Source organism: Trematomus bernacchii, unplaced genomic scaffold, assembly GCF_902827165.1.
Source record: "Trematomus bernacchii unplaced genomic scaffold, fTreBer1.1, whole genome shotgun sequence".
Classification (NCBI taxonomy): Eukaryota; Metazoa; Chordata; class Actinopteri; order Perciformes; family Nototheniidae; genus Trematomus; species Trematomus bernacchii.
In genome coordinates, this window is record NW_022987569.1 from 589,585 (window position 1) to 706,487 (window position 116,903).

The window sequence follows — 116,903 nt, forward strand, 5'->3', positions numbered from 1 at the left end:
TGCTGACTGAAGATCAGTTTCTGTGCTCCATCTGTCTGGATGTGTTCACTGATCCAGTCACCATACCATGTGGACACAACTTCTGTAAAGCCTGCATCTCTGAACACTGGGATAGAAATGTCCCGTGTAACTGTCCCAACTGTAAAAAGCTCTTCTTCCCAAGACCTGAGCTGCTGGTCAATACTTTCATCTCTGAGATGGCTGCTCAGTTCAGACAGTCAGCTCAACAGAAAGCCAGCAGCAGCAGCTCAGAGCAACAAGTTGTCAAACCAGGAGAAGTTCCCTGTGACGCCTGCACTGGAACCAGACTGAAGGCCCTGAAGTCCTGCCTGGTGTGTCTGGAGTCCTACTGTGAGACTCACCTGGAGCCTCATCTGACAAGAGCAGGTCTGAAGAAACATCAGCTGATCGACCCTGAGGAGAACCTGGAAGGCAGGATGTGTGTGAAGCACGATAAACTGCTGGAGCTGTTCTGTAAGACCGACCAGGTGTGTGTCTGCATGCTCTGCACTGTTTTAGACCACAAGACACATGATGTTGTTCCTCTGAAAGAAGAATATGAAGGAAAGAAGGCTGAGCTGGGGAAGACAGAGGCTGAAATTCAGCAGATGATCCAGAAGAGACGACTGAAGATCCAGGAGATGAATCGCTCAGTGGAGCTCAGTAAGGAAGGAGCAGACAGAGAGATAGCAGATGGTGTTCAGGTCTTCACCGCTCTGAAGGAGTCTGTTGAGAGAAGCCAGGCCGAGCTCATCGACACGATCAAAGAGAAGCAGAGAGAGACAGAGGAACAGGCTGAAGGCTTCATCAAAGAGCTGGAACAGGAAATCTCTGAGCTGAAGAAGAGAAGCTCTGAGGTGGAGCAGCTGTCACGCTCTGAAGACCAGCTCCACCTCCTCCAAAGCTTCACGTCCCTGAACGCTGCTCCACCCACCAAGAACTGGACAGAAGTCAGGGTCCGTCCACCTTCATATGAGGGGACTGTGAGGAGAGCTGTGACTCAGCTGGAGGAGACGCTCAGTAAACAGATGAAGAAGCTGCTCGAGCTGAAGAGGGTCCAGCAGTATGAGGTGGAGGTGACTCTTGATCCTGATACAGCACATCCCAGACTCATCCTGTCTGATGATGGAAAACAAGTGAAACATGTTGATGTGAAGAAGAATCTCCCAGACAATCCAGAGAGATTTGATTATTGTGACTGTGTCTTAGCAAAGCAGAGTTTCTCTTCAGGAAGATTTTATTACGAGGTTCAGGTTAAAGGGAAGACTTATTGGACTCTAGGAGTGGTCAGAGAGTCGATCAACAGGAAGGGACAGATCTCAGTGTCTCCTCAGAATGGTTACTGGACGATATGGGTGAGGAATGAAAATGAGTACCAAGCTTGTGCTGGTCCTTCAGTCCGTCTCTCTCTGAAGTCTCAGCCTGGGAAGGTGGGGGTGTTTGTGGATTATGAGGAGGGTCTGGTCTCCTTTTATGATGTTGATGCTGCAGCTCTGATCTACTCCTTCACTGGCTGCTGCTTCAAAGAGAAACTCTACCCATACTTTGGTCCCCATCTTAATTATGATGGTAAAAACTCTGCCCCTCTGATCATCTCTCCTGTCAATCACACTGAGTAGAACAACCATTTGATTTTCTACAGAAAGATTCACTCTCACTAAATGTAATAAATGTATTCAACTGGGGAAGTACATTGTACATATTGTTAATTTTTCAGAATCTGATCACATATGGTTCACCTTGATGAGACGCATAAAAACACATAAAATACTGATGAGTATGTTCTAATGTACTCTAGTTTATTCTACGGATTGCACTACCTGCCGTCATGACTTGAAGTGATCAGAAAACTATACTCAGAAATAAACTTTTACCACTTCTTTATATGTCAGGGGGACAAGAAAAGTATTTATTGTCTCAGAATTGTGTGTTCAAAAAGTGTTTCATACTTGCACACATTACTAGTGGAAGTAATGCACTCCTTTTTCATTAGTAAAATACTGTATATATATATTTTTTATAATTTTCAATTGAGGGGAAAATGATGGGTCTCTGGTGTGTTTTAAAGGGGAAGTTCAGGATTGATTATTGAATTATAGTATATTGGTACAAAATGTATTGACAGTTACTTGGAGAATCAACAATATCTGATCATTAAACATTAGGCTGCAGTGGTTTAACAAACGAGGGAAATTAAAATGTTACATCTCAGCTGTCTGTTGTGTTATGTTAATTGTATTAATATCGTCTAGTTCTCAACTTAGGGAAAGTATCTTAAACATTTTTTACTTAACTATTTTCATTTCTACTTAACTACATTTGTCTGATAGATTTGGTTCTTCTGAAGCTTTATAAACTATTTAAAACCCTCTTGGATCAGCTGATCATAGATATTAAGATTGCTGTATATGTTTGTTAGAAATATGGCCATCAACTGGTTAGCTTAGCTTAGCATAAAGACTGGAAACAGGGGAAGACAAAGCCAGCCTGTCCAAAGGTAACAAAATCCACCTATCAGCAGCTCTGAATCCAGTTTGTTTAATCCATACCAAATCAGAGGAGTAAAAACATCAATAAGACGTTTAACAGGGGATTATGGGTCGGGCTATTTCTTGGCTGGGACCTAAACAAGTTTCCAAATTGTTTTTATATTTCAGTTTTTGTACAGAGATATATTAAGTACACTTAAATGTGTATTTTGTCACTAACTATTTCCCCCCTTTTCCTAGTATATATGCTAAACTAAGCTAATGTAAGTGTCTGATGGATGCAGCCTGTGTCAGTGAGAGCGGTCTGACTGGTTGGACTGCTTCTAATGATTATGATCTCATTCTTCACCTTGAACACACTCCAGCACTGCCTGTACAGGTGAGACTAACTCACTGCAAACGTCCCGTCTGACTGGGAGATAAATAAAGGGTTTTTTAAATATCAAAATTGCATGAAATATGCTTGTAAAGTCTATTTAATTAATGCCCTGTTTATAAAATAGAGCTTATCATTTGAAATGTCATTATTTTTAAAGAGGTGGATGGTGAATAATATTACAATTAAAAACGTTTCACTTTGTTTTTTATTACAGTACACGTTTTCTGAAATGTTATCTTTAAGTAAAGACCCATTTCGAAACAGCCTGTTCAGGGAGGAGGAAATGTTTCACCAGCTGCTCTTAAACAGGGACCATAACACAGCGTTGTGAAATATAGCTATACATCTCCAGATGTGTAAAGAGATGTCCTTTATGTATTGAGAACATATTCCTGCTTATGCTCAATACACTATTTGAAATAGTGATGGGAATTCCGGCTCTTCTTGGTGAGCCGGATCATTTGGCTCGGCTCATGAAGAAGAGCCGGCTCTTTCGGCTCCCAAACAGCTCTTCAGTTTACCACATATTATACCTTTTATAATTCAATCAAATGTAGCCCTGTTTTGTCTAATGATTTATATGTGTACACATATCACTTAAATTATTCAATACATCCTTTGTACTGAATTATTCAAAAGTAAAAATGACATGTTTAATATCAATTATTTGCTGTGGCCAATTGTTTTCATTGCATTTACAGACCCTTGTATCTCTCTGATACCACCCAATGAATGCACAGACTTGCTTGTAGAACCACGCTACACAAAGCAGATAGCAACACCTATAAAAACGTATGCATAGACATTTAAAAAAAGGGGCTACTGTATCGACATTTTAAAATTATATTTAAAGAAAAGGCCCTGGCAAAACAGCAGGGCTCTATTTCAGTATTAACTATAGAAAAAAAGACAGCAACAGCTGACATCAAATCTTTGCTGAGCCCAAGGATAATCATATATAAATAACATAGTGAAAATCAATATATTGCAATGCTCAGTACAGCAGCATCCAACCGTCTCTAATCCTTGGATATTACATGTCACTGCATGCATGCACGGAGCAGCTGTAGCGCGGAGATCATCATATCATTCTGTCTTGTATTACTTATGAAAAAATAACAAAAACAAAAAAACGGCTTGTTCGCGGGCGCGAGCCGGCTCCCGTCGTTCACTTAAAAGAGTGAACGACGGGCACATCACTAATTTGAAAGCCTCTTGGATCAGCTGTAAAATGCATCGTCACAAAGTTAAATAACAATCCTCAATAGTTCTTCCTCCACTTCCTCTTTGCAAACTGCCACTGAGAGGTGGGACCACACTGTAAGAGAAGAGTTTACATTTCCCAGAAATGAAAGCTGAAGTTTGTCTGAGCGACAGCAGAGCAGCAGCCGAGACAAGTCTCTGTTTCTCTGAAGAAACACTCAACTGAATCCAGCAGCTTTTTCTCAACAACACAGCAGGACTCTGCAAACACTGGTGAGTACACTACAGACACATCACTTACTAAATATTTAGTCAAAGTTGGATTAAAATCAGAATCTGACTGTATTACATCAGTTTACCATATAAAGAATATTATATAAATGTGTCAGTTAAGATATAAACCTCAACATTTACATTAGCAACAGCCAACAATACAACTACAATGTAAACTCTGGTTAAATTAGGTTAGAGAGCATACAGTCAAAGCTAGCATTAGCTTATGCTAATTTTCATATTTCCTGTATTTTAAAACATCTTTATAATTGACTCTATTAAACAAAGTAGAATCTAAATAGTAGATTTGTTCTGGACTGTCCAAAGCAGGGGATCTGGTGTTATGTTACACGTGTTGCTTATAAAAAGGCATGACAATTACATATTTCATCTTATATAATTTGTACACACTGTGGTAAGTAGCCTTGAGCTTTGAACCTGTTTCTGTAGTAACTGCTGTCTGCCTTTTGAAGCTGATAACGTTTACTGTTTTTTAGATTAGATTAGATCAGATTACTTTATTGTCATTACAAAATGCAAGCACAGTGTAACGAAATTAAGGAGGGTCTAACCAGAGTGCAAAACAGTCAGTTATATACACAATTATCAGAAGTATGTACAAAATAAATGATACAAAAATAAAGGTAAATAGATGGGAAATGTATAAATAAGAATAAATACACAGATAATAATAAATACAGTGAATACAGTACTGTATATAAAACAGTAATGTACAAGGATGATTGCGCTTCAGCACAGCACACGACAACAACAACTAGTATTAACTTCAGTGATGCTCAGCAGGAGGTTTCACTCCTCTGTTCAACAACGGCAAAATCCCCCAACAGCATTAGAGCTTACACATTGTGTTTCTTAGAGTTTAAACTGAATGCTGCTATGATTTTCCAGATTTCATTTATAATATTAACAAACAGAGATATTTTTTTAACATTTAACAATAACAGTGAATTGCAAATTTGAGCAATCTTTCACCCTCCGCATAATCATGATACATCAGCAGAGTTCAGTATCACCATCTATTTGACTTATAGCAAACGGATACAAGAGATTAAATCATATACATTACAGTTTTTGTTTTTTTCAAACGTTTTGTCCCTAGAGAGACATGTCTGCTGCCAGCTGTCTGCTGACTGAAGATCAGTTTCTGTGCTCCATCTGTCTGGATGTGTTCACTGATCCAGTCAGCACACCATGTGGACACAACTTCTGTAAAGCCTGCATCTCTGAACACTGGGATACTAAAGTCCCCTATCAGTGTCCCAACTGTAAAAAGTTATTCCACACAAGGCCTGAGCTGCTGGTCAACACTTTCATCTCTGAGATGGCTGCTCAGTTCAGACAGTCAGCTCAACAGAAAGCCAGCAGCAGCAGCTCAGAGCAACAAGTTGTCAAACCAGGAGAAGTTCCCTGTGACGCCTGCACTGGAACCAGACTGAAGGCCCTGAAGTCCTGCCTGGTGTGTCTGGCCTCCTACTGTGAGACTCACCTGGAGCCTCATCTGACAAGAGCAGGTCTGAAGAAACATCAGCTGATCGACCCTGTGGAGAACCTGGAAAGCAGGATGTGTGTGAAGCACGATAAACTGCTGGAGCTGTTCTGTAAGACCGACCAGGTGTGTGTCTGCATGCTCTGCACTCTTTTAGACCACAAGACACATGATGTTGTTCCTCTGAAAGAAGAATATGAAGGAAAGAAGGCTGAGCTGGGGAAGACAGAGGCTGAAATTCAGCAGATGATCCAGAAGAGACGACTGAAGATTCAGGAGATGAGTCGCTCAGTGGAGCTCAGTAAGGAAGGAGCAGACAGAGAGATAGCAGATGGTGTTCAGGTCTTCACCGCTCTGAAGGAGTCTGTTGAGAGAAGCCAGGCCGAGCTCATCGACACCATCAAAGAGAAGCAGAGAGAGACAGAGGAACAGGCTGAAGGCTTCATCAAAGAGCTGGAACAGGAAATCTCTGAGCTGAAGAAGAGAAGCTCTGAGGTGGAGCAGCTCTCACGCTCTGAAGACCAGCTCCACCTCCTCCAAAGCTTCATGTCCCTGAACGCTGCTCCACCCACCAAGAACTGGACAGAAGTCAGGGTCCGTCCACCTTCATATGAGGGGACTGTGAGGAGAGCTGTGGCTCAGCTGGAGGAGACGCTCAGTAAACAGATGAAGAAGCTGCTCCCTGAGGTGGAGCTGAAGAGGGTCCAGCAGTATGAGGTGGAGGTGACTCTTGATCCTGATACAGCACATCTCAAACTCATCCTGTCTGATGATGGAAAACAAGTTAAACATGGTGATGTGAGGAAGAATCTCCCAAACAATCCAGAGAGATTTGATTATTGTCCTAATGTTTTAGCAAAGCAGAGTTTCTCTTCAGGAAGATTTTATTACGAGGTTCAGGTTAAAGGGAAGACTTATTGGACTCTAGGAGTGGTCAGAGAGTCGATCAACAGGAAGGGACAGATCTCAGTGTCTCCTCAGAATGGTTACTGGACGATATGGGTGAGGAATGAAAATGAGTACCAAGCTTGTGCTGGTCCTTCAGTCCGTCTCTCTCTGAAGTCTCAGCCTGGGAAGGTGGGGGTGTTTGTGGATTATGAGGAGGGTCTGGTCTCCTTTTATGATGTTGATGCTGCAGCTCTGATCTACTCCTTCACTGGCTGCTGCTTCAAAGAGAAACTCTACCCATACTTTGGTCCCCATCTTAATTATGATGGTAAAAACTCTGCCCCTCTGATCATCTCTCCTGTCAATCACACTGAGTAGAACAACCATTTGATTTTCTACAGAAAGATTCACTCTCACTAAATGTAATAAATGTATTCAACTGGGGAAGTACATTGTACATATTGTTAATTTTTCAGAATCTGATCACATATGGTTCACCTTGATGAGACGCATAAAAACACATAAAATACTGATGAGTATGTTCTAATGTACTCTAGTTTATTCTACGGATTGCACTACCTGCCGTCATGACTTGAAGTGATCAGAAAACTATACTCAGAAATAAACTTTTACCACTTCTTTATATGTCAGGGGGACAAGAAAAGTATTTATTGTCTCAGAATTGTGTGTTCAAAAAGTGTTTCATACTTGCAGACATTACTAGTGGAAGTAATGCACTCCTTTTTCATTAGTAAAATACTGTATATATATATTTTTTATAATTTTCAATTGAGGGGAAAATGATGGGTCTCTGGTGTGTTTTAAAGGGGAAGTTCAGGATTGATTATTGAATTACAGTATATTGGTACAAAATGTATTGACAGTTACTTGGAGAATCAACAATATCTGATCATTAAACATTAGGCTGCAGTGGTTTAACAAACGAGGGAAATTAAAATGTTACATCTCAGCTGTCTGTTGTGTTATGTTAATTGTATTAATATCGTCTAGTTCTCAACTTAGGGAAAGTATCTTAAACATTTTTTACTTAACTATTTTCATTTCTACTTAACTACATTTGTCTGATAGATTTGGTTCTTCTGAAGCTTTATAAACTATTTAAAACCCTCTTGGATCAGCTGATCATAGATATTAAGATTGCTGTATATGTTTGTTAGAAATATGGCCATCAACTGGTTAGCTTAGCTTAGCATAAAGACTGGAAACAGGGGAAGACAAAGCCAGCCTGTCCAAAGGTAACAAAATCCACCTATCAGCAGCTCTGAATCCAGTTTGTTTAATCCATACCAAATCAGAGGAGTAAAAACATCAATAAGACGTTTAACAGGGGATTATGGGTCGGGCTATTTCTTGGCTGGGACCTAAACAAGTTTCCAAATTGTTTTTATATTTCAGTTTTTGTACAGAGATATATTAAGTACACTTAAATGTGTATTTTGTCACTAACTATTTCCCCCCTTTTCCTAGTATATATGCTAAACTAAGCTAATGTAAGTGTCTGATGGATGCAGCCTGTGTCAGTGAGAGCGGTCTGACTGGTTGGACTGCTTCTAATGATTATGATCTCATTCTTCACCTTGAACACACTCCAGCACTGCCTGTACAGGTGAGACTAACTCACTGCAAACGTCCCGTCTGACTGGGAGATAAATAAAGGGTTTTTTAAATATCAAAATTGCATGAAATATGCTTGTAAAGTCTATTTAATTAATGCCCTGTTTATAAAATAGAGCTTATCATTTGAAATGTCATTATTTTTAAAGAGGTGGATGGTGAATAATATTACAATTAAAAACGTTTCACTTTGTTTTTTATTACAGTACACGTTTTCTGAAATGTTATCTTTAAGTAAAGACCCATTTCGAAACAGCCTGTTCAGGGAGGAGGAAATGTTTCACCAGCTGCTCTTAAACAGGGACCATAACACAGCGTTGTGAAATATAGCTATACATCTCCAGATGTGTAAAGAGATGTCCTTTATGTATTGAGAACATATTCCTGCTTATGCTCAATACACTATTTGAAATAGTGATGGGAATTCCGGCTCTTCTTGGTGAGCCGGATCATTTGGCTCGGCTCACGAAGAAGAGCCGGCTCTTTCGGCTCCCAAACAGCTCTTCAGTTTACCACATATTATACCTTTTATAATTCAATCAAATGTAGCCCTGTTTTGTCTAATGATTTATATGTGTACACATATCACTTAAATTATTCAATACATCCTTTGTACTGAATTATTCAAAAGTAAAAATGACATGTTTAATATCAATTATTTGCTGTGGCCAATTGTTTTCATTGCATTTACAGACCCTTGTATCTCTCTGATACCACCCAATGAATGCACAGACTTGCTTGTAGAACCACGCTACACAAAGCAGATAGCAACACCTATAAAAACGTATGCATAGACATTTAAAAAAAGGGGCTACTGTATCGACATTTTAAAATTATATTTAAAGAAAAGGCCCTGGCAAAACAGCAGGGCTCTATTTCAGTATTAACTATAGAAAAAAAGACAGCAACAGCTGACATCAAATCTTTGCTGAGCCCAAGGATAATCATATATAAATAACATAGTGAAAATCAATATATTGCAATGCTCAGTACAGCAGCATCCAACCGTCTCTAATCCTTGGATATTACATGTCACTGCATGCATGCACGGAGCAGCTGTAGCGCGGAGATCATCATATCATTCTGTCTTGTATTACTTATGAAAAAATAACAAAAACAAAAAAACGGCTTGTTCGCGGGCGCGAGCCGGCTCCCGTCGTTCACTTAAAAGAGTGAACGACGGGCACATCACTAATTTGAAAGCCTCTTGGATCAGCTGTAAAATGCATCGTCACAAAGTTAAATAACAATCCTCAATAGTTCTTCCTCCACTTCCTCTTTGCAAACTGCCACTGAGAGGTGGGACCACACTGTAAGAGAAGAGTTTACATTTCCCAGAAATGAAAGCTGAAGTTTGTCTGAGCGACAGCAGAGCAGCAGCCGAGACAAGTCTCTGTTTCTCTGAAGAAACACTCAACTGAATCCAGCAGCTTTTTCTCAACAACACAGCAGGACTCTGCAAACACTGGTGAGTACACTACAGACACATCACTTACTAAATATTTAGTCAAAGTTGGATTAAAATCAGAATCTGACTGTATTACATCAGTTTACCATATAAAGAATATTATATAAATGTGTCAGTTAAGATATAAACCTCAACATTTACATTAGCAACAGCCAACAATACAACTACAATGTAAACTCTGGTTAAATTAGGTTAGAGAGCATACAGTCAAAGCTAGCATTAGCTTATGCTAATTTTCATATTTCCTGTATTTTAAAACATCTTTATAATTGACTCTATTAAACAAAGTAGAATCTAAATAGTAGATTTGTTCTGGACTGTCCAAAGCAGGGGATCTGGTGTTATGTTACACGTGTTGCTTATAAAAAGGCATGACAATTACATATTTCATCTTATATAATTTGTACACACTGTGGTAAGTAGCCTTGAGCTTTGAACCTGTTTCTGTAGTAACTGCTGTCTGCCTTTTGAAGCTGATAACGTTTACTGTTTTTTAGATTAGATTAGATCAGATTACTTTATTGTCATTACAAAATGCAAGCACAGTGTAACGAAATTAAGGAGGGTCTAACCAGAGTGCAAAACAGTCAGTTATATACACAATTATCAGAAGTATGTACAAAATAAATGATACAAAAATAAAGGTAAATAGATGGGAAATGTATAAATAAGAATAAATACACAGATAATAATAAATACAGTGAATACAGTACTGTATATAAAACAGTAATGTACAAGGATGATTGCGCTTCAGCATAGCACACGACAACAACAACTAGTATTAACTTCAGTGATTGGGATTTAGGAGTGGCCAGAGAGTCGATCAACAGGAAGGGACAGATCTCAGTGTCTCCTCAGGATGGTTACTGGACGATAGTGTTGAGGAATGAAAATGAGTACAAAGCTTGTGCTGGTCCTCGAGTCCGTCTCTCTCTGAAGTCTCAGCCTGAGAAGGTGGGGGTGTTTGTGGATTATGAGGAGGGTCTGGTCTCCTTTTATGATGTTGATGCTGCAGCTCTGATCTACTCCTTCACTGGCTGCTGCTTCAAAGAGAAACTCTACCCATACTTTGGTCCTTGTGTTAATGATGGTGGTAAAAACTCTGCCCCTCTGATCATCTCTCCTGTCAATCACACTGAGTAGAACAACCATTTGAACCATTAATGTACTCTAGTTTATTCTACGGATTGCACTCCCTGCCGTCATGACTTGAAGTGATCAGAAAACTATTTACTCAGAAATAAACTTTGACCACTTCTTTATATGTCAGGGGGACAAGAAAAGTATTTATTGTCTCAGAATTGTGTGTTCAAAAAGTGTTTCATACTTGCACACATTACTAGTGGAAGTAATGCTCTCCTTTTTCATTAGTAAAATACTGTATATATATTTCTTTTTTTTATAATTTTCAATAGAGGGGAAAATGATGGTTCTCTGGTGTGTTTTAAAGGGGAAGTTCAGGATTGATTATTGAATTATAGTATATTGGAACAAAATTTATTTACAGTTACTTGGAAATTCAACAATACCTGATCATTAAACATTAGGCTGCAGTGGTTTAACAAACCAGGGAAATTAAAATGTTACATCTCAACTGTCTGTTGTGTTATGTTAATTGTATTTCGTCCACCTCTCTGCACACTGCTTGTAAAGTTTGAACAAAGCCTCAATGGATTAATAAAAAAAGGAACAAAGAATGTGATTTTTTGTGTTTTTTAAATGTACTTACTGAAGTACAGTTTTCACTAGTTCTCAACTTCGGGAAAGTATCTTAAAAAAATGTACTTAACTATTTCCATTTCTACTGAACTACATTTGTCTGATAGATTTGGTTCTTCTGAAGCTTTATAAACTATTTAAAACCCTCTTGGATCAGCTGATCATAGATATTAAGATTGCTGTATATGTTTGTTAGAAATAAGGCCATCAACTGGTTAGCTTAGCTTAGCATAAAGACTGGAAACAGAGGAAGACAAAGCCAGCCTGTCCAAAGGTAACAAAATCCACCTATCAGCAGCTCTGAATCCAGTTTGTTTAATCCATACCAAATCAGAGGAGTAAAAACATCAATAAGACGTTTAACAGGGGATTATGGGTCGGGCTATTTCTTGGCTGGGACCAAAACAAGTTGCCAAATTGTTTTTACATTTCAGTTTTCTTACAGAGATATATTAAGTTCACTTAAATGTGTATTTTGTCACTCACTATTTCCCCCTTTTCCTAGTATATATGCTAAACTAAGCTAATCTAAGTGTCTGATGGCTGCAGCCTGTGTCAGTGAGAGCGGTCTGACTGGTTGGACTGCTTCTAATGATTATGATCTCATTCTTCACCTTGAACACACTCCAGCACTGCCTGTACAGGTGAGACTAACTCACTGCAAACGTCCCGTCTGACTGGGAGATAAATAAAGGGTTTTGTAAATATCTAAATTGCATGAAATATGCTTGTAAAGTCTATTTTATTAATGCCCTGTTTATAAGATGGAGCTTATCATTTGAAATGTCATTCTTTTTAAAGAGGTGGATGGTGAATAATATTACAATTAAAAATGTTTCACTCACATCATGACTTTGTTTTTTATTACAGTACACGTTTTCTGAAATGTTATCTTTAAATATACTAACGCATACAGAAACAGCACAGAAATGTGTACACTGGTTAAAACCAGGATCACATTCTTTTATTGTCGACTTATTAGAGTCAAAGGTTTTTACAGAGGGGAGTTTTGATATGGGTTTGTACCACTACATAAATCCAGAAAAACTGTCAGCAGCCTTTGAGAAAAATCTATTCTCCACATGTTTTTTAGGGAAACAGATGTTATAATCCTTAACGCAATCATCAATAATCAGTCTATAAATCTGGCTATTGATGATATATGAACAAACCACTCAGAGTACAGATGGGAGTGAAACTCATTTTGATAAAAAAATAAAAAAGGCCTTGTATTGTGAATTTACATTTTGCAGTACACAGGTAATTAAGTTAAAAAAATAGTAACTAATTCATATGACCACTTTTTGTATTAGATTCTAATTTAATCTGGCATTATTTAATGATAACATAGTAAGGAATCAAAATAGCCCAACCTTTCAAAACTGTCAACCAATGGTGACATACCTTCACCTGTTAGCGACACAATGCTTGAATAGCACGTTCTCTAACAGGGAGTTGGCTCAAGGAATAAGAGGTTAAAATAAGGGCAGTGTCTGCAAGATTCAATACAACCTGTCTGCACTGAGTAAACTAAAATATGCTATGAGACAGTGAACAAATGTGCAATCTCATAGTACGTCCCAACACACACAATATGTCTATGAATACTTCAGTTGCACTGTGTGAATGAGGTCAAAGGTTATATTTCAATGTGTGTTCATTGAATTATACTGGAAGTAGTGTATCAGGTTGTTTCTGCTGCACTTTTTTGTAAAGCACTTTGAATTGCCTTGTGTTGAAAGATGCTATATAAATAAACTTGCCTTGCCTCATTATGTCTCTACAAATAATTATAGTCATTATTTATGTTCTTTCTCAGGGTGACTGTAATATGTGTCCAGGGTTTTTGGCACATTTAGAAATGTCTATTAATGTTCACTCTACCTCTGAATATATAAATACATAAATGTGCATGTTGACTCACCCACATCCTTGTTGGCCCTCCACAGGAGCTCGGAGACAGACGGCTCCTGAGAGAAAACCTGCTCATGAGTAAAGTGTAGTAAATACAAAGTAAAATATATACGTAATATATATATATATGAAACAATGATTCCCACGGGAACTCGACCTTTCTCAAAGAATATGTACACTAACACTTGAACCTGAACTTACACATGCATGTGTGCAATATGTGGTGTAATGTGTTTTGGGGCCATAACATTAAATTACAACAGGAGTGTACGGTTATGAATGCATAATAAGTTAGTTATGATGTAGTTAAAACAATATCGGATGATAGTCATTTTTTGTGTGTGTTTTGGACTGAGATAAATCATGGGTCAAAACTGACCCGCGAACACCATGAACGGTAACAGCTTTCGAACACAACACAAGGGTTAAAATATAAATAAATAATACCTTGTTTCTTTTGTTTGTGCTTTAGTTGTGTTTATTTACACTGCATAACAATCTTTAAAGAAGGATCACTGTGTAGATGACACTGAGGATGATTGTGCAAGCTGTGTTTTAAATAGTATGTATTCTTATTTATACATTTTACATCTATTTTCCTTTATTTGTATCATTTATTTTGTACAGACTGCTGGTAGATGTGTATATAACTGACTGTCTGCACTCTGGTTAGACCCTCCTCATTTCGTTACACTCTGCTTGCATTATGTAATGACAATAAAGTAATCTAATCTAATGTGACTCCTTATTGGCATTTCTGGATTCAGGCGTACATTTGAAACTTCTCATTAAAGTAAATGCTGATTTTCCATTTACATTCTGAGGGAAAACAATTGTTTTTCTTTTAGTGGCGATGCTTAAATACCTGTGTCATTAAAGCAGCTCTGTAAAGGTGTGTCACTACCAGGTGTTTCCATGTGAACTGTGAGGAAGTGTCGCCCCCTAGTGGACAAACATCTTTACTGAAGTTAAATTCTGAGGTACTTTAATTGACATGACATTACATGTTACTTGTTAGACGCTTTTATCCAAAGCGACTTACATACTCAATACTGTGGACAATCCCCACAGGAGCAATTTGGGGTGAAGTGTCTCAGGGACACAACGACATGCTGACTGCAGCGGGGTTTGAACCTGTTGACCCCCTGATCCGAGCATTAGTCCACTGCGCCACACGCCTCATTTACTTATCTTGAATATGTTTTTATGTATTAATTTGTCTTTCAAATAAAGTACACTGTGTTATTACCCCTGACTTTCATTCTCTACTATCAGAGTCCTTTCTGTACGAAGCCATCGTTGTTCATTCATTACAAGCAGAGGGTCTTTAAGCAACGACCTGCAGAGTGAACGCTTCATCTCAAAGCAGTTTATCAAGATCAACATTTAACATTCAAACACTGTGTTCGTTTCTTTGGATTATGCAGCTTCATATCCACTAACAGTGTCAGCGAGAAAGATGTGGAAAATCATCTTCACATTATTGAGGTTTTAAGAAAATACCTTTTATTTCCTCGATTAGAGTTAATGTCCTCCTTGAGCTCCAGAGACAAGACTAAGAGATAAATGAAATGATGCTGAAGCCACAAACACTCAGTATGAAGTCAGACGAGGTGTGTGTGTGTGTGTGTGTGTGTGCGTGTGTGTGTGTGCGTGTGTGTGTGTGTGTGTGCGTGTGTGTGGTGTGTGTGTGTGTGTGTGTGTGTGTTGTGTGTGTGTGTGTGCGTGTGTGTGTGTGTGTGTGTGTGTGTGTGTGTGTGTGCAGCTGTGAGTGGAGCGTGCCACAGGGGGAAATATACTCTTTTATAAATTCATTGAGTTTATATTAAACAATATTTCTTAGCAAAGGAACTGTTAGCAAAGTGGAATATAAATGATATATTTTCCAATACAGATGTTCTGTGATATTGTTCTGTGTTCTTGCAACTCAGTGTTTCTATAGTTTAGTCATGATACTTTTACTTACATCAAATATATTTTGTAAGTGGAAAAAGAGCAATCGGATCCCATTGAGTTCGTGTTTGTAAAAGTCAGAATCTCATAGCTAGAGAATTTAAAATTTGATGCAAATGTTACTTCTACTTTACGGAGGAAGATCAGGGCCACATGTGAAATACTTGTTGAGATCTGAACAGAAGTGATAACATTTAGAATTCTGGAAAAAAAGTCTGAATTCTGTGTTTACTTCCTGTCTAAAGAAGTAAAGTAAATAAGTAAGTAAAACTTTATTTATATAGCACCCTTCTCAACACGAATGCACAAAGTGCTTTACAGTATACAGTACTCAATTCAAAGTACAACTATAACATGTAGAATAAAAGTCATAAAACACAGCAGGTAAAACATAGGATAAACTCCAATGAGAAACAGCTACTAACTCACCTCCTCTGACGCCCCAAAGGCCTGTCGGAAAGGTGAGTCTTTAGCTGCCCCTTAAAAATCTCTACTGAGGCAGAGGCTCTCAGTTTCTGAGGGAGGTCATTCCAAAGTCTTGGGGCCACCGCCTCAAAGGCACGGTCCCCCTTAGTCTTTAGCGTGGTTCGGGGCACCCTTAGGAGGCCTTGCTCAGAGGACCTCAGGGCCTGGGTTGTGCTGTGAGGGTGGATAAGGTCGTTAACGTAGGCTGGGGCTTGGCCATGGACAGCTCTATATGTGAAGACCAATACCTTGAATTGGGTTCTGAGATGGACAGGGAGCCAGTGCAGGGCAGAGAGGATCGGAGTGATGTGGCATGTTTTTTTGGACCGAGTGAGTAATCTGGCTGCAGCATTTTGGACCTGTTGTAACCGGTTCATTGATGTTTTGTTCAGGCAGGAAAAAAGAGCATTGCAGTAATCAAGCCGGGATGAGATAAAGGCATGGATAGCCATCTCCATTTCTGCATTGGATAGAACCCCCCTGAGAAGAAATGTCACTTATCGTCAGATCTCACAAACTATTTTACATGTGGCCCCTAATCATGTGTCTCTAATCCTCTTTTAGCACTAATCCTCTAGATCTGTAGATTAGGGCCACATGTTTAAAAAAAAAAAGAAATTGAGATTTGACCAAAAGTGTATTTCTTAAAAGTCAGAATTCTAACTAACAAAAAAATAAATAACTTTTGGTCAGATCTCACTTTTTCTTTTCAGTTGTGGCACTAATCATCTTCTGTACAACTCCAAATATTATATATACTTTTGACTCGAAAACGATTATTTTGGCAGCTTCAGTTACTTAAAAAAATACTTAAATACAAGATCAACAAATGATTGATGATGCTTTTCCGATTACATAATATATACCTTCATGCACCATTTTGTGCTTTTGGTAAGTTACGTTTGTTTTGATGCTGACATTTGAAACAGACACTAAAAGTAATACGAGTTTGAGTTTATACATAAGAGATTCTGCCGCTTTTACACATCTTTCACCTCTTCTTCACACCTTTCTTCCAACTTAGGTAGAAGAATAAAAAAATCAGGGACATTTTCTGAAGTACAAAAGTGTTTACAAGTGCACAAACTACAAACTACACTTCATCGAACATGTTTGAAGATTCATTATCAACACACTTTCTCAGACTGTGCTATAAAGAGCAGGTTTGATGTGTAAATTGGCCCCATGTCCTCAGGGTTTCTTCACCACCTGTTGGAACAGAAGAAACACGTTAAAGGCGACAAACACACTTTCCTTTGCCCTGAAAACAGATGAATGAAGGGAACCCAGCGTGTGTTTTCTTACCTTTCAACATTTGTACAGCGTGTTCAGTCTGCTGATGTCGTTCCTGCTCATCTGATTGGCCGTGCCGAACTCTACGTTGGCGTTGGGGATCGGCACCATGGTGGGCATATTGTTCCCGCTGAAGGCATACCTGGAAACATTAATGCCCCGGCTCCACGGGAACCCATACGGCAAAACGCATCGGAGTAATGCAAACGCAACCGCAAAAAACCTTCCGCCCACACGCAATATACACCGGATTGTGTCAAGCTCCACGAGACGGCTCCGTTTACATCCAACCGCTGGAAAAGCTGCAGTAGATATGCCGAACCTGTACGTGGCGCTGTAACTTCCTCCACAAAAAGCAGCAACTTCCTCCACAAAAGCAGCGAAGAAGAATGGTTGTCATGGCTGCACTTCTGTTTATTCTCCGCGGTGGGGGCCGAGGGAACCGCGCAGAGTTTTTCGCCGGTCAATGTGTGTTAAAGTTTAAATCTTCATGCTTCCTCATGCAGCAGCTGATCCAGTAAGTAAACCCGACAGTAAAAATAAACATATTTATAACTAGTTTAGGTAGTTTGAGAGGTAATTAAAATAGCTAAGGGTGGTGATCTGACTTGAAGTGTGTGTTTTGCTCCCGCTGCATCACAGCCGGAGGACCTGCGTGTCTCCGTCCTGTCAGATTAGACTTCACTCGCGTTTATGTCCATATCGAGATAAAGATAAATAATCTGAATTCAGTGTGCAGTGTACTTTTGCGGGGGTGAGCAGCAGAGGTGGGGAGAGGCGGGGCTATTGAGTCGTCATTATCACAACCCACAATAATGGTGCAACCCTGCGATCCGCCATTGTTGTTGTTAACGAAACACATCAGCAATGATGTGGGGTACGCGGAGAGGTGGGAAGAGGTGGGGAGAGGCGGGGAGAGGCGGGGCTATGAAACGGATGACCGTATAGGCGACTCCACGGCCCCGTTGGACCCCCCAGAGCGCTCCGTTCCCAGATCTATCCACCTTTGGACCCGTTGTCGTTTGCGGGGTCTGTTTCTATGTTTCCGTTACGGCGTCGTCGAGCTTAAAGGGCTATACGCATGAGAAATATGCGGATTCAACCCGTTTTCGTCCCTGTGGAGCCTAGGCCTTAAAGGGCTATACGCATGAGAAATATGCGGATTCAACCCGTTTTCGTCCCCGTGGAGCCTAGGCCTAAGAGCACATTCTCAGAATTCAAACTTTTTTCTCAGAATTCAAACTTTTTCTCATAATTAGACTTTTGTTCAGGATTAGTTTATTTTTTCATTTTTTTTTTTTCAAGCTTTGTATTTCTTTCTCAAAATTCGAACTTACCCAAAAATATATAAATTGTTAATGTTACTCACCTGTCCAGTCTACCTGTATATATATGATATGTTTTATAATTATTGATCATTAAAGTGTTCTCAAAGCTGGTAAAGGTGCAGCTAGTTTGAATGACTTTGTATACTGCAGGGTAGCTTGTGAATTTACTCCAGGTGGAACTAATGTCTGAGTTAACACTTGATTATATTTCACATCATTAATCTACATATGTGAAGTAACTAAAGGTATTAATTAATTGTAGTGGAGCAAAAATATTCACTTAAGTACAGACTTTTAAAGGTGATTTAAACCTGAGAGCAGGATTAGCTGAAAGAGAGATCGGGGAGGAGAGGACGGGACTTCTTCTTCGCTGCAGCCTCACGAGAGACAACACCGGCTTTGTCTTTTTTTCCCTTACCCTCTGCTTGTTGTATCATCGTGCCATTTAATTAAACTCAACCAATTTGAACCTTTTCGGAGACTCCATTAGTCTCTTCATTCTAAGCTCCTCTCCTGGGCGCGAGAACATCTAATACTTCCAAAAGTTGGCAACCACGCGCAGGACCTCGTCGACCCGGGAGAACTAACCAAGCCAGCTGTTCAACGGATACGCGGCCCTCCGTCAGACAACAAGAGCTCACACACAGTGGTAAGAAGAACCGGTTAAATCAAATCTTCACTAGCTTATGCAGGAAACTTTAGGTTTGTGTGTTTGATGGCGGCCAGCGGATCCGGAGAATAACTGTGCATTTAATGTTAAACAAGCTAAATTAAGAAGCATAGACAACACGTGGCGCTATTTTAGGGCAAGCAGGGGTGAGTCTATTTTTCTTTTCTTTGTTCACTAACACTGCATGCTTCTAACAAAAATTTAAAAATGCTACGGGTGTTAAAATTGCTTAAAGGGCAATAAAGTCATTTCGGACGGCAGTGATTATACTATTGTGTGTTTTTACCAGACATTGCGGGTGGATTACGAAGGGAAGTGCGGCATTCGTGCGTTGGATATTCTAATAGTGTTTGGATAGCGTCCCATTTTGTCCCATTATATTGCGTGTTTAAACAGCAACAGATAATCACCAGACTATAAAGTCAAATATTACGTCATTGGCCGATGATGTAAGGGCCCCTCATGTTAAAATAGGATATCTCTAGGATAAAGCCCATATTCATAGTAAACTTGATAGAAATGTTATTTCGTATATAAAGTGTAGTTTTGTGTTGTATTTTTAAACTTTGCTCTACCACACCAGTGTTTCCATTCTGTCCATTTAAAGATCACCCGCCATTATTTAATCTCATCAGTGAGAACAACATGGTGTACTACTTTCAACATCTCTTTGTTCTGGGGGTCAGAGTTTGAAATAATCAGTAGCCATCTTGTTTTGACCTCATTTCAAACAAAACACAGGGCAGTTGCCATTTCGTGAAATGCAAATTCAAAGGACTCCTTTGTTCTTTTTAATCCATGTGGTTTCACTCCCATGAGGCCAAGTCCTTTATCTGACCTCCATCTTGTGAAGAACAAACCATTCTTCTTGTCTCAGTTGGATTTAGTCTTTTGCTAAATCAGGTTATCTATACATATTGTTGTTGGATTTTGGTGGTTGTAAACAAAGATTATTGTATTTTCTCAGATTGGATTTAAAGCCTTCCTATCTGATTTTTTTTTTTAAATATTTGTGTTTGCAAACGTGTTTTGGCTTGTTTATGTTTTACTGTTTAAATCATATTGTGTTTTTCCTTCCCATTTGATTTTTGAAATATTTGTGCTTGCATATTGTTTCTCCTTCCCATTTCAAAGGTATTTTTTAGAAAAATAACCTTCTTCTTGTTACATAGAAGTCAGTTTTAAAACAGCGCACTCTGCTGGTTGTACAGCATTGTTGCAGAATTACAATTATATGCTGAAGTTTATTTCTCACGGGTTATAGATAAACACATACTTCATCACACACAGATAGAATTACAGGTGGTTCCTGATTTTAAGATAAGAAACCTTACATAATAGTCTTTCAACCTAGACTGCCATATTTTATTTTTTACATTTTATAACATTTGCATAATCTCATGCCACACATTTTAATTTTTTACATTTTATAACATTTGCATAATCTCATGCTACACATTTTTATTTTTTACATTTTATAACATTTGCATAATCTCATGCCACACATTTTTATTTTTTACATTTTATAACATTTGCATAATCTCATGCACACACATTTTTATTTTTTACATTTTATAACATTTGCATAATCTCATGCACATACATTTTTTATTTTTTACATTTTATAATTTTAATTATTAATTTACTTTATTAATTAAAAAAAAGAAAAAAAGATTTAAGGTTAAGTACTGTTAACTACTGAAGACATAGGATACTTTTATAAAGGAATACAAAGGTACTATTCCGAGGATTAGTAATACATCTTTGATAATTTAGTCATTTCATCCTAGTATTTGAGAAACATGTCACCAAAAGACACTAAGTTAAGAGCATTCGCAGTGCCAGGCTCAACTGCAGATATCAAGGAAAGGGTAAACATCAGATCAGATGCTACAACATATCCAAATGATAGACAGAAGACATGGAACCAAATAGAGAAACTGTTTAACCTGTTACGCACCTTCCGCCCGGTACCGGGCGGATAAACGCGTCATTTGCAGGAAACAACGTCTAAGGAATCTTAATATTGAATAAAACTATGAATGTGTTATATCCATGTAACGGGAAGAAACTCAGCTAACTGATCTTTTTAATTTTTTTTTCAAAAAAAACCCACAATGCTAGCACTCAGCCTCTGAATTAGCCACGAGCTAAAACATGGAACGTAAAGCGGCACTTAAACTCACTCAGAACTCCCTTATTACTTATCCTAGATGCACAACCAACCACTCTCTTTTGGTCTCCTGGAGACACTGAATCTAACGGTGCCCTCCTCAACACTCAGTGATAAACATTCGTGACGCTATATCATAACATGTGGAGCTAAGTAGCTAAAAACGCTAACATGGCTTACCTTGGTCAAAACTGGTCTTCAATGGCATTAAAACGATAAAAAAACGATGCTGCAGTTAATCCATAGGTTCATCCTATGTGTCTGTGCCTTCTTTGAAATTATTTCTGATAATCCATAAGCATAAGCATACAACTGCTTTTTAGTTTATAAATTCCAGAAGGAGACATTAATCCAATATGCTTTCGATTTCTACACGCGAAGCCCCCACCTTTTCTCTTTACAACGTGTGTGTGTGTGGGCCTCCCCCTTCGATTCTATTGGCTCTAATGGTCAGAAGGGTGTGTCAACCATCCAAATCGAGCAAGGGAAGCCAGAGATATGGAAACAAAAACATTTTCACCCAAATCACCTCAGAGGTGGGGTGGTTTTGGCTAAACCTCTCTAAAAAGGTCAAATGTCACTTGTTTTGCATCAATCTTGATACAGGGTACTTATTATATGTTGTACTTTGGATTCCTAAAGCTTTTAGTCTACTAACCAATCATCCAAGGGTAGTTTTCACTATCTGTAAAAAATAATTTGTGGACGGACACTATAATTTACAGTTTTTTACTATGTAAAATCTGAATTTTCTTTAAAATAAAAAACATTTATATTGATTCTGACACTTTTACATCCAACTCACAGGTTTATCATTACTTTGAGAACAAAGATTATTAATTTAACCCTTTTAGAAGGGAAGATATGGTCATTTGTTCTGGGAATGTCATTTTCGAGCCTGAGACCTGAAAAACAGGCTCAGAGTGGAACAGGTTAAACAGTGGCAAACAAGAGGATTGATTCCAGCAGATGACCAACCTGGACCAACAAAAGCCCATAGAAGAGCAGTACTCGACTATGAATATGAACAATGCCTAAAACAGCTAAATGTATGGAGGGAAGCTGAACAAAGGTTTATAAGAGTTACAAGTCTGATACTCCATCTGGAATATGTCAGCCTATTGACAGACAGCATAAATGTGGTCCGAATAGCAGACCTGCCAGTGAGAGTAGAATTCGCAGAAGAAAGACGACGAGAAAGAGAAACACAAAAGACAGAGCGGGAAGCGCTACAACTAAGACTTTTGAAGATACAGGTAGCGGAGAAAGACACAGAGGCTTGTAGGAACAAGACAAGGAGAAGGGAGGATAAGCTTTCAGAGATAGCCATAGAACCAGGCAGGCCAGACACCTCCAACAGTTCAAACTCAGGTAGTGCCTGAGATTCAGGTGCAGAATCAACAAAGAGGTGGAAGACGTTTCCGGTTTGAGGGATGTTACTGTTGCAGCCAAATGGGCCATTGGTCCAGAGATTGTCCGCAACACAAGATGCTACAAGTACTAGAACATTGCACCACACAGCAACAAGCCCCAAACAACGGCCCTCCACACAGTTACCCCAGGGGAGGTTTCCATGACTACAACAGAGGCAGGGGGTCTCAGGGATGTCAAAGAGGAACAGGATGTCCAAATATGAAGAAGGACATTTTGAAATCCAGCCACATAGAGCCATATCTGTCACCACAGGGAGGAGAGGTGGAATGTTATTAAAGAAAATCATGACTAGCATATTGCATTTCAATATAAAACATCCACAGATTAGTAGAAGAACATTAAAACATAGTAGAACATTTAGCAGACTATTTTTGTAATTATGAGAAGGAAAGACATTACGAGGGATGTTGTTCCCCCACACAGAAAACTATTGTGTCCACACAGCTAGTGAGGTCAAGACGATGGGTTTTGCACCCAAAACATGAAGAGGAAAAACCTAGCACTCGCCCAAGAGGGAGGGTCTTTACCAAGTCCTCCTGTTTACACCGACTGCAGTTCAAGGGGCGAAGATACACCTGATGTGGAGCTGTTGAGACCTGAAAACAGAAACCCAATTCTGCTGTGGTGAAGTCTGGCTACAAAGGGAGGTGTTTCGATAGGAACCACTTGTCTCAAACCAGTGAAGAAGTCAACAAGAACCCAGCAGAACTAGAGTGACTGTTGGCTGGAGAACAGTGACAGGGCGACAGAAACTGGCACAACATAGATAGACCCCGTCAGAAGACCGGGGCTGTGTTTAAAGGGGAACTTCATTCATTGTTAGTTGAAGTATAGTTTTTTTTTTTTTTTTTTTTTTTTAGTCAAACAATTATGTGATATATGGAGTAAGATTACATTTTCTGATAAACACATTTCTATAATCGGTCTGAAGTGTCTGTTTTAAGGCGAGACACCCCAGGTGAATAGGGTAATTTTTTTAACTTAAAGATATCAGCTAGAAATTTCTCCAGTTAATTACTTACAATAAGGCAATTGTTTTTTGTATTACAAGTTTTCTGAAATAGCATGTTTAAATATGCAAATGATCCATTATCTCATGAAATATGCGCATATTTTAACACATTTCAGGAACCGAAATCTGAACTTTGGATAAAGCCAGGATCAAAATTATTGTTTCATTTTGTAGTCATATTAGTATCTAAGGCTTTTACAGAAGGGATTTTGGATATCTCTTTGTATCACTCCATAAATCAGAAAATACTGTCAACAGCCCTAAAATATCAATTTTCACCATGTTTTTAGGTATAAAATGTTATATAATTCAGGCTATGAATTATATATGACCAAACCGTTCTGTAAAAGCCTTCATAATATTGATAGGAATATAACTGGAAGGTTTGGTGTATGTAACTGCTACTGAAGTGGAAATGTCGAACTCAGAGTAGGAGAAAAAACTCATTTTGAGAAAACGACCTTTAAAGATTTCAGTGTGACGCTAGCTAAACCCTCCTGTTATCTGGATGATAGCTTGCGCATCGACGCACTCCGTGAAGGTATTTCATGTTCGGGGTCATTTGTTTTTTGTATAACCTTGCTTTGTGCAAGTGACAATTGTTGTCGTCTTCTCTGTGAACGTTTTTTTCACCGTTATTTTGCCATTTTCAGATTTAAATTTCTAGCGGAAAGCTAACCAGGAAGTGCTTTAGCACACCACGTGACGCATCTGAACGAATCACGTTGTCAGAAATTGACACCAGCCAATGAGATTTCGTTTCTTGGTTTAAGACCCCTTTGCACTTTCACGATTGGTTGCTGATACAAAGGAAATGACCATATTTGGATCCGATGAGATTGTGCAGGAGAGACGGAGCTTTCAAACGATACCTCTGATGACATGGTGCAAACAGCGGTCGCGGTACTTTATGTTACGTTAGAATGCTAACTTTTGGTGAATGTAAGAGAAATCTACAGACGCAAATAGACAAACTATAGTAAAATAAACACTTAAATGTGTATTTTGTACGTTTTCCTTCCAAAAGCCTGAAAGAAAACATGTTATGGAATCAAAATAGCACAAAATCTCAAAATTGACCAGTGCAGGAAAAACGATGTTTTTGCCTGCCGTGTCTCGCCTTAAGGCATGAGATGCAAACTAAATAACATAACACTGAGCTTGGATGAAGAAGTTGTAGGGTTTTTACAACAGTTTCAAGAATCAGTCTTTATTTATTAAGTGAATTTGCTGATTTATAAAGTAGTGCATAAGGCAATATCTCATTTTCAGTGAGGGGCACCAGCCCTTCATGTTCTTCTGCGTGTAACCCTCTGTGAGAATAGTTGGTACTTTCCCTCTAGTTTAAAGAAATATTATTTTGTCATGATATCTTTGTTCAGCAGTGTCAGCCAAGCCTCTAATCCTAGAGCTATTGAGACGCATTAGCAAAACCAAGGGTGTTGTTTTTTTCCGCAGCAACAATGATACAGAATACCATGACAAAAGCCATTATAGAACTAACAACAAGTAAACTATTTTTGTGCTAATGGCAGATTGTTAGTGAATATGCATTTATAACATAGGAAGACGATACATCACACAACATCTTTGTACGCCTTGTGGGGCACACGGAGAATTTATATTTATTTACTACAACGTTATGGGTTTTCCATGTCCTATTCATAATAGAGTAATCATTGCAATATTAATTGAGCATTTTATGCTCAAAGGAGGGAGCGTCATGATTATACAGATATATTGATTTCGGTGACGTTGTAGTTAATAAATAACATGTTGTCAACAATGGGTCTCATAACAACAAAAGGTATACCAAAGCTTGGGCCTCCTCCAAGGAGGGAGTGGTCCAGTTTTGGATATTAGACAAATAGAAGTGGATGAATATGTCAGAGCTCTGAGTAATATTTTCCAAGTTTTGTCTACACAGGCTAGGAAAAACTGCACAGATACCAGACGAGACACCAGAAGAAACTCCTGTTCGGCCAGGTGATTGGGTGAGGGTGAAAGTTCACAAAACACAGTGGGCTGATCCCCGGTGGTCGGAACCGTGACAAGTTGTAAAGAACTTCCCACGCGCTCCGGTTTAAAGGTAAAGAAAAAGGAGCAAATTGACACCACCTCACACATTGTCACCCTTCACTGGCAACTTCCAGAAACATTATTGGAAGCTAGGACTGATTTGGCAGAGCTTGAACAAAACAATAAATAGAAATACGATTAAGATAGCAACAGCTCAAAAGACGAATTGTCTTTAGATTTTTATAGATTGTACACTAAAGTGAAAACCTATTTTGTTTTTTCACCTGAAAAAGAGTCCAATGTTTTGTTTCTATTTTCGTATACGTTATTTTTGTACTCATTTACATTTTATAACTGACACAACCATGGATAAAATGTCAAGAACAAAGCCAAAGCAATTATGGGGTCCCCTAGGGATAAGAGTTAGAATAGCATTGTTGATTGTGCTATTTACACTTGGCACCTTTCTGGTTGGATGGGGAGTACAATATCATGAAAGACATGGATCCATTAGTTCACTCGTAGAAAATGCCCACATCACTAACAAAACACCAGCCGTGTTTCAGAGACTTTCACTTATCCCCAGAGCCAAAAGATCAGTTGAGCAACAAGAGGAGGAGTTAGAAATACTCGTTCCCAAAGAAGAGGAGGTTACAATCAAGATGATTCACCCCCCCTATATGCAGTTCTTGTATCAAATGATGAGATGGGTTTAAGTGATCGAGATATGTAAGTGATGGGGTTTTACAAATTAGGGGAATCTCCAAATACACTGGATCCATGTTTTAGTCTGTACCAGAAACACCCCCCGTTAAGACTATGGACAACTGACTGGTGACCTGAGCACAATTATTGAAAAGTTATTACAGTAGAAACAGGGTACTAACCCACGAGGACAACTGTATGTACAAACTCTATGAACAAAATTCCCCAACAGATTGTGGCGACAGTGCACAGATGTATCCAGTCACAAAAGTTACTATTGCTCTAAGTAATAGTGAGATTTAAAATATTCGAGAATATATGGGGACGTCCTTTTATAGTGTGTGAAACATGTGGTGCTTGAAACATGTAAGTATTTCAATTTATAGAATAAAATGGTTTCCTGAAAGAGTTATTTGGAGTAGATGTGTTACAGTGGCTGAAAGCAATGTTTAGGGATATAGTAAAAATTATTAGTAGACATTAATTGTGTTTAGATGGCATTTAACAACTAAAACAGATATTATGATTAGAAAATAGAGTGGAGAAGGTTGGATTTACTTTACCTCAGTGTGTTAGAATTTCTATAGGTAATGCGTCCCGAGACCTGGACTCTCTCTCTCTGCCTGTCAGACTGCTACGACCCCTATCAGACAAAAGACCTCACTACAGGAGACTCGTCCTCCTTCTCCATCGAACAGACAGAACCAGAGCTGAACCAACAACGACAAGACTGCATCCAGAACCAGAACAGCATGCTGACATAAAGAGGCATACTCTCATCAGGACATGAAGTTCCAAGCTGAGCCACGAGATATGGCACAAGAGCAGAGTGTGGGACATGAAAGCAGAATACGCCCTCCATACAACAGCGAAGAGACTGTAAAGAAGGAGATGAAATGCAAAGCAGTTGGGCCACTGAAAAGAGTACGAGCGGAAGGATTCAAGAGCTGATGGACTGAGGAGAAGACAGAACCAGAGGAGTTGGCATGGTCTAACAGAATGTGAGGGGGTCGTGGCTTGAGACAACATGAGGAGGAGAAAAAGGAAAACGGGAATTAGTGAGTTTATACATAAACACACTTATTCACAAACAAACTTGAATTGACTTGATAAATACGTAAAGACAAAAAGATTTATTAGCCATGAATTAATAAATTGGTAAATTAAAATAGCAATAAAGAGGAAATAATCCTAAAACACACTGAGGGTACTATGAGAAAAAGGGGCAGACATGATGGAAATATTCACTACACTTTAAGCAGTGAGTGTTTTGGGACTTAGGAGTACAGAGTAGAACATATTCTTCAATCTTTTCATCATGTAAACGAATTATTCCCTAAGAGATTCTTATTCATGGGTGAATTTGGTAGAGATCTAATGTGTTACAATATTGATCTCCAGTTAAAGGGATAGTTTTAGTGACCACTCTATAAGAACAGACAAATCTGTGTTTGTTGGAAAATGTTAAAGGGGACTTAGTACCAAGCCAAATATAGTATCCCAATCTAAAGTATTGTTTTCGCCATTGTAGCATAGTTATTACCATAGGAGAACTGTTTGTCTCCAAGATGGAGAGTTGGAAAAGACACTGGGCAAAGAGCGATTGAAAATTTAATTTTGGAAAAAGCAATATCATTGAGAGTAATACATGCGGGACCTTGGATCACTCATTGCAATAGTGCATATTATTGACAACCCATATCGTTTAGGGAGAAGGGGTCACTCAACCCACCCAGCAGTTGTTTTAAATCTTACTTGCAGCTTCTCAGGGAGCGCACGGCACCAAATTATGAGTTTAAAAGACAAGCGTCACCACCTCCTAATGGTCATCCATTTAATCAGGGATGACCTGAAATTTAGAGATGTTATTTAATGTAGAAACATATCCGCCATAATTGAAAATTCCTAAATTGAACTACAAACCATTGATGAAATAACTTCTGTTTTTAAAATCCTTGATAAAGGAGGGAGTAACGGGCCGTCTCCACAGCAGCGTTAAAAAATCTTGAAACGCTTCTGCCCATTCACTTTGAATGGGGTGACGTCACTTTCCCTCACTTTTCGCCGGAATGCATTGTGGGCAGGCGAGCGGAGATTCTCAGGATTTTCAAGATTCAAAGTTGAACAATGTTCAACTTTTGAAGCTGAGGTGGAAGCGGCAGCCAATCAAATCCCGTGTACGCAAATCTGGCAGTTCAAGCTCTAGCCAATCAAACGGCGTGTATGCTGGGAGAGACATACCGCAGATCATTTCCTCATATTCCAAAAAATGGAGGAGAAATTAGCGGTAGCGAATCAATCACCCGGTGCTTTATGACCAGACCTACCGGGATATAAACCGGAGGAGCCAGGCATGGAGGGAGGTGGCAGAGACAGTGGTAGGTTTTCGCCTGTTTTGGGGAGTTTATATCCAGTTTACTTCAGGATTTTTTGCTTCGTATGTCCCGGGCGGGAGATTCATGTGATTGGTTGCTCGCAAAAAATCCTCAAGCTTCAGATACGCCCACCTCCAAGATTTTTTTAACGCTGCTGTGGAGACGGCCCGTAACTGTTACATGCTCGGACACCCAAGGTTCCACACACTGTTAAAGGGGTTAGCATAGTTCTTTAAGTAGACTAGAATTGAAGATAAATTAGTATGAGTTATTGATATTCCACCAGTTTTCACACCATTTGAGGAACTTTATCACTGCATTAGAACAGACCACCCAAAGGTACTGAAGTAGGAACTTTTAAGTGATAAAATTCTCCAACTGTTGTAACTGACCAAAATCTTCTCCCAGAAATGACTGTCTGAAATGCCGTATCCCAGAGTAGATGTTTGATGGTATCATGGAACTAAAACCTTGTACGCAGTCTTGCCACAGGATTGGACAGGGACCTGTGCACTTGTACAGCCAGTGATGTTTTATATGCAGTACCAATGACAGTGGGGCAGTTAATCAACATGGCGAAACACCCCAAAACCAGTAGGGCTAGGAGACCAGTCAAAGGAGGGAGTTTAGGCTCCACAGTGTACAAGGATAGCATAGGGGTGCCCAGGGGAGTGCTAGATGTTGTAGTTGCATTCCATGTACCCGCACCCTAACTTACCGATTGATCACCACGGCCTTCACTAGAGAACATATTACTTTCATACTTTAAAAAGTATGAAAGGGGGGAGGGTACATTTCTCATAAGGGAACAGTTTCAATTGCTAGCAGAACAAGAAGACCCAACCCATATACAGATATTGATGAAAATGATAACAGTGTGTAAATGATGTTAAATGATATGGATGATAAATGATGAGATTGTTCAAAGAATGTCCAAATGATGTGATACTTCAAATGATGAAATAATTTGAAGGAAGAACCAGCTACAATGCTAATATGAAGGGAATCAATGCAATTTACTATACTATTCTAAGATGGTGTATTCTTTATTACTTTATACTATTCCAAGATGGTGTATTTTTTATTTACATTGTACTATTCTCAAAAAGTTTGTTTCTTTTATACTTTGTAAAAACAAGTGCCTTAACACTGAATGTAGTATGAGAAGGATTTCTGTGAAAGGAGGGAGTAAGAAATGTTCTGATACCAAGCTAATTGCTGCTATTTGTGATATTGAATGTTAACACTAGAAGTTATGCACAAAGAAAACTTTTATGTTTAAAGACCAGCCAAAGTATTTTTTTGTATTTGTTGTATTTTTTGTATTTTTAATGACGGTTATTTAAACCATTCCATTCTGATTGTATGTTTTTGATATGAGTTATGTACTATGCAAAGTTCAGATGAAGAACTCATTAACTTCAGTATTGTGTTCACACCTTAAAAGGTGTGAAAGGAGGGATTGTTAGAAATTAAAATCAATGTTTAATAGCATAATTAGTCTAAAATATATCGTCAGTTTAAAGGCTATTTTATTGTGAAAAAACCCGGAAGTTCTCATAAAATGTCAATGCCAAGCTTTTATTCTGAAAATCCTTCATATCCGGTCAGTATGTAGCATGTCGCTAACAATGTTTTAAACTATTACAGCTGTTTATAAGGTATTAAATAGAAAGTCATGACAGAGATAAGGAGGAGAAAAGGCTTAAGGAAGTAGGCAGGGAATACAGAATGTTGAAGTCCTCTGTTTTACGCGATGTCGAACATCGAAGACCGAGGAGGGCGTACCCCCTATCTGCACAGCGGGAGGGAACGAGAAGAGGATAAAGGAGATCGGGGAGGAGAGGACGGGACTTCTTCTTCGCTGCAACCTCACGAGAGACATGACCGGCTTTGTCTTTTTTCCCTTACCCTCTGCTTGTTGTATCATCGTGCCATTTAATTAAACTCAACCAATTTGAACCTTTTCGGAGACTCCATTAGTCTCTTCATTCTAAGCTCCTCTCCTGGGCGCGAGAACATCGAATACTTCCAAAACTACTTATGCTCAATACACTATTTGAAAAGCCTCTTGGATCAGCTGTAAAATGCATCGTTACAAAGTTAAATAACAAGCCTCAACAGTTCTTCCTCCACTCCCTCTTGGCAAACTGCCACTGAGAAGTGGGACAACATTGTAAGAGAAGGGTTTCAATTTCCCGGAAATGAAAGCTGAAGTTTGTCTGAGCGACAGCAGAGCAGCAGCAAAGACAAGTCTCTGTTTCTCTGAAGAAACACTCAACTGAATCCAGAAGCTTCTTCTCAGGACTCTGCAAACACTGGTGAGTACACTACAGACACATCACTAACTAAATATTTAGTCAAAGTTGGATTAAAATCCGAATCTGACTGTATTACATCAGTTTACCATATAAAGAATATTATACAATATAAATGTGTCAGTTAAGATAAAAACCTCAACTTTTACATTAGCAACAGCCAAAAATATAACTGCAATGTAAACTCTGGTTAAGTTAGGTTAGAGAGCATACAGTCAAAGCTAGCATTAGTTTATACATATTTTCATATTTCCTGTATTTGAAAACATTTTTATAATTGACTCTAATAAACAAAGTAGAATCTAAATATTAGATTTGTTCTGGACTGTCCAAAGCAAGGGATCTGGTGTTGTGTTATAAGATTTGCTTATAAAAAGGCATGACAATTACATATTTAATCTCATATAATGTGTACACACTGTGGTAAGTAGCCTTGAGCTTTGAACTTGTTTCTATGGTAACTGCTGTCTGCCTTTTGAAGCTGATAACGTTTACTGTTTTTTAGATTAGATTAGATTAGATTACTTTATTGTCATTACAAAATGCAAGCACAGTGTAACAAAATTAAGGAGGGTATAACCAGAGTGCAAAACAGTCAGTTATATACACAATTATCAGAAGTATGTACAAAATAAATGATACAAAAATAAAGGTAAATAGATGGGAAATGTATAAATAAGAATAAATACACAGATAATAATAAATACAGTGAATACAGTACTGTATATAAAACAGTAATGTACAAGGATGATTGCGCTTCAGCACAGCACACGACAACAACAACTAGTATTAACTTCAGTGATGCTCAGCAGGAGGTTTCACTCCTCTGTTCAACAACGGCAAAATCCCCCAACAGTATTAGAGCTTACACATGGTGTTTCTTAGAGTTTAACACTAGAACCGCCAACGGGGTCAATTTGACCCCGAGCTGTTTTATATTTGATGTAACTTTTTTTCAATAAAATATTAAAGTCTCCCAGTCCGTGACTTTTCCTGAAAGTGTGTTATGTACCACCCTCTGTTGTTAAAAATTGTCAATATGAAGTCAGATTGAAGAAATCACCCAAAAAATTGCCATTTATACCTATTTCCGCCAAGCGGGTCATTATTGACCCCACCCCTTTTCATATAAACATGACGTGTTGCTATAGCAACGCCATTTGTCTACTGCGGTTCCTCCTTATAGATTGAGAGAGAGAGAGAGAGAGAGAGAGAGAGAGAGAGAGAGAGAGAGAGAGAGAGAGAGAGACAGAGAGACAGAGAGACAGAGAGACAGACAGACAGACAGAAGACAGAGACTCTGTAGTGAAGGAGTGTGCTCCCGCTCACGGGAGACTGCTCGCACTGCGCTCCGCAGCAAACAGCTGTGGGGCGAGTTGAAAGTACGTTATGCTGGCCGCGGTGTCTAATGGCGCAGTTCCACTGCAGCGCGGAGCTCGCTTTAAGTGTGCCGTGTCGTGCCGTCCCCTTTTTTGGTTGTGCTTCCACTAGGCCTAGTTACGGCGCGGCACGGCGCGGGGCCACTTTTTCACCTCTTTTCTGGCCCTAGAAAATTGTGGTTCTATCGGGGCCAACAAACAGGGCTGAGTCGGGCTGAGTATGCTAAACTAGAGAGAGGAGCGCTGGCAAGAGGGCTAGAACTACAACAAGATGGACATATTTGACCGTGATTTAATTGTAATACACGTTTCAAAATGATGCCGAAGTAACAACATACTGATACCGGTTAGTAAAAACCATGAATTAATGCTTTGTCAAGTCTGCAGACAGACGGCAGGCGAAAAACCTTTTAAAATGCGTGTTTTTCTAGATGGAGATTGGCTAAGCTAACGCAGTATATGCTCTGACCGTCCACACTCACAACAACGGCCTATACAGACATAAATAAAGCAGCGACTGTATTCACCATGACACAGGCAGTCTGTGGTGTGTACTTGTTTAACTTTTGTCGAGTTTCTGAACATATATAAGGAGCTGTGAGCTCTGAGTGCTAACAGCTAACGGCTGTGTTGTGTTTCTGGAGTTCTCATTGAAGATGACGTCACGGCTCCGCCTACACTGCGTTACTATAGTAACTACCCCAGTTCCTAAACTGTAATGGAAGCGCAGCATGAAGTGAGTCGGCCCTGTTAAGGCCCAACGCGGCCAAGCCGTACCGAGCCGTACCGAGTGTGGCCGAGGCCGACCGTGTAGTGGAAATGCGCCATTAATAATGCTTCCGGCCCAGCGGGCCATTTATAATGTTGAGCCCTGAGAGTCCACAGATTATATTGGTATACGTTTCATCCCTGTGCGATCAAAACTCTCTGTTCAATAAAAGAACATTTTACCTTGAAAATCAATGCATTCTAATAGCGGGTCAATTTGACCCAGGTGGCGGTTTTAGGTATAAAAAATCTCTGGCGGTTCTAGTGTTAAACTGAATGCTGCTATGATTTTCCAGATTTAATTTATAATATTAACAAACAGAGATATTTTTTTAACATTTAACAATAACAGTGTACTGCAAATTTGAGTAATCTTTCACCCTCCGCATAATCATGGTACATCAGCAGAGTTCAGTATCACCATCTATTTGATTTATAGCAAACAGATACAAGAGATTAAATCATATATACATTACAGTTTTTGTTTTTTTCACACGTTTTGTCCTCAGAGAGACATGTCTGCTGCCAGCTGTCTGCTGACTGAAGATCAGTTTCTGTGCTCCATCTGTCTGGATGTGTTCACTGATCCAGTCACCATACCATGTGGACACAACTTCTGTAAAGCCTGCATCTCTGAACACTGGGATAGAAATGTCCCGAGTCAGTGTCCCAACTGCAAAGAGGTTTTCAACATAAAGCCTGAGCTGCGGGTCAACACTTTCATCTCTGAGATGGCTGCTCAGTTCAGACAGTCAGCTCAACAGAAAGCCAGCAGCAGCAGCTCAGAGCAACAAGTTGTCAAACCAGGAGAAGTTCCCTGTGACGTCTGCACTGGAACCAGACTGAAGGCCCTGAAGTCCTGCCTGGTGTGTCTGGCCTCCTACTGCGAGACTCACCTGGAGCCTCACCTGACAGCTTCACGTCTGAAGAAACATCAGCTGATCGACCCTGAGGAGAACCTGGAAAGCAGGATGTGTGTGAAGCACGATAAACTGTTGGAGCTGTTCTGTCAGACCGACCAGGTGTGTGTCTGCATGCTCTGCACTGTTTTAGACCACAAGACACATGATGTTGTTCCTCTGAAAGAAGAATATGAAGGAAAGAAGGCTGAGCTGGGGAAGACAGAGGCTGAAATTCAGAAGATGATCCAGAAGAGAAGACTGAAGATTCAGGAGATGAATCGCTCAGTGGAGCTCAGTAAGGAAGGAGCAGACAGAGAGATAGCAGATGGTGTTCAGGTCTTCACCGCTCTGAAGGAGTCTGTTGAGAGAAGCCAGGCCGAGCTCATCGACACCATCAAAGAGAAGCAGAGAGAGACAGAGGAACAGGCTGAAGGCTTCATCAACGAGCTGGAACAGGAAATCTCTGAGCTGAAGAAGAGAAGCTCTGAGGTGGAGCAGCTGTCACGCTCTGAAGACCAGCTCCACCTCCTCCAAAGCTTCACGTCCCTGAACGCTGCTCCACCCACCAAGAACTGGACAGAAGTCAGAGTCCGTCCTTCATATGAGGGGACTGTGAGGAGAGCTGTGACTCAGCTGGAGGAGACGCTCAGTAAACAGATGAAGAAGCTGCTCGAGCTGAAGAGGGTCCAGCAGTATGAGGTGGAGGTGACTCTTGATCCTGATACAGCACCTCCCCAACTCATCCTGTCTGATGATGGAAAACAAGTTAAACATGGTGATGTGAAGAAGAATCTCCCAAACAATCCAGAGAGATTTGATTCTTGTGCTTGTGTCTTAGCAAAACAGAGTTTCTCTTCAGGAAGATTTTATTACGAGGTTCAGGTTAAAGGGAAGACTGAGTGGGATTTAGGAGTGGCCAGAGAGTCGATCAACAGGAAGGGACTCATCACAGCGTCTCCTCAGAATGGTAACTGGATGATATGGTTGAGGAATGAAAATGAGTACAAAGCTTGTGCTGACCCTCGAGTCCGTCTCTCTCTGAAGTCTCAGCCTGAGAAGGTGGGGGTGTTTGTGGATTATGAGGAGGGTCTGGTCTCCTTTTATGATGTTGATACTGCAGCTCTGATCTACTCCTTCACTGGCTGCTGCTTCAAAGAGAAACTCTACCCATTCTTTAGTCCCAGTCTTAATCATGGTGGTAAAAACTCTGCCTCTCTGATCATCTCTCCTGTCAATCACACTGAGTAGAACAACCATTTGATTTTCTACAGAAAGATTCACTCTCACTAAATGATGTACTTGTACACAATTTGTACATTTTTCAGAATCTGATCACATATGGTTCACCTTGACGAGACGCATAAAAACACACAAAATACTTATGAGTATGTTCTAATGTACTCTAGTTTATTCTACGGATGGCACTACCTGCCGTCATGACTTGAAGTGATCAGAAAACTATTTACTAAGAAATAAACTTTTACCACTTCTTTATATGTCAGGGGGACAAGAAAAGTATTTATTGTCTCAGAATTGTGTGTTCAAAAAGTGTTTCATACTTGCAGACATTACTAGTGGAAGTAATGCACTCCTTTTTCATTAGTAAAATACTGTATATATATTTTTATCATTTTCAATTGAGGGGAAAATGATGGGTCTCTGGTGTGTTTTAAAGGGGAAGTTCAGGATTGATTATTGAATTATAGTATATTGGTACAAAATGTATTTACAGTTACTTGGAAATTCAACAATATCTGATCATTAAACATTAGGCTGCAGTTGTTTAACAAACGAGGGAAATTAAAATGTTACATCTCAGCTGTCTGTTGTGTTATGTTAATTGTATTTCGTCCACCTCTCTGCACACTGCTTGTAAAGTTTGAACAAAGCCTCAATAGATTAAAAAAAAAAAGGAACAAAGAATGTTATTTTTTGTGTTTTTTCAAATGTATTTACTGAAGTACAGTTTTCACTAGTTCTCAACTTAGGGAAAGTATCTTAAAAACATCTACTTAACTACATTTGTCTGATAGCTTTGGTTCTTCTGAAGCTTTATGAACTATTTAAAACCCTCTTGGATCAGCTGATCATAGATATTAAGATTGCTGTATATGTTTGTTAGAAATAAGGCCATCAACTGGTTAGCTTAGCTTAGCATAAAGACTGGAAACAGGGGAAGACAAAGCCAGCCTGTCCAAAGGTAACAAAATCCACCTATCAGCAGCTCTGAATCCAGTTTGTTTAATCCATACCAAATCAGAGGAGTAAAAACATCAATAAGACATTTAACAGGGTATTATGGGTCGGACTATTTCTTGACTGGGACCTAAACAAGTTGCCAAATTGTTTTTACATTTCAGTTTTCGTACAGAGATATATTAAGTACACTTAAATGTGTATTTTGTCACTCACTATTTCCCCCCTTTTCCTAGTATATATGCTAAACTAAGCTAATCTAAGTGTCTGATGGCTGCAGCCTGTGTCAGTGAGAGCGGTCTGACTGGTTGGACTGCTTCTAATGATTATGATCTCATTCTTCACCTTGAACACACTCCAGCACTGCCTGTACAGGTGAGACTAACTCACTGCAAACGTCCCGTCTGACTGGGAGATAAATAAAGGGTTTTTTAAATATCAAATTTGCATGAAATATGCTTGTAAAGTCTATTTTATTAATGCCCTGTTTATAAATTGGAGCTTATCATTTGAAATGTCATTATTTTTAAAGAGGTGGATGGTGAATAATATTACAATTAAAAATGTTTCACTTACATCATGACTTTGTTTTTTATTACAGTCCACGTTTTCTGAAATGTTATCTTTAAATATACTAACGCATACAGAAACAGCATAGAAATGTGTACACTGGTTAAAACCAGGATCACATTCTTGTTTTATTGTCGACTTATTAGAGTCAAAGGTTTTCACAGAGGGGAGTTTTGATATGGGTTTGTACCACGACATAAATCCAGAAAAACTGTCAGCAGCCTTTAAGAAAAATCTATTCTCCACATGTTTTTTAGGGAAACAGATGTTATAATCCTTAATGCAATCATCAATAATCAGTCTATACATCTGGATATTAATGATATATGAACAAACCACTCAGAGTACAGATGGGAGTGAAACTCATTTGGAGAAAATGATCAAAAAAGGCCTTGTATTGTGAATTTACATTTTGCAGTACACAGGTAATTAAGTTTAAAAAAATAGTAACTAATTCATATGACCACTTTTTGTATTAGATTCTAATTTAATCTGGCATTATTTAATGATAACATAGTAAGGAATCAAAATAGCCCAACCTTTCAAAACTGTCAACCAATGGTGACATACCTTCACCTGTTAGCGACACAATGCTTGAATAGCACGTTCTCTAATAGGGAGTTGGCTCAAGGAATAAGAGGTTAAAATAAGGGCAGTGTCTGCAAGATTCAATACAACCTGTCTGCACTGAGTAAACTAAAATATGCTATGAGACAGTGAACAAATGTGCAATCTCATAGTACGTCCCAACACACACAATATCTAAGAATACTTCAGTTGTACTGTGTGAATGAGGTCAAAGGTTATATTTCAATGTGTGTTCATTGAATTATACTGGAAGTAGTGTATCAGGTTGTTTCTGCTGCACTTTTTCTTAATGTCTTTCATTTTTGTAAAGCACTTTGAATTGCCTTGTGTTGAAAGGTGCTATATAAATAAACTTGCCTTACCTCTTCTTAAATTCGGGATCATGTTCTGAAGTACAAAAGTGATAACAATTGCTCAAACTACAAACTACACTTCATCGAACATGTTTGAAGATTCATTATCAACACACTTTCTCAGACTGTGCTATAAAGAGCTGGTTTGATGTGTAAAATGGCCCCATGTCCTCAGGGTTTCTTCACCACCTGTTGGAACAGAAGAAACACGTTAAAGGCGACAAACACACTTTCCTTTGCCCTGAAAACAGATGAATGAAGGGAACCCAGCGTGTGCTTTCTTACCTTTCAACATGTGTACAGCGTGTTCAGTCTGCTGATGTCGTTCCTGCTCATCTGATTGGCCGTGCCGAACTCTCCGTTGGCGTTGGGGATCGGCGCCATGGTGGGCATATTGTTCCCGCTGAAGGCATACCTGGAAACATTAAGAGCACAGAGGCTTCATTATTATTAGCTTGTATATATATTAAACATTTAGAAACCATTAGTCGCTTTCACACCAAATACTTTGCCGTACTTAGTTCCTAGAACTCTTTAGTCCCGGAACTGTCCTAGTAAATTGCGTTCACACCTTTATATATACAGTCTATGGTTCACACCGGAATAAGTCCTTGAGGGAGGATTACGCAAATGAAGCCGCTGACGTCACTTCTTCTTCTTCTGCTTTGGGTTTACTGGCAGGCCGCAAACAACTTCACGGCGTATACTGCCACCCGAAGTCCCGGGTAAATCGCCAGAAGCGCCGACACCTCCTCATCACTCCACCGCTCCCATGTTTTATTTTGTGTTGCCATAAGTTAGTCTCTCTCCGTTGGTGCGCTGGGCTAATGCTAATGCTAATAATAGGAAACATCGTGGAAGGAAGTCAGGCCGCGCTCGATGATGGAGCGCTCACGAGAAGCTGAGGAGAAAGAAACAAAGCAGCTGTGGTTCAATGGAGGTCAAGGGTCACATTCAGGTTCTTAGACTTTTCCTCAGAGGTGGGAGAAGTACTCAGATCTGTACTTGAGTAAAAGTAGAAGTACCAGAGTGTAGGAATACTCAATAAAGGTCCTGCGTTCAAAATGTGACTCAAGTAAAAGTAGAAAAGTATTATCATCAAAATATAGTTAAAGTAGCGACAGTAAAAGTAGTCATTGTGCAGATTGGTCCATTTCAGAATAATATATATGATATGTTTTAGAATGATTGATCATTAAAAGTGTTCTCAAAGCTGGTAAATGTGCAGCTAATGTAGTTTGAATGACTTTGTGTACTGCAGGGTAGCTTGTGAATTTACTCCAGGTGGAACTAAAGTCTGATTTAAGACTTGATTATATTTCACATCATTCATCCAGATCTGTAAAGTAACTAAAGGTATTAATCAATTGTAGTGGAGTAAAAGTACAAAGTAGCAAAAAAATTGCACTTAAGTACAGACTGTTACAGGTGATTTAAACAGCAGGATTAGCTGAAAAGAGTCCAAGGAAGCTTATGTAAAAGTTAACAGCATTTAATTAAACAAATTATACGGTGATACAAATGGAATGTGTAAGAGTGGTGCGGCTCTCCCGATCGCGTGGGGTCCCGCTGCCTCCTCCCAGCTGTTGTTATCGCGTGGCCGGGGTAGAGAGAGAGCGTTTTTTCCTGTCCATCATATGTTATAGTCTATAGTCCTCTCCTATTGGCCGGTCTCGACGGAGGGCGGGTCTTCCTCCCGGGTTCGTTCCTCTGTGATTAATATCGCATCTAATAAGAGGATTTAGACGTTGTGTGTTTATTGTATAACTCCACAAGCCTTTACTCCTCATATTTCTTACAAGACCCATTTTCAAACAGTCAGTTCAGGGAGGAGGAAGTGTTTCACCAGCTGCTCTTAAACAGGGACCATAACACAGCGTTGTGAAATATAGCTATAAATCTCCAGATGTGTAAAGAGCTGTCCTTTATGTGTTGAGAAAATATTCCTACTTGTGCTCAATACACTATTTGAAAATCCTCTTGGATCAGCTGTAAAATGCATCGTCACAAAGTTAAATAACAAGCCTCAACAGTTCTTCCTCCACCCCCTCTTGGCAAACTGCCACTGACAGGTTGAAACACACTGTAAGAGAAGAGTTTCTATTTCCCGGAAATGAAAGCTGAAGTTTGTCTGAGCGACAGCAGAGCAGCAGCCGAGACAAGTCTCTGTTTCTCTGAAGAAACACTCAACTGAATCCAGCAGCTTTTTATCAACAACACAGCAGGACTCTGCAAACACTGGTGAGTACACTACAGACACATCACTAACTAAATATTTAGTCAAAGTTGGATTAAAATCAGAATCTGACTGTATTACATCAGTTTACCATATAAAGAATATTATACTATAGAAATGTGTCAGTTAAGATAAAAACCTCAATATTTACATTTGCAACAGCCAAAAAAGTAAGTTAGGTTAGAGAGCATACAGTCAAAGCTAGCATTAGCTAATGCAAATTTTCATATTTCCTGTATTAAACAAAGTAGAATCTAAATAGTAGATTTGTTCTGGACTGTCCAAAGCAAGGGATCTGGTGTTATGTTACAAGTGTTGCTTATAAAAGGCATGACAATTACATATGTCATCTTATATAATTTGTACACACTGTGGTAAGTAGCCTTGAGCTTTGAACCTGTTTCTGTGGTAACTGCTGTCTGCCTTTTGAAGCTGATAACGTTTACTGTTTTTTACTAGTATTAACTTCAGTGATGCTCAGCAGGAGGTTTCACTCCTCTGTTCAACAATGGCAAAATCCCCCAACAGTATTAGAGTTTACACATTGTGTTTCTTAGAGTTTAAACCGAATGCTGCTATGATTTTCCAGATTTCATTTATAATATTAACAAACAGAGAGATTTCATTAACATTTAACAATAACAGTGTACTGCAAATTTGAGCAATCTTTCACCCTCCGCATAATCATGATACATCAGCAGAGTTCAGTATCACCATCTATTTGACTTATAGCAAACAGATACAAGAGATTAAATCATATATACATTACAGTTTTTGTTTTTTTCACACGTTTTGTCCTCAGAGAGACATGTCTGCTGCCAGCTGTCTGCTGACTGAAGATCAGTTTCTGTGCTCCATCTGTCTGGATGTGTTCACTGATCCAGTCAGCATACCATGTGGACACAACTTCTGTAAAGCCTGCATCTCTGAACACTGGGATAGAAATGTCCCGAGTCAGTGTCCATACTGTAAAGAGGTTTTCAACACAAAGCCTGAGCTGCGGGTCAACACATTCATCTCTGAGATGGCTGCTCAGTTCAGACAGTCAGCTCAACAGAAAGCCAGCAGCAGCAGCTCAGAGCAACACGTTGTCAAACCAGGAGAAGTTCCCTGTGACGTCTGCACTGGAACCAGAATGAAGGCCCTGAAGTCCTGCATGATGTGTCTGGTGTGTATGGTGTGTCTGGTGTGTCTGGCCTCCTACTGTGAGACTCACCTGAAAAATGCAGGCTTCAAAAGACATCAGCTGATCGACCCTGAGGAGAACCTTGAAGACAGGATGTATATGAAGCACGATAAACGACTGGAGCTGTTCTGTGAGCTGGCGAAGACAGAGGCTGAAATTCAACAGATGATCCAGAAGAGACGACTGAAGATTCAGGAGATGAATCGCTCAGTGGAGCTCAGTAAGGAAGGAGCAGACAGAGAGATAGCAGATGGTGTTCAGGTCTTCACCGCTCTGAAGGAGTCTGTTGAGAGAAGCCAGGCCGAGCTCATCGACACCATCAAAGAGAAGCAGAGAGAGACAGAGGAACAGGCTGAAGGCTTTATCAAAGAGCTGGAACAGGAAATCTCTGAGCTGAAGAAGAGAAGCTCTGAGGTGGAGCAGCTGTCACGCTCTGAAGACCAGCTCCACCTCCTCCAAAGCTTCACGTCCCTGAACGCTGCTCCACCCACCAAGAACTGGACAGAAGTCAGGGTCCATCCACCTTCATATGAGGGGACTGTGAGGAGAACTGTGACTCAGCTGGAGGAGACGCTCAGTAAACAGATGAAGAAGCTGCTCTCTGAGGTGGAGCTGAAGAGGGTCCAGCAGTATGAGGTGGAGGTGACTCTTGATCCTGATACAGCAAATCCCAACCTCATCCTGTCTGATGATGGAAAACAAGTGAAACATGAGGAGGACGACGACGAGGAGGACGAGGAAGAGGAGGAGGATGAGGAGGAGGAAGAAGACGAGGAGGAGGAGGAGGAGGAGAAGGATGAGGAGGACGAGGAGGAAGAGGAGGACGAAGAAGAGGGTGGATGAAGCTCTTGTGACAGTCATATGATCACAGATTGACTCAGCACTCACACTTCCTGTCTGCAAACACAAGGCTGTTGTTGTTGTTGTTGTAAGTATGCTGCTTCTGTCTCTGTGACTTATGAAGACATGAAGACGAATCTCCCAGACAATCCAGAGAGATTTGATACTTGTGTTTTAGCAAAGCAGAGTTTCTCTTCAGGAAGATTTTATTACGAGGTTCAGGTTAAAGGGAAGACTGAGTGGACTCTAGGAGTGGTCAGAGAGTCGATCAACAGGAAGGGACAGATCACACTGACTCCTCAGAAAGGTTACTGGGTGATAGTGTTGAGGAATGAAAATGAGTACACAGCTTGTGCTGGTCCTCCAGTCCGTCTCTCTCTGAAGTCTCAGCCTGAGAAGGTGGGGGTGTTTGTGGATTATGAGGAGGGTCTGGTCTCCTTTTATGATGTTGATGCTGCAGCTCTGATCTACTCCTTCACTGGCTGCTGCTTCAAAGAGAAACTCTACCCATACTTTGGTCCCTGTAACAACTATGGTGGTAAAAACTCTGCCCCTCTGATCATCTCTCCTGTCAATCACACTGAGTAGAACAACCATTTGATTTCCTACAGAAAGATTCACTCTCACTAAATGTAATAAATGTATTCAACTGGGGAAGTACATTGTACACATTGTTAATTGTTCAGAATCTGATCACATATGGTTCACCTTGATGAGACGCATAAAAACACATAACATACTGATAAGTATGTTCTAATGTACTCTAGTTTATTCTACGGATTGCACTTCCTGCCGTCATGACTTGAAGTGATCAGAAAACGATTTACTCAGAAATAAACTTTTACCACTTCTTTATATGTCAGGGGGACAAGAAAAGTATTTATTGTCTCAGAATTGTGTGTTCAAAAAGTGATTCATACTTGCACACATTACTAGTGGAAGTAATGCACTCCTTTTTCATTAGTAAAATACTGTATATATATCTCTTTTTATAATTTTCAATTGAGCGGAAAATGATGGGTCTCTGGTGTGTTTTAAAGGGGAAGTTCAGGATTGATTATTGAATTATAGTATATTGGTACAACATGTATTGACAGTTACTTGGAGAATCAACAATACCTGATCATTAAACATTAGGCTGCAGTGGTTTAACAAACCAGGGAAATTAAAATGTTACATCTCAGCTGTTGTGTTATGTTAATTGTATTTCGTCCACCTCTCTGCACACTGCTTGTAAAGTTTGAACAAAGCCTCAATGGATTAAAAAAAAAAGGAACAAAGATTGTTATTTTTTTGTGTTTTTTTAAATGTACTTACTGAAGTACAGTTTTCACTAGTTCTTAACTTAGGGAAAGTAGCTTAAAAAAATGTACTTAACTATTTCCATTTCTACTTAACTACATTTGTCTGATAGATTTGGTTCTTCTGAAGCTATATAAACTATTTAAAACCCTCTTGGATCAGCTGATCATAGATATTAAGATTGCTGTATATGTTTGTTAGAAATAAGGCCATCAACTGGTTAGCTTAGCTTAGCATAAAGACTGGAAACAGAGGAAGACAAAGCCAGCCTGTCCAAAGGTAACAAAATCCACCTATCAGCAGCTCTGAATCCAGTTTGTTTAATCCATACCAAATCAGAGGAGTAAAAACATCAATAAGACGTTTAACAGGGGATTATGGGTCGGGCTATTTCTTGACTGGGACCTAAACCAGTTGCCAAATTGTTTTTACATTTCAGTTTTCGTACAGAGATATATTAAGTATACTTAAATGTGTATTTTGTCACTCACTATTTCCCCCTTTTCCTAGTATATATGCTAAACTAAGCTAATCTAAGTGTCTGATGGCTGCAGCCTGTGTCAGTGAGAGCGGTCTGACTGGTTGGACTGCTTCTAATGATTATGATCTCATTCTTCACCTTGAACACACTCCAGCACTGCCTGTACAGGTGAGACTAACTGACTGCAAACGTCCCGTCTGACTGGGAGATAAATAAAGGTTTTTTAAATATCAAAATTGCATGAAATATGCTTGTTAAGTCTATTTTATTAATGCCTTGTTTATAAGATGGAGCTTATCATTTCAAATGTCATTATTTCTAAAGAGGTGGATGGTGAATAATATTACAATTAAAAATGTTTCACTCACATCATGACTTTGTTTTTTATTACAGTACACGTTTTCTGAAATGTTATCTTTAAATATACTAACGCATACAGAAACAGCATAGAAATGTGTACACTGGTTAAAACCAGGATCAAATTCTTGTTTTATTGTCGACTTATTAGAGTCAAAGGTTTTTACAGAGGGGAGTTTTGATATGGGTTTGTACCACTACATAAATCCAGAAAAACTGTCAGCAGCCTTTAAGAAAAATCTATTCTCCACATGTTTTTTAGGGAAACAGATGTTATAATCTTTAAAGCAATCATCAATAATCAGTCTATACATCTGGCTATTGATGATATATGAACAAACCACTCAGAGTACAGATGGGAGTGAAACTAATTAGGAGAAAAAAATAAAAAAGGCCTTGTATTGTGAATTTACATTTTGCAGTACACAGGTAATTAAGTTAAACAAATAGTAACTAATTCATATGACCACTTTTTGTAAAAGATTCGAATTTAATCTGGCATTATTTAATGATAACATAGGTAGGAATCAAAATAGCCCAACCTTTCAAAACTGTCAACCAATGGTGACATACCTTCACCTGTTAGCGACACAATGCTTGAATAGCACGTTCTCTAACAGGGAGTTGGCTCAAGGAGTAAGAGGTTAAAATAAGGGCAGTGTCTGCAAGATTCAATACAACCTGTCTGCACTGAGTAAACTAAAATATGCTATGAGACAGTGAACAAATGTGCAATCTCATAGTACGTCCCAACACACACAATATGTCTAAGAATACTTCAGTTGTACTGTGTGGATGAGGTCAAAGGTTATATTTCAATGTGTGTTCATTGAATTATACTGGAAGTAGTGTATCAGGTTGTTTCTGTGCTGAATGACAAACTAATTGACTTAACAACTGAGTATTTGCACTTGTGAGGGATCTTAAAGTCTGCTGATAGATGCCTTACTGACTTTGACCTTTAAAAAACGAGAGCACAAAAAACCTCACTGACATTGAACTGTCTGACTGACTGAGTGCAAGTAGTGGAAGAAGTATTAAAGAGGCACTGTTATGCTTTTGGGGTTTCCCCTTTCCTGTAGTGTGTTCTGGAGGTTTGTGTGCATGTCAATGGTCTGCAAAATAATAAATATTACATCAAAAATACTCAGATCTTGTACGTCTATGTGCTCCTCTCCAACTTTGCCCATTTTCGTATTTTGTACATATTTTTTTTACTTTTGCCGTTTTACTTTTGATATGGTTCGCAACATGCTAGCCGACCGCACCTACTCTGCCATACAATATAGCAGAGAGGAACTTCTCCAATTGCGAAACTTCGTGGACAATAATAACCCTCCGACAAACAATGGAGATTCACCATGGCTACCTGTTGCTGTTCTACCTGAGAGACGCAAGAAGAGGACAAAGCGCGGATGCCGGGCCGGGTTGCTGGTCAGACTGAGAAAACGAGAGAATCGGCCCCCTCTTCCGAGTATTCTTCTGGCTAATGTTCAATCCATTGAAAATAAGCTAGATGAACTCAGAAGCCGGATTGCTTTTCAACGGGACATTAAGAACTGTAACGTGTTAATTCTCACTGAGACTTGGCTCAACCCCGCTATCCCGGACTCCGCCATTGTCCCTGATGGATTCTCTATTTTTCGTCAGGACCGGACTGCTAACTCGGGGAAAAGTAAGGGAGGCGGTGTGTGTCTAATGACTAACAACAACTGGTGCTCAGATGTGAAGATTATTTCATCGGACTGTTCCGCACAGCTAGAGCACCTCATGATCTCATGTCGGGCCTTCCATCTGCCGAGGGAATTCACATCTGTTGTGATAACAGCAGTGTATATCCCGCCGCAGCCACTCGCCGACAACAACACGGCACTCGATCAGCTGTTTGGGATTATTGATAAAACCGAGACTTCACGGCCAGATGCGGCGTTCGTTGTGGCCGGAGATTTCAACACCGCCAACATGAACAAGGTTTTGCCAAAATATTACCAACACATCAACTTCCCGACGCGCGGGGGAAACATACTGGACCATGTTTATTCCCCTTTCCGGAATGGATATAAGGTTCTCCCTCGCCCTCCCTTCGGCAAATCAGACCATATCTCACTACTGTTGTTGCCTGCGTACAAGCAGAAACTTAAAAGGGACAGACCGGTAACAAGAACAGTACAACGATGGAGCGAGGAGTCAGATGAGGCACTGCAGGATTGCTTTGCATCCACGGATTGGAGTGTGTTTGAGGACAATAACATCAACACACACACGGACACTGTCATCTGCTACATTGGGAAATGCATCGATGACGTGGTACCGAAGGTTTCTGTACGGACATTCCCAAATCAAAAGCCCTGGGTAAACAGTGAGGTGCGCGGCAAACTGAAAGCGCGCACTATCGCGCACACAGCGGGAGATTTGGAGGAGTACAGGAAGTCTAGGTATGATCTCCGGAGAGCAATTAAAAATGCAAAGAGACAGTACAAAGACAAGGTGGAATCTGACTTCAAAGGCTGTAACACTAGGAATATGTGGGCGGGACTAAGGACAATGACTGACTACAAAGGAGCAGCGGGGGGTGCTGCGGGAGTGTCTGCGTGCGCATCTCTCCCAGATGAGCTAAACAGTTTTTTTGCACGCTTTGAGAGCAGCCGGGCTGTGGAGGTACAGAGGGACCAGGAGCTACACTGCCCTTTTGTTTTAAATAGGGCAGATGTGTGTAAATCCTTTAAAAGGGTTAACCCACACAAGGCTCCTGGACCTGATGGCATCCCTGGCCGTGTTCTCAGGGTGTGTGCAGTTCAGCTGGCAGAGGTGTTCACAGACATCTTCAACAGGTCCCTGCTGCAGTCTGTAGTCCCCACATGTTTTAAACACTCCACCATCATTCCTGTCCCCAAAAAGACAAAAATCACCTGCCCCAACGACTACCGCCCAGTAGCACTCACCTCCATCATAATGAAGTGCTTTGAGCGGTTAGTCAAATTATTCATCACCTCCTCCCTCCCTGAATCTCTGGACCCCCTGCAGTTTGCCTACAGAGCAAACAGGTCCACAGATGACGCCATAGCCCTCACCCTCCACACTGCCCTCTCACACCTGGACCCGAAGAACAGGAACACATATGTGAGAATGCTGTTCATTGACTACAGTTCAGCATTCAATACCATTGTGCCCTCCAAGCTGGCCATCAAGCTCAGAGATCTCGGGCTCAACAGCGCCCTCTGTGACTGGATCCTGAACTTCCTGACGGGCAGACCCCAGGCAGTGCGGGTGGGAAACATCACATGCTCCACCCTGATTCTAAACACCGGTGCCCCTCAAGGCTGCATGCTCAGCCCTCTCCTCTACTCCCTGTTCACCCACGACTGCGTGGCCACACACAGCTCCAACACCATCGTGAAGTTTGCTGATGACACGACCGTCATCGGCCAGATCACAGACGATGACGAGACGGCGTACAGAGAGGAGGTCGAAAACCTGACATCTTGGTGCCAGGATAACAACCTCCATCTCAACATCAGCAAAACTAAGGAGCTGATTGTGGATTACAGGAAGCAGCAGGGAGAGGGACACGCCCCCATTGCCATCAATGGGACTACGGTGGAGAGAGTCAAAAGCTTCAGGTTCCTTGGGGTCCACATCACTGAGGACCTGACATGGTCTCTTCACACCACCACCATCACCAAGAAAGCTCGACAGCGGCTCTTCTTCCTCTGCAGGTTGAGGAGGTTCAAAATGGATTCCAGGATACTCTGCAACTTCTACAGGTGCACGATAGAGAGTATCCTGACTGGCAGCATGACGGCCTGGTACGGCAGCTGCACCGACCTCGATCGTAAGGCTTTACAGAGGGTGGTGAAAACTGCACAGCACATCACCAGGACGGAGCTGCCATCCATGGAGGACCTTTACTCCCAGCGGCTCAGGAAGAAATCACTACGGATTATCAAAGACCCCCATCACCCCAGCCACAAACTGTTCTTTCTGTTGCCGTCTGGCAGGCGTTACCGCAGCATCCTGGCAAGGACAAGAAGATTCGGAGACAGTTTCTTCCCGCGGGCAGTGAGACTGTTAAAAAATGGAACTGTTAAAACAACATCAAACATTCATCTGCTACTCAGTAGTATGTATCTAATACCTAATATATATATATATATATATCATTCCAATAACTTGTATATAGACTCGTACTGCACTATTCCACATCATAACTTTATTTCATTTTTATAACTATTATTATTTTTGTATTGCTCTTGCTCTTATTGTTATTATGTTATTATGTTGCATTGTTGGAGAAGCCTGTGACATAAGATTTTCAACTACATAATTACTCTGTAGCTATGTCAGATTGACAATAAAGAACCTTGAACCTTGAGTAAAAGTAGAAGTACCAGAGTGTAGGAATACTCTGTTACAGTAAAAGTCCTGCGTTCAACATGTTCCTCAAGTAAAAGTAGAAAAGTATCTCATATCAGATCTGTGAAGTAACTAAAGGTATTAATTACATGTAGTGGAGTAAAAGTACACCATTTACCTCTGAACTGAAGTGGAGGGGAAGTACAAAGTAGCAACAATTGGAAATACTAAAGTACAGGTTCCTCAAAATTGTGCTTAAGTACAGTACTTGAGTAAATCTACTTAGTTACTTCCCACGTCTGCTTCTCCTTTGCAGATAAAACTTGATTTAGTCTCGTACCGTAGTGATACACCTGAAAATGTGCATAATAGGGCGCGGTTTCAGACCTGATGCATATATAAATACACAAATGTGCCAAAACAAACATCTTTACCCCCGTTACAACACATGCTAGGTTAGCTAGCTAACTTGCTGCAGATCTGCAATAATATCGGAAGGAATCATGCGATCGCATTGTTAAAATAAGTCAGTAAACATTTTTATTTTAGGTAAGTTTCCAACAACAGAGACAGTTGGCAGACTTTATAATCCCTGAACATCACTAAGTGCTCCGGTCCCAACTGTGTGCGTCACTTTTTAGGGTCCGTGTTGTTTATTTAGTTTCTTTATTTGCAGCGTTTTGTTCACTTTTAGTAAACGCTACACATGTTTCCTCAAGTTGGTGAAGATGTTTCTTCTTGTGGTCCATTGTAACGCATTTGCACCTGTAGGCCACCGTAAGGAAAGCACGCTTAAATGGAAAATGTGACCCCATGCAGAAGTACATCCTGGTATTTTGGCACTTAAGGGATGTTAGTACTGCTTCTTCTAGAGTTATTAGAGCTATTGTTTCTGTTCATTTCACACACAGCATGCACACACAATACTACCCATGTTCTTTAGCTTTAAGGTTATTTGTATATAGTTACATTTGAATGTGTTGTAAATACTGTACATTTTTAATGCTAAATTGTTTCTTAAAAATATTCTTTATTTTCCTTATATATATTGTCGTGGCTTCCTTCCTTATTTTTCTATCAAGCCACTAGACGCCTTAAACAGACATTTTTAACTCGTTTTCTTTCCTTTATCTTTGTGTTACTTACAGTTGAAGAGTTGCTTGGCCTCCGATGATTTTGATGATATGATGCGATGTGTTTGCTCAAAATAAAATAACAAACTTGTACACATGCAACAAAGAAAAGAGGCCTTTACAATAGTCAAAACAAATAGGCAAAACTCAAATAAAATAACAAACAACTTAGGTGTTCTTTCTTTCTTGAAATATAACTTAATAACTTAAAGGGTAATTGAGCGGTTAAAAACTGTTCCTCGACGGCGTCTTTCTGACAGGTTGCTGCCCATCACTGTCACTTAAAGGAGGCGCCGTGGGAATTGTAGTCTTTCATAGTGTGTTGACTACAGACGTCACGATTAGGTGGCCTTTCTTATAAAAACAAAATACTGGCTCTAACATATATACTTTGCAACTTATTTCTTTAGATTGTTTATGTTCGCACCACCAGATACCAAAGCAGATTCCTTGTATGTTTAAACGTACCTGGCAATAAACTTGATTCTGATTCTGATGCATACTCTCTTATGCTTTGACCTCTTCTGTCTGGCCTTATATGAAGACAATTAAAGGACACGAACAACATGGCCTCTCTTCTGCCTGAAAGTAAAAGCAGTTCTGACATGTTGACGTTGTTCCCTCAGATATCTGCACTGCCTCTGAGGCGCCGTTTACACGAGGAGAAAACTGCTTGTATCTGCATAGTTTCGCGTGCGTATAGTCCTATTATTTACACGAGGCCGATAGAAACTGAACCCACAAACGATAACGGGTCCCAAGGTGGATAGATTTGCAAACGAAACGCTCTGGGGGGTCAACCGAGTCTGTGTAATCACCTCGATACGAATATTTCCTGAAAAAATAGCGATAGCCCCACCTCTCCCCACCTCTCCTGCTCACTGCTGTAGCAACTATCAAAAATAGCTGTGTTAATTAAACGCACAAGGGGTTCTTGAATGAAATAATATTATAAAAGGCAAACCAGAATTGTTAACGCCCAATATACTCCTTAAACAAAATAAACAGAGTCAGATTTCATGCATTGATCCATTATATTGACAAAGGAGCGATCTCACCCGGTGTTTGTAGAGAATATCTCTCTTTCTGAGCCGTCCTCTCCACAGAGACGTGCTTCTTGGTCGGTCGATGCAATATCCACAGATTTGGTTTCTTTCAGTTAACTTCCCCGTTGCATTTATCCATATGCTGAGGAAATGACTATATCCCGCTGAATACCAGCAATCGCCACACACTTCCTCCTGTCAGTAGCTACTGCTAGTGCTACTGCTACTGACCATGCTACAGATATTAGTGCAAAATCTACAGCTCCTCTACCACAACCATCAGCAACAAGTGGACATGGAGAATTACATGAACTACATGTTGCTAAATACACCGCGGGGCTTAAACAGAAGGGTAGCCATGGCAACATTGCAGCGGAGCTGCTCGGGCTGCTCTTCTTCGCGGCTTTTGGTGTATTTTGGCGGAAGTTACAGCGCCACTTACAGTCCCGGCATATGTACTACAGCGTTTCCAGCGGCCTCGTTTGAACAGACACGTTAAATGAAACGAATGCATGTGAACGGAAGACTTTTTTGAATACGCATACTGTGCATAAACGCAAACGGTCCCGTGTGAGCGGGGCCTGAGAGAGAGAGTCCCGACGTGTCGCCTCAGGGCAGAGAGAGAGACAAAGATTTCAGAGACGTGTCCATCACTGAGGAGCGGGAGGAATGTGGGAGATCAGGATGGAGACGGTTGAGATTGACTTTCACTGATCGACAGACGAGGAAAGAGCCACACATGACTTGAAAAGGAAAGTTACATTAGCTTGAAAATGCTTTTGTGTCCTCCCTGCTGTATTGCCTTCCTTTAAAATAGAAAATGTTCTTTTGTTTGTGCTTCAGTTGTGTTTATTTACACTGCATAACGATCTTTAAAGAAGGATCACTGTGTAGATGACACTGAGGATGATTGTGCAAGCTGTGTTTTAAATAGTATGTGAACATAAATGTGTTATTTCACTTGTTTTTCATTGGCATTTCTGGATTGAGGCGTACATTTGAAACTTCTCATTAAAGTAAATGCTGATTTTCCATTTCCATTCTGAGGAAAACACAATAGTTTTAGTGGTGATGCTTAAATACCTGTGTCATTAAAGCAGTTCTGTAAAGGTGTGTTAGCAGGTCTCTCCATGTGAACTGTGAGGATGTGTCGCCCCCTAGTGGACAAACATCTACACTTACATGAGGTCAAGATTTTTACTGTAGTTACATTCTGAGGTACTTTATTTTTATCTTGAATATGTTTTTATGTATTAATTTGTCATTCAAATAAAGTATACTGTGTTATTACCCCTGTCATTCATTCTATCAGAGTCCTTTCTGTACAAAGCCATCGTTGCGCCGCTGCTGAAATATGCGCGCTGCTAGGGGGCGCCAGCCAGGTACTTTTTATTTTTTTATTAAAATAATGATAAGTGGCGACCCTTTTTCATTTTTGATTGTTTGTTATGTGGATTTGTAGTATTTGTGTTACTGTATGTTCAATAAAGGTGTATTTTTTGCTAAATCTTGAGACATTGCCACTGTATTAGAGATGGGCGAGTCCTGATTCATCCGGATCATTAACCCGGATCCTAGAAAGGAGCTGGTCGTGACGAGTCTCCCCTCTCCATTAACCCGAGTCCTTGAGTCCCACACTTGGTGTGACGTACAAATTAAAACTATAAATTGCGTCACTCGCTACTCTCTTTATAACATGTAAAATCACATTACAACGTACCCCAGTCCATCTGCCTACCCTTTAGCAAGTAGGATAGCTGCCAGAAGTGATCGTTTGGCTCAGGGGAGGGGACGCGGATCAGTGAAACTTCCTGCAGACTCGTGGGGACTCAGAGGAGCCGACGGCTCCTAACCGTAATAGCATAGCAGATCCAGAGATCCATACTCGTCATGTGCACGAGCATAGCCCCTCCTCCAGCACCCGGCTCCCGTGGCTATATCATGCACGAGTCAACAGCAGACTCGCAGATTCGCAAATCCTGACTCACTGTGCAAAACATAGCAGACTCGTGCGGACTCAGAGGAGCCGACGGCTCCTAACCGTATAGCAGCAGATCCAGAGATCCAGCAGACTCGTCATCATGCACGATTCAACAGCAGACTCAGATTCGCTAAATCGCAAAATTACCCTTTTTTTTGTGATCAATATGTTTTATTAAAGCAAAAGACACCACTTTACACACATTTAACACATACAAACACCAGTATTGCAATGATTACGCAGTCCATGAGAAAATATGGGGGGCATATGATTAGATATAATTATATGTTTAATAATGATAATTGTATAATTAAGACATTTTATATATTCTAACTGTTTTGCAATTTTCTATCATTTGTCATTGTTTGTTTCTTTTTGTGTGCTATGTTCAAAATAAACGTTTTGCCAAGTAAGATCCTTATTGGAAATGCAGCTATTACACGCAGGAGACTGTTGCACAACATGACAATTTTGTTAGAAGTCTACACTGAAACTTCATTTAGAGCCGGAAACATAATAGACTTAATCAAAATCGCGGGATCCGTGAATCCAGGTCAATGATCGAGAGAGACCAGTAGCCTACGAGTCAGCGGAACTTCACAGACTCAGACTCGCAAATCCTGACTCACTGTGCAAAACACAGCAGACTCGTGCAGACTCAGAGTCGTAACCATATAGCAGCAGATCCAGAGATCCAGCAGACTCGTCCTCATGCACGATTCAACAGCAGACTCAGATTTGCCAAATCGCAAAATAACCCTTTTTTTTGTGATCAACATTTTTTATTAAAGCAAAATACACTGTGTGGCGGAGGTTAATATAACGTCAGTTTAATATGCTCGTGAAATGCAACAACTTTTCGGTTTCACCGATAGGATTTCTACGGTCTTGGTGATGCTGACTCATATGACTCAAATGACTCGTATGATCCGGATCTCTTCAATGACTGACTCAGAAGACCCTGAGTCCGTAAAAGGATCCGGATTTGCCATCTCTACACTGTATGTACTAGGCAGGGCCGATTTTTGGCATAGGCGACATAGGCGGTCGCCTAGGGCGCCAGATCTGGGGGGCGCTGCGCTGGTAGCTCTGGGAGGGGAAAAAACATTTTTGACCGTTGGCGCTCATCCTAATTTTCGGCCTTGATGTAACAACATTCATAATTAAGTAAATGTAACACCCTTTTCACCCCGGTTACACTTTTCATTTACCCTGTACGATGGGCGCTGTAAGTGATGAAAGTGGGGGATGTTGGCTTATCAGGCGCCCGCAGCTCACAGCCAAAGTGCGAGCATGGGAGCGAGAGAGCGAGCGAGGGAGAGAGAGAGGGAGAGAGGGCGCACCGGTACCGGCGCTGTTGTTATTAGAATCTGGTGCTAGCTGCGCTAACGGATATAAGAAGTAGATGTTTCTACAACCAGGGTGGAGGAGAGCTCTCCTGTCAGACTGAGAGGTTCAGTGAGGTAAAGGACTCTCTGAGGGTTTAGATAGTTCATTTTAGTCTAAGTTATCTCAGTGGGTCTCAAACGTTTTGACCACAAATTATGTAAACACATATTTCCAAGGCACTCCTTTATAATTATTAGGATAAATAAAAACAGGTTTGAAATCATTCCAATGTATACTATAGGACAGTAAACCAAAAATATAATTTAAAGTTGGAGAGATACAAAAATATGCATAAATAAATAAATGTTAACTGGTCAAATAAGATATGAATGAACAACAAAAATAAAATAAGTTACATTTATTTGTTATTGGTTATGGTAGGTTATTGGTTATGTTCATATACTTATTTGATTATTAAAATGTAAACCGATCTTTTTCATATGGGTGTTTAGAGTTGTACCCCCTAGATCAGGTCTCTAGTAATTGTGTGCTCAAAGTGCACCAGATTGAAGCATTTTACTTTAAAATGTTCAAAAATCTTCCTGGGGGGGCATACCCCCGGACCCCCCTAGAGGATGTGACGTCCACTCCACAATTCAAACATGTTCATACAATACTGAATACATTTGAAGCCATTTTGACGTATATTACAATAAGTTTCTGTTTTTGTAGTGTATTTGTCTTTTGTAGAGATTTTTCATTTATTCTTTATATATACAATCTCGCCTAGGGCAGCAAATTGGCTAGAACCGGCCCTGGTACTAGGCCTCAAGAGCCTTTCTTGTGCTGGCAGACACATAGAAACAAATTCGCGGGGCGCACTTCGCACACGCACACACTAAAAAATTCCACGCGCTCCACGCTCACATTATGCTGGGCCCACGTGCCTTAGCACCGCTGCTATGACTCCATCCTAGGGGAAACACTGTAGGGTGAAGACTTGTTTAGGGTTTTGGGGAACGCGCGGCGCTCCATAGGAGCGCAGCGTGGTGCACGGGCTCTCGGTTCAATATTTTTAACCTGTTTAAAAACTCCTGTAGCAAAACCAATAAAAGTTTATAAAAGCCCTGTTTGGTCTGTGTTAAAAAATGTTTAAGAAAATGCAATAAAAGGGATAAAAGAGAGCAGCGGCTGAAGCACAGAGCGTATGCGGCGGGGTTAAAACCTTTACTCCTGCCCCCCCGAGGGGGTCTCCCCCGGTGGGTTGTCCGAGGCTGCGTACCACAACATCTGGTAAAAGACCTGGTAAGTGGGTTAAAAACATCTGGCTAAAAGAATCGAGGATCGAGGATGACTTTGTTTAAAATCGGCATGCAGGTAAAATGAGTGTTAAAACATGATAAATAAATACATAAAAGTGCTTTTTTTTTTAAATAAGTGCTTTAAAAATAAGTGCCGGTAATAAAAATCACATCAACCCAAATGTTAAAATATGTAAAATATAAAACAAATATGTAAAATGTAAAATATAAAATACACACGGGTTAGTAGGCACACGCGGAGGGAACATATCTTAAAGGAGAGGTGTCATGGCCATTTCCACTGATCATATTTCCATTGTTGAGGTCTACTAGAATAGATTTATATTGTGCATTTTTCCAAACTCACATTGGTTTCTCATACAGCATCTCTGTAAACTACGTGTATTCACTGAATTTCACTCTCTGCCTTTAACGGCTTGTTGTAGCTCCAAAAGCTCCAGCCCCCACCCTCCCTGTGAGCACAGTGTGCTCTGATTGGTCGGGACGTTGTGAATCGCGCTGAGCTCCGTGGAGGTGTTGTTTCCTTGTTTAGGATACATAGCGAAACACAGCCAAACTCATCCTGAGCACACACAAACTCACATCCGAAGTAAAAACAATAAGTGTGGCTTGATATTGAGTAAGCAAAAGGTTGATAAACGCTGTGAGAATGGGTCTGCAGAGAGAATGGGTCTGCAGAGAGAATTTTGCCGCGATCCCAACTGTCTGTTATCAGCCTGCAGCCAGGGAGGAGAAATCAGCTGAGCTGCTCCCTGCACACAGATGTGTGTGTGAGGAAGTCCGTGGATCGGTCAATTTGGACCAATCAGCGGGGGCTTAACGTAACGGCTCCGCGGACGTAACGTAACGGCTCTTCGGGATTGGTCCATTTCGTTCCGGGTACCGCATGACATCAGGCCGTACCAGGAACGAAATGGAGGACTCAAACGGGCAGTGACGTATCTCCAACGAGGCGTTTTGGGGAGGTCTTTTCTGTGTTAGAGTTTTACTCGCTATAGGGTGTACTTTGAGGGTTTTGACTCTGCACACCGTTTACATGCATAAAAACCTTCATAACACACAAGGGGACGGGTAATAACCGGAAAAGCATGACACCTCTCCTTTAAAATAAAGTCAACCAAGTGTCCCTAAAAGTGTTTAAAACCCAGGCCGAGGTCTAGAGAGGTGGTGCAGGTGAGACATGGGACACGCCTCGGATGATGTTTTAAAAAATACTTTATTAAGGGCTTATTTGAGGGTGTTTTAGAGCATGGATGTATAATAAGAACAGTTTAGGATACAGCCCGGACTGGATGTTCTCCCACAGGATGCGGATGTGCTGGTCTCTGTCGGAGCGGCACTGCTCGTGGTTGAACCCGAGCGTGTGCAGCAGCTCGTGTTGAACCGTGCTGTGATACAGGCAGCCCTGCCGGTCCAGAGACACCGTCTGGGAGTAGCCCCGACGCCCCACGTACGAGTAGCAGCTGCAACAAACATAACATTTAAAGGTCTCCTATCATGCAAATTGCACTTTTTCATGTCTTTTATACATAAATATGTGTCAATCTCACGCTCTCACGCTGCCCAAACTATTCTCACGCCAAAAACAAGAATACCGAAGACTAGAAACGGTTTTGAAAACTTTTGTCACGTAGTGATCGTCTTCTCAATAGAACATCTTTGATAATGTCTTCTGGCCAATCAGAATCACGATAACGGCGTGGTGTTGTTGCAGGAAGTCCCGACGGAGAATACTTTTGCGGTAGTACATCTCTATACATCGATACAACATTACGTGTTGATAGAAATCAACACGTAATGAAATAAGACCCCACGGTTTGATGATTGATAGGTGTGTGGGCTGTCTTTCATTTTGACACACAGAACAATGGGGCTATCCACCCTTATCCACAATGTAAAGTAATTCACACAGCCTCTTCCCTCTTCTCTCTGTGAGGAGCAGCAGGTTCAGCTTTCAGAACAAAGTAACAAAAAACTAATATGGCATTCATTTTTTTAAATGTGTAGTAATAGATTTATTTATTTTTATTCTCAAGAGAGTATCAGAATGTGTATTTTATGTTAGTATTTAAAAAGATCCCCCCAGACCCCCCTGCAGGGGTTGGGTTTCAGCATGTCAACTCTTTCACCTGTGGGGAAATTGCAGGATTGGCTCCAGGTCGCCCTTTTTATTTACTACAAGACAAATGTGCCTTTTTATTTCATACAGTTCAATTTGGATTGAGACAGGGAAACAATCTAAACCTCACGCGTGGCGTTTCACTGTCGGGGGGAGCATGTATGTAATTACATTGCAAATACTGACTTGAGCCCCACCACTGTATGGGTTAGCCTTACCATAGATTACGCAACAAAAATACTCTGGAGCCGCCACTGCCGACCCGTATTGCGCATGCGCAGATCTAAGATCCAGTAGAAATGATAAAAAAGTAAAAGTCTGCTGCTTATTGTTCTACTAGGCCAAAATAGAGTCAAAGAGTATATGAGAGTGAGAGTGTGTTAATTAATATATTTGGCAGTTTGGAGTAAGTCTGTAGATTTGTTTGTGTGTGTGTGTTTCATGTATAGGCCTCTCACGATAATTAATTTTGTTGGATACATTTTCCCGGAAATTATTGCGATAAACGATAATATTGTCGGCACCGTTGTATGACCATTTTAGACCACTGACATAATGATAATATATAATAATAATTCAGGTACATCCTTTCAAACTGCTAGTCACATCCTCATGTAAATGGCAATTTATCGAGGTCAGAAAAGTTATCGAGTTCATTTTTATTTATCGTACGATAAGTCAATGAATTGCTTATCGCGACAGGCACACAATAAAACAGTGGAAACAAACATGTTTGACTTTCATTAGTGAATGAAACTGTGTGCCCTTTATAGTCTGTGTCCATTATTGTGTATTTGTATATATTGTATATATATTCTATATATATGCTAAGGTCCCGCTGCTGACACGATAGCAGTCATTTCGTGCGCATATGTGTAATTAAACCGAATTAAACCCATGATATCAAAATCTCACTCCAGCCAGGTACCCAAAGTTGGCAACCCTGGTAAAAGTAGAAGAACTCAGATCTTGTACTTGAGTAAATCTTGTACTTGAGTAAAAGTAGAAGAACTCAGATCTTGTACTTGAGTAAAAGTAGAAGTACCAAAGTGTAGGAATACTCTGTTTCAGTAAAAGTCCTGCATTCAAAATGTTACTCAAGTAAAAGTAGAAAAGTATTATCATAAAAATGTAGGTAAAGTAGCAAAGGTAAAAGTAGTCATTGTGCAGATTGGTCCATTTCAGAATAATATATATGATATGTTTTATAATGATTGATCATTAAAGTGTTCTCAAAGCTGGTAAAGGTGCAGCTAGTTTGAATGACTTTGTATACTGCAGGGCAGAGGTGGGAGTAAGTCCTACATGTGCAAGTCATGAGCAAGTCTCAAGTCTTGACCTACAAGTATCAAGCAAGTCCCAAGTCACTGTGGTGAGAGTCAAGCAAGTCAAGTCAAGTCATTGCTCAGGTCAAGTCAAGTCAAGTCAAGTCATACGAAATTCTGATGAATAAGCCCAGTTTCCCCATTTAAATCAGTTAAAAGACAGTGGTTATGAAAATGGATTCAACCCACACTATGATCTTCATTAAATACACAGTTAATCATTTGAAATCTAATTTAGACCGATGACAATCATATTAGATTAATATTAACCCTAGAACTGCAGCCAATATAGCTAGGACTCAATCAAAAAGTCTGTTCAAAAAGGCAGAATTCCAGGTAAGAAAATCATATATGGCATTTGCCATTACACATATTTAATTTAAATTTCTGTTAACACTAGAACCGCCAACAGCGTCAGCACCTACATAGATATCATTTTCAAATCATTTAATTTGTTCCTCTTCATAATTTCCTTATAAACTAAGTAGGACGATTTAAAACTCAGTTAATTGGGTTAATTTAGAAATTGCTTCAGTTTATCATCATAACAGATCAAAAAGTTCAGATTCATTGTACAATAAACCAAGAAATGATGCACTTCTACAAACAAAAACAACATAATTAAAACATTTAAACAAACTACTAAAAGTAGATGAACTACATTATTCAACAGTTTACAGTAACTTCTGATAATAACACAGGGGAAATAAACGAGGCATCTCTTTTCCTCTCTCTCTCTCCCCCTCCTGACAGCCCGTCAGTATCAGGGTTAGTACAAATGAATCCCTTGGCGGTTCTAGTGTTCATTTACCGTTTTGTCTTCTCTTTGCAATGCTTAATCGATTTGAAACCAAGTCTAACGTAGCTTAAACTTAACGTTAGCTTTCTAGCTAACACAACACATTCACGCACCTTTCTCTGTGGGGTTTTTTGTAGTGACGAATGAAGTTGGATGTTTTGGTGGTCGTGTCACTGATCTTTATGCTGCAGACCCTGCACACCGCTGTTCTCTTCTTATTAGCGTCATCGACAACATAATCCTTGAATCCAAACTTCACTATTTTTGGAGTAACGCTAGGCGCTGCCATGTTAACTGACGCTCCTGCGGTCTAGTGGGTTGCCAGGTTTGCGCGCACGGCGCTATAATCACCCAATCACATTTTTCGAAAAAACTAAACGTAATATCTCACTACAAAAACAAACGCAAATATTTAATTTTAAACAGACAAGTCCTTTCAAGTCATCCGTCTCAAGCTTAAGTCAAGTCTCAAGTCATGAATACCAAGTCAAAGTCAAGTCAAGTCTTTTATCAATGTTAGTCAAGCAAGTCTCAAGTCCAAAAATATGCGACTCGAGTCTGACTCGAGTCAAGTCATGTGACTCGAGTCCCCACCTCTGCTGCAGGGTAGCTTGTGAATTTACTCCAGGTGGAACTAAAGTCTGATTTAAGACTTGATTATATGTCAAGAAGAAGAATTTTAAGAAGAATTGGGAGGGATGAAACCAGGGCTGGACTGGCCATCTGGCATACCGGGCATTTTCCCGGTGGGCCGACGTGCCTTTTGGGCCGACACGTCATTTTTTTTTTTTTCTGAAGTCCCGGCCCATAAGACGGGTAGATTGGCCCTCTGTTTAAATGTTTTTAGTAATTGACACTGGGCCGGCCCAATCAAATCTTTAATCACCTCCCCCTTTGGGCCGCTCGGTGTGCATCATTAAATCACGCCCCCAGGAGGTGAGCCGGCCGTTGAAGCCAAATCGCCTTTTTTTTCGAGAAAAAAAAAAGTTCGAGTTAGAAATGGAGAAGGCGAAGGCGAAGACGAAGGCCAAGCGAAAAGGGGGAGCAGGAAAATTGCGGGCAAGAAAAAAGCAGGCCCTTCGTGCTGATGTTGCCGCTTGTGTCAAAATAACCGACATGTTTAGTACAGGTGCAGGTCCATATTCAGCACCCGTGGCCGATATTGGTGGTGGTGAGGAAGATGATGAGAGGGAGAGAGATCCGCGCGAGTGGGGAGAGGGAGGAGAACTCGCGGTAAGCAGAAGCTAAGAAAATTAGGAAAAGATTATTATTAAGGTTATGATACTCTGTAGTTCTGGAACCCATTAATATCCCCTTGATGAAGCACTAATAAGACAAATATTATTAGAGAAACATTCGTTAGCCTACAAGCTAGTAAACTGGCTTTTTTAGGTTTTCCCTGGCAAGTTAAAATATAGCTTAATGGGACTCTGATACGTTGTCTCATTGAAAGAATGTCATTATTTTGTTAACCACCATTCATGAACAATTACTGTCAGCTGGCAGCTTGTTTTGTTTAGTTTATTTACTTATGTGTTTATAAGGGCAACAGTGGTCTTTTGGGACCTGAACAAAATGTTTATAGTCAGCTTTTTGTGGTAGTTTTGATTGACAATATATAGAATGAATAATATAGAAATAGAAGAAAAAATGTAGGCACACATGTAGTTTTGACCATTAACTGTGTGGTATTGTTATGTCAATGCCTATTTGTATGGACCTCTATCAGGGACCAAAGAGGTCACCTGCATCCTTTTTGACTCTCCCAAAGCCCCCCAACTACACTCACACATGCAAACAGACACACAGACACACAGACACACACACACACACACACACACACACACACACACACACACACACACACACACACACACACACACACACACACACACACACAGAGGAATGGACGCTGGACATAGTGCCCCTCTCCACAACAAGCATTCATTTTAGTTATTTCAGTCTAGTATATAAGTTACTTTGTGTGTACAGTATATATATACAGTATATATATCTTGCTAGTTGTGTACTTTTGTAATTTATGTGGGATTTCTGTCAAATGTTGCTTCAACTCTCTTTGTAAATTTAAATCTGTCTCTTTCAAATCTATTCTCAGGAAAAAAAATAAAGACAGTGGATAGTATTTTTGGTTAAACCTGTGTTCCTTCAGTTCTGTGTGCTCTGTGAGGTTCTGAGAAACCAGCCGCCTAAGACTTGCACTATAGCCCCTTGCGTGCGTCAATCAATCACATTTTATTTATATAGCCCAATATCACAAATTACAATTTGTCTCAGAGGGCTTCACAGTGTGTACAGGTACGACATCCTCTGTCCTTAGACCCTTGCAGCGCTCAAGGAAAAACTCCCCAAAACAGACCCCACAATTAACAGTGGGAAGTAGGAAGAAACCTCTGTTACCCCTTTCACACCAACGGTGTTTCAGGGCCGGTTCGGTGCTGGTGCTTGAAAAGCACCGGGTTTTCCTGTTCACACCGCAGCGGAGCAGCGTCATAGCTCCGGAATCCGGTTCGTTTCGAGCACCAAAAAGTTGTCCGTCTAGAAGCAAGAACCGCATACGTCACGCTTACGTCGGAGGGGGGCGAGATTAACCTGAGCTAACACTTAAGGCGAGTACGGCAAATAAAAGTTGTAACAAGCAGTAGTGCTGAGCAAAGTGACTAGAACGCAACCACACACTTGTTAAAAAAAACACACTTTATAAAGTCAGGCAACACTAACCAGGCTTCGTGTGATTCTGTTTATTTGTACCTTACTTTGACCATCCGTTCGCTGTTATTGATCATTGTGGAGAGCAGGCAGACGTTTTGTTTGTTATTATAGCAGCTATCGGATGGAATCAATACATGGGCTGCACAGGTTGTCATGTCCGACTATCACAAGTAGAATCATAATGAAAAATACGTCGGTAAAAAGTGCCTGTAGAAAACTGCTTAGCAAGTAGTCAGTTTAGCTTCGGTTGCTATGCTAACATCACCCATGTTATACCAGAGAAACTTTCATAACAGCGTTGTGATGCCAAACAGCGTCAATTCAGACTGACACCAAACAGCGTCAATTCAGACTGACACACATTCACTTAAGGGGAACTGGGGATATGTATCAGCTGCATGTGTGACAGTCAGACAGTGAATACTTTAGAGCCGTGTGAGCTAACCCGGAGCTAACGGGAGAATACACTCGTGGAAGAGCAGCCGGCCAGCACTGCAGCGGTCGGTAAATGCCGCTGAAACACATTAATAAACAATTAACCACGGCACTCTGGAGAAAAGTATAAGGTTGGAGAAGTCGTTATTTAATTTAATCTGGCTTCGTATGATTAAAAGCAACGCAGTCCCCGGCCCGTTGTTATTGTGAGGTGAGCTCCGGCGTTGGGGAGAAACTCAGCGACGTAAACTGTGACGTCATGACGCAGCAGCGGCAGCACCAGTCGGGCTCTGAGCGGTGTGAAAAGAGCCGGCGCTAAACCGAAGAACCGGTTCTGAACCAGAAAAGCTCTAGCACGGAGCTTGAACCGGAGTTGCGTTGGTGTGAAAGGGGCATGTGAGAGCAACAGAAGAGGGATCCCTCTCCCAGGACGGACAGACGTGCAATAGGTGTCGTGTGTACAGATGAAAAAGGCAATACAATTACAGCGATTAAAAAAAGGATGGAAAAATTAAATGAAAGCGTCAATGTATATAAAAAGATGCCGTCGACTCATCCTGTAGACTCATCTGGTCCTATCTCTATTGTGTTGTCATAGAAAGGGGAGGCAGGGCACTATAGGGTCCCCCCCCCCCTAAATTCACTAGAAGTCATCATTTAAGGGGTTATTTTTAAAACTTTTCTTCTGTGGGGGGCATACCCCCCCAGACCCCCCTATTAGTGCTCGGTCACTGTTCGCTTTGTGAGAGGGTTTGAAGGTCTAATTTCTAATGATTGATAGTTACACATACTTGTGGTATGTATTAGTTTTGTTTGCCCCTGGTACGTAAAAAGGATAATAATAGCGTTTTTTAAAATTATACTGAGTTATTCTTCTTGTCAGGAACCGCTACTATTCGTTTGTTTTATGGATTTGGGCCGGTCTGGGTCTAAATGCCAGGGCCGATTTGCTGTCCCAGTCCAGCCCTGGATGAAACCCCTCTTTAATGGTCACACATGCAGAGCACACAGCACACACAGTGAAATTTGGCCTCTGCTTTTAACCCATCCTAGTACTAGGAGCAGTGGGCAGCTATTGTACAGCGCCCGGGGAGCAATGGGAGTGAGGGGGGAAGGGGGATGTCCGGTGCCTTGCTCAAGGGCACCACGGCAGGGCAGGAGGTGAACTGGGACCTCTCCAAGTAGCAGTCCACACTCCACATTTTAGGTCTGGTCGGGGACTTGAACCGGCGACCCTACAGCTCCCAGTCCAAGCCCCTACTGACTGAGCCACTGCCGGACACATCATTCATCCAGATCTGTAAAGTAACTAAAGGGATTAAATACATGTAGTGGAGTAGAAGTACAAAGTAGCACAAAATGGCACTTAAGTACAGACCTATTTTCAAACAGGAAGTGTTTCACCAGCTGCTCTTAAACAGGGACCATAACACAGCGTTGTGAAATATAGCTATAAATCTCCAGATGTGTAAACTAAGAGAAGTCCTTTATGTATTGAGAACATATTCCTACTTATGCTCAATACACTATTTGAAAAGCCTCTTGGATCAGCTGTAAAATGCATCGTCACAAAGTTAAATAACAAGCCTCAATAGTTCTTCCTCCACTTCCTCTTTGCAAACTGCCACTGAGAGGTGGGACCACCCTGTAAGAGAAGAGTTTCTATTTCCCGGAAATGAAAGCTGATGTTTTTCTGAGCGACAGCAGAGCAGCAGCCGAGACAAGTCTCTGTTTCTCTGAAGAAACACTCAACTGAATCCAGAAGCTTTTTTATCAACAACACAGCAGGACTCTGCAAACACTGGTGAGTACACTACATACACATCACTAACTAAATATTTAGTCAAAGTTGGATTAAAATCTGAATCTGACTGTATTACATCAATTTACCATATAAAGAATAGCCTACTATATCAATGTGTCAGTTAAGATAAAAACCTCAACATTTACATTAGCAACAGCCAACAATATAATTACAATGTAAACTCTGGTTAAGTTAGGTTAGAGAGCATACAGTCAAAGCTAGCATTAGCTTATACTTATTTTCATATTTCCTGTATTTGAAAACATCTTTATAATTGACTCTATTAAATAAAGTAGAATCTAAATATTAGATTTGTTCTGGACTGTCCAAAGCAAGGGATCTGGTGTTATGTTACAAGTGTTGCTTATAAAAGGCATGACAATTAGATATTTCATCTTATATCATTTGTACACACTGTGGTAAGTAGCCTTGAGCTTTGAATCTGTTTCTGTAGTAACTGCTGTCTGCCTTTTGAAGCTGATAACGTTTACTGTTTTTTAGATTAGATTAGATTAGATTACTTTATTGTCATTACAAAATGCAAGCACAGTGTAACGAAATTAAGGAGGGTCTAACCAGAGTGCAAAACAGTCAGTTATATCTCTCACAGGCTCCGCCCTTTACTGGACTCTATGGCTACTACCTTATCCTGCGTGCATTCTCCCACTGAGACTTCTATAGACGTAGCCGGCCTAGGGCGGGCCTACCTGAATGCGCGCGCATCACACCGTATAAAAGGAGGCCTCGCCTCCTGACTATCATCCTTTTTCTCTTCAGCAAGCGGAAGTGATTCCACGAGCTTCGAGACGATTGAGAAAGAGAGAGTAAAGTGTAGGACCTGCCCGAAATGCCCGAATCTAATTACCCTTCTGCTTCACGTCCTTGGGGCCTGACCACGCGGTGGGTAATATGGGCCCGACACCGACATGCCCAGACTGCCAGATGATCCCGCGGCTCACACGAGAGCATCGTGGGCAGCACTTCCTGGCGAGGGCTACCCCGCAGGAGGAGTCGGAGGATCTGGAGCTCGACGTCGTGGACGTAGGCGATTCGGGGAGCGAGGTGACGTCGTCCCGGTTCTTCCGATGGGGGACGAGGAGGACGCCTCGCTGACCGGAGGTCCAACTCTCAGGTCTGCGCGGATCGATTCCCGGCGGTGATGACTCTGGCGGCGGAGCGTGTAGGCTTACCGCTCCCCCCACCGCTGCCACCGAGGCCTGTAAACCGCCTGAGATTTACAGCCCGGTGCGTCCCGCGCAGCCGACCTTCGTTTCGCCCCAGCTGCCAGAGGTATGGCGGTGTGTGTAGGCGACATGGCAGCAGCCATTAAGAACGAAGGCCCCGATAGCCGCCATGGCTAAGGTGGTAGATCGCTCGGACACGACATGTCCAGGTGTGCCCCCCCTCGATGAGAGCCTGGCAGCCCATCTGCTTCCGCGGCTGGTTGGGCGGAGGGTAAACGTCCTCTGCCCCCGTCCTTTGTTTCCACAATACACTTGCACATGTTGATGACTGTACCAATTCCCCACTCGCCGCCCCAGCTGTAGCTCCTGTTAGGGAGGAGGCTAGTGGGAGTGCGCAGATGAGAGTGATAAACTGCAGGCAGCGCTATTATGGTGCGATGCAGGTACAGGGACATTATGGTCGACGTTTTTCTGTTAGAAAACACTCTATGCCTGAAGCTTAGACTCCAAATAATGCTGTTTACCATAGTGGTAGGGGCTGCATTATAGCAACGCCCGCACTTGTAAAGGGGCGCGTGGCGGTGCGTTCAGGGGCCTTAGTAAGACACACTACGCCTGTAAAAGCTCCGGTTAATGCTGTTTTCCATAGTGATGGAAATAGCATTATGATGGAGCGTGCGCTCACACGTGAGCGTGCGGCGGTGCGTTCAGGGTCCTCAATAGATAATCGGCCCTTTCTGTTTCGACCCCCCACGGGCAAATCTTCCCTTTACGGGGAGTTTTGCGGCGGAGCGGGTCATCAGAGAGTATCACAGCTTTATAGCTGCGGCCCCACGGCTGAGGGCTTGCCCATTAACACAATGTTATGAGGAATGGAAACTCAGCTGTGTACTGTCAGAGTGGATGGACAGGACGCTGAAACGGGGCTATTCACTCCAGTTTTGCAGCGTCCCACCTCCTTTTATGGGCATGCGAGAGGTAAATCTGTCTTCCCAGGAGGAGGTGGGTTTCCTCTCAGCAGAGATTCAGGCTCTGGTGCAGAAACAGGCTGTGTCTGTTGTGCATCCTCAGCACAGAGAAAAGGGTCTTTATTCCATGTATTTCCTGGTTCTCAAGAAAACAGGGGAATTCAGACCTATTCTAGATCTCCGCGGCCTGAATCGTCATATTCCCTGCAGGAAATTCCGCATGTTAACTGTGAAACAGTTACTAGGGCTTGTGCAGCTAGGCGATTGGTTCACCACCATCGACCTGAAAGACGCGTACTTTCATGTGGAAATTGTTCCAGAGCACAGAAAGTATCTGCGTTTTGCCTTCCAGGGAACAGCCTACGAGTACAACAGGCTGCCGTTCGGTAATTTCCTATCCCCACGCACATTCAGCAAATGTGTGGCCACAGCGCCTCAACCGCTGCGCGCACACGGCATGAGAGTTTTCTTTTACATAGACGACCTCATAGTCATGGCTGGGTCCCGGGAACAGGCAATGTTTTGCACAGCACAGTTGATCACACACCTAACCAAATTAGGTTTTGCGATCAATTGGGAAAAGAGCACCCCCATACCTCACCAACAGGCGTTGTATTCGGGAGTGGTGCTCGATGCAGACGCGCTGCGTGCCATCCTGTCAGAGAGCAGACGTGCGCCCCTTCTCAGGGCGGTGCACAGGCTGCGACAGGGGGCAACAGTGACAGCTTTAACTGTCATGCAGACTCTGGGTCTCATGGCGGCTGCTCACATGGTGAGCAGCATGAGCTGAACACAAAGGTTGTAATGTTGTCCCAAAGTTTAATAAACAGTAAAACAACATGTCAGAGAAATAAATAAAGCAAACAGCAGCTACACGTCAGGGTAGCATTTTATAAATCCCACCGTACTGTAGGCTATACAGGTCTAAATGTTTTCACTTTGGTCTATTTATGTAATATAAAGTATAACTTATCTATAACAGAGCCAAGATGTCTGTATGACTTTAGTAAACTTCTGAATTGAATTAAAAATAAGTGTAAACAACAGTGCAGTACGTCCAGCTAGCTAGTTAGCGTCACATATTTATCCGTATTATTTAACGAAAATGTACGTTTTAATGCCCCTTGGGTTTTTTTGGGTGTTGGAGCGCTAGCCAATAGGAGCGCAATGTTACCGAGTGATGCAACTATGTTCTGGAGAAACACCGGGTTACGTATTGTAACCCTTGTTATATTAACACAGGCGGAGCCCTCTACAGGACTCTATGGGTACTACCTTATCATGCAAGCATTCACCTACTGAGATTTCTATAGACGTAGCCGGCCCCGGGGCGGGCCTACCTGAATGCGTGTGCATCTCACTTCCGTATAAAAGGAGGCCTCGCCTCCTGACCACCATCCTACACCACTCTTCAGCGAGCGGTATAGGACAGACAGTGCCCCCAAGGTAGAGGGCTCCGCCTGTGTTAATATAACAAGGGTTACAATACGTAACCCGGCGTTATATCTCTCACAGGCTCCGCCCTCTACTGGGCTCTATGGGTACAGTGGGCAGAGCCCCGATGTATGCACGCACTGTCGTCCAGCACACCGTTCCACCTCACTGTCCCTGACCGGCTTTAGCAGCCACTGCGCCTCACTCACCTCTCCCTCGGTTGTAACCGTGGAGAAGTCCGGGCTGCGGCCGATAGAGCACACCCTGACGCGCTTGCCTCGCAAAAAAGTGTGCTCAAAAATAGTGCTGAGGACTCCCGTGCGTCTGCCCATAGGCAGACAGGGAAAGTCCGCAGCCCTGTATGGGTTCACTATGCACACTCCCTCCTGAGTCCCTAAAGAGCACGGGGAGAACGCAAGTGCCCCCTATGTCCCCCCACTCCGCCACTGACCCTGTGCAGAGTGTGTAGGGACTATAGTATGGAGGGCTCTCCCCCTCCTGCCCCCAGGCAGGCGAGGGGAGCCCTTCAGCCCTGTAAGGGCCCAGAGCGCATTACATCACCCCGCGACCCTCCAGGGGTCCGGAGAAATGTAAGCGCATTTACGCCCGGGGAGGGGGTCAGATGCCCACTGACCCACAGCCCCCCCCCTCCTCACCAGTCCTGTGTTGCCCCAGCAAGCACAGACGTTGAGAAAGAGCCAGACATATCCAAGAGATAAAAATGTATGAAGGGGCCTGGCGTTGACCAAGACGCCGCCGTGCATATATCCTCCACACTCACACCGCTGAATAAGGCTGTTGATGCAGCCACAGCTCGTGTGGAGTGCGCACGGACCCCCATGGGACAGGCTCTCCCTGCCTGTTTGTAGACGTGTGCAATGGCTTCGCAAAGCCAGCCTGCCAGGCGTTTCTTGGACAGAGCTTTTCCAGTCACCCCGCCCCTGAAGCACACAAACAGCTGTTCAGTGCGTCTCAGGGTAGCTGTGCGCTCTACATAATATGCTAATGCACGCACCGGGCAGAGGAGGTGTAATTTAGCTTCCCTAGCCTCACCATGGGGACTAAAACCCCCCAACTGAATAGCCCTCGACCGGAACGCGCTCCTTGGGCTCTTGGGCAGAAAGGGGGTTCGGTCTGAGTGTCGCCCCACTCTGGTCACCCCGAATCAGTAAACAGCTCGGGTCCACCGACAGAGCGGTTAACTCGGACACTCTTTTGGCTGACGTTAAGGCAAGTAGCAACGCTGTCTTCCACGACAGTGCTTTCAGGGAGGAGAGCTCAAGAGGCTCAAAAGGCTCCGTGACCAGAGCCTCGAGCACCAGCGGCAGGTCCCACTGTGGGGCGGAGGCGTGCACTACCGGGCGCAGCCTCCTGACCCCCTGTAAAAACCGCAACATCAGTGGATGAGAGAAGGCTGACCTGCCGTTGAATCCCTCATGACAGGACGAGATGGCTGCTGCATACACTTTCACTGTGGAATGAGCAAGCCCTCTGTCCACCAGTAACTGTAAGAAGGATAACATAGAGCCCAACTCACAAGATAGGGGCTCTATTCCCCGCTCCTCACACCAATGCTGGAATCTCAGCCACCTTGGCCTGTAACAGGCTGTGGTGGATTCTGCTCTAGCTGCCTGGATAGACTGAATAACGCTGTCAGACAATCCACCCTGTCTCAGCCTGTCCCTCTCAGGAGCCAAGCCTGAAGAGGACGGCCCAGAGTGGGTAACGCCCCGATTGCACCTGCCTCTTGAGACATCGCCCCCCAGAACTGGGGGATCGCCCAGGGCTGGCCCACCTTCATCTGTGTAATTTCTGAGTACCACGGAGCCCCGACGCGATCCTGTGCCACCAGAATGACTGCCAAACGTTCTTGCCTCACTCTCCCCAGGAGAGGGAGAATGAGACGCAACGGTGGAAAGGCGTATAGCAGCTTCCTTGGCCATGGCTCGTGTGCAAACGCGTCCACCCCCAAAAGGCGGGTCGTCGCTCAGGCCCATGGAGAACCACAGGGCACAGTGGCTGTTGCGCCGGCTGGCGAACAGGTCCACTTCCGCTCTCCCGAACTGGGCCCAGATCTGCTTCACCACCTCCGGGTGAAGCGTCCATTCGCCTGGCAGGGGGCCACCCCTCGACATGAGGTCGGCCCCCCTGTTCTCCAGTCCCGGAATGTGCGTGGGGATAGGGAGTAGCCGAACGGGAGTCTGTTGTACTCGTAGGCTGTTCCCTGGAAGGCAAAACGCAGATACTTCCTGTGCTCTGGCACAATCTCCACATGAAAGTATGCGTCTTTCAGGTCGATGGTGGTGAACCAATCGCCCGGCTGCACTAGCCCCATTAACTGTTTGATAGTTAACATGCGAAATTTCCTGCGGCAAATGTGAAGATTCAGGCCGCGGAGATCTAGAATAGGTCTGAATTCCCCTGTCTTCTTGGGAACCAGGAAGTACATGGAATAAAAAAAAACAAAGCCTGAATCTCTGTTGAGAGGAAACCCATCTCCTCCTGGGATGACAGAATTACCTCTCGCATGCCTCTGAATGGAGGTGGGACGCTGCAAAACTGGAGTGAATAACCCCGTTTCAGCGTCCTGTCCATCCACTCTGACAGTACACAGCTGAGTTTCCATTCCCCATAATATTGAGTTAATGGACAAGCCCTTAGCTGTGGGGCCACAGCTATAAAGCTGTGATACTCTCTGGTGACCCATTCCGCCGCAAAATCCCCCGTGAAAGGAAGATTTGCCCATGGAGGGTCGACACAGAAAGGGCCGAAAGTCCCAGCCACACATGACGAGACGCCACTGTGGCTAAGGACATCACCCGCCCGGCTGCGGTGGCCACTCCATGGATCAGATTATTCATCTGACCTATGCAGCGGTCCGGATAATCATCCCTGTCCTGAGACGGGAGAGCGGGGGCGTCTGCTCGAGGAGTAATCAAGGAGACGCCCAACACACCCAGATTATTGGCCGCAGCCGCCATCTGTGAACCGAGCCTGAACATTTTATCCAAATATTCCAAGGCTTCCCAGTCCCGCGGCAGCGGGGGCAGAGGTTTCTTCCCCTCCGCCCAACCAGCTGATCGCAGCAACAGATGGGCCGCCAGACACACCATGTCTGATCGGCCCTGCACCCTGACAATGCTATGGCGGCCTTCGTCTTCAATGGACGCCGCCATGTCGCCTCCACACACTGCCAGATGTCTGGCAACGGGGGCGAGACGAAAGCCGGCTGCGCCGCAAGCACCGGGCCGTAAAACCCCTGCCTAAGGTGGCTTATAGGCCTCGGTGGCAGCGGTGGGGGGAGCGGTAAGCCTACACGCTCCGCTGCCTGGGTCATCACCGCTGGGAAGTCCAGTCGCGCAGACCTGAGTGCTGGGCCCTCCTGGCTGTCAGAACCGGGGGTGTCGGACAAGGAGATGTCGTCATCCTCCTCCGCGAAGTCGACCACTCGGTCCCTCGGAAGGACGAATTCGAACGGCACGTCCTCCAGGTCGTCCATGTCCACCACCTCGAGGTCCACATCCTCTTCCTCTCCGCGCACCTGCGGGCCGAACTTCCTTAAGAAGTGCTCCGCACGATGCCGGCGGTTCAGCATCGGGATCGAACAGCAGGAAACGCAGGCCGGTGTCTGGCCCGCTCCCTGCTCGGCATGACCCTGCCCCAGGCACTGGAAGCATTGACGATGCGGGTCTGCTCCCGCAATCAGTCCAGGGCACGACGGGCAATTACGATGCTCCAGGAGTGGCTCCATTTTCAACAAAATATTCTCTTTCTTCTTCCTTTCTCCCAATAGAACGTCTCGGACTCAGTGCTAGGCTATCACCTCCGCTCGCTGAAGAGTAAAGGATGGTGGTCAGGAGGCGAGGCCTCCTTTTTATACGGAAGTGAGATGCGCACGTATTCAGGTAGGCCCGCCCCGGGGCCGGCTACGTCTATAGAAATCTCAGTAGGTGAATGCTTGCATGATAAGGTAGTACCCATAGAGCCCAGTAGAGGGCGGAGCCTGTGAGAGATATAACTTCCTCTGGAGGCTACACAGGGATTTTAGGCTTTGCAGACCATTTACATGCACAAAAAACCTGTATAACAAACTACAGGAAAGGGAAAACCACAAAAGCCTAATAGGGCCCCTTTGAACAGAAAATATGTATTTATTTTACAACACATTACTCCCTGTACTGTCACACACAAACACTGGTATCCAGCATCCCTATAAAGGACAGAGACAGATAAAATAGACCAACTGTGGACATCTTGCCAAAATGTTGACTGACTTTATTTTAAAGGACCACCAGCCTTAAGTTGGTTCCACAGTGACAATTGGGGTTAAGTATGTTACTTGTTATGCTAGAAGGTTATAAAGTGAACCTAGGTTCACCGTTGTATTTCTCACATTTTGTATCCACAGATCCTCAGTCAAGAACCTTGAGTTGCCAAGATGAAGAGGGAAATTGTGGTTTGGATTTTCCTACTGTTGACTAGTGCCATTGGAGTGTTTCATTCATATTCATGGATTTCATCTGTGTACCATGAGTCCTGTCGCCCTCGAGAGAACCAAAGTCTTTGTGCATGTAACACATGTATAACAGAGTATGAGCCATGGTTGAGTGAGTTGATGAAAGCCTCACCGGAGCCCTTTTTGACACCAAAAAACAATATCTCAGAGGAGGACTTTAAATGGTGGAGGGTAAATATCAACTTTTAAAATCTTTAAAGAAAGTCTGTAATTGTTATTATTGAAGCTATTTTATCTGTTTGAAAAAAAATCGACTCACCCTTATAGGAACCCTTAAGAAACTGTTTAACGCTTTCTTGCCAAATAGGATGTGACATTGGTCAAAACAATGCTAAATTACATTACAATCATATATCCTATATTCAGAAAACCGTTGCTGTCTCTATTTTTCCTATAATTTATTTAGACTGATATTTCCATAATACCAACCAGCCTGATGCTTGCATATTACTGACGTTACGAAGAAACACCAGATTCATGCCTTGTGGCCAGTGGCGTTTTTATATGTACAAAAGTGGTGGGGCACAAAAAACTTAGATGTCTATATATAAGCTTCTGCAGTGACGTGCAGTGAGGTTCATGGCTGGTGAGGCACTGGCACTGACTCTTCAGGTTTACAAATATTATATTTTGACCTAAACCAAAATATAATATTATTTTCAAAAGCTTTTTTTGTCTGATGCTTCGATTAATTTTAAACAGACAGTTCAACAAAAGGATACCCAAAAAATGTCATTTTATCATTTAAATATTGAATTGTTCTCTCTTAGTAAGATCCCATTTTCAATAAAATTGCGGTCTTACCTTGACTTGAAGATGAAGTCCATTTGCCTATCCTTCTGGACAACAATGTCTTTTACTTTTTTGTAAAAGTCCTGCTTATCTTCTTGTAGTTTCAAAAGTCTATCATAAATCTAATCGATAGATTTATGATTAAAAAATTATAAAAGTAGGGTAGACATGTGGATATTATCCGGCTGAACAAAACGTGCATTTATCTAACAGGTACGTTTCCCACAGATCTTATTTCTAGCTATTTTCTAAAATCCTATGGAGAAATCTCATTGCTTTTTTGTCGAGGGAAGCCATGCGCAGCTTACTTCCGGGTTTTAGGACGCGTCACTGCAGCTCTCTCGTCTCCTCTTCACACACCACACTTTTCGCGGCACACGTACTTACAGCCAATCAGCTCTGAATTATGTGAGATGACGTATGGTGGGGATGGCAGCTCAGTGCCCCTATGGTCATTATTTTTTTGCCACACACATTCAATCGGAAAATACTCTGAGCATGCGCAGTGTAGTTTTTACAGTCACCGTTCACTAACAGTGAGAGGGAGGGGGCATGGTCAGGTTTTGTCCCACATGGCTCTAAACAGCTCAATAGCATAGACTGTATATATAAAGCTCAATAGGCACACACTGTAGACACTAATTAGAAGAACACAGACTAAAACAGCAATGTACAGACGAATCAGATGATTAAACATGATATATATATTTTTTTTTTGCATTTTTTGTAATCATTATTTGTAATACTTTCTGCTGACACTAGGTGGGGCTGTGCCCCACCTGCCCCTAATGACCAGTCACCACTGCTTGTGGCTAAGTTATACCTACCTTAGTTTAAATTAGTTAACATTAGGGTAGTTGGCTGCTCTATCCTTTCATCACTTTTGGCTATTAAAAAAGCAACTGCCAGTTATACAACCTGTTGCTGTTTGGCTAAAGCTAACACCTATTATCAAAATACATAAGCACATTCAATAGCATGGATCACAGAGGATTGTAAAGTACTTTGGCAAGCTAGTCAATAACATATCCACTACTTGTATTGGTTTAAGATATCATTCATAATAATAAACTTTAATAATAATAAACTTTATTTGTAGAGCACCTTTCATGCACAAAGCAGCGCAAAGTGCTTTACAGAACAACATTAAAATAATATTAAAATTAATACAGAACAAGATCAAACATCTACAGTCATAATATGTTAAAATAAAACAATTTTAAAAAATAAAATAGAAGCAAAACAGAAAATAAATTAAATAAATTAAATAAATAAATACTTTTACCCGTACTTTTCCCGTTTAGTTCCGTTAGTGCCTGGAATTTTGCGTTCACACCAAAAAGAGAACTTAGTTCAGAGAACTTTTACCCCCATTTGTCGTGCCTGCTAGAGAGGTGGTACTATCCTGGGGAGAAAAAAGTACCAATTTCTGATTGGCTGGGCGAATTGCAAACCACGCCCCGTAAAACTCTGAAAGGTTTTGTGAAGCCGCCATTGTATTTGATGGCATTAGCATTATTAGCATTAGCATTAGCCCCGCGCACCAACGGAGAGAGAATAACTTATGGCAACACAAAAAGAAACATGGGAGCGGTGGAGATGAGGAGGTGTCGGCGTTCTGGCGATTTACTCGGAAGGCTTCAGTAGAAGCTGCTGGGAGTCCCAGCAGCTTCTACTGAAGCCAGTCCCCAACTCCGGGGACTTCCGGCCGGGGACTTCGGGTGGCAGTATACACCGTGAAGATGTTTGCGGCCTGCCAGTAAACCCAAAGCAGAAGAAGAAGAAGTGACGTCAGCGGCTTCATTTGCGTAATCTTCCCTCAGGGACTTATTCCGGTGTGAACGCGATCTGTACTTAGTTCCATGGGGGCACTAAGTGCTGAGCACTAAGTACGGCAAAGTACTTGGTGTGAAAGGGGCTAATGATACTAGTGAGAATTAAAAGTTAACCAAAATTAAAATCCATGTTTAAAAAATAGGTTTTTAATTTGCTTTTAAACATTTCATGGGAGTTTGCTGTTCTAAGATCCACGGGGAGGCTGTTCCATAGTTTAGGGCCGACATAATAGTGTTAGAAAGCTAGCCAGCTAGCTTTAACTTAGATATGCTGCGTGGATCTAGTGTTGGAGACTTCCTAATGTTAGCTGATAAAGTTATTTCAAAACGGGTAGCTAGCAAAATTACCAGCTGGATCAAAATGTAAAACTTAAAGGGGACCTATCATGCAAAATGCACTTTTGTACGTCTTTTATACATGAATATGTGTCCCCGGTGTTCCAGGGAACTCACCAAGTGTCAGAAAACACAACCCTCTCTATTTTCCTCCATACCAAATCTCTAAAAAAGGGGCTGCAACGGATCTGATAAAAACTGACCCAGATTTGAACACTTTCCTGACGTCAGGACAGTGGCGCTACGGCTATTGGGCCAACTCCACCAATCAGGAGGAGACAGCCACGGCCATTGCCGTTTGAAAGCGCTGGAGACGCTGTAGTACATATGCCAGGCCAGTAGATGGTGCTGTTCTGTCCTTATCTGCCCTTACACAAACAGAGCTAAAAAATGTCAAATTGAGCAAAATGAGGCATGGCTAAAATGCATGATCTGTTTGGTATTTTGAAAAAAAAATAATAATAAATATGCCTTATATAGGTATGGTCCTACCACACTATATTATTAAAATATAGCATGATAGGTCCACTTTAAAGAAAACCTGTTTTTGTTTTTCAGGGAATACAGTTTGACAGACGTGACTTCAATGTGTACAAAAAAAACAGCGGAGAAAGTGTTTCAGATGTTCCCTCGCAGTATTGATATGCCAAAACCCAGCCCCAATTGCTGCAGGACTTGTGCGGTTGTGGGAAATTCTGGTAATTTGAACGGATCACACTACGGACCTCTAATAGATTTGCATGATACCGTCATAAGGTACAGTAAATCCTCATCCTCAGTCTTTAGTGAAATGCATGCTATTTGAATGCTAAAATTGAGAACATTTAAGAAATCCTGACACAATATTTTTCGATGTAGTGTCACAGAAATCCAATAAATAACCTAAATAAATAGTAATCCAAGTAAGCCCAAATGTATCTATCTTCCACAAGAGGTTAGCCCTGTTCTTTAAAACATGATGTTCAAATGTATACCCTCTGTACCATTTAGAATCAACGGAGGCCCAACCAAAGGCTATGAGAGAGATGTAGGAAACAAAACCACACATCGGGCGATGTTTCCAGTGAGTGCTACTAATCTGGACAACAGCACTCATCTTGTGCTGTTCCCATTCAAGATAAAGGATTTAGAGTGGCTCATCGATGCTTTCGCTGCAAGGTATAGGTGTGTTATATAATTTGTTTGAAAATGATGTGTATTGCATAGTGTGGGGGAAAGCAAATTCTGTGTCAGCTATTTTTTATTTAGTCTTAGTCTTAGTCCTGTGTCAAATGTCCTTGTTAGTTTTAGTCATATTTAGTCACCTTCATCCTGTTTTTATTTAGTCAAGTTTTAGTCGACTAAAAGTCTGAGCATTTTAGTCTTATTTTAGTCAAAGAAAACTAACTATTTTAGTCTCAAATATCACCTTGTTTCTTTCTCCCAAGCCCTGTTGTTGCCATTTTCCTTTCTGTTAAATAAGATTTGTTAGATCCGATTCTTCGTGATTGTTCATAGTGTGCCGCTGGCCCGGTGTAATTCAAATGTACCGCCGCGCGCAGCACAGACACACAGCTGCTGCCCAGCCGCAGCACCGGAAATGGAACTGCTGGGAAAAAACTGACTATCAGACATGTAACGTTATCTTTGATAATATTTTTCGTCAACGAAAGTAAAGAGAGATTTTGGCAAAGTTTTTATTTAGTAAACTACATTTTCATCTCGTCATTTTTCATTAACGATATTGCATGTTGATATCGTAACAGTTATTGTTTACCCTTCCCGCGTCCATGCCTAGCTTGAATCATAAGTTTGGATAGCTAAGACTTTTTTCATCCAAAATTGGGAGATAAATATTAAAGTCAGAGCATCATGTTAACAGGCATTACACACGTGTTAAAAGTGTAATAAAATACAATTAAATCAAAGAAAAAGTCTGGGAATATTGCCTTGATATTAAAATGATGGCTTGTTTGTAAAACATAGGGACCTACAGGGAGGAAACATTTTCTTTGGGTTGAAAATGTGCCAAAGCTGGTAACTTAGCATGGCATTTAGGCTACCAGATGTTTGCTATTCCCAGACAGTGTATTGAAAAAAGCTTTTATTATAGCCCCATTTTATTACTCTTATATTGTGATTGTTGTCAAGTATATGCTTCAGTTTTGTTTAACTGCCAATCACGGGAGTATTGTGTATAGAAAGTGTTGAGCAATATCTCTCATGTTTGTTGGTGAGCATCACATTGAGAGAGTTTAAAATATTAGCCAATTTGAAGGAGAGAGAACAACAGACTGACACTTCTTTTATCCTCCAACAGAAAAGATACAAATGAACAAAAAGGCTTGAAAGCTAACAAAGATTTGGTGAGTATTATCTATTATACAGTTCATGGGAATGAGCTAGTTAATAAATGTCAGATAACATCTAAATGTAATCGTGAACAGGTGATGATCCTCAGTCCAGCTTTCATGAAATACGTTCATTTGAATTGGCTCAAGAAGAAGGGCCAATATCCATCCACTGGGATTATGACTGTGATTTTCAGCATCTTCATGTGCGATAAGGTATGTTCATTGCGATTAATTGAAAATCAATATTATAATTGATATGGATCATTTAAGAGGTATTGGTAGAAAGAATGGCCTATCAACACATGTTCAAACTGGATTAAAATGGTTCAACATAGCTAATCTTTTTGTTCAACTACCTTGTCTTTTTGTCTGTTTGCATCAAATGTAAAGTGTACGTTTTCTAGGTTCTCATTGTCACGTGTCAAAGCAAATCTATGGAATGGTATTATATTATAATATGTTAAAAAGTCAAATGGGTAATTGCTAATTATGTCATAAAATCCATGATAACAATCATATCCAATTTAAACCCATTTAACATTCAGTGTATTCCGGTTGTTTTCACAGGTCAGTGTGTTCGGGTTTGGAGCAGATAAAGATGGAATATGGAACCATTACTTTGAAGAAGTACTTAATTTGAGTCTAAAGAGAAAAACTGGCAATCATCCTGGATCGGTGGAGGCTGAAATTATTAATGAACTATTTAAGCGAAAGAAAATTTATTTATACAGAGGATGGTGAATGTTGACATACAGTAAGGATCACCTACGACTTTATTTATAAATTACGGTCATTTTACCAGAAAAAAGGGCAGTTTGGTGTGGTAGTAGAAATGAAGTAGTTTTTCTATTTCACACATGTTTATTGTTATCGCATTTGCATGTAGGTTTGGAAACTTGTCTTAGAATCAAGTCTATTGTCCTTCAGTACAAGTGTTTCCTGTTTTGTATTTACTGTAAAGGTCCCATATCATGCTATTTTTAGGCAATAGCATAGGTCTCAGATATATAGAAATATATAAAAAAACATGTCTATGAAGTGTTTTGCTCAAAATACCAAACAGATCACCCGTTCTAGCCATGCCTCATATCCCTCTATTTCACTTCCTGTCCTGAAAACTCATCTCTTTCGACTCCACTTCGAGCGATAGAATTACTAACAAAGAATTCCTAACAAAGCACTTATATACTAACAAAGGACTGGCTTATCTAAAGCCAGTTGAGTAGCACTTGAAATGTTTTGACTCTATGAAACCTGATGTACTTATATGATTCTGTTTTCTTCAAGTTTGTATCTTGTTGGTCGAATGCACTTATTGTAAGTCGCTTTGGATAAAAGCGTCAGCTAAATGCAATGTAATGTAAAAAAAAAGATTGATAAAAAATAAAAAAGGAGGGGTCTGAGCTCATGCGGGACCCGGCAGCTACTGTCTAAACTAAATACTGCCGTGATGAAACGCCATATCATGGATTATCAAGGATTATTTCTGAAACAGTATGGAGCTCAAAGGCTTTCTCTCTTGCCGGTTATACCACACTTTAGTCTAAGTTATCTCAGTGGGTCTCAAACGGTTTGATCACAATTTATGTAGGCTAAACAAATATTTCCAAGGCACTCCTTTATAATTATTAGGATAAATAAAAACAGGTTTGAAATCATTCCAATGCATACTATAGGACAGCAAACCAAAAATATCGTTTAAAACTGGAGAGATTAAAAAATATGCCTAAATAAATAAATAAGATATGAATGAACCACAAAAATAAAATAAGTTAGCCTACATTTATTTGTTATTGGCTATGGTAGGTTATTGGAAATGTTCACATACTTATTTGATTAATAAAATGTAAACCCCCCCATTTGAAACATGTTCCCACGGCTATGCTCTGATGTGTCATGTCCTTCATCATAAATATATTCTGGTTCTTATATCATTTGTACCCAATGCTGTAGAGATAGGTTTGGGATAGGCAACACCATCCCAATCGGAATTCCTTCTTTCCATGTTGGTTCATTTTTGTTTGGCCTGTCTTTGTCTGTCATTATGATATGTTATGTATTGTAATTTTTCTGTAGTTTATGCTCTTAATGTCTTTGTAACACACTTTGAATTGCCTTGTGTTGAAAGGTGCTATATAAATAAACTTGCCTTGCCTTTATGTGTGAAACTGTGATTGTTAACTTCTGTACAATTAAAAATAAACTATTTGTAATGCCTCTCTGCTCACTAAATCCCCATTGCTATAAGATTATTTGATTTTTAAAGAATAGTAAACACTTTACAATCATAAGTTGAATTTAACTCACTTGTGCAAATAATAATTCAAAAGAGTATTTGCAGAAGTAGGAATAGTGTACACAACTGACCGACCTTTACTGTCACAACACAGTGTGCTCAGATCTATCCACTTCCCATTGGCAGGCTGCCAAAACACACCCATTGTTTTGGGTGTCTTTATATGGGATGACATGTTTCATGTTTGCACAGTTCATTTCCTTCTTCAGCAGCCACAGGGAGAGAAACTGGACTCCTGTATTTGAATGGAATGTCTGTTAAGGTAAGAGTGACAAATATTTGGACATATGTTAACTGTTGGTGTGTTTGTCTTTCATATGTTTTCTTGTCATTAATCTTTGTCCTTTATGATGTTGTAAATGGAGCTGCTATGATAAAAGATAACCTTTAGACTTGATCTTACAATAAAGTATCATGGGGTATAGTATAGTTGTTTTGAGAATGGTTAACTTGACTTAAGACATTTACCAACCTTAAAAATGTTTAGTTGTTTTGCATTTCATTGTATTCATTCGCTTTTAAAGTCAGGCCAAACTATATTCTTTCAACACGCCCTACATCCATTTTTACTTTAAAGATATGTCACCAGAGAGGTCTGTGTCCGATGATATGAATTGTTTTCAGAACCCAAACCTGCTTGGTACACAGTGTGATCAAGTCACAGGAGATATATATTTTAACAGCACAGTAACACAATAGAGAAAACAGAACTTATATCAAACAGAAGTACCTTCTATTAAATATTACACAAATACAATACTTAAAGTATTGTATTTGTGTCGGACTCTCTGAATGTTTAGATAGTTAACTTTAGTCTAAGTTATCTCAGTGGGTCTCAAACGGTTTGGTCACCCATTTAGGCCTATGTAAACAATTATTTCCGAGGCATACCTTCATATGATCATTATAGTTAAAAAACAATAAAAGAATAAATGAAAAACAGTTATGAAATACTATATGACAGTAAAACAAGAATACAGTTTAAAAGGGGAGTGATTTGTAAATAGCCATAAAGAAAAAGAAAATCTGTTTACAGTTGTGTTTCATATGGGTGTTGAGAGATGTATCCATAGATCTCTTAATGTTGCTCTCAAAGTGCACCAGATTGATGCATTTAATTTCAATATTAAAAAAAAACATCTTCCCGGGGGAGCATGCCCCCAGACCCCCCTAGGAGGATATTAGGTCCACCCCCCACTTGTAAAACTGCACTTTACCCCTGCTTACGTGAGCTGATTATCGAGCCCTCATTGTAACAGTCGCGTGTAATGTGTATGTGCGTGTGAGGAGTGTTGCAGTAGTAAACTCCACTGTAGCGCCCGGTACATTAATGGGAAACCCTAAATGTTTGAGCACCCTCTATGAAACGTCAAGCTACCCCACAGCACCCCCAAAAGAAAATCTCTGGCGCCGCCACTACCTGTAAAACATGAACAACAGGCTGTCGCTGTCCAGGTTGCTAGGCGACGGACCGCGGGCGTCAGTGTCAGGTGACGCAAACAGGAAGTCCTCCGTTAACCAGAGCGTCTCATTTCGTACACCGCTCGGTTTGCTGTTCCTTCACTTAATTTTTATATTTATATACATTTATTTTGGACGAAAACTTAGCGTGAGGAAAGGCATGCGTGGCGTCAGTACGTGAGATATGGGTTAATTGCGTGACTCTCACGCTCAATGCGTGAGTGTTGGCAGCACCTCCAGTACTGAAACACATACAGAACGATGTGGTATCCAGCAGCCCAAATAAGTTGTTGACTGAATTTATTTCAAAAGCAACACCAGCCTTCAGGGGGTTCCTCTATAACAATTTGAGTGAACTATGTCTTTGTTTTGCTGTCAGGACCGTTTATTCACCTAGGTTCACCGTTGTATTTCTCACATATTGTATGCACAGATTGTATGTGATCCTCACTTAAGAACCTCCAGTTGCCAAGATGAAGAGAACAATCTTGTTTTGGATGTTCCTATTGTTGATCACTGCCATTGGAGTGTTTCATTCATCTTCATGGATTTCATCTGTGTACCATGAGTCCTTTTCCCCTCGAGAGAACCAAAGTCTTTGTGCATGTCGCAAATGTATGATGGAGTATGAGCCATGGCTTACTGAGTTGATGAAAGCCTCTCCAGATCCCATTCTGACACCAGAAAACAATATCTCAGCGGATGACTTTAAATGGTATCAGGTAAATATCAACTTTTACAATCTTTAAAGACACGTATAAGTAATATGACTTCTGTGTTTCCCAAAATAATATTACTAAAATAATCACTGACTGCGTATTTACATTTTTCCTCCAAATCAGCATCTTGCAATACAATTTCAGCTTTATGTGAAAGAGAATTAGGGCAACATGGAAAAACTATTTTTGAGATCTGATCAAAAGTTAATTTTTCTTTTAGTTCTGAGAAAAGTCAGAATTCCAAAAAATAATTCACATATGGCCCTTGTTCTTTTTTTTTGCTGTAACGGGCCGTCTCCACAGCAGCGTTAAAAAAATCTTGGAGGTGGGCGTATCTGAAGCTTGAGGATTTTTTGCGAGCAACCAATCACATGTATCTCCCGCCCGCGACATACGAAGCAAAAAAGCCCGAAGTAAACTGGATATAAACTCCCCAAAACAGGCGAAAACCTACCACTGTCTCTGCCACCTCCCTCCATGCCTGGCTCCTCCGGTTTATATCCCGGTAGGTAAATAGGGACTGGTCATAAAGCACCGGGTGATTCCCTACCGCTAATTTCTCCCCCATTTTTTGGAATATGAGGAAATGACCTGCGGTATTTCTCTCCCAGCATACACGCCGTTTGATTGGCTAGAGCTTGAACTGTCAGATTTGCGTACACGGGATTTGATTGGCTGACGCTTCCACCTCAGCCTCAAAAGTTGAACATTGTTCAACTTTGAATCCTCAAAATCCTGAAAATCTCCGCTCGCCTGCCCACAAAGCATTTCGGCGAAAAGTGAGGGAAAGTGACGTCACCCCATTCAAAGTGAATGGGCAGAAGCGTTTCAAGATTTTTTAACGCTGCTGTGGAGACGGCCCGTAAGTGTCAAGAGCATTAATAACCTTTTGCAGAGTGATGTTGAAGGTAATGATAAAACGACTACTTATCCTTAATTTATGATCTAAGAATAAAAATTGTTTATTGTCTCAATCATTTGATTTATAACCTATTATGCAAAATGCACTTTTTGATGTCTGTTATACATAAATATGTGTCCCCGGTGTGTCAGGGAACTCACAAAGTGTCAGAATATAAAACCCTCTCTCTTTTCCTCCGTACCCAAATCTCTAAAACGGGGGAACAATGGAGCTGATCCAGATTTGCTGCGTCATGACGACATTACTCAAATGTGGGCTGGCTTTACTCCCACGGCCCTATCAGAAACAATGCGACGTGTTTTGGACGTAATATGGTCTTTGTTTACATTAGCAAGTATCGCTAACACTCAGAGCTAACCTGTACTGAAGAGAGTATCACTGCTCGCATGCACATCATTGTTAACGTTAAAGACAATCTGTTCTTGTTATGTGTTTCAGAGAATACAGACAGACAGACGCGGCTTCGGTGTCTACAATAAAACAGTGAATAAAGTGTTTGAAATCTTCACACGCAGAAATTATTCACCAAAACACAGCCCTAATCGCTGCAGGACTTGTGCTGTGGTGGGAAATTCTGGTAATTTGAAGGGATCACACTACGGACCTCTAATAGATTTCCATGATATCGTCATAAGGTAATAAATCATCAGCTTCAGTGTTAAAGGTCACCCATTACGCAAAATGCACTTTTTGATGTCTTTTATACATAAAGATGTGTCCCCGGTGTGTCAGGAAACTCACAAAGTGTCAGAAAATAAAACCCTCTCTCTTTTCCTCCGTACCCAAATCTCTAAAAATGGGGGAACAACAGAGCTGATCCAGATTTGCGTCCGATATGACGTAATATCGGAACTGTGGGCGGGCTTTACACCCACGACACTATCAGAAACGTTGCTATCAGAAACAATGCGTGACAGTTTTGGACGTAATATGGTCTTTGTTTACATTAGCAAGCATCGCTAACACTCAGAGCTAACCTGTACTGGAGAGAGTAAAAAAGCAGGAAATAAAAAAAAGGATGCCTCAAAATAGTACAATAGGAGACCTTTAAGAATCATAATCTGTTTTTTTCAAAATGTGACTCAAGTAAAAGTAGAAAAGTATTATCATCAAAATATAGTTAAAGTAGCGACAGTAAAAGTAGTCATTATGCAGATTGGTCCATTTCAGAATAATATATATGATATGTTTTATAATGATTGATCATGAAAGTGTTCTCAAAGCTGGTGAAGGTGCAGCTAGTTTGAATGACTTTGTATACTGCAGGGTAGCTTGTGAATTTACTCCAGGTGGAACTAAAGTCTGATTTAACACTTGATTATATTTCACATCATTCATCCACATCTGTGAAGTAACTAAATGTATTAATTACATGTAGTGGAGTAAAAGTACAAAGTAGCAAAAAATTGCACTTAAGTACAGACCTATTTCAAACAGTCTGTTCAGGGAGGAGTAAATGTTTCACCTGCTGCTCTTAAACAGGGACCATAACACAGCGTTGTGAAATATAGCTATAAATCTCCAGATGTGTAAAGAGATGTCCTTTATGTATTGAGAACATATTCCTACTTATGCTCAATACACTATTTGAAAAGCCTCTTGGATCAGCTGTAAAATGCATCGTCACAAAGTGAAATAACAAGCCTCAATAGTTCTTCCTCCACTCCCTCTTGGCAAACTGCCACTGAGAGGTGGGACCACACTGTAATGGCGCATTTCCACTACACGGTCGGCCTCGGCCACACTCGGTACGGCTCGGTACGGCTTGGCCGCGTTGGGCCTTAACAGGGCCGACTCACTTCATGCTGCGCTTCCATTACAGTTTAGGAACTGGGGTAGTTACTATAGTAACGCAGTGTAGGCGGAGCCGTGACGTCATCTTCAATGAGAAATCCAGAAACACAACACAGCCGTTAGCTGTGAGCACTCAGAGCTCACAGCTCCTTATATATGTTCAGAAACTCGACAAAAGTTAAACAAGTACACACCACAGACTGCCTGTGTCATGGTGAATACAGTCGCTGCCTTATTTATGTCTGTATAGGCCGTTGTTGTGAGTGTGGACGGTCGGGGCATATACTGCGTTAGCTTAGCCAATCTCCATCTAGAAAAACACGAATTTTAAAAGGTTTTTCGCCTGCCGTCTGTCTGCAGACTTGACAAAGCATTAATTCATGGTTTTTACTAACCGGTATCAGTATGTTGTTACTTCGGCATCATTTTGAAACGTGTATTACAATTAAATCACGGTCAAATATGTCCATCTTGTTGTAGTTCTAGCCCTCTTGCCAGCGCTCCTCTCTCTAGTTTAGCATACTCAGCCCGACTCAGCCCTGTTTGTTGGCCCCGATAGAACCACAATTTTCTAGGGCCAGAAAAGAGGGGAAAAAGTGGCCCCGCGCCGTGCCGCGCCGGAACGAGGCCTAGTGGAAGCACAACCAAAAAAGGGGACGGCACGACACGGCACGCTTAAAGCGAGCTACGCGCTGCAATGGAAATGCGCCAAGAGTAAGAGAAGAGTTTACATTTCCCGGAAATCAAAGCTGAAGTTTTTCTGAGCGACAGCAGAGCAGCAGCCGAGACAAGTCTCTGTTTCTCTGAAGAAACACTCAACTGAATCCAGCAGCTTTTTATCAACAACACAGCAGGACTCTGCAAACACTGGTGAGTACACTACAGACACATCACTAACTAAATATTTAGTCAAAGCTGGATTCATATAAAGAATATTATACAATATAAATGTGTCAGTTCAGATAAAAACCTCAACATTTACATTAGCAACAGCCAACAATACAATGTAAACTCTGTGTAAGTTAGGTTAGAGAGCATACAGTCAAAGCTAGCATTAGCTTATACTCATTTTCATATTTCCTGTATTTGAAAACATCTTTATAATTGACTCTATTAAACAAAGTAGAATCTAAATAGTAGATTTGTTCTGGACTGTCCAAAGCAAGGGATCTGGTGTTATGTTAAAAGTTTTGCTTATAAAAGGCATTACAATTAGATATTTCATCTTATATCATTTGTACACACTGTGGTAAGTAGCCTTGAGCTTTGAACCTGTTTCTGTAGTAACTGCTGTCTGCCTTTTGAAGCTGATAACGTTTACTGTTTTTTACTAGTATTAACTTCAGTGATGCTCAGCAGGAGGTTTCACTCCTCTGTTCAACAATGGCAAAATCCCCCAATAGTATTAGAGCTTACACATTGTGTTTCTTGGAGTTTAAACTGAATGCTGCTATGACTTTCCAGATTTATTTACAATATTAACAAATAGAGAGATTCTTCAACATTTAACAATAACAGTGTACTGCAAATTTGAGCAATCTTTCACCCTCTGCATAATCATGATACATCAGCAGAGTTCAGTATCACCATCTATTTGACTTATAGCAAACAGATACAAGAGATTAAATCATATATACATTACAGTTTTTGTTTTTTTTCACACGTTTTGTCCTCAGAGAGACATGTCTGCTGCCAGCTGTCTGCTGACTGAAGATCAGTTTCTGTGCTCCATCTGTCTGGATGTGTTCACTGATCCAGTCGCCATACCATGTGGACACAACTTCTGTAAAGCCTGCATCTCTGAACACTGGGATAGAAATGTCCCGAGTCAGTGTCCCAACTGCAAAGAGGTTTTTAACATAAAGCCTGAGCTGCAGGTCAACACTTTCATCTCTGAGATGGCTGCTCAGTTCAGACAGTCAGCTCAACAGAAAGCCAGCAGCAGCAGCTCAGAGCAACACGTTGTCAAACAAGGAGAAGTTCCCTGTGACGTCTGCACTGGAACCAGACTGAAGGCCCTGAAGTCCTGCCTGGTGTGTCTGGAGTCCTACTGTGAGACTCACCTGGAGCCTTACCTGACAAGGCCAGGCCTGAAGAAACATCAGCTGATCGACCCTGAGGAGAACCTGGAAGGCAGGATGTGTGTGAAGCACGATAAACTGCTGGAGCTGTTCTGTAAGACCGACCAGGTGTGTGTCTGCATGCTCTGCACTGTGTTAGACCACAAGACACATGATGTTGTTCCTCTGAAAGAAGGATATGAAGGAAAGAAGGCTGAGCTGGGGAAGACAGAGGTTGAATTTCAGCAGATGATCCAGAAGAGACGACTGAAGATTCAGGAGATGAATGGCTCAGTGGAGCTCAGTAAGGAAGGAGCAGACAGAGAGATAGCAGATGGTGTTCAGGTCTTCACCGCTCTGAAGGAGTCTGTTGAGAGAAGCCAGGCCGAGCTCATCGACACCATCAAAGAGAAGCAGAGAGAGACAGAGGAACAGGCTGAAGGCTTCATCCAAGAGCTGGAACAGGAGATCTCTGAGCTGAAGAAGAGAAGTTCTGAGGTGGAGCAGCTCTCACGCTCTGAAGACCAGCTCCACCTCCTCCAAAGCTTCACGTCCCTGAACGCTGCTCCACCCACCAAGAACTGGACAGAAGTCAGGGTCCGTCCACCTTCATATGAGGGGACTGTGGTGAGAGCTGTGACTCAGCTGGAGGAGACGCTCAGTAAACAGATGAAGAAGCTGCTTGAGGTGGAGCTGAAGAGGGTCCAGCAGTATGAGGTGGAGGTGACTCTTGATCCTGATACAGCACAACCTGACCTCATCCTGTCTGATGATGGAAAACAAGTTAAATATGGTGATGTGAGGAAGAATCTCCCAAAGAATCCAAAGAGATTTGATACTTTTGTCTGTGTCTTAGCAAAGCAGAGTTTCTCTTCAGGAAGATTTTATCATGAGGTTCAGGTTAAAGGGAAGACTGAGTGGTATTTAGGAGTGGTCAGAGAGTCGATCAACAGGAAGGGAAGCATCATACCGACTCCTCAGAAAGGTTACTGGACGATATTGTTGACGAATGAAAATGAGTACACAGCTTGTGCTGTTCCTTCAGTCCGTCTCTCTCTGAAGTCTCAGCCTGAGAAGGTGGGGGTATTTGTGGATTATGAGGAGGGTCTGGTCTCCTTTTATGATGTTGATGCTGCAGCTCTGATCTACTCCTTCACTGGCTGCTGCTTCAAAGAGAAACTCTACCCATACTTTAATCCCTGTCTTAATGATGGTGGTAAAAACTCTGCTCCTCTGATCATCTCTCCTGTCAATCACACTGAGTAGAACAACCATTTTATTTTCTACAGAAAGAGTCACTCTCACTAAATGTAATAAATGTATTCAACTGGGGAAGTACATTGTAGACATTGTTAATGTTTCAGAATCTGATCACATATGGTTCACCTTGATGAGACGCATAAAAACACATAAAATACTGATGAGTATGTTCTAATGTACTCTAGTTTATTCTACGGATTGCACTACCTGCCGTCATGACTTGAAGTGATCAGAAAACTATTTACTCAGAAATAAACTTTTACCACTTCTTTATATGTCAGGGGGACAAGAAAAGTATTTATTGTCTCAGAATTGTGTGTTCAAAAAGTGTTTTATACTTGCAGACATTACTAGTGGAAGTAATGCACTCCTTTTTCATCAGTAAAATACTGTATATATATTTTTATAATTTTCAATTGAGGGGAAAATGATGGGTCTCTGGTGTGTTTTAAAGGGGAAGTTCAGGATTGATTATTGAATTATAGTATATTGGTACAAAATGTATTTACAGTTACTTGGAGAATCAACAATACCTGATCATTAAACATTAGGCTGCAGTGGTTTAACAAACGAGGGAAATGTAAATGTTACATCTCAGCTGTCTGTTGTGTTATGTTAATTGTATTTCGTCCACCTCTCTGCACACTGCTTGTAAAGTTTGAACAAAGCCTCAATGGATTAAAAAAAAAGGAACAAAGAATGTTATTTTTTCTTTTTTTCTTTTTTATGTACTTACTGAAGTACAGTTTTCACTAGTTCTCAATTTAGGGAAAGTATCTTAAAAACATCTACTTAACTATTTCCATTTCTTCTTAACTACATTTGTCTGATAGATTTGGTTCTTCTGAAGCTTTATAAACTATTTAAAACCCTCTTGGATCAGCTGATCATAGATATTAAGATTGCTGTATATGTTTGTTAGAAATAAGGCCATCAGCTGGTTAGCTTAGCTTAGCATAAAGACTGGAAACAGAGGAAGACAAAGCCAGCCTGTCCAAAGGTAACTAAATCCACCTATCAGCAGCTCTGAATCCAGTTTGTTTAATCCATACCAAATCAGAGGAGTAAAAACATCAAAAAAACGTTTAACAGGGGATTATGGGTCTGGCTATTTCTTGACTGGGACCAAAACAAGTTGCCAAATTGTTTTTGCATTTCAGTTTTCGTACAGAGATATATTAAGTACACTTAAATGTGTATTTTGTCACTCACTATTTCCCCCCTTTTCCTAGTATATATGCTAAACTAAGCTAATCTAAGTGTCTGATACAACCCGGTATCACGGCAAGACGTGAACATGTGACGATCTACCATGTTGGGAGACTTGAAAATGTCACGGTTTCGTCCCTTCAAACGTGACAGTTACACGGTATTGTTAACATGGCCCAACCATGGATGTATAATAAGAACATAGCCCAACCAGTGGAGAAATACCCGGAAGTGCCAAGCAAATGGTCTACCGCGCCTATTGGTCGGTTTTTATTGTCAAAATGAGATGTTTTTAATTTCTTTTTTAATCGTCACACTTGATTTCGCCGATTTTCTTGTTGCCCTAGCTGGTCGACACCTCTTTTAGCAGAAACAAAGGCTACATTAATGTATTAAATCGATGTTAATCCATGTGTGTGGATCATAGACTGGTGTGGATTTGGAATTAACGGACGTGACGTTGTGCGATTGCGTTGCCAGGCTACGCAATTTACAAACTCTTCAACTCCAACCCTAATTATATTTAAAAACATTTTAGAAGGCCTCACAAAATACTTTAATGTAAATTAAAAATGTAACTGTGAAGGGATGTGTGTAATGTGATGATTGACATTATTCACCCACGGATCTATGGGTTGGGGGGTATTGTTCGGCACGGACATTTTAGTTAACCGGACTTACTGTTGATGTGAAATCAAATAAAAACGGACCTTTTTGAAACATATTTTGCTGTTTTTGGGTCCGTAGAAATACATTTCCACTTGTATTTCTTGGGCTCTCCTTACGGTTGTAGTCGTATGGTGTGTTCAGGTTCAGCGTGTTTATCTTGTCGAAGGCGTACGCCCAACCTGAGAGGACGAGAATCACAGCGAGGGTCAGAAAACACAGAAAATGAACTTCACCCCATTCCTCAGATCATTGTGAAGTTAGTTGTGTATTAGATGAGTGTAAAACATGAAAGGGTTGATCAATACAGGATTTAAAGTGACATTATTTGGCTGTGATTTCAATGTATTCCCATGGAGTTGCATCCATTATGAATGCAACTAACAGTAAGTCAATTTAGCATGATTTACTTTTCATCAGTGTTCAAATTAGATTGGATTTGTTCTGAGCAGAATGATATAAATGCAGAGTTTTCACTTTCTTTTTTGCTGAATGGGAAACAGAATCTCTTAGCTCACCAAAAAGCTGACCTTAACACCAGTGCCTAGATCTACAAAATGTCACCCAAAGACACAAGTATAAACCAAGGAGAGACTCAAGGGGCGGACAAAAAGACAACAATCAGATGCAAAAGAGCTGCGAGAAGACCAAAGAAACTACAAAGATATGAAAAACAGCTGCAAAACGACACGAAGAAACTATGAAAAGTGTGAAAATAACAACAGATACATAAAGAAACTCCAAAGAGAGTCAAAATGACTATGTGATATGTTTTCAAAGACTCAACATGACTACTAAGGCACTCAGAATGACCACAATGGTACACATAATGCCCACAATAAGACAAGACATGTCCACAAAGTGGCACAAAGAGACACTTAATCACCACAAAGAGACACTAAATGACTGCAGAGAGACAGTCAATTACCAAAAGAGACACTTAAGGCCCACAAAAGACTCAAAACGACTCTAAGGAGACTAATAAGGACTTAAAAGTTACACAAAATAGTCAAAACAACACACAAAAAGACTACAAAGAGACAGAAGGTGTCTACAAATACACTCACAATGGCCATAAAAAGACAAAACTTGACTACAAAGACACTCATTATTTCATATCTGGAGTTTTTGCACTTTGTATTTTATATTTCTTAAATTGTGTTCACTGTTGCCTGCATAAGGGACTTTGCCTCTCTTCAAAAGTTGACATGTGCTCTTCCTCAGAGTGACAGAAGAGCTCAAACTGTTCTCTGCTAATGTTTGTCCTGACGTCTCACTGTTTACCTTTCACTCTACAACAAGCGTCTTTGTCCGGAGGGATTTGAAGAATGAGTGGCACATACGCAGCACAAAGCGCAGTGTGCTGAGGAATCTGCTCTCCACTGAGGCGTGTGTTGTGTTCTCACTTAAGAAGAATGGTCTGAACGCACGCTGAGGAAACCAGTTCTCACTCACCTTGACTTTTTGTCTGCGTTCCAACTCGCATACTTTTCTCTTTTTAGTATGCTACCTGGAACTTTGAACCTCTTCCTCATACTTGTGTGCACGAAGGATTTTGGTCCAGGTTATCCAGAAAATACGGGGGTCAACCGGTGCAAACACTTCCATTCAGACATTTAAAGGGTTTCGATTTCCTGTATTGTGTTATATATTTGGGTGCATGTAAATGGTCTGCAAAGGCTGAAATCCCACAGTTCCCACTTCGTGACACTCGCGCTTCTATTGGCTAGCGCTCCAACACATTGTACGTGATAGGCTAAGGGGCGGGACATCTCTAAGCGGTTAACCAATCACAACAGAGCCGGCCAGCTAACCAATCAGAGCACACTGGGCTCTGGTTTCAGACAGAGGGTGAAAAGAGGTGCTGCAGCACAGGCAGTATGAGAGAAATAAAGAGCTTTTTGAACATTAAAGCATGGAGACATGTCCCAGTAGAGACACTACATACTGATATACACCTGAACATCAGCAGGAGAGGACTCTTTAAAGTAGAGACACTACATACTGATATACACCTGAACATCAGCAGGAGAGGACTCTTTAAAGTAGAGACACTACATACTGATATACACCTGAACATCACAAGGAGAGGACTCTTTAAAGTAGAGACACTACATACTGATATACACCTGAACATCAGCAGGAGAGGACTCTTTAAAGTAGAGACACTACATACTGATATACACCTGAACATCAGCAGGAGAGGACTCTTTAAAGTAGAGACACTACATACTGATATACACCTGAACATCAGCAGGAGAGGACTCTTTAAAGTAGAGACACTACATACTGATATACACCTGAACATCGGCAGGAGAGGACTCTTTAAAGTAGAGACACTACATACTGATATACACCTGAACATCAGCAGGAGAGGACTCTTTAAAGTAGAGACACTACATACTGATATACACCTGAACATCAGCAGGAGAGGACTCTTTAAAGTAGAGACACTACATACTGATATACACCTGCACATCAGCAGGAGAGGACTCTTTAAAGTAGAGACACTACATACTAATATACACCTGAACATCAGCAGGAGAGGACTCTTTAAAGTAGAGACACTACATACTGATATACACCTGAACATCAGCAGGAGAGGACTCTTTAAAGTAGAGACACTACATACTGATATACACCTGAACATCAGCAGGAGAGGACTCTTTAAAGTAGAGACACTACATACTGATATACACCTGAACATCAGCAGGAGAGGACTCTTTAAAGTAGAGACACTACATACTGATATACACCTGCACATCAGCAGGAGAGGACTCTTTAAAGTAGAGACACTACATACTGATATACACCTGAACATCAGCAGGAGAGGACTCTTTAAAGTAGAGACACTACATACTGATATACACCTGCACATCAGCAGGAGAGGACTCTTTAAAGTAGAGACACTACATACTGATATACACCTGAACATCAGCAGGAGAGGACTCTTTAAAGTAGAGACACTACATACTGATATACACCTGAACATCAGCAGGAGAGGACTCTTTAAAGTAGAGACACTACATACTGATATACACCTGAACATCAGCAGGAGAGGACTCTTTAAGGTAGAGACACTACATACTGATATACACCTGCACATCAGCAGGAGAGGACTCTTTAAGGTAGAGACACTACATACTGATATACACCTGAACATCAGCAGGAGAGGACTCTTTAAAGTAGAGACACTACATACTGATATACACCTGAAAATGTGCATAATAGGTTTCAGACGACTTAAACAGACATTTTTAACTCGTTTTCTTTCCTTTATCTTTGTGTTACTTACAGTTGAAGAGTTGCTTGGCCTCCGATGATTTTGATGATATGATGCGATGTGTTTGCTCAAAATAAAATAACAAACTTGTACCCATGCAACAAAGAAAAGAGTCCTTTACAATAGTCAAAACAAATAGGCAAAACTCAAATAAAATAACAAACAACTTAGGTGTTCTTTCTTTCTTGAAATATAACTTAATAACTTAAAGGGTAATTGAACGGTTACAAACTGTTCCTCGACGGCGTCTTTCTGACCGGTTGCTGCCCATCACTGTCACTTAAAGGAGGCGCCGTGGGAATTGTAGTCTTTCATAGTGTGTTGACTACAGACGTCACGATTAGGTGGCCTTTCTTATAAAAACTAAATACTGGCTCTAACATATATACTTTGCAACTTATTTCTTTAGATTGTTTATGTTCGCACCACCAGATACCAAAGCAGATTCCTTGTATGTTTAAACGTACCTGGCAATAAACTTGATTCTGATTCTGATGCATACTCTCTTATGCTTTGACCTCTTCTGTCTGGCCTTATATGAAGACAATTAAAGGACACGAACAACATGGCCTCTCTTCTGCCTGAAAGTAAAAGCAGTTCTGACATGTTGACGTTGTTCCCTCAGATATCTGCACTGCCTCTGAGAGAGAGAGTCCCGACGTGTCGCCTCAGGGCAGAGAGAGAGACAAAGATTTCAGAGACGTGTCCATCACTGAGGAGCGGGAGGAATGTGGGAGATCAGGATGGAGACGGTTGAGATTGACTTTCACTGATCGACAGACGAGGAAAGAGCCACACATGACTTGAAAAGGAAAGTTACATTAGCTTGAAAATGCTTTTGTGTCCTCCCTGCTGTATTGTCTTCCTTCAAAATAGAAAATGTTCTTTTGTTTGTGCTTCAGTTGTGTTTATTTACACTGCATAACGATCTTTAAAGAAGGATCAGTGTGTAGATGACACTGAGGATGATTGAGCAAGCTGTGTTTTAAATAGTATGTGAACATAAATGTGTTATTTCACTTGTTTTTCAGTGGCATTTCTGGATTGAGGCGTACATTTGAAACTTCTCATTAAAGTAAATGCTGATTTTCCATTTCCATTCTGAGGGAAACACAATAGTTTTAGTGGTGATGCTTAAATACCTGTGTCATTAAAGCAGTTCTGTAAAGGTGTGTTAGCAGGTCTCTCCATGTGAACTGTGAGGATGTGTCGCCCCCTAGTGGACAAACATCTACACTACATGCAGTCAAGATTTTTACTGTAGTTACATTCTGAGGTACTTTATTTTTATCTTGAATATGTTTTTATGTATTAATTTGTCTTTCAAATAAAGTATACTGTGTTATTACCCCTGTCATTCATTCTATCAGAGTCCTTTCTGTACAAAGCCATCGTTGTTCATTCATTAAAAGCCGAGCAACGATCTGCAGAATGAAGCTGTTTATCAATATCAACATTAAACGTTCAAACACCTTCTTCTTTTTTTGGAGTATCGGAAGAAAGATGTGGAAAATCATCTTCACATTATTGAGGTTTTAATAAAGAAAATACCTTTTATTTCCTCGATAAGAGCGGAAATGTCCTCCTTGAGTTCTAGTCAACAAGACTAAGAGATACATTCAATGATGCTAACACCACAAACACTTAATATGAAGTCAGACAGGGTGTGTGTGTGTGTGTGTGTGTGTGTGTGTGTGTGTGTGTGTGTGTGTGTGTGTGTGTGTGTGTGTGTGTGTGTGTGTGTGTGTGTGTGTGTGTGTGTGTGTGTGTGTGTGTGTGTGTGTGTGACCTAGCATCACTATCCATGTGGGGACCAAAAGTTGTTTACACAATCACGTAAGGGGAATCATTCATTTTAGGGTGAAGACTTAGTTAGGAGCGCGGCGTGGTGCACGGGCTCTCGGGTCAATATTTTTTGTTTAGAAACCTGTTTAAAAACTCCTGTAGTAAAACCAATAAAAGTTTATAAAAGCCCTGTTTGGTCTGTGTTAAAAAATGTTTAAGAAAATGCAATAAAAGGGATAAAAGAGATCAGCGGCTGAAGCACAGAGCGTATGCGGCGGGGTTAAAACTTGTACTCCTGCCCCCCCGAGGGGGTCTCCCCCGGTGGGGTGTCCGAGGCTGCGTACCACAACATCTGGTAAAAGACCTGGTAAGTGGGTTAAAAACATCTGGCTAAAAGAACCAAGGTTGACTTTGTTTAAAATCGGCATGCAGCTAAAATTAGTGTTAAAACATGATAAATAAATACATAAAAGTGCTTTTTTTTTTAAATAAGTGCTTTTAAAAATAAGTGCTGGTAATAAAAATCACATCAACCCAAATGTTAAAATATGTAAAATATAAAACAAATATGTAAAATGTAAAATATAAAATATAAAATACACACGGGTTAGTAGGCACACGGGGAGGGAAAATATCTTAAAATAAAGTCAACCAAGTGTCCCTAAAAGTGTTTAAAACCCAGGCCGAGGTCTAGAGAGGTGGTGCAGGTGAGACATGGGACACGCCTCGGATGATGTTTTAAAAAATACTTTATTAAGGGCTTATTTGAGGGTGTTTTAGAGCATGAATGTATAATAAGAACAGTTTAGGATACAGACCGGACTGGATGTTCTCCCACAGGATGCAGATGTGCTGGTCTCTGTCGGAGCGGCACTGCTCGTGGTTGAACCCGAGCGTGTGCAGCAGCTCGTGTTGAACCGTGCTGTGATACAGGCAGCCCTGCCGGTCCAGAGACACCGTCTGGGAGTAGCCCCGACGCCCCACGTACGAGTAACAGCTGCAACAAACACAACATTTACAGGTCTCCTATCATGCAAATTGCACTTTTTCATGCCCTTTGTACATAAATATGTGTCCCCGGTGTGTCAGGGAACTCACAAAGTGTCAGAAAATAAAACCCTCTCTCTTTTCCTCCGTACACAAATCTCTAAAAACGGGGGAACAACGGAGCTGATCCAGATTTGAGTCCGATATGACGTAATATCGGAAATGTGGGCGGGCTTTACACCCACGGCCCTATCAGAAACGTTGCTATCAGAAACAATGCGTGACAGTTTTGGACGTAATATGGTCTTTGTTGTCGCTAACACTCAGAGCTAACCTGCATGCAGGATGCAGGAAACATCGTGGAAGGAAGTCAGGCCGCGCTCGATGATGGAGCGCTCACGAGAAGCTGAGGAGAAAGAAACAAAGCAGCTGTGGTTCAATGGAGGTCAATAGGTCAAAGGAGGTCAAAGGAGATCAAAGGTCACATTCAGGTTCTTAGACTTTTCCTCAGAGGTGGGAGAAATACTCAGAACTTCTAGTTGAGTAAAAGTAGAATAACTCAGATCTTGTACTTGAGTAAAAGTAGAAGTACTCAGATCTTGTAATTGAGTAAAAGTAGAAGTACCAGAGTGTAGGAATACTCTGTTACAGTAAAAGTCTTGCATTCAAAATGTTACTCAAGTAAAAGTAGAAAAGTATTATCATAAAAATGTAGGTAAAGTAGCAAAGGTAAAAGTAGTCATTGTGCAGATTGGTCTATTTCAGAATAATATATACAGTATGATGACTTTGTATCCCTTATGAAACAAAAATATATTGTAATATATTGGTAAATATAATACAATATACTGGATCATACATTTCCATATATGGGAAAGTAGTCCTTATATTTTTAAATATATTGCAATATATGCATGGACCATGTATGGCTATATATTGATACATATAAAAAAAAAATATTGCAATGAAAACAAAAACTGCACTATACATTTATATGTAATAGTTTTATTGAAACACTCATTTATCTTTCATGAGTTACACAAGTTTACATACAATTGAACAGATATTCATAAACAGTTATCTCACTTCGTTTTGTATAGTTACCCACTTTATATATGAACATATGTTTGATGGTTGCCTATATATTAAAAAAGTACAAATTGTCCATTGAATGATGGAAAATAATATACAGTTTATAAATATATACAGACACACACATATATGCATGCATATATATATATATGCATATATGCACGCACATATATATGCATATATGCACGCATATATATATATATTCATATATATATAAATATGCATATATATATAAATATGCATATATATAAATATGCATATATATACACATAAATATATATATATATGCATATATGCACGCATATATATATGCATATATGCACGCATATATATATATGCATATATTACGGCCGACCGGCTATTTGGAGTGGAATGCAGCCCATCCACGGCAGACAGCCCAAACAGTATTCGAATGCGCCACTTCCGGCTGACAGTGGCTGACCTCCGTCTTCGCTAAACATAACTCTCTAAAACGTGTTAACGTTCTCATTGGACACATTACGTGCCAGTGATCATCACCAATCAATCTCATAGATTTCGGGGAGGCCCCCCCCCTCTCCAGCAATAGATTGATCTGATTGGCAGATTCAAATCTGCGTTGCCGCCTCTGTCTGTTGATTCTGTCGCTGAGTGTCTGTCAAAGAGAAAGCATTCATCAGGTGCTTCGAAACGGAAAATTAAAATGAAACGAGAGGAAAATACAGCACGAGAGTCAGGTATGTGTGTGAGCATTTAAAACTATTTTAAATTGAAATAATTCTGCATGTACACTACAAGTAGTCTAGTTGCTTAATCCGTATGTCCCGTCTCTCGGCACTACAACAGCTACATTAGCTAACGTTAGTTAAATTAGCTATGTTAGTTCCCTCGTGTATAAGTGTATAACCGGTCCGCAGCTTTGTGAACATTCAATTTAGAAGATTTTCAATGTTACAGTCAACTGAAGTCGACCCAAAACAGCCAAAGATAGCGGACCTTTAGATCGCTAACATTTTAGCATAAGTCAATGGAGTTTAACATAGCGAAAACTAGCCCCGCGGCTAACGGACATTTTCTGACTGGTGAAGATGATGAGCTAGTTAAGTAATGTAACCACAGTTAGTCTATGTGTTCTGATGTTAGTAACTATGTAGGCTAACATTAGTTAGGCTATGTGTTGTGGACTAATGCATTCAAGTTAGTTCACATTTTAGTTGTTATTGCCCCTGCTGACAATTGTGTGGATAATATGTAGCCTACAGTCAATGGCATTTCACATTTTGCTCTCCAGTGTATGTTATTTTAATGTTGACCCATAATACTATATATCTATATATTTTACAGGAGCATTGTTGAAATTCATAGGTCGAACTAAGCCTGCAGAACCACAAGTCAAGAGGACAGAGGAGCCAGATAGCAGTGGTGACTGAGACAGAATAAATAAGGAGAGAGGGCCCATGCAGAGAGGCAGACATCAGTAGTGAGGAATCAGACCCAAAAGACACAAGGACAGAGGAGCCAGATCGCAGTGGTGAGGAACACACTTTCATTTAATTTCACTGTAATTTTACTTTTCACATATCACTTTATTCACTATTCAGCTTAGTTATCCTTGCCATGAAGGAATTAATGATTGAATGGATGTATGTTCTATATTATTTTAATGACAGATTGAACCACAGCAATATTGTTTTAGAGATTTTATATGTTTAACTGCTATGCCTGTCATCTCTGTGTCATTGTGTTGTCTCCTGGGTTCTGTAGTGCCCGGAGTCTGTCTTTTTATTTTTTTCCTCCCAAACCCCATCCCCTCAGGACGCCTTTTGCCTCCTGTCAGGTCATCATTGTAATAAGAATTTGTTCTTAATTGATTTTCCTGGCTAAATAAAGGTTCTACTACTATTTATTCAGTTATTTTATTACTGGTACTGCTAATTGCACTATGCGTATTGTTGTATATTGTATATACGTATGTATTTACTACTACTACTTACAAAATCGAGGGTTGTAGCTTTGTGTCAGTACATATTTCAGGGTTTTTCTATGCCTTTGTTAATCTAAATTCTAATACTCATAGGCGACTACAACTCCTGCCGATGCCGAGGCCCAGTTCTCCCTTCCCACCACCCCAGGCTCATTGTGCTAGGTAAAACTCTCATTCAATAAAAGTAGTCTTTTAAAGGTGGGGTAGGTAATTTTGGAGAAACCAGCTTGGGTGCGCTAGAATTTGAAAATACACAGCCGGAAAAAATCTGCCACTTCCTTACAGAGCCCCTCCTCCAACACACACGAACGCGCACATGACCAATGAGGGCACGAGATAAGTTTGTGCACAGATGGAAGGCTGACAAGCAGGTAGGCCATCCAGTCATTTCAGCCGGGCCGGCTAAAATGATTGGTCGTGCTTTTTACAGTACCACGGCTTCCACAGATGATATTTTTTTATGGATTTTTTGTCAAAGCACTTAAGATATTCATTGCTATCGGGATGTTAAGAGCATTCCATGGAATATAACAAAAAGTGTATCTCGAGCCGGTTTCTCAAACTTACCTACCCCACCTTTAAAGATGAATGCAATTACATTTAAAAAAGTTTTAAACAGAACTGTTACAGATGCAGATGCTTGGTCCAAATTCCATAAAATATACCAACCAGTAGCGCCACACTCAGACGAAAATGTACAAAGCCTATTCTTCCACTATTTGTATTCCCACAGTATTCACCAAGCCAGCCCATGCTTTAATATAGATATTATGGATATTGTTATAATTCCTGCTGTCTTTTGTGAACTTCTAATTATTTGTAATTGTTCTGTTCCACAGATGCTGTAGTAAACCACCATCCAGGGACCAAGACATCAGATATAAGAACATCCATTAACACAAGAATTTGTGAGTTAAGGCACGAAAAAAACAAGATTGACGATTAAATAGGGTACAAGACTGTTTTTTTGGCCCTGTTCCGGACCTTGTTTTAATGAGTGATCAGCTCATGTTTAAAGTTGTCACCAGGTGAAACAAAAAACAAGATTGTTAAATAGGATAACAGACTGCTCTTTTTGGCCCTGTATGAAATAACAATGCATCATTTATTAACTATACCTATACAAAATGTAATACATTTTCCCTTCATTATGTAATAACACCTCCTTTTGTAATAATTTGCCCATTATGTAGTAAACAAGTTCAATGCAAATATGTAATACATGTCGCCAAATTTTGAAATATATTATTACATATTGCTGTGGTTATTACAAAATGAGTTGCAAACAATAACATTACAACTGTTTATTTATTTATTCAACCATGAATCATCCTTACTCATAATTTAAAAATATTTCAGTAGAATATCTTTCATTGGCCAAAACTAGATCAAGTGTTACCATATTCATTAGCCAACATGTATATCAACATCAATTTTGGGATATATTTACAGTTTGGTTATGGTTACATAATGAATATTACATTTTTTTTAAAGGGCAACTCACGCATTTTGTAATAACCATTGCAAAATGTAATAATTTATTACAAAATGCAGGGAAATGTATTTTATATTGCGTTCAGGCTGTTACAGAATGCAGCAGATTATTACAAAATGTGGGTTTTATTACATAATTACATGAAAATGTTCTTGAGTCATTACATAATGTGTTGTTTATAGGCCTTTTCTTTTATTCTTTCCTTGTCCTTCTTTTAATGAGTATTTTGATAACTGTTACACATTGATAGAAAAAAACAAATTAAGCTTCTCATTATTCAGACTCAGCTCTCAGCGCTTAAGCTTCTTTTAAATGTTGATAAAACCAAGGTAATGCTCTTTTCAAAAGCTAAAAAGACACCAGAGCCTGTTTTAGAAATTGTAACTACGCAAGGAATAAAACTTGAAGTGGTTACCTGTTACAAATATCTTGGTATCTGGCTTGATGATTGTCTCACTTTTAAACTTCATGTCAATAACCTGCTTAAAAAACTGAGGGTTAGGCTAGGTTTCTTTTACAGGAACAAGTCCTGTTTCTCGCTCGAGGCCAGGAAAAGGCTAGTCACTGTGACCTTTTTACCTGTACTGGACTATGGTGATCTGATCTATATGAATGCACCTGCCCATTACCTGATCAAGTTAGATGCCGCCTATCACAGTGCACTGAGATTTGTGACAAACTGTAAAGTATTAACCCATCACTGTACCCTGTATGCAAGGGCAGGTTTGCCTTCACTAACTGTACGGAGGCTCAGTCACTGGTACATTTTTATATACAAAGCCATGTTAGGGAAACTTCCATCCTACATCTGCTCCCTGATCTCACGGCGAATTGTAAGTGGCTACTGCCTGAGATCGAATGCTGTGGTTTTATTAAATGTGCCAACTGCTAGGACTGTCTTAGGGAAGATAGCTTTTAGATGCGCAGCTCCGCTAACTTGGAACAGTCTGAGCAATTTGGTTCCACTAAATGTTTTTAAAGCAATGATAGATGCTATCCAATCGGAAACTGTTGGAACCTGTAAATGTTACTAGCTATGTAAACTGTAGTCACTGTAAATATGCTGTATGATGTCCTTTTTTGTTTTTCTGTAATGTTTATATGTATTCATGTGGAACCTACTTGCAGCAGGTCACCCTTGAAAAAGAGATCAATGATCTCAATGGGATTCACCTGCATAAATAAAGGTTTGAAATTAAATGAAAGATTTTTTTTATCAGAACATGCATTTCTCCTCATTGTGAACATATATTGCACTCATGTTCAGAATATATGGTAAGTACATGGTCTTTTATATAGTGCATACATGTCCCCATATAATTGTGAATATATAGCGCATACATGTCCCCATATAATTGTGAATATATATAGTACATGTCCCCATATAATTGTGAATGTATAGTACATACATGTCCCCATATAATTGTGAATATATATAGTACATGTCCCCATATAATTGTGAATATATACTACATACATGTCCCCATATAAATCTGAATATAGAGTACATACATGTCCCCATATAAATGTTAATATATAGTAAATGTATGTTCACATATATACACAACCAATATATTATATATATTTACATATATTACTCAATATATGAAAAGCGGCAATTACTGATGTATTATCCCATATATTGCAATATATTAACACAATATATTATTCTATATATCAATATATTGTAATATATTAACACAATATATTATTCTATATATCTTCAATATATTTTGTAGATATGAATAAATATGTTTTTCATGTTGATTATTAATCAGTATCAGTTGGTGTAGCCAACAGCAAGATTTCCTTTATTACATCTTTTCAATTAACCAGTAAATCAGAAAACAAAATAATGCAATATATTGACAGTTAATATATGGGGAAATATATTTTATTTGCGTAAGGGCTAACTGTACGGAGGCTCAGTCACTGGTACATTTTTATATACAAAGCCATGTTAGGGAAACTTCCATCCTACATCTGCTCCCTGATCTCACGGCGAATTCTAAGTGGCTACTGCCTGAGATCGAATGCTGTGGTTTTATTAAATGTGCCAACTGCTAGGACTGTCTTAGGGAAGATAGCTTTTAGATGCGCAGCTCCGCTAACTTGGAACAGTCTGCAATTGAAATGGAAACTGAGCAATTTGGTGCCACTAAATGTTTTTAAAGCAAGGATAGATGCTATCCAATCGGAAACTGTTGGAACCTGTAAATGTTACAAGCTATGTAAACTGTAGTCACTGTAAATATGCTGTATGATGTCCTTTTTGTTTTTCTGTTATGTTTATATGTATTCATGTGGAACCTACTTGCAGCAGGTCACCCTTGAAAAAGAGATCAATGATCTCAATGGGATTCACCTGCATAAATAAAGGTTTGAAATTAAATGAAAGATTTTTTTTATCAGAACATGCATTTCTCCTCATTGTGAACATATATTGCACTCATGTTCAGAATATATGGTAAGTACATGGTCTTTTATATAGTGCATACATGTCCCCATATAATTGTGAATATATAGCGCATACATGTCCCCATATTATTGTGAATATATATAGTACATGTCCCCATATAATTGTGAATGTATAGTACATACATGTCCCCATATAATTGTGAATATATATAGTACATGTCCCCATATAATTGTGAATATATACTACATACATGTCCCCATATAAATCTGAATATATAGTACATACATGTCCCCATATATTTGTGAATATATATAGTACATGTCCCCATATAATTGTGAATATATAGTACATACATGTCCCAATATAATTGTGAATATATATAGTACATGTCCCCATATAATTGTGAATATATACTACATACATGTCCCCATATAAATCTGAATATAGAGTACATACATGTCCCCATATAAATGTTAATATATAGTAAATGTATGTTCACATATATACACAACCAATATATTATATATATTTACATATATTACTCAATATATGAAAAGCGGCAATTACTGATGTATTATCCCATATATTGCAATATATTAACACAATATATTATTCTATATATCAATATATTGTAATATATTAACACAATATATTATTCTATATATCTTCAATATATTTTGTAGATATGAATAAATATGTTTTTCATGTTGATTATTAATCAGTATCAGTTGGTGTAGCCAACAGCAAGATTTCCTTTATTACATCTTTTCAATTAACCAGTAAATCAGAAAACAAAATAATGCAATATATTGACAGTTAATATATGGGGAAATATATTTTATTTGCGTAAGGGCTAACTGTACGGAGGCTCAGTCACTGGTACATTTTTATATACAAAGCCATGTTAGGGAAACTTCCATCCTACATCTGCTCCCTGATCTCACGGCGAATTCTAAGTGGCTACTGCCTGAGATCGAATGCTGTGGTTTTATTAAATGTGCCAACTGCTAGGACTGTCTTAGGGAAGATAGCTTTTAGATGCGCAGCTCCGCTAACTTGGAACAGTCTGCAATTGAAATGGAAACTGAGCAATTTGGTGCCACTAAATGTTTTTAAAGCAAGGATAGATGCTATCCAATCGGAAACTGTTGGAACCTGTAAATGTTACAAGCTATGTAAACTGTAGTCACTGTAAATATGCTGTATGATGTCCTTTTTGTTTTTCTGTTATGTTTATATGTATTCATGTGGAACCTACTTGCAGCAGGTCACCCTTGAAAAAGAGATCAATGATCTCAATGGGATTCACCTGCATAAATAAAGGTTTGAAATGAAACCATAACACAGCGTTGTGAAATATGTCTATAAATCTCCAGATGTGTAAATAGATGTCCTTTATGTATTGAGAAAATATTCCTACTTGTGCTCAATACACTATTTGAAAGCCTCTTGGATCAGCTGTAGAATGCATCGTCACCGAGTTATATAACAAGCCTCAATAGTCCTTCCTCCACTCCCTCTTGGCAAACTGCCACTGAGAGGTGGAACCACACTGTAAGAGAAGAGTTTCCATTTCCCGGAAATGAAAGCTGATGTTTTTCTGAGCGACAGCAGAGCAGCAGCCGAGACAAGTCTCTGTTTCTCTGAAGAAACACTCAACTGAATCCAGCAGCTTTTTATCAACAACACAGCAGGACTCTGCAAACACTGGTGAGTACACTACAGACAAATCACTAACTAAATATTTAGTCAAAGTTGGATTCATATAAAGAACAGTATACTATAGAAATGTGTCAGTTAAGATAAAAACCTCAACATTTACATTAGCAACAGCCAAAAATACAATGTAAACTCTGGTTAAGTTAGGTTAGAGAGCATACAGTCAAAGCTAGCATTAGCTTATACTTATATTCATATTTCCTGTATTTGAAAACATCTGTATAATTGACTCTATTAAATAAAGTAGAATCTATATAGTAGATGTGTTCTGGACTTTCCAAAGCAAGGGATCTGGTGTTATGTTACAAGATTTGCTTATAAAAAGGCATGACAATTAGATATTTCATCGTATCTAATTTATACACACTGTGGTAAGTAGCCTTGAGCTTTGAACCTGTTTCTGTAGTAACTGCTGTCTGCCTTTTGAAGCTGATAACGTTTACTGTTTTTTAACAACTAGTATTAACTTCAGTGATGCTCAGCAGGAGGTTTCACTCCTCTGTTCAACAACGGCAAAATCCCCCAACAGTATTAGAGCTTACACATTGTGTTTCTTAGAGTTTAAACCAAATGCTGCTATGATTTTCCAGATTTCATTTATAATATTAACAAACAGAGAGACTTTTTTAACATTTAACAATAACAGTGTACTGCAAATTTGAGCAATCTTTCATCCTCGGCATAATCATGATACATCAGCAGAGTTCAGTATCACCATCTATTTGACTTAAAGCAAACAGATACAAGAGATTCAATCATATATACATTACAGTTTTTGCTTTTTTCACATGTTTTGTCCTCAGAGAGACATGTCTGCTGCCAGCTGTCTGCTGACTGAAGATCAGTTTCTGTGCTCCATCTGTCTGGATGTGTTCATTGATCCAGTCAGCACACCATGTGGACACAACTTCTGTAAAGCCTGCATCTCTCAACACTGGAATACTAAAGTCCCCTATCAGTGTCCCAACTGCAAAGAGGTTTTCAACATAAAGCCTGAGCTGCAGGTCAACACTTTCATCTCTGAGATGGCTGCTCAGTTCAGACAGTCAGCTCAACAGAAAGCCAGCAGCAGCAGCTCAGAGCAACAAGTTGTCAAACCAGGAGAAGTTCCCTGTGACGTCTGCACTGGAACCAGACTGAAGGCCCTGAAGTCCTGCCTGGTGTGTCTGGAGTCCTACTGTGAGACTCACCTGGAGCCTCATCTGACAAGGCCAGGCCTGAAGAAACATCAGCTGATCAACCCTGTAGAGAACCTGGAAGGCAGGATGTGTGTGAAGCACGATAAACTGCTGGAGCTGTTCTGTAAGACCGACCAGGTGTGTGTATGCATGCTCTGCACCTATTCAGAGCACAAGACACATGATGTTGTTCCTCTGAAAGAAGGATATGAAGGAAAGAAGGCTGAGCTGGGGAAGACAGAGGCTGAAATTCAGCAGATGATCCAGAAGAGACGATTGAAGATTCAGGAGATGAATCGCTCAGTGGAGCTCAGTAAGGAAGGGGCAGACAGAGAGATAGCAGATGGTGTTCAGTTCTTCACTGCTCTGAAGGAGTCTGTTGAGAGAAGCCAGGCCGAGCTCATCGACACCATCAAAGAGAAGCAGAGAGAGACAGAGGAACAGGCTGAAGGCTTCATCAAAGAGCTGGAACAGGAAATCTCTGAGCTGAAGAAGAGAAGCTCTGAGGTGGAGCAGCTCTCACGCTCTGAAGACCAGCTCCACCTCCTCCAAAGCTTCACGTCCCTGAACGCTGCTCCACCCACCAAGAACTGGACAGAAGTCAGGGTCCATCCACCTTCATATGAGGGGACTGTGGTGAGAGCTGTGACTCAGCTGGAAGAGACGCTCAGTAAACAGATGAAGAAGCTGCTCGAGGTGGAGCTGAAGAGGGTCCAGCAGTATGAGGTGGAGGTGACTCTTGATCCTGAAACAGCACATCCCTATCTCATCCTGTCTGATGATGGAAAACAAGTTAAACTTGGTGATGTGAGCAAAAATCTCCCAAACAATCCAGAGAGATTTGATGCTTGTCCTTGTGTCTTTGCAAAGCAGAGTTTCTCTTCAGGGAGATTTTATTACGAGGTTCAGGTTAAAGGGAAGACTGAGTGGGATTTAGGAGTGGTCAGAGAGTCGATCAACAGGAAGGGAAGCATCTCACTGTCTCCTCAGAAAGGTTACTGGACGATAGTGTTGAGGAATGGAAATGAGTACCAAGCTTTTGTTGTTCCTATAGTCCGTCTCTCTCTGAAGTCTCAGCCTGAGAAGGTGGGGGTGTTTGTGGATTATGAGGAGGGTCTGGTCTCCTTTTATGAGGTTGATGCTGCAGCTCTGATCTACTCCTTCACTGGCTGCTGCTTCAAAGAGAAACTCTACCCATACTTTGGTCCTTGTAACAACAATGGTGGTAAAAACTCTGCCCCTATGATCATCTCTCCTGTCAATCACACTGAGTAGAACTACCATTTGATTTTCTACAGAAAGAGTCACTCTCACTAAATGTAATAAATGTATTCAACTGGGGAAGTACATTGTACACATTGTTAATTTTTCAGAATCTGATGACATATGGTTCGCCTTGATGAGATGCATAAAAACACATAAAAATACTGATGAGTATCTTCTAATGTACTCTAGTTTATTCTACGGATTGCACTACCTGCCGTCATGACTTGAAGTGATCAGAAAACTATTTACTCAGAAATAAACTTTTGCCACTTCTTTATATGTCAGGGGGACAAGAAAAGTATTTATTGTCTCAGAATTGTGTGTTCAAAAAGTGTTTCATACTTGCACACATTACTAGTGGAAGTACTAAACTCCTTTTTCATTAGTAAAATACTGTATATATACATTTATTTTTATAATTTTCAATTGAGGGAAAAATGAATGGGGTTCTCTGGTGTGTTTTAAAGGGGAAGTTCAGGATTGATTATTGAATTATAGTATATTGGTACAAAATGTATTGACAGTTACTTGGAGAATCAACAATATCTGATCATTAAACATTAGGCTGCAGTGGTTTCACAAACAAGGGAAATTTAAATGTTACATCTCAGCTGTCTGTTGTGTTATGTTAATTGTATTTCGTCCACCTCTCTGCACACTGCTTGTAAAGTTTGAACAAAGCCTCAATGGATTAAAAAAGAAACAAAGAATGTTATTTTGTGTGTTTTTTTAAATGTACTTATTGAAGTACAGTTTTCACTAGTTCTCAATTTAGGGAAAGTATCTTAACATTTGTATATTACTACTTAACTACATTTGTCTGACAGATTTGGTTCTTCTGAAGCTTTATAAACTATTTTAAACCCTCTTGGATCAGCTGATCATAGATATTAAGATTGCTGTATATGTTTGTTAGAAATAAGGCCATCAACTGGTTAGCTTAGCTTAGCATAAAGACTGGAAACAGGGGAAGACAAAGCCAGCCTGTCCAAAGGTAACAAAATCCACCTATCAGCAGCTCTGAATCCAGTTTGTTTAATCCATACCAAATCAGAGGAGTAAAAACATCAATAAGACATTTAACAGGGGATTACAGTGTGAGAAAACGTTTTTAGAGAGTACTTGTCCATGGACAAGTGAGTTTGGCAATTTACTTGTCCGAATACATTTTTCACTTGTCCAGAATGGACAAAAATTGGGGCCACTGGAATCTTCTTCTTCGCCATCGTATTTTAAATTTTCCCACGGTTTTTACGACACAGCTAACGTAAGTGAGCGGTAAGATTTTACTGCATCACACATAGGGTTGGGTATCGTTTGGATTTTAACGATTCCGGTTCTGCTTTTCGATTCCGGTTATTTTCGGTTCTCGATTCCGGTTCTTTGAGAGGGTAAAAATCATCCTGGTCTCACCAGAATGCGTGACTCCACCACGACTCCTTAACACCGCAGTGCGTGGTGGAGTCACGAACTTTGCTACATTTACGTGTCTGCACCACGCAAACAACCCCAATGTAAAGTGAATGAGGCTCCTTTGTCGTGGTGCACACACACATTTCTACAACGTCCCGCAGTGAGCTTTTATTCTATAAAACGTTTTTAAAATCTACTTTATAGCTTGTAGTAACTCACGGGAGGCTTCTTTTATTTTATTTGTATTCATAATCATTTTTATTTTTCCTCAGAATGTATTATGGTGCATTAGTTACGAATTTTTGTTCTCAAAAAACAGTGCATTGTGTGTAATACAACTGTGATTTTTATTAAATGAGTTAGTTTTTAAGGAAGGCCAGAGCTTCAGCTGTGTCAAATAGATTGTTCCCTTTAGTTAACGTTATTTAAAAGATAATTATATTCCTATTTGATCATGTACCCTTTATTGTATTACGGACACAGAGAGCAATGTGAGCGTCCATTCCCATTCATTTTACACCCGGAAGTAAGTATTCTCCTTACTGTCGATTGATTTTACAGTGATATCTGCACTACTCATCGACTCAAAAACACCAGATTATCCTTGTTAATTACACAACATTGATTGGTTTAAATTGTGTATTATGCTTTTGTAATTTTCCCCTTCGATTCGGAGAAACAAATATTTGTTCAGAGTTTAGGATGGCCGAAGACACTACACTACCCAGAATCCTCAGCTATTGTTCCGCTTTGCCTCAAGCTCTGTGATTGGTTGACCTCCAACTGCATTCCATATGAAAAAAACGTTTCGTAAAAGATCAAATCATACTTTATTCAGCAATGCTTGCTTTACTCTTTGAAAGTCATCACATGAATGCATTGTAATGAATGGTTTGGCTGCATTAAACATTACACATCTGTCGTAGTTCTTTATTTATCTACAGAGATCGGGCCTCAGAATAGACCGGAAACTATTCTTTTACCGTTCTATTTTAATTTCACAATAAAGTTAGTAGTAATAATTTGTTTTGATATTATTGTTTTGTATTAACTACAGATGAAGCGTCTTATTTTGGACAGTTTAAAATGCGAGGGTCGTGATCGGTTCGTGCACGTTCCGTGATGGCCGGCCGGCCCCCAGTCTGACTTGATACCGCCCCCGTGATAAATACATTTAATTATTGTGAAGCCAGCTGCAATGGATCATTGATCCACCAGGGGGTGCAGTGGGGTTCCACACTGGAGTCATGTGAAATCAACTTCTTTGTTGTTAAGATCCATATGTCACGGATAGGATCATAGTCTGTGCTAAATAAGACATGTAATCATTTAAATAATGTTGTTTAGTCGGAAAAAACGAACGAGCCGGCTCTCCCGATTTTTAATCCTAATTTAATCATCATCATTGATGTTTATGTTCGCCGAATTGACATGAAATCACTGACAAATATGAATATTCTGTATTCAACTTCATTGAAACGATCAGGATGGGTGTTATTTTTCCCCACAATGACCAAGTCGCTGCAAATGATCCCATGTATTACATGTACATGGCCACATTCTCAACAAAGTAACGTAACGAAACATTCTGTATTCCTTGTTTACTTTTTATTTAATGCTTTATAACAGCTGGAATAGTTCGTTTAGAACAGGCACCTCACTCGCAATCTGCTCCTCCGCAACGCCTACCACCTACCTCCGGCTGAAATTATGAATGTACAGTAAGGCATAGTAATCATAGATAACACGGCAGGGTCCGTTACAGTTTGTTTTCATCTGATTTCAAATATTTCAAATGTCTGAAGTTAATAAATACATTCTCAGTGTTCAAGTCAATAATAGTCATATAAGAAAAGTACTGATCTAATAACAGAGATTTTATAAGGACTTTTCAATGTTCGACATCGCTCATGTGAAATACAGTAAACTGGATGTTGTGGTGCCGAGAGGCGGGGTATCAAAAGTACAAGCTAAACTTTTATTTAGCATCTGAACACACTTGTAAACAACGTGATGCCCGGGAAGAGAAGACCCGGCGGAAACAGCTGGTCTGGTTCACTAAAATGTCCGTGTACAGTATATCTGGTACTAATGTATAGCGGATCTTTGTTAAGATCCATATGTCATGGATAGGATCATAGTCTGTGCTAAATAAGACATGTAATCATTTACAAAACATCACCATGTTGTTATGCGCATGTGCGAGATGTTATGCATGTGCGCATGTGCGAGATGGTCCGCCATGTTGCACAACTCAATTAAAAAAAGTGTGTTGGTGTATGATCACATTTGTATATGAAAATGTCAGAAGTTAATAAATACATTCTCAATGTTTAAGTCAATCACTGAAGATGCTTACGATATCATAAAATCTAAGTGTTAATGATTGTCAGTAGAGATGGGATGGCAGAAGGTGCTATATATATATATATAATTCCAAAGCTGGTAAAGACCTTTCAAATTTAGTTCTTGAATCAACTTTTTTATGGAAAATGTTTTATGTAATTTTATTTCATTTTAAATAAAATGAAAGACATTCACAGTTAATGTAATTAGATATACATTATTAATGCCATACATTTTTAAATGTAATTAGATATACATTATTAATGCCATACATTTTTGCATAAATATTTATTCAGTATGTAGCTGTCTAACAGAAGTTAAATCCATTTCTCACTTATTCTGACAATGTACTTAACCCCAAATAAAAGAACCCAATAAAAATAGTTGTTAAATAATAGTGAAGTCACGTTGTAATAACAATAACTCATCTCTCTCGGTTTTTTTTTGTTTTCTTTGTGTGCTTTGCCAAAAGCCACTGTGTCAAGTAGATTCCCAACATCTCAGTTGTATTAAAAATGAATAAGGCCATCTTCACGAAAAGTTCAAAAGCAGCCCCTTGCCATTCTGTCTAATGTTGTGCGACGGGGGAGGGGGGAGAGAGTTAGACGCTCGTGAATCTTACTGAGAACGTTATGTTTCCTCTGACTGCTTATGCCAAAAGCAACGACAAATTATCTGTTTTAAATACCTTTTTAGACCGTAAACTTTAGAATGAAATGTAATACCGGTTAGATTTTTGTGTTCATACTGACAGAAGAAGAAATAAATTAAGTATGAATGAGAATAAGACTTATGTAATGTATTGACATTTGATCAGTAGCCTATAAATGTATTACTAACTTTATCCACTGTGGTACCGAAGCTTGGATCACCGCCAAAGACATGGCCGAGGGCAGCTGGCAGCTTTCAATATTTTTCATGTGCGATTCTAACGCTTTCAGAAAGTGAAACATACAGCATCATTTGAGAAAAATAAATCAAAATAAGCATTGTAAATGAACCCTGACTACTTGTGTTTAGGACTCACTGTATTTTGCTACTCTCTAGGTCTGTGGGCCAAATCCAGATATGGGGGGGGGGGGGGGGGTTCTGTTAGAAGGGGCGACGGGGGAGGGGGGAGAGAGTTAGACGCTCGTGAATTGTCAACGGGGGGGGGCCTCTCTGCACAGAGGAGCCGCGGAGAAGTGAATCACAGTGATCTCATAAACATATGACCAATGTGCGAGGGTGATGACATCAGAGCATCGTCCTATGGGCTTAGCCCCGGACAGGTACAACAGGTATTCACTCAGAGGGGGGTAGTTACACATTTACATGTCAAAAAGCAACAAACAGTGGGCGGGTGGGGGATGGTGAACGTTTACATTTATCTACAGAACACATTTAATTTAAGGGGAGCAGTTACTGAGAAGTATATAATGAGAACTGCTACCAATGGTGGCCTATTTAGTTTATTAAGAAATACATATTTGTAGCTTTTTTTTTATCTGCAGTAGGAAATGCAGAGAGTAGCGACAGGGCTGGTCCAACCTGATCTGTAAAGTGATCTAACTAAGTGCTATTCATTTTCTTGACGGGGAAGTGCAGTGTAAATGGGGGGCTTATATGCATTTGAAAAGCAATATAAATCACACAGTTCGTATACAATAGGCATTAAAAGCACCATCGATAACCATTGCCCTTCTCCTATTCAAACCAAAAGAGAAAATGCAGATATTACACTCTGAAAAGAAAGGGTAGACATATCTGTACTCTTAGTGCCAAGTAGCTAAGCTATTCATTCGCAGAAATGTAAAGTGATCTATCTAAGTTCTATTCATATTCTTGACGGGAAGAGTTAGTATACAATAGAGTTAGAGTTAGTATACTTTAAAAGCCTTCTCCAAATCAAACCAAGATATCTTGGGTATTCACTCAGAGGGGGGTCGGTGAACCGGGCAGAGTTTTTCGCCGGTCAACGTGTGTGAAAGTTTAAAGTTTATCATCTAAATTTGCCGAAACAAGTTTAATATTCTGAAAGCCAAGACTTTGTTTATTTGAAATCAGATGAAAACAAACTGTAACGGACCATTTTATTCATATTCCGAGTCATAAAGACTTTATTTAAAATAAACATTTATAACTAGTTTAGGTTGTTTGAGAGGTAAGTGAAATAGCTAAGGGTGATGATCTAACTTGAAGTGTGTGTTTTTTGCTCCTCCCCATTCTTTAATTAGATGTTTGATAAGTGCATGCAGATCACATATAGTAAAACACGTACACAGATACATTATTTTGTATTTTTATTAAATTTGACAATCTCAATTTCACTTTCCACTATGTCCACCGTTGTTTTTCACAACCAATGGCAGAACTTTATTGAGGCCTGTAATTAGTCAACTACAGGTCTCTTGAAGTCTTTTTCTTCCAAAAAGCTTGTGACAAGATGTTATTGCTCTTGGGGCATTAAAAACAAGATTTTAACTTTAGTTTTTTATATAATATCTGCATTGTCTCTTGTGAAAAACTAAGTCTTAGTTTGGCCATAGTTATTTAATATATAGCGCCATCTCCTGGTTAAACCCTGAAATTGGAGAATAGTGGGAGGGCCTAACATTCCTGAATACTGGTCTTTGGCAGGTCTTAGGCAGGTAACTGGCTGGCAGTAGGCAGGAAGCTGTATGCTGGGGTCCAAAATAAGAGGCTCCATCTGTACTAGACCGCTGGGTCATGTTAAGACCATCTTTTGTGTGTTGCTGTGGTTTTTTTACATCGCTTTTGTGTTACAAATATCAAAACAATAACAGAATATATCCGTCGTAAACTAAACCAGAAACAGCAGTATATTTTATTTTGTTAACACTGTAAACTTGACAGCTTTTTAACCCGCACCTCCTGCTGGTTAAAGCATGTTATTACATGTTTACAGTAATTGCAATGCAGGTAGATTGTGTTGCTTTTTAATGACTGTTTTAAAATGCCTTTTTCTTAATGTCTTTCATTTTTGTAAAGCACTTTTGAATGTGTTATATTTGATGAAAACATTTAAATATTAAGAGTACATACTCTTAATATAGTGGGAAAGTGGAAGGTCAATGATATAAATAATATAGAATAGAAAATATCAAGAAGATACTGTAACTGATCTCTACACTAAAACAGTTTAGTGCCTGATAGGAGGATGTGCAAAACAGACAAACTAATAAGGCTTTATTTAAACATTAAAGAATACTTTAGGTTAAGGTCTTCTTTTAAATAAGAAAAAAGCTTTGGGGGTATCTACAGATATTAAGCCTGACAAAGTACTTAACGTCTAATATATTGCATGGTTTGTTTTGGAACTTGACAATCAACTTTTCTGCAATGTTAACTATGTTGAAGCACTTATTTTAACTGATATTATACATATTAATTATACTCTTATAAGATGTATGTAGATAGTATAAGAAATGTGCAGAATATGTTTAATGGTGGAGGTACACAGATATCGATAGATGTCTTGTAATGCACTGTTGATGAACCTGTGACCCAAGTTTTTTATTCATTGCATAACTACACCGTAGTTGTGTATATGATATGTCAATAAACCTTAGAAAATCTTGAAATCTTGAAAGGGATGTGCAAAATAGCCATTATATACAGTTTTTAATGAACTATTAGTAGAGAATAACGAGTAATGAATATGCTTTATAATAATAATAATAATAATAATAATAATAATAAATTCTATTTCTAAGACCCAAAGACGCTTTACATTTGGGGAAGGGTAGACAGACAAGGACAGGCAACAAAACAACAACAAAACAAAAACAAAACAGAGAAAAACAAAACAAAAAAACAGAAAGCAGTCAGGAGGAAGTGGGGGGTGGGGGGGGGGGCTTATGGGTATACAGATTTGAAGAGATGGGTTTTGAGGCGGGACTGGAACAGGGTGAGGGACTCGGACTCACGGAGGTCTTGGGGGAGGGAGTTCCAGAGCTTCGGGGCTGCCACAGAGAATGCTCTGTCCCCAAAGCTCCGGAGTTTGGCCTTGGGGATGGAAAGCAAACCGGCTGAGGTGGATCTGAGGGACCGGGGTGGTTGGTAGAGGATGAGGAGGTCAGTGAGGTAGGGGGGGGGCCAGGTGGTGGAGGGCTTTGTAGGTGAGTACCAGGAGTTTGTGTTGGATGCGGTGTGAAACGGGGAGCCAGTGAAGTTCTTTGAGGACCGGGGTGATATGATGCCATGATTTGGTGTGGGTGAGGAGTCTGGCGGCTGCGTTCTGGACACACTGAAGTCTATTGAAGGATGTAGTGCTGATGCCGTAGAGGAGTGCGTTGCAATAGTCCAGGCGGGAGGAGATGAAGGCGTGAATGAGTCGCTCAGCTGCAGGGCGGGTGAGAGAGGGACGGAGTTTGGCGATATTGCGGAGGTGGAAAAATGAGGTTTTTACAACTTGGCGGATGTGGGGCTCGAGGGAGAGGGTGGGGTCAAATATCACGCCAAGGTTGCGTGCCTGGGTGGAGGGGGAAACAGGGGTGCCATCGATGGTGAGTGTCAGGTTGGGGGTTTTGCTGAGGGTGGATTTGGAGCCGATGAGGAGGAGTTATAGGGATCTGCAGATAAATATTTAGTCTTCTCAAGCACCCACTACCAAATATCTCGCCTGATTGTTGGCTGAATTCACTGAATTTTACTCAGGTGTAACTAAAGTCTGATTTAAGGGTTGTTTATATTTCACATCATTAATCCAAATCTGTAAAGTAACTAAGATAGATGTAGTGGAGTAAAAATACCAGGTTAACCTTAAAGAAAGCCCTCAGGATTATAAAAGACCCCCATCACCCCAGCCTCAAACTTCTGTCTGCTGCCGTCTGGCAGGCGGTACCGCAGCATCCGGACTAAAACCACCAGACTCAGGGACAGTTTCATCCCACAGGCCATAAGACTATTAAACACCTGAATTTAGAAACAATATCCATAACATTCATCTGGCTGCTACTTAGAAATTATTTATCTAATATATCATATTCCAATCACTTGTATATAGACTCGTATTGCACTATTTCACTTTTTACTATTTTTTTTTTTGTATTTACTTGCACTATTTGTTCTGTGTAGCCTATCTGTTTTATTGTGTTGCACTGTTGGAGGAGCCTGTGACCTAAGGGGGTGTAAATAATGCACCATAATACATTCTGACGAAAAATAAAAATTATTATGAATACAAATAAAATAAAATAAACCTCCTGTGAGTTACTACAAGCTATAAAGTAGATTTTAAAAACGTTTTATAGAATAAAAGCTCACTGCTGGACGTTGTAGAAATGCGTGTGTGCACCACGACAAAGGAGCCTCATTCACTTTACATTGGGGTTGTTTGCGTGGTGCAGACACGTAAATGTAGCAAAGTTCGTGACTCCACCACGCAATGCGGTGTTAAGGAGTCGTGGTGGAGTC

General features: G+C 40.5%; 8 protein-coding genes across 15 annotated transcripts in view; 7 read left to right on the forward strand and 1 right to left on the reverse strand.

Moving 5' to 3' along the window:
• LOC117479168 (E3 ubiquitin-protein ligase TRIM21-like) overlaps positions 1-2,937 on the forward strand; it is an 8,615-nt gene extending 5,678 nt beyond the window's left edge. Inside the window, exon 2 of the mRNA XM_034126169.1 lies at positions 1-2,937. This exon is cut by the window's left edge and continues 25 nt beyond it. Coding sequence (XP_033982060.1) covers positions 1-1,619 — 1,619 coding nt within the window. The 3' untranslated portion in view covers positions 1,620-2,937.
• Positions 2,938-4,204: 1,267 nt separating this feature from the next.
• LOC117479153 (probable E3 ubiquitin-protein ligase TRIML1) lies at positions 4,205-7,726 on the forward strand. The gene is made up of 2 exons (XM_034126153.1): positions 4,205-4,344; positions 5,465-7,726. The coding sequence occupies exon 2, from the start codon at positions 5,471-5,473 to the stop codon at positions 7,115-7,117; it is 1,647 nt and encodes a 548-aa protein (XP_033982044.1). The 5' UTR covers positions 4,205-4,344; positions 5,465-5,470; the 3' UTR covers positions 7,118-7,726.
• Positions 7,727-9,698: 1,972 nt separating this feature from the next.
• LOC117479169 (E3 ubiquitin-protein ligase TRIM21-like) lies at positions 9,699-43,520 on the forward strand. Of its 3 annotated transcripts, XM_034126171.1 has the most exons (3): positions 9,699-9,842; positions 33,877-35,544; positions 42,854-43,520. In XM_034126171.1, exon 2 carries the CDS (start codon positions 33,883-33,885, stop codon positions 35,515-35,517), a length of 1,635 nt encoding a protein of 544 aa, XP_033982062.1. In that variant the 5' UTR covers positions 9,699-9,842; positions 33,877-33,882; the 3' UTR covers positions 35,518-35,544; positions 42,854-43,520. The 3 variants fall into 3 exon arrangements, with proteins under 3 accessions (XP_033982062.1, XP_033982061.1, XP_033982063.1); XM_034126170.1 differs by lacking the exon at positions 42,854-43,520 and having other exon boundaries at positions 33,877-36,159; XM_034126172.1 differs by lacking the exons at positions 9,699-9,842; positions 42,854-43,520 and adding an exon at positions 31,137-31,223 and having other exon boundaries at positions 33,877-36,159.
• LOC117479149 (high choriolytic enzyme 1-like) lies at positions 38,045-98,202 on the reverse strand. Its single transcript, XM_034126149.1, has 6 exons — positions 98,189-98,202; positions 96,426-96,604; positions 90,659-90,721; positions 84,803-84,821; positions 38,262-38,391; positions 38,045-38,165 (listed from the first exon to the last, which is right to left on the reverse strand). Exons 1-5 carry the CDS (start codon positions 98,200-98,202, stop codon positions 38,265-38,267), a joined length of 402 nt encoding a protein of 133 aa, XP_033982040.1. The 3' UTR covers positions 38,045-38,165; positions 38,262-38,264.
• On the forward strand, positions 40,086-43,503 carry LOC117479170 (E3 ubiquitin-protein ligase TRIM21-like). 2 transcript variants are annotated; one of them, XM_034126175.1, is made up of 3 exons: positions 40,087-40,217; positions 41,015-42,100; positions 42,332-43,503. In XM_034126175.1, the coding sequence occupies exons 2-3, from the start codon at positions 41,021-41,023 to the stop codon at positions 42,824-42,826; spliced, it is 1,575 nt and encodes a 524-aa protein (XP_033982066.1). In that variant the 5' UTR covers positions 40,087-40,217; positions 41,015-41,020; the 3' UTR covers positions 42,827-43,503. The 2 variants fall into 2 exon arrangements, with proteins under 2 accessions (XP_033982065.1, XP_033982066.1); XM_034126174.1 differs by having other exon boundaries at positions 40,086-40,217; positions 41,017-42,355.
• Positions 64,644-89,364, forward strand: LOC117479161 (E3 ubiquitin-protein ligase TRIM39-like). 3 transcript variants are annotated; one of them, XM_034126163.1, is made up of 3 exons: positions 64,746-64,754; positions 68,801-68,805; positions 87,023-89,364. In XM_034126163.1, the coding sequence occupies exon 3, from the start codon at positions 87,027-87,029 to the stop codon at positions 88,668-88,670; it is 1,644 nt and encodes a 547-aa protein (XP_033982054.1). In that variant the 5' UTR covers positions 64,746-64,754; positions 68,801-68,805; positions 87,023-87,026; the 3' UTR covers positions 88,671-89,364. The 3 variants fall into 3 exon arrangements, with proteins under 3 accessions (XP_033982053.1, XP_033982054.1, XP_033982052.1); XM_034126162.1 differs by lacking the exon at positions 68,801-68,805 and having other exon boundaries at positions 64,644-64,754; positions 87,021-89,364; XM_034126161.1 differs by lacking the exons at positions 64,746-64,754; positions 68,801-68,805 and adding an exon at positions 86,087-86,214.
• On the forward strand, positions 65,976-79,209 carry LOC117479171 (CMP-N-acetylneuraminate-beta-galactosamide-alpha-2,3-sialyltransferase 2-like). 3 transcript variants are annotated; one of them, XM_034126177.1, is made up of 7 exons: positions 65,976-66,044; positions 72,749-73,027; positions 76,378-76,575; positions 76,810-76,983; positions 78,119-78,164; positions 78,246-78,365; positions 78,720-79,209. In XM_034126177.1, the coding sequence occupies exons 3-7, from the start codon at positions 76,406-76,408 to the stop codon at positions 78,891-78,893; spliced, it is 684 nt and encodes a 227-aa protein (XP_033982068.1). In that variant the 5' UTR covers positions 65,976-66,044; positions 72,749-73,027; positions 76,378-76,405; the 3' UTR covers positions 78,894-79,209. The 3 variants fall into 3 exon arrangements, with proteins under 3 accessions (XP_033982068.1, XP_033982069.1, XP_033982067.1); XM_034126178.1 differs by lacking the exon at positions 65,976-66,044 and adding an exon at positions 72,265-72,286; XM_034126176.1 differs by lacking the exon at positions 65,976-66,044 and adding an exon at positions 72,268-72,290.
• A 6,943-nt stretch (positions 98,203-105,145) lies between the features above and the next one.
• Positions 105,146-107,858, forward strand: LOC117479158 (E3 ubiquitin-protein ligase TRIM21-like). Its single transcript, XM_034126158.1, has 2 exons — positions 105,146-105,273; positions 106,086-107,858. Exon 2 carries the CDS (start codon positions 106,092-106,094, stop codon positions 107,733-107,735), a length of 1,644 nt encoding a protein of 547 aa, XP_033982049.1. The 5' UTR covers positions 105,146-105,273; positions 106,086-106,091; the 3' UTR covers positions 107,736-107,858.
• Positions 107,859-116,903: the final 9,045 nt, after the last annotated feature.

What these genes read in the sequence shown, in the direction of transcription:
- LOC117479169 (XM_034126171.1), top strand. Translation starts at nt 33,883, where the DNA reads ATGTCTGCTGCCAGCTGTCTGCTGACTGAAGATCAGTTTCTGTGCTCC.
- LOC117479161 (XM_034126162.1), top strand. Translation starts at nt 87,027, where the DNA reads ATGTCTGCTGCCAGCTGTCTGCTGACTGAAGATCAGTTTCTGTGCTCC.
- LOC117479153 (XM_034126153.1), top strand. Translation starts at nt 5,471, where the DNA reads ATGTCTGCTGCCAGCTGTCTGCTGACTGAAGATCAGTTTCTGTGCTCC.
- LOC117479149 (XM_034126149.1), bottom strand. An exon ending in GTGGGAGAACATCCAGTCCG is followed by an intron (nt 90,722 to 96,425) that starts GTCTGTATCCTA and finishes TCGTCCTCTCAG; the next exon opens with GTTGGGCGTACGCCTTCGAC.
- LOC117479170 (XM_034126175.1), top strand. Translation starts at nt 41,021, where the DNA reads ATGTCTGCTGCCAGCTGTCTGCTGACTGAAGATCAGTTTCTGTGCTCC. An exon ending in TGTCTGATGATGGAAAACAA is followed by an intron (nt 42,101 to 42,331) that starts GTGAAACATGAG and finishes TGTTGTTGTAAG; the next exon opens with TATGCTGCTTCTGTCTCTGT.
- LOC117479158 (XM_034126158.1), top strand. Translation starts at nt 106,092, where the DNA reads ATGTCTGCTGCCAGCTGTCTGCTGACTGAAGATCAGTTTCTGTGCTCC.
- LOC117479171 (XM_034126177.1), top strand. Translation starts at nt 76,406, where the DNA reads ATGTGTACAAAAAAAACAGCGGAGAAAGTGTTTCAGATGTTCCCTCGC. An exon ending in GCTTTCGCTGCAAGGTATAG is followed by an intron (nt 76,984 to 78,118) that starts GTGTGTTATATA and finishes ATCCTCCAACAG; the next exon opens with AAAAGATACAAATGAACAAA. An exon ending in TGAAAGCTAACAAAGATTTG is followed by an intron (nt 78,165 to 78,245) that starts GTGAGTATTATC and finishes AATCGTGAACAG; the next exon opens with GTGATGATCCTCAGTCCAGC.